Below are 144,179 nucleotides of genomic sequence, written 5' to 3' on the forward strand. Positions count from 1 at the left end.
GGATGTGGACATTTTCACTCAGGAAGGTTTATACTTCCTGCTCTATTACCAGAACAATAAAGCTGACTCTCTCCAATAAGTAACAATAGGTCTGGTCTAGGTATGTCATCACAATTATAAGTTGCGATATTCAAATGCTTCATTGTCACTTGAAAAGCATATTCCATTAAAAAACAAATTTAGGTGCTGGGAAGGTGGCTCAGTGGTAGAATGCTTGCCTTCCATGCATAAGGCCCTGGGTTTAATTCCATAGCACCACATTAGGTGAAAAAAGTCAGAAGTGGCACTGTGGCTCAAGTGGTAGAGTGCTAGCATTGAGCTGAAGAGCTGAAGGAAAGTGCCCAGGCCCAGAATTCAGGCTCCATGACTAACTATATGTTTTTATATTAGAGTATATCATGACCCCAATATGGTTTGGATCTTATAACCAGTTAGTGTAGAATTTTTTAAAATTTAATTTAATTTTATTTGTGAACATACTGTACAGAGGAGTTACAATTACATGGGCAGGATAATGCGTACATTTCTTACCAAGCATTGCAGCCTCCTCCTTTGTTTACCCTTCACATCCCTTCCCAGCCTCCCCCCTCCCCCCCAATCCCAATCCTTCTCCTTCCCCCCCTTCCCTCCCTTCCCCCCCCCCCCCCGCACCGACATTGTAAAGCTCGTTTTGGACATGACAACTTGTACTTCTCATTGTTGCAACAGGTCCACCTGTATCCTTAAACAACTGGTTTTTCCCCATCTCCTCCACAAGTTATACTGACATCGAATATAGTGAAAGCAGGGGTTATGCTGTGGGGGAGGGACATACAAAGCAACAAAGAGATAATCTTATAAATGTGTTAGAAACACATGCATGAAAGAAATGAAAACATTAAAATACATATTTAAGGGTTCATTTTCCTGACATCACATTATCTGACCTTTTCCACTTGACTCATACATATACTAGATATTACAAATAAGGGAAACCATGGGACCTATGTTTCTTTGGGCCTGGCTTACTTCACTTAATATAATTTTTTCCAAGTTTTTCCATTTCCTAACAAATGGTGCAATGTCATTTTTTCTGATGGAGGCATAGAATTCCATTGTGTATATATACCACATTTTCTTGATCCATTCATCTACTGAGGGGCATCTGGGTTGGTTCCATATCTTAGCTATGGTAAATAATGCTGCAATAAACATAGTTGTGCTGATAGCTTTAGTGTGGTCTTGTTTGTAAACATTTGGGTAAATGCCCAAAAGTGGGATTGCTGGGTCATAGGGGAGTTCTATGTGAAGTCTTTTGAGGAACCTCCATACTGTTTTCCAAAGTGGTTGAACAAGTTTACATTCCCACCAACAATGAAGTAAGGTTCCTTTCTGTCCACATCCCCTCCAGCATCTGTTGTTGTTAGAGTTCTTGATTTTTGCAGTTCTAACTGGAGTGAGGTGATATCTCAATGTTGTTTTGATTTGTATTTCTTTTATGGCTAGGGATGTTGAACATTTCTTCATGTGTCTATTGGCCATCTTTCTTTCTTCTTCAGAGAAGTTTCTTTTTAAGTCTTTCGCCCACTTATTGGCAGTTGTTTCTTTGAGGATTTGTTGTTGGGGGGTGTAGAATTTCTTTATGGAGGAAGTACAAACAAATTGAATGTGCATGCCAATCTCAAAGCTTCCATTCAGGAGAGCTTATTTGGCCATTTACTGGATCATGTGACATACATAACTTTTGGCTTTGTACATGAAAGATGATGTACAAGCATCAGTGTAAAAGGTGACCATGCACTATTTGGGGCACATAGAATTAAGTGGCTAAAGAAGTTAGACATTGATATTCTGGTTTTCATTAATAATCTACTTATTCTCCAACATTGTACAGGGGTGTAACACTACCAATGAGATCCAAAGTTTCAAATCTTGGTGGTTCACCACAGGTAGCAGAAGATGTAGATGTAGCCAGCCAGAAAACCAAAACTATCAGAAGGAGCTCAAGGAAGCAACGATACTGTGGTACTCTTGAGGAGGAAGCATAGGTAGCGCAGATGAATTTTTTTCCTCAGAGGAAAAAGCAAACAAAAATAGGAGGAACTGCCCAGCAGGGAAGTCTTTTCCAGTTTGGTTATCATATGCAACAGTCCTCAAACTCACCAGTTGTTAAGGACGTTAGGCCTGGGCGTGGTCAGTGCCTTCCTGGATCAATCTCATAAACAGTATTGTGGAAGATCTCAGCCTCTGAATGTTTGGGATTGACATTCACAGATAGGTTTAGGGATAGTTAGGTCACTGGACTAACACCACATTATTCAATGTGTTTATTTTTTTATCTTTTACTATATCTATTTTTATTGTAAAGATACTGTACAGAGGGGTTACAATTACATGACTAATGTAATGAGCATATTTCCTATGGAGCATTGTTACCCCCTCCTTTGTTTTTCCCCTACCATTCCTTCCTTACTCAGCTCCCCAAATCCTCTCCCTGCCCCCAAGTTGTAAAATTCTGTTTTCAACAGAGTCTTATACATCTCATTGTTACAATGGGTTAACTTGTATTCTTATTTCAGCCTCTTGTTTTTTCCTTACTCAGTGTGTTTGTCAGTCTTCCTGCCCGCTGTTCCCAACTGTTTTCCTAAAGATAGATTCCTATAGGATGATTTAGCAGGCTTCTCAGACTCTAAGGCAAATATTTGTGTGTGAGGGGTTTATTTGGAAGATCCCAGAATGCCCATATGAAGCAGTAAAAACAATGAGGTGGATAAAGAAGAAAAGCCAAGAACAGATGTTTTAATAAGGCCGCCACCCCACTGGTCAAGAGACTGGAACTTGCTGTTGTTTCATAAAGAAGTCAGATGCAATTGGTCTACAGAGATTACAACCTGAGGCACAGGTTATTGATTAGCATTCCTTTTCTTCACAGTAGCTCCAGGTTCACCACCACCTGTCGCTCTATGCCTCTTTGAAGCTGAATAGGATAAAAAGAGAGAAGATGGGACACTTAGGCAGTAAGGTTGTCAGTGCCTGGAAATGATACACACAGCATAGGCATTGGCAGCATCTAGTGCCTTGCCCATACCATGTCTCTATCTCAATATTGTGTTCTTATGACTATTCAGGATTGTCATTCCTTTGCATTTTTCATCAAGGAATCATGAAGTATATAGATATTAGTAATAATTGCCTCAAATGCATTTCCCGATCTTTATGTCATAGATTTCTTGGCCAACCAAAGCATAAGGACATGGAAGGTCAGTTGGAAAGAAAAAACGGTAATGAGGCAGAAACAGGCATGAAATGTGGAAGAAAAAAGATATACCATAGCAGCCTCAGTCAGAGGGTGACCTAATTGACTTAACGTTTGGCTCAGAGCTTTGAAAATTCTTTTTCTCCTCAGCCAAATTGTCTAATGTCAGTATCCATTTCTTTATATAGTATGTCTTTTGTTTTCAGTTCTTCTCCATACTACTGGTAATAAATCAACCTAGAAACATTTTTGACCTTTCTTGTGTCCTATCTCTTTATTTCTTTAGTTAGTGAATTTTAAGAAACAAAAAAGAGATAGTTTACATTTCTTCCTGTATATATATATATAGGCATATGTGTGTATATACATACACACACACACACACACACACACACACACACACACACACACACACACACACACACACACACACACACACACACACACACACACACACATATATATGAAGTCACTATATAAAGCCTTGATATATAAAAAACGTCAATGCATGAAGTCTGGCTTTCAAAGCAGAATGTGTTAGTGTACATCTTCCATCTCAGTGCTTGTGAGGTTGAGACAGGAAGATCACAAGTTCAAGGTCAGTCTGAACTATATAGCATGTTCAAGGTCAGCTTTGGTTACATAGTCAGATCTAATTTCAAAAATCTATACATGCATGTGTATTTTTGTATATATCTTGCATATGTATGTATATGTATATTGTATATACACATGTGTACATATATGTATATATGTTTACTATACATATATATGTATATATGCTCTCTCACACATATATGGCTCCTACCTCTACTCTGTCACTGAGAATCTTATCATGATATTAATGAAACATGTATTGTATTGTTATTTTTTTAAACGTCGGTTGTGTGGCATGACCTCTAAGCCTGGGTGATGTCCCTGAGCTTTAGCTCAAGGCAAGTACATTACCATGTGAGCCACAACACCATTTCCAGTTTTCTGGTGGTTAATTGGAGATAAAAGTCTCATGGATTTTCCTGCCCAGGCTGGCTTTGAACCTCGATCCTCAGATCTCAGCCTCCTCAGTAGCTAGGATTACAGTTGTGGGCCACCAGTGCGTGGCCAATCTTTTTATTTATTCTATCTGAATTCACTAATTATTTCCTCATTCAAGGCTGCTATATACCACATAATGAACATCTCTACTTCTGTAATTCACAGTTTAAGTTAATGGAGGAGATCATTACCTCTTGAACAAACCATGACTCCTTAATCTGCACAAATTTATTTCTTCTCTTACATGTTTTAATTTGGCGATTCACATCACTCTTATTTAGCAGGCTATAAGTAGAAGCATTGTAGTAATTTCAGATAATGCTCTATCAATTGTTTTCTATCGCTTATCTTACAGTTTTTCATCTTTAATAGAATCTGTTTTTAAATCTATACACACAAGAACTTGAGTTGACATTTGATTTTATCTAATCTTTTGAATTCTTGTCTCTCAAGATTTTTCTTAAATTTATTGCCATTGTCAACTAGTGCCTTATGTATATTTTGTAACTTGTCATTCCTTTGAAATCTAGTATTATTTTCTTTTGTCAGCATCCAGATTTATTGACATGCAATTGATAAATAATGTGCGTACATACATATATGTGTATATATGTGTATGTACATATATATGCATGTATATGATAGATACAAGATTCAACATCTAACCTGCAGTTTCTGTCTTTGGGGGACTGATTTATTGTACTCAGCATAATTTCCTTCAAATCTGTCCATGTTGTTGCAAATAAAGGGATTTTCTTTCTAATTTCTCTTTAAGGTTGTATTATTGTATCATATTATTATATAATATAGATATAGGCATAAATGACATTTGTTTTATCCTTTAATCTAATATTGGGCATAGGCTTATTACATACCTTACTGCTGAAAATAATGATTTAATGCACTTGAGAGTATGATGTCTCTTTGACATACTGATTTTATTTCCACCAGTTTCTTTCCAACTCATCTTTCATCTTTTTCAAAATAGTCATTGTTATAAGTATGGGCCCAGTGATACTGTGTTTTTGATATCTACTTCCCTGATGACTGGTGATGTTGAGAAATTTTTAAAATATTTCTTGGCTAAGTTGTTTCCATGCTCTCTTTTGGGAAATATTTGTTCATGCCCTTTGCTCAGTTTTTCATTGTTACATTTGTTTTCATACTGTTATGTTGTTTCAGTGCCTTAGCTATTTTGGATATTAATCCTGTATTAGGGATGCTTGGCTTGCAAATATGGTTTTCCCATTCCACAGATTGTCTCTTCACTTATTGTGTTTTGAATCAGTTTATAATAGATAGATAGATAGATAGATAGATAGATAGATAGATAGATAGATGTCAAATTTCATTTCATACTTTTAGTACTCCTTTATTGAATGTTTATTATGAATTTATATTAAATTTTATCAAACATCTTTGCATATATTGAATTTATTCTGTGACAAAATTTTTATTCTCTTAATGTTATCTATCATACTGACTGTGTATTTTGAGCCTTTTAAAATACAGGTTGTAAATGCTATTTGATCATAATATATGTTTTTTACAATGTATGGTTGAAATTGGGTTATTCATGTTCTGTCAAACTTTTTTGCCTCTATACTAATCAAGAATGTTAGCCTGTACTTTTCTTTGGTCAGTTGCTTGTCTTGTCTTAATACCAAGGTAATGCTGGTTGGTAAAATGAGTACTAAAATATTTCCTCTGCTTGATTTATTTTTGGAAATTAAGGCAGGCTCAAATATCAGTTCTTTAAATACTTATTGCTATGCTTAATGTTAAGAAATATTTTCATCTTATTCCACAATGAGTTGTTTTTTGTATATGATGAAAGATAGAAGTGTATTTCCATTAATCTAAATGTAGATATATTGATGTTCCAACACTATTTATTGAAAATGCTGTACTTCTCTAATGCATGTTCTTAGAATTTGGTGAAAATTTACTTGGCTCTTGTTGGATAGATTTACTTCCAGGATCTCTATTCTATTCTATGTTACTATTTTTATTCCAAAGCCCTATTTTGAAATGAGCTTGAGATAGCAGAATGGAGGATAGAAACGAAGTTGATCATTGGTTACTAAATTTTGGTTAGATTAAAAATAAGAATGTATTGCAGTAACTACCCTGGAACTCACATCCACAGGGATCAGCCTGGTGCTACCTGAGACAGACAGTTGTGTATGTATATGGAGTCAGCCTGGACTACGGGGGCTTCCTCCATTCCAGGATCCACTGAGAAGGTCTTGTGCCAGGGCTCAAGGCAAAGTGTAGTGCTAATTTCATTCTCCTTTCCCCATGAAGAGGTAACTCTTTCTGCTTTGAATTGTTCATGTTGTGGGAGATGTAACATGTTCTTACTCTCTTTCGTCTCTTAAGCTTTCATTCTCCCAAAGGTTATAATCTCTCTCCTGGCATCTATCTCTGTCTTTGGTGAAGTTATTTTCCTGTCAGAGTCCAAGAGCTAGAAATTAGTATTCCACCATTGTCTTTGTCTGTGGTGTGCTGCCCTAACAGTGTATCACAGCCTAGGTAACGACACCAAGCACAAATATATAGGCTCTCAGTTCTACAGAGTGACAAGTCCAATCTGTGATTGCCAACAAGGCAGGGTCTTCAGCATTACAAGACAGCAGACAGCATTGTGCAGGGTTAGTAGATCAGAGGGAGAGGGAAAGAGAAACAAATAGGGCTGAGCCTGTTCTTCTGAAAGGACCCCATCCTACAATAATGAACCCAGTCCTGAAATAAGTGTGTGAATCCATTCTTGAGAGCAGAGAGCTCCAAGCCTTATTACCTCTTACAGACCCCACCTCTTAATACTATTACAATGTCAATGAAATGTTAGCAAGAGCTTGGATGGAGACAATATTCAGACCACAGTGACAGTTTTAATAATATCACATAGTTTATGTTTATATCATATTTGCTTCTGACAGTAGAATACATTTTGCCAACAAAACACTTATTAGACAAGGCTGCTGCTAATGACTTATCAAAATGTTGTTAATATTTATTATGTGCTTGCATTAAAATGAAGTATATCCAAGGCTTCTGGTGTTTGGTGTCAGGATACTGGAGATATCTGTCATCATCCACAGCACTGTAACTGTGCATAGTAGCCATTGCTCAGATCGGGGACTCTTGTATCATGTCTCCCAATCTATTCTCTTCGAGATGTTTCCTGATCATTTATTTCATCAGATGATTGGCAGATTTACAATAATATATTTTACAGTCAGGCCAAGATATGGCTGAATCCTAAGACACATAGAACTGCAGCATTGGATCTGGTACATTTTCTCTTCCAGTAAATATTTAGAATTTCCCTAAATATTGTGTATGAGTTATCTCAACTTGGAATGATGGGGATATAAAAGGTTTTGGACTTGGGTGATTACTACATTTTTTTTCAGAGGACAGGCTTTCAGGCCTGGGGGCAGGCCATGGTTGTCCCGTCTTCTCTCTTGGTACACAAAGACTGTGAACGAAACCAGTGTCTTGGCATTACTGTATGTATCTCTCATGATTGGCAATGAAAGATGATTTCTGGAAGTGAGAGTCTTCACTTACATCGTTTGTTCCTATCACAACCATCAGCAAGACTGTACTCCCCTCTGGATCCTACTTGGACTTGCTACATTTACAAAAGAACTAGACATCTGTCGTGCATCTTGCGCTAGTGGGATGACTTAACAGTTTACTATAATATGTCACTCATTCTCTTCCAATCCCGTTATATATCATAAAAGTTAAAGCTTCCTGAGAAATCAGACATGTTGTTTGCCAAAGTCTAAATTTTGCAACTCTTTTCCTCGCTATTATATTTGCCACCTGGTACAGGAGGAAAGAGATTACAGTACTTATTAGTACTTATTTTGGTGGATTCACTCTGTAATATGTGAAGCTTAGGAATTGGAACCCAAAACTCTCTGCCTTCACTTGGAGGCATAGCTGTCAAGTATAGACAATCCTTCTGTCATTTCCTTACAAGGTGTCATGACCAGACTTGTTTCTCATCTTTTCTCATGTTTTCTCATCGTCTAAATTGCAAGCTTTAGGACCAAAAAAGTTATCATGTATCTTCAATGCTCACAAGCTGTTCTGTAAATGCAGGTATTTAATTAATGTCTGTTGAAAAAAATAAATGCTGGATAGTGAGCAAATAAATGAGCAAGCAAGTTATAAGCTAGTGTAGAAGACTGGTGACTCCCTTTTAAAACTCTATAACAAATACTTGATAGATTGACAAATAACATTTTTATTATGAAAACAGACACATTACATGATACAATGCCTGTATAGACAAATCTGAACTGAATTTATATGAAGCAAGACATTACATTGTAATTATCTCAAGGTTATTTGGATAATCTAATATCATTTTTTTCTCCCAACAAATTTTTTGTTGTTCATAACTTATTAGTAAAATTGCAAATAACTACCAGAAAGTCTACTTTTTTAGTAGGTGAAAAATCTTTGTCTGTGTTAAGTAAATGTGTTTTTTAAAAGCTTTTATTAGAAACAGGACTTCCCATGGTCTTATTTGACCCAATAATCACATTACTTAAAAAAAGAAATTTAAATATACTACGATAATAAAAGATATTTTTTACATGACAGTGTTATCCAAAGAAGACTTAAATAACTTTATGCCCTTACCATAAATGTAATATACTGTTTTATAACCTCTGCTGCTGAAATTCAATTATTGAATTTTTAATAAAGCACATCATCAGTAAAGGGAAAATGGTTTAAGGCAAAAAATATGAAAGAACATTATAAACATTGGGAACCATTAAATTGTAAACATTCAAAGCTTATAAAGAGGTCTTTACAGGAAGTCAATTTGGCTTTTCATACTTGTTTTCAGAGTAAGGATATTTTGACGTTAGTCTTGATAATCATAAAAAAGAAATATATGAAATCACATTGACTTCAAATTGGAGTAACTTATATTAGTATCACATTAAATAAAAAATAAATCACGATAGATTCAGAAGGAAATATATGGATAATTTCCAATATACAGATGAGTAATTTTTGTCCTAAGGTTCATAAAGTTCAGTGAAGGATACTTGGGTTCATGGTGGTTAAAGTTGGTGCTTGGATTCCCAGGTCAATAAATGGAAGTCACTTTCATGGGAAGTAGAGCACTGAATATTGCAACTCTTAAAGAATACCATTTCACTGGAAATATGCATTGAACATTCTGGCTGAGATTTTATATTTTGCTGTAGTAGGAGTGACAATTAGCAATGCAAAGTCATAGGTCTTTCATGGCTATCAAAATCATATAGATTGAAATTTTTGAGTTCTGATCACTTGTAACTGGTGATGCAGCCACTCTGTAATGTACATCTACAAGGTACTAGCATACAATTGCTCAACATCAAGTATAGAGCTCAGAATAAAACAGAGTACCAGACAGACATTATCCTTGCCCTTACAGACAACAAAAGTTAACACATAAGGCAAAAATTGTCATTAAAAAAGTATTACAAAGGGAAAGAGCAGGACATTAGATAAGCAGATAAGAAAGAACCTGTAATTGTACTGTGGATTGGTCATAAAAATGTCTATTATTAACTGGAAATGACAGAGTAGAAGTTATCAGAAAAAGAGATTGGGGTCAGGGTGGGCAGATGGACTAACATCACTGAAGACCTTCAAGTGGAAGGTTCAATACATCAGCTGAACCGAGAGAGAGCCAAATTTGACAATTACAGCAATAACATTGTGACAGTGGCTGAGACTGCAAAGGGAATCAAAAGGAATATGGCACAGGTGTTGAGATGCTTTATTAATACTCCCCTACCATATGTACTAAGGATAATGCAAAGTCATTGGAAGGACTGAGCAAAGGAATATCTTGATTGAACTCATAATTGATGCCAATAAATTCTGAGTTGAATGGTCAAAATTGAAACAGTTTTCTATGAATGAAAGGGATTCAGGGTGTAGAACTTTAAGGGTTAACATCATGTCAGAGGCCAACAAATTCCGTGGGCCAGTGACTGACCAACAAGAATGATTTTTGCTTGCAATTTTGCTAGCAACGATCAAGGCTATTCATATTTGTTTTACCATGGCATGTATTTAAAATTAATTTTATTAATTACAAACAATGTAAAAACAATGTAGACATTTGAGGCAAGTAAAGATAAAATAATTTCAAATCAACTCTTCCACTTTTTTATGTTTTCTTACATCTAACTTTGGGACTTATAAAACAGAATAGAGGTCATTGCAATTTACTTCCCCACAGATATGACATGGTTGTCTTGGTTTACTTTGGGGGACAAGAAAAAAAAATCTCTGAAAACTTCATCCTTACATTATTGGACAATAACCCTATTTTTCTGTACCAAATTTCTAACCTCCTTTTACTACTTTCTCCTAGGTGCTTTAGCCATGGAAAACATTAAATGAATGTCTTATTCATCTTGTGAAAGACTAACTATATTTATTAGTGTACAAATACAAATTTACAAGTGTAAATTTATAAGTGCACAAATACGTGTATATGTATATACTTTGATATATATAGATAGATAAATATCAAAATAATGACCATTCTTTAAAGGAAATTAAGAAGATAGCATATTTTAGCCAAATGTGAATGTCTAGACCTATATTCAATGTACTCTGAATAAGCACTGGGTAATGGTACTCTGGTAAAGCAGGGAAATCTTCAGTCTAGGTTTTAGATGATATGTTATAGCATTCTTAGCTTCAGTATTTGTAGGGGTTAGAAATCATTCAGCTTTAGAGAAACATTTCAAGAGTTTTAGCTAATTGTCATAATGGTGATAAGGCAGACACAAAGATGAAAGATAAATGGCTAGTAAAGGGAATAAAATAATCCAGTGTAACCGAAAGATGGACCTGTACCATTCCAACTTCTCACAGTCACGATGTTCCAGTCAGTCAAGGTCAAGCAGTCTCAGGATCTTCAGTAGATTCAGATTCTTGAGAGAAGTTCAGGTCATAGCATATATCCAGATGTATTCTTATTATTATTTCTAAGAATAATAGTACAGCACACAAATACATGCTTCTATCTGAGTATCCAGTGTTTTTAAAAAATGCTTTAAAATATATTGCCCAATGTACATTTTAGTGTTCTTTTAATTTCCAGAAAACATTGCAGATATTTTAAAAATTATTTGAAGGACTAAGACTATAGATTATGACCCTGCTGAGGAAGCAGAGATGGTATTTATCATTTCTTCCCCTGTTAAAAGAGAACAAATATTGTACTTTTCAGATTTCAGAGCAAACATACTTGCCTTTGTTTATTTAAATGAAAGCTTTTCTGACACCACAGATCCATTAAATTTGTTTTCAAATAGATATTGAAGACATACAATGGGTATTACATAAAAAGATCATACTGAAATGAACAACTACATTTAAATAAGAAAGGTTGTCTACATTATGGAAAGTCATAAATGAAATAATTAGCCTCTGTTGTATGGAACTGTCTAGTTGTCTCCTTCCTATGCTGTTCACACTCTCACCTCTTACTCGTATTTTACAGAGAAAAATAGACAACCTTAAGTTAGGCTGTCTATTTTTTAGTAGCTAATTCAATGCATTTTTTGGTCAATCCTGAGCTTGAATTTAGGGTCTTACATTCTCACTCAGCTGTTTTAATCATGGCTGGTTGTGTACCATTTGAGCAATACTTTCCCTTCCAGCTTTATGCTGGTCAACTGGAAATAAGAGTTTCATGGATTTGTCTGCCAAAGCTGGTTCAGAAGCATGATCTCCAGACCTCAGCCTCCTGAGTAGCTAGGATTACAGATATGAGACTGTAATGCTCGGCTAGGTATACATTTTGACTGGAACAGGTTAATGCTACTGGCAAAAATCAAGATTCAAAGGGCTAAGAATGCTAACTAAAGGTAATTATAATTTTTTTAAAAGGGGTTGTAGATGTGGCTTACATGGTACCTGTCTAAGAAGCGAGAAGCTTTGTGTTCAAACCCTCTTACCACAAAGTAATAAAAAAAATTCTAGATGATTTCTAGAAATTGCTTTGTATGAAATATAGAAAAGTAATTAAAAGTTTAAAGAGTATTAACTTTTTTTTGTCAGTTGTGGGGCTTGAACTCTGGGCCTGGGTGCTGTCCCTCAGCAATTCAGCTCAAGGTGAGCACTCTACCGCTTGAGCCACAGGGCCACTTCTGGTTTTCTAGTGGTTTATTGGAGATAAGTCTCACAGACTTCCCTGCCCGGGCTGGCTTTGAACCGTTATCCTTAGATCTCAGCCTTCTGAGTAGGTAGGATTATAGGCATGAGCCACCAGTGCCCAGCTTAAACAGTATTATCTTAATAAGTCCAATTATATTATAACCAAGTCCTCGATTTTTAGAAAGGTAACCTAAGACCTAATGGGAATGAGTATGATGAAAACTTTGGATTATTTCTCAGTAGGAAATTATTCAATATGATTGAATTTTACTTCTCTTTAAACAAAACTGTCCTCATAATTATTTAACATTTGAGAAAATTATATCTTTGGCAGGAAGTTCTTTCACATTTTTTTCTGAAGCACTCACTAAGTTATAGAAATTATGTCAAGGAACTTATTGAAATAATTGAGATTTAAAATAGTTGATTTAAAGCTGAAGGTTATAAAGCTCAAAAATGCTTAAATGACTTGCTTCGTATTGTATGGCAAATAGTTATGAAGTTAGACCTATGGCATGGAAATTTCTCCTGGGAAATGGGGAATCATACACTTATACATTTGGTGTTTTTGTTTTGTCATTGTTCCCTGGTAGACACTCTTAAAACCCTTTGAATCTTTGACAATTTATTTTTGTAGAGTTGATGGAGGGCTGGCAGCACCTGTGTAGTTATAAGATGGGGGCTGGTCAACGGAAAGACAAGGCAGGATTTGAGCACTGGATAATTTTAGTCCCAGCTTCCCAACCTCAGGGGAACAGAGAGACTGGCTGAAGGTTAAATCCACCCTTTATGGCCAAAGATTTAATCAATCGTGTCTACTTATTAAAGCTTCCATAAAAAAAACCCTGAAGGGTAGGAGCTGACAGTGTGGTGTGTGGGAAGAAGCCTTCCACCTGGAAAGGCTGCAGAGGCTCCTTTTCTCCCCATCATACACTTCCCTGTGCATCTCATCATCTGTACTTTTTGTTGTTTTCTTTAGCAATGACTTTTCTATGAAGGTGGTAGTTGAGTTTACTTGAGGTCTGTTAGCCATCGGAACAAGAAACGGTTGTGGGAATTTTGCTTCAAAACTAAAGGCACCCTGGGCCTTGTGATGGCCATCTGAAGCTTGGTGATGGTGGGGGTGGACTTGGGGAATGTCCTGAACTTATGAGACCTGATGTTGATATATTTAGAGAAGTACATTGAAGGAGAGAATATGCAGTGGGTGTTCCCTAGGGCAGAACAATTGCTTGCTTGGTGCGTGGAGGAAATCCCCTCACCTTTGCCAACAGAAGTGATCTGTGTTGTGAGTATATATAATAGGAGAAACTGAACCTGAATTTATTCAACACATTTCAGTGCTTTACTCACCTATGTGACCCTGCAGATTTCCTTGGCTTTGAGAGAGCCTAGTGTTTGAGGCTGTGATTTCCTTATAGAGACTGGCTGTGTGTAAGAGCAGAATGCAAGAGAGAATGTGGAAGGAGGTGAGTGGAATCAATCAGAGCCTTTCACAGGAATCTAAGTGTCTTGCTTAATCTAGTCTATCTGTAACACTTTCTCCTACCTACCTAGACACATATACTCCTGGTTCACATTCCTTTAGGCTAGAGAAGAAGTAATTTTAAAGGTTCCCTAGGCATTTCTAATATAGATTTTGCTGAGGATTGAGAACTATGTCCTAAAAAAATACCAGATTACTGAGGACTTTGAAAGAAAGCAAACCACTGGTTGAAAATGAATTTCAACTCATGGAAACTCATGGATTAGTTTACACTTTTATAGTCAGACATTTTTTCTTTTGTCACTTTTATGTGCTTATGTAGAGATACTACTGTAAAGTTAGAAAGTCCCTAAATTCCCATTAAATGTCAGTATTTAAAAATAAATTGCCTCAGATGAATGTACTCTGCTTATCAGAAATTTCCATATTCTAGGTCACAAGTAGTCTAATGAGAGGCCAGAATCTTTAATTACCAGATACTTGTTTGACTTGTTGCACTGTTAGGGTCTTACGTTTTTCTGGTCTTGACTGGTTGTTTCATGGGCCAGTTTAATTAAAAAAAAAAATTTTTTTTGTTGGTCGTGGGCCCTGTCAACTCTAGGTCTGGGCACTGTCCTTCAGCTCTTCAGCTCAAGGCTAGTGCTCTACCACTTGAGCCACCGTGCCACTTCTGGCTATTTCTGCTTATGTGGTGCTGAGGAATTGAACCCAGTGCATGTGAGGCAAGCACTCTACCACTGAGCCACCTTCCCAGCCCCGCCAGTATAATTTTTGATTAACATTTTAAACTCAGAATTTACTTGGAGTATATACAAATATGATCCAATCTCAGCAGTACATGGATCTACAGCCTCAGGGCCAGCAAGAATTAGTCCCTGTCTAGAGTTCTTGACATCTCATAACACAAAGCTTCTGAAATCAAACTTGGAGCATCCACTTTGAAAACCTGAAGCTATTTCATCTAATTGCTGAGTAACCAACATTGAAAATCATAAATCATTTTCTTTTCTCATAATTCCTTTGCACGTGTATCCCGTTCCTTTAATGGACTCTTTAACTACAATGTTCTTAGGCTGTTCCTCTTTACTTCAAGTAGAACCTGGTAACATAGCCCCGATTCCAGTGTCAGTTTAAAGCAGCTCAAGTAGCTACCCTGAACTCATATGTGCCCAACCCTACAGGTCAGAATAGTGTCCTTCTTGTTCTCCAGTGATTTTCCTCTTTTATATTCTCCTGTAACATTCCCTTCATTTGCAATTTCATGCTATTCGACCATCCATCCCATACCTAGCTTGCCATGAAGATTTTCATGGTAAACGTTCTCATCTAGGTACAATGTTTCTTCTTCTACTTTCATTCGTACCACTGGACTCCCTTTATGAAGACTAAGGCTTCCCAAATTCAATGGATATTTTAAAAGCCTTATGTAACATCCCCAAATTATGTACCCTAATCAAAAATAGAGATCTTTCCTTGACATCATCCAGTGAGTAGAGCTAAGAGTACTGTCTGATTCCTGTAGAGCCTACCATGCCACTTCTCAGTCATAAAAGGAGGAACTTGTAAAATAAAAGTATAGTTATTAAATGTTTTGTCATCTCAATCTATCTTTTTCTTTGTATTATTACGTCAGGTTGCAAGGAGGGGTATATTAACTCATTTTATAGGAGGGAAAAATGAAGCACAAAGAAGGTAGTTCTCTTCCAAGATCAACAGAAAGCCCACAGACTGGGAGAAGATCTTCACTAGCCATACAACAGACAAGGGTCTCATATCTGAAATATACCTGGAACTCAAAAAATTAAATCACCCAACAACAAATCCTCAAAGAAACAACTGCCCAATAAATAAGTGGGCTAAAGACGTAAAGAGAAACTTCTTTGAAGAGGAAAGATGGATGGCCAATAGACACATGAAGAAATGCTCAACCTCCCTAGCCATAAAAGAAATGCAAATCAAAACAACATTGAGATACCACCTCACCCCAGTTAAAATGGGTATAATCAAGAACTCTATTAACAACAGATACTGGAGGGGATGTGGACAGAAGTTGGTTCGGAGTGTAAACTTGTTCAACCACTTTGGAAAGGAGTATGGAGGTTCCTCAAAAGACTCCACATAGAGCTCCCCTATGACCCAGCAATCCCACTTTTGGGCATTTACCCAAATGATCACAAACAAGACCATACTAAAGCTACCAGCACAGCTATGTTTATTGCAGCCTTATTTACCATAGCTAAGATATGGAACCAACCCAGATGCCCCTCAGTAGATGAATGGATCAAGAAAATGTGATATATATACACAATGGAATTCTATGCCTCTATCAGAAAGAATGACATTGCCCCATTTGTTAGGAAATGTAAAGACTTGGAAAAAATTATAATAAGTGAAGTAAGCCAGGCCCAAAGAAACATAGGCCCCATGGTTTCCCTTATTTGCAATATCTAGTATATGTCTGAGACAAGCAGAAACGGTCAGATAAGTTGATGTTAGGTGAAATGAACTCCAAGGTAAGTATTCAAATGTTTTTTCTTTCATGCGATTGTTTCTAACAGATTTATAAGATTATTTCTTTGTTGCTTTGTATGTCCCTCCCCCATGGTATAACCCCTGCTTTCACTGTATTTGATGTTGGTATAATTTGTGGAGGGGAAGGGAAAAAACAAATTGTTTAAATAGGGATACAGTTGGACCCATTGCAACAGTGAGATGTACAAGTCATCATGTCGAAAAACGAACTTTACAACTTTGGGGGGAGGATATGGGGAGGTGGAGAGGGAGGTGGGAAGGGATGGGAAGGGGAAACAAAGGAGGAGGCTACAATGCTTGATAAGAAATGTACTCATTATCTTGCCCATGTAATTGTCACTCCTCTGTACGATATTTTCACAATTAAAAAAATGATTGTCTTTTAGCTGCCCCTCTGATGCCTCTCAGCATGCACTGTGCTAAGATGTGTGAGTAAAATCAGAAGGTATAAATGTTCTCACAGAGGGATTTTACTTTCAAATTTATTCATGTTTGTGCCTCAATTACATGATAGAAACCCCCACTAAAGCAGAAATGCTGAGGTGGACTTCCTAAATGATCCTGTACCCTGAATATTGTTTTAGAGATTATTAAATGAATATAGATTGGGTGACATGACTTTCCATCTGCAGCTTCTATGTGTTTTGATATAAAAGAACTACTCCGTGAAACTTGCAATTAAAAGAAAGCAGAATAATAATTTTTATGTAACCTCTGTAGCAGAAGAATCTTAATGGTGGGTAATAAAATGTTGAAATGAGATATATTTTAATTAGGTAATAATATCAAGCTTTGTTTATTAACTACTCTGAAGGTTCTAATGAGCTGTGAATTTCTGAGGGCTCTTTGGCAGGGAAATGAGAACATTTAACAATTTTCAAACTAATCTCATTATGAAGAAGTCAGTCTTGCACATGCTTATTTTAAAATGAAGAAGTGGAAAATTTTGGCTTCTGATGATACAATGGAAAGAAATTTCTTTGTTGTTTTTTTTGTCATCTCTGAAAAATATAATTTATACACCTAAAAAGTAATAAGCTAAATTTCCCGTCCCCAGATGAATACAATCATGGTGAATAATGTTTGAGCAGGGCAGGATTTCAAAAAGGCTTTCTGAGTTTGAGAGCATAGCAAATCTTTTCTGTCATGACATTACTCATGAGAGGTACAGTGTATCTGAATGCCCCCACCCCCACCTTCTGCATCCACAGGAAGCTGTGAGAATAGTGCATTCCATCACTCCTAGATCTGAGAACTTTGCATTCTCAAGAAGTAGACCAGAACCTTAACAACTGCAGAACTTAGAGCAAGAACATAATTTCAACTCAGACAGATCTTGGTGGGAAGTGTGTGACCTTAGCTCCAAAAATCAAAATGAGATTCATTCTGATGAGGCTGATTTGTTTTTTGTATTTCTGAAGTTTAACGGTCTAATATAACTTTATTGGTCTGTTCTCAGAAAGAGAAAAAAACCCACAATCTTTTATAAGATGGTAAATTTCTCCAAATTCTAAGAGAAAAATAACAACTCATTTTCTTGTTATATGAACTCTTGAAGTATACCTATGTAGTCAAGTTGTTGTGTTCCTCCTGAACTGTTGCAAGTTAAGTATGGAAAAAATTTTAATTGAATTTTTTAACTTCTATTTTAGTGTGAACAAACCACATTTTACAAAATGAATTTCCTTATCCCTATTGCTTCTGAATTTAATCTTCTTTGGTCACCTGTCAAGTACACAAAATACTTTTGCTAGAAATAAAGTAAAGGTTTTACTAATAATCTTAGAAGAATGGCCTTACAATGATAAGACATGCATAGTAAAATAATATTTATGATGGTCATGATTCATATACTTTATAGAGCCAAACAAGATTTAATCTTTGTATTTATTCTGCCAAAACATAACAGACTGTTTATTTCTCTTGCTTCCAATATCTCATACATGTATCATTTACTTTAAAGAAGCTTAAGCTGATATGTCTTTCAATGTACTACCAATATTTTATCATTAGAAAAATCACTGAAAGATTTCTCATGGAATATTTCTCTGGAAATAAATTCCAACATCATAGAGAAAAATATATTGGAACTTTATTATAAGCACAGTTAATATTGTTAGCTGAGAACCTGTGGGAAATGTTTGTCTTGAATTTTAATTTTGCCTAAAGCTATGGTAGCAGTATTATTCATCTGTTACTACAGCTTTACTTATGAAAATGTACTGTTTAGAGTATGTTGAAATTTATTACACTATAACTTTATTTTTAGTACAACTATTCAGAGTCCATCCATACTGAATCAAAACATAAAGAGATGAATAAAGATATTTCAAATTCTAAGCAAACTGTTACAAATAATATAGCAGCTGATTATTAACTTTGAAAGGTTCATTTTGTTAGTTTTCTTCCAATATCACCTAAATCATAGACGCACCAGCAAAATTCATTAAATATAAAGAAGAGATTTTGCTGGAAAATGCATGCTAATGAAAGCAACCATAGCCAGGACTATCTTAGGACTCTGAAATGTTCATGGAAATGCTATTAGCTTTTAATCTAGTAGTAAAAGATCAGTATATGTTGGTATATGACATAAGCATATAATTCAGTTTTTTGCAAAGTGTAGAGTAAATTCTGAATGTGCAATGATGATTTTCCTCAGTGGGTGGTCTTACACAATGTATAAAATTACATCATTCCAATTCTCATTTAACCTGATCAAATATCTTTTTTTTTTAAATATTTACTTGTACAAAGGAGTTTCTATTCACCAAAATAGTTTATTAATACAGAGCATCTTGATCACTCAGAAGGCTGAGACTTAGAGGATCTCATTTCAAAGTCAACCCAGTCAAAAAAAGTCTAATAGCATTTCCAATTACCAGCAAAATGCTGGACTGAAGGCATGGCTCAAATGGCAAAGCATCAGCCATGCAAACAAGCTGATGGAAAGTGACCAGCCCCTGATTTCAAGCCCTATACTGGTACAAAAGAAAAAAATGATAATGTAATTTCTGCTATTAACTACAAAATGTAATTTCCTAACCAGAAAAACAAAGCAAAAAGAGAGAGACAGGAGCAAGAAAATCCCAACACTTCCTAACAGTTCCCACACTTTTCGCTGAGGATGGGACCTTTGACACATGGGCCTTTGAGAACAACTGAGATCTGAAAAATAGCCACACAATCAGAAGCACAGGACAGAAGACATTACCTGCTGTGTGGCAAAGGGACTGGGGTCTGGAGTATCAAAACAAGCTTCCCATTTCAGATATCACTTCAGGCCGAGGAAGCAGCAGACTGCAGTGACAACCTACTCCGGCTTTTACTCACTCAGTCTCAGGCTTGAATTCAACTCTTTGATATCTGATAAAATGCAACCACTGTTTGAGTTCTACTTTGCTTGACTGTAAATTGTAGTTAGAATTCCTAGCCCTGTAACACTGGAAGCCTTGAGTAAGATAATGAGCATGTCTAACAGAGAGAGTATGAACTGTCATTCTCACTAGGACTAACCTTAAAGGTGAGTGCTAGTTCCTTTTGGGAAAGAGACATATAGTACACTCAAGTGTGACATGCACAGTGCATCAATGCATCCACAGGCCTGTCAGTTTAATATTTGCAAAGTTTTACCTGGAATTTTGAACTTTTTTTTTTTTTTTTTTGTCATGCGGCTTGAACTCTTGGGCGCTCTCCCTGAGCTCTTCAGATCAAGGCTAGCACTGTACGGCCTGAGCCACAGGGCCACTTCCGGTTTTCTGGTGGTTATTCAGATATAAGAGTCTCATGAACTTTCCTGCCCGGGCTGACTTTGAACCATGATCCTCAGATCTCAGCCTCCTGAGTAGCTAAGATTACAGGCATGAGCTACCAGTGCCCAGCTTACTTGAAATTTTGAAAAGACAATCTATTTGACTGTTATGGATTTTTTTTGAAAGATGGAATGTCATACTATGATGTCAATTGGGAACAGTGTGATATATTCACTACATGTTAAACCAAGATAACATAGGTACCTTGAATGTTACATATGTACATATAAAATGGATTTACAGTCTTCCAAGTCAAGTAATCACACTCCAGGACAGAAATCTATGCTTCCTTGAGCTTCAGGAGGAAAATATTAAACCTTCTGTTTATTTTTACTTTGCCTTTTAAGTTTCTTTTTGTGGATTTGAAAATGAACATTATGCATTATACATTATGAGAAGTGTAAAATAAAGCAGCCACATAATTTATGACAAAGTAAATAAATGATCATATGTTATGAGTACACACAGATTTCATTACTGAGCATTGAATTATTCAAAATTTTTAATATTTTCATCCTGAATACTTTGGGCCACAGTCTGAATATTTCCAATCAAGTGAAACTACCAGTTTGTATGGGTTTTTTTTTCCAGTGGTGTTTATGAGTTTTTATAATGATTTGACCCGTGGAATAGAGAAAGGGGCTAGATTTACCAGACATAATTTTATTCTGGATATTTTTTTTTTTGGGGTCCGGTCGTGGGGCCTGAACTCTGGGCCTGGGTGCTGTCCCTCAGCTCTTCAGCTCAAGGCTAGCGCTCTACCACTTGAGCCACAGTGCCACTTCCGGCTTTTTTCTTTTTGCTTATGTGGTGCTGAGGAATCGAACCCAGGGCCTCGAGCATGCAAGGCAAGCGCTCTACCACTGAGCCACCTTCCCAGCCCAAAGTCTTTTTTTTTTTTTTTTTTTTTTTTGTCGGTCGTGGGGCTTGAACTCTGGGCCTGGGCTCTGTCCCTCAGCTCTTCAGCTCAAGGCGAGCGCTCTACCACTTGAGCTACAGTGCCACTTATTCTGGATATTTTTTTGTCAAGGATTTGAAGGAGTATCTTCAAAGATCAGCTGACATAATATTGACAATGCATTGTTCAACTATTGCTCGCTATACAACAGAGAATTATTTAAATGAAACTTAAGTTCTATGATGCAAAAATGGCCAATTGGATTATGTAATTTAGTTGAAGAGGAACAATAATGTGCATTGAGTTTTCCATTTAGCTGTGGTTCTTTGGGGAAGACTTGATTAGAGTAAAATTTTCTACCTCATTACATGAGTTGAGTGATGATAACTTAATTAAAATGATTAAAGTTACACTCACATGACTATTGGGAGAATAACGTATATTTAATTGATACAGAGTCAATATGTAAAAAGACTGAGGTTAATTTAAGGGAATGTTTGTACACACTATTACTGAAGGGAAGAAATTTCACTGAGTGACAAACTACTTAGTTGGACAAGAAAATAAAGTTCACCATGAGAAAATGAAGTAAGAAAGTTGATGGTATTTGTTATGTTGTAAAATGACAGTGGGAAATACTTGTTAGTTTAGAGGAACTACGCTTTAATGTGTCAGATTCTGTCAAAGAGAGAATTGACTATTCCTCCTTAGAAAATGGAGGGTACACAAGAAATTTTAAATGACTTCATAATGGTGAAATTTTAAATAATAGTTCTTATTCATTTTCTGTATATATCTATTTATACCAATGCAATCAGATCAAAGCCAGTTTTGTGAGGTAATACCATACTTAAAAGAGCAACATTTTTCATTTTAGAAAATCCCTACTCATTTCTTTTCAAATTATTTATTCACTTATTTATTGGATATCTACTGTAAATTAAGTATTGTAGTAGGGCTGCTAGTAGTGTAAATAAGTCAGAGTCAAATATTTACTTCATCAAATTTAAATCTTAAAGGAGAGTCAAGCCACAATATAAGAATTTAAATAAAATGAATTAGGGGTTGTGTGAAAAATGTTATGAAACTCATAAATAATTGATATGATTAAGAATATCAGGAAGAAGGATCAGTGTGTGTGGTTATGTTAGACAAAATGGACAGAGAAGTCTCCTGGAAGCAGATTATAGGTAAGACTTCAAAGTTAGCTCTCTTCCCCCCAAAATCCACTTTTCATAAAAAATTTAAAGACTTTGTAGTCTATCATGATATTTCTTCTACCTTTGGAGCAAAAATAAAATGAAATTCTTCCTAATTATGTGTCTCTTCATCATATAACTATACTCATTCCAGAAATCTTTTCTCTTTCTTTTCTAGATTATTCTCAAGTTGCTCATTCCTTCTCATTTTAGTTCACCTGACTTTCCTATGCTGTGTCTCTATCTTTATTTTTCCTACAGTTCAGCCTAGTTTGGAAAAGGACCCTATCAGGAAATAGCTCACGAATAAACTAAAATTTTCTGAGATGTTAGGGTGAAAGCAAGAGAATAAACGTATTTTAATATAGAGGTCAATGTCATAATTTGCCACATATACTTTCACATCTGGTTTCCCTTTCTCTACAAATCCCAATCCCTTAAAATATTCTCCTTCTACTGAGTTCTGGATCATCATCTATGTGGTTTGCTCTTGCTTCTGCTCTTATTTCTAATTCAGACTGATTTTACTTGCCCGAGTGAAAAATCATAAGGGAGAAGGGATGTTTTCATTCATTCCTATCCTACTATGATAGGAAATGCTGTCTTTACCAGAACTGAAATAAACACTTGCCACATTCCAAGTCTAGCTTGGTTTATTACAAGCATCTGTCTCCTCATCTGGATTCTGATATCTATTTTCTCATCCTGATTCTGAAGTGTTCCAGGAGATCAATGATGAGTGGCCTGAGAATGCTGTTGATAACAATTCTTATGAATAGGAGGTAAATTATGAGATCTAATCCATAAATTGTAAGTAAGCTGGCTCAAAAATGTTTTTTTTTTCCTTTTTTTTGTTTGTGTCTGCTATGGGGCTTCTAACCCAGGATATTTTGCCTGCTTGGCTTGATTGCTGTACTTGCTTCCTTAGCTAGTGCACTACCTGAGACATACCTTCAGCTCAGCTTCATGGCTGGTAAATTGGAGATGGAGTCTGAAGGATTGACCCCCATCCTATTGTCCCAGGCCAATACAGATGCCAGGCAAAATCCCAGGTATGTGTAAACTTGTTTGAAGTGCAGGCAGGGCAATCTGCCTAAGCCCAACTGTAAACATCCCATTGTGGGCCCAACTGAAAAGCCCCCACCTCCCTTGACCTGGTGGCTTTTTCATTAACCTCTGCCTCCTTGCTCAGACCTTCTATAAAACCCAGCTCCTGCCCAACTCTCAGGCACAACCTCCAAATCCCAGGGACGGTCTGTACCCCTCGCTGTTCCTCAATAAAGAGTCTTTGCCTGTTGATGATCGAGTCAGGCCTATTCCTTTTCTCTTCTCCTCCATTGTCCTAACAGAGTCTCATAGAAATTTCTGTCTGAGTTGGCTTCAATATTGTTCTTCCAGAACTCAGTGTCCTGAGTAGCAAGAATGACAGCCATGAACCACAAGTGTCAAGCTTCACCACACCACCATATTGTTTTTGGGGGGGTTTATTTAGGTTTTTTTTGGTTGGTCGTGGGGCTTGAACTCTGGGCCTGGGTGCTTGGGTGCTGTCCCTCAACTCTTCAGCTCAAGGCTAGTGCTCTACCACTTGAGCCACAGGGCCACTTCCATTTTGCTGACTGATTTATTGGAAATAGTCTTATGGACTTTCCTGTCTGGGCTGGCTTTGAACCATGATCCTCAGATCTAGGCCTCTAGAGTAGCTAGGATTACAGGTGTGAGTCACTGGCAGCTGGCTCACCACTATATTCTTAATGCCTAAAACATAGCAGTCTTTAAATAGTCATTAGAGAAATGTCTTATCCGTGCCCATAACATTTAGGGATGCTTTCTTTGTACATTTCCCCTTATATCTGCTTTGCTAGTAAGCAAACGAGGTACTATCCTAAAGTCTATCCTGTGGCTCTATCCCTAAGGGCTTCATGATAATTATTGGCATCTTTAATTAGCTTCATTAATTGAAGTCAATTGAGAATATACATGGACTCTAAACTCTGGAAATATGTTTACACTTGCTCATCTAGCTTTGTCTTTCATTTTTATTGCACGAACTTCTCTAGTAATTTTGTCTTGTTTCTCCAAATTGTGCTTAAGGCTATCTCTGCACTCTACTGTCAAAGATTGTTGAAGTTCAACACCGTGCAGAAAAATGTCTCCCCTTCTTCTGAAACATTTCTTATGAATTGATAGTGTCTGGTTCTGCTTATTTTCTTTTAGGGCAGCCAGACATGTAATCATGGCAGTGGAAGCTTCCAACTTTAAATCTTCATATTATTTTTAATACAAAGCCTACACCATTCTTCTCTCTGTTCTCAGTCTCTGAACAGTGCCACTGTAGTAGTATTTCAGGAGCGTATTCTGTTTTCCCAGCTCTGGAATTTAATTTCCGAAAACTTCTCTAGTTACTTAAGGGAAGGATTTTTTCAGCCCTCTGAGGTCTCCAAGCACCAGTGAATCAGATCTTAGCTTGCATGCAAGTCCAGGAAAGGTCCTAAAACTATTCAATTGTGTCTGCCACAGAACTCCTCTCTTCTTCCAAGACAGACTTGAATGTTTCAATAAATGATGTGCTTGGAGATGTGGCTTAAATACTAATTTCCCTCCTGTAACTTCCTGAGGGAGTTTCTTAGATTTTTACAGTCTGGTAATCTCACATGGTTGTAAGGCTTTCTATTCTATTTGATCTACTCAGTTCAGATCAGGTGCTTTCTCAGTCTCGGAGTGATTCTTACAATTTTCATCTTGCCTTGATGTAGTGGTGCTATAAGGACAATCCAATCACAACTTGTCTACCAAATTCAACAACCTGACTATCACACTGCAAAGGTTAGTCTTCTATCTTCAGGGGTGGTGCTGAAAAATTGTCTTATGTCCAATGGACAATGAATCTCGGAAATGTTACTGTAATACCATCAGGTCTTGTTTTACTCTCAAGTCTTATTTTTCTACTGAAAAGAATCACAGCACATTGTAACTTTACAAAAAGAAGTCAAGGGTAAAGGAGTTGAAGAGAAATATTATATTTGGAGGGAATCTGAGAGTTTGGGGTAGGGTATTATGTTAGATATTATACTGCATAACTAAATATCTCAAAGTTTCATTTATCATGAAAACTGAGCAAACTTTGACCTCCTTATCTTCACTTTTCTTTCTAAGTAAGAACCCTAAATTAACCAGTGCTTTTTCCTCATTATAGGACAGTCCCTCCAGCACTATTTCTTTTAACCAAACTATCTTATTGGGATAGTATAGTAATTTGTTTTCTATAATTCAGAGCACCTCCTTATTCCAGTCAGTTTAGATAACCACTGATTATTTTATCTCCTTTCTAGGCCTTTCGCTCACCACTTAGCACAGTGGCCTTCTGGATGCAATGCACTGGAAGAAAAGAAATCATACCTTCCCCTTATGCCACCTGATGATTATTTTTTAAATTTCTTACATTAATACAAATCTCTGAACTCCAAAGTACATTATAAATAAATAGTTTCTGCAAATGGTACCAAATTATACTCAAGACACTGGTGAAAACTCTTGGCATTTAGTTGTCAATAGGATTTCCTTCTTCATTCATGTATGTAAAGCAGATGGATTTAAATATTCTTGACAATTACGCTCTTAAAACAAAACAAGCCAATTTATACTTCACTTAGAACAAGGATAGGAAATTAAACAAACAAAAAACAAAACAAAACAAAACATATAGCTTCCCTTCCCTCAACAATATGGGATATTTCTAAAGAAAATATGCAAGCAGGCTGGTAGATTCTCTGGGATTAAGAGCTGGTAGAAGTGAGGCTTAGATGAAGTCACATTTTGGCTTAAATACTTGGCTTGGGTTTGTATAGTCTTAAGAAAGAGCAGAGAAATTACCTCAGAACTCTCCAATATAAGCAGAATTCTTAATTGTTTCACAGAGTTCTAAGGCTATATGATTTTATGTTCCTCTTTGTAATATCAGAGTTTGGAGTTAACCAATATGTCAAAATTATGACTTTCTACCTCAAGAACATTTTCCACTCAAGATTCTTTCATTAATTTTCCACTATGCCTATATTGTTATAGACAATTATTTCCCTTATCTGCCTCCCACCCATTTTTTGTACCTGTCCTAGGGCTTGAGCTCATAGCCTAGGTACTGCTTCTTTTGCTCAAGGCTAATGGACTACCACTTGAGCCAGTGCTCAACCTCTGTCTTTCTGGTAATTTTTATTGGAGATAAGAGTCTCATAAACTGGCTTTGAGCTGTGATCGTCAGATCTCAGCCTCTAATTTATTTACAATCCCATCAACTCAATAATAGATATATTGCTTTCTCCCTACATTCATTGCAGCATTGGTCAACATTGGTTTTTTGTTTGTATCTTTGATAATTCCATGTATTGAGGTATGGTAGAATCTTAATGTTGATTTATTTATTTTAATTCTTCAAAGTAGTTGTACAAAGGGTTTCAATTCAACAAGTCAGATAATGAGTACAATGCATCTCGATGGGTAGAGTGATAGAAGGAGTGACATTTCTCAATGTTTTTGTTTTTGTGTTGGTCCAAGTGACGAATTCTGGCCCTGGACGCTGTCCCTAAACTTCTGTGCTCAAGACTGGATTTTTATATGTGTGGCACAATTAACTAGCACTGTGGCTCAAGTGATAGTGTACCAGTATAGAGCAAAAAAGCCAAAGAGTATGAATCCCTGACCTTTCCCCAAACAACTTTTTTCCTATTTAATTTTTTGACTTCAGTGATCTATTATCTGCAACAAAATATATTTTAATCTGTTTTCTCCATAAGAATCAACTCTGTTTGAAACAAAATGAAATTTTAAACCTATTTCTTTAAAGATAAACAAGTCTCATCTCTGCCTGAACCTAATTGTTGCTACTGACCTAGAGCAATGTGAACACAACACAAATAACAATCTTAACACCTGCAATCGTGAAGAACAAGGTAAATTGAAATTGAAATTCTTTTCTTGAGGAAACAAAGATTAAGAGTAGATTTAAAGGTTGTTTGCAAGTTGCTTCATTCACATTATTTCCTTTTCTACATATCACCTTTCCTGACAAATATCCCAAAGCTTATTTTACTCAAGAAAGGAGATATGAGTCATTTTCTTTCTGTCTCAGATTAATTATTGCTTTCCTTTTGTTTTGTACATCTTCCTGCTCACTTTCTCTATGTATCTCCCTACTATATTAAACTATACCTTTGCTGGGGTAAGTATAATTTCTCCACCAGAAACTGTCTGCTCTTTCTTACTTTTTGAATATAATTATGTTTTCTGTTTTTTATCCCCCATTTATTTATTTTCATTTTCCTTTGCTGCCTCCAATGTTTAACTATTAAACACCATTTTCTTCATCCCACCAATTCCAGAGAAATGAACCCTAAGATATGTATTCAAATGTTTTTTTTTCTTTCAGGTGATTGTTTCTAACACATTTATAAGATGATTTCTTTGTTGCTTTGTATGTCCCTCCCCCATGGTACAACCCTTGCTTTCACTTTATTTGATGTTGGTATAATTTGTGGAAGGGAAGGGAAAAAACAAATTGTTTAAATAGAAATACAGGTGGATCCATTGCAACAAGGAGATGTACAAGTCATTATGTGGAAAAACGAACTTTACAACTTTGGTGGTAGGGGGAGGAGGATTGGGTGGGGGAGTGGGGGGACGATGGGAAGGGATGGGAAGGGGAAAAAAAGGAGGAGGCTACAATGCTTGATAAGAAATGTACTCATTACCTTGCTCATGTAATTGTAACCCCTCTGTACAGTATTTTCACAATAAAAATAAAAATTAAAAAAGAGTTCTTCTTTCTCCTCAGTGATTCTTCTACTTTTTTTTAAATCAATATTTGCACTCACCCCAGGATTGAGCAACACTCTAAACACCGATAAAATATCTAATGTTTGAAGTTATAATCAACTTATGACCTTAAGAAATGCCTGTTATAATGGAAAAGAACAAGACAGGTTAAAGGATGGTTTTAATAAATACAATGGGACCCAGGACCAGTTGGAGATGAAACTGCGAAGCATATAACATTTACTGACCCTCAGAGCTTGTGTGTTCTCATATCACAGGTTCTTGTTTCTGAAGTCAAATATATGATGGAACCTCCTGTCCATGTCTCTAGTTTAGAGCTCTCTCCATGAAACTCTTGTCCTTCAGTTTAGCACAAGCAAAGTGCTACAAGGCCACAATGCAATTTAATAATGCTATCATTGCTAGATAGCAACACTTAAGGTCTGAGGGATATTTTCATTTCAAAGTCTGGAAACATCAAAAGTCCAATCACTGTCTGATTTCAGACAGAACTACATGCTTAAGTTGTAACAATCCAGGAAAACAGCAGAAGATAGAAAGAACTTTTCAATGTTCCTGAATCATACTACTCTCTGTATAATCAGATATATTAAAACTCTACCCCAACAGTAACAAATATTGCATGTGGTACTGCAGGCAGTTTTAAAAGAATATACACATCTAATAAAAGCCATTTCCATTTTGGATAAAAAGGGTTAGAATAGAAATAGATGATGATCATGTGAGGTACAGGTATGGCAAGTACTACACACATGTGTCTGATGATTGCTGTTTTCCAGTTTTCAGAAAACAGCTTAACAATGATCGCTTGTTACTCTCCTTAGGCCTAATCATTCTTCAGCTCTGTACCATTTCTCTGGTGAATTTTGATGCGTTCAAGCAGGTTAAAAAGATTTTGTTGATTTCTTTTCATTCCTCCCCTGTTAGTATTTTCTGTTTCTTTTAGTAATGCTGAGGATTGAGCACAGATCTTTGTGTATGGTGGGCAAGTGCTCTACCACTGGTACCATGTTCCTAACCCTTTTGCTTTTATTTGCTTTTGAGATAGGATCTCACTAAATTTCCTCAGGCTTACTTTGAATTCTCTGTTCTCCTGCTCCTACCTCCTGAGTGGTTGTGATTATAGGTGTGCATCACCATGTCCCGTTCCATTTCTTTTATTTCTCCTTTTTTTCTCTTCCATTTCAAAGAAAAAATTAACAAGGAGAGGCAAAATAAGAATTCTAAATTAGCTTGAAAGGGGTACAAGAAAAGGTGTGGATGCTGTAAGGATGTGTGTGTGCTCTGCGCTGGTTTAACTGAATTCAGTTTTGCTTCTAAATTGTACCTCTGCCTTGTTAAACTATTTCTAGATTTTTCAGTGGCTAGCAGTGTAGGTATGGGATTTTTCCTTGTGCTCTCAGAGAAGTCATTCGGGATGTATATGGATCTTGCTCTCCTACATGTGCTCCTTCGTGTCATAATACTGTTTTAAAGCCAGACTAGGCTAAAGTTGTTTATAGACTCTTCTGGTCCCCAAATCTTACTTAAACTTTCTACAGTCTCCAGCTGTAAAGAGGAAGACACTACCACAACATAGTGGAAATCTAATCAACAAAGCCAACTCCCTGCAGGTGTCTTTCATGAAGCATAAAAGATCAATCATAATTTTGTGTTCCAAAATGGTATCCAGCTCTGAAACAACCTTGGTCCTCTTGTAGAGATCAAGGAAATTAAGTGACTACCCAGTCCCCAAAATACAACATACAGGTTTTGTGAATCTGCTGGATCTAAGCTAAGATCATATAATCACACTACGAAATAAGGGTAAATACCTAAAGGAAGAGAAACCATATCTTCTAAGCTCCTGATTTCATAGAGAAACAACTGGCAGCTATGAACCAGATAGGGCCAGAGAGGAAACTTGACTTAGGTCATCTGGTTTATATCTAAGGTCATTTTGCTTATATACATTGGACAGATGTGCTAGCCTTTGTTTATAGTTTATATTAATCCGTCTTAAACTTTGATTACAAAATGTAAAAATGAGGTGATGTATGCTAATTTCCAAATAAATATGACTATCTGGTTTCTAAGGTGTTTCATTAAAAACTAGCAGTCACAAAGTTGATATGGTAGGCCTCTAGAGGTTTTCAAAACCAGATAGTTTGCCTCTTTTATTTTGGTAATATTTAAATGAGTCAGAGACAGATTTAATTTGCCATAATATCCCCTTAAATATCTACCCTCCTATTATTTGTTGCAACTCCACATGTATTAACATGCAATTTCTTTTCCTTTTCTCTCTGTGTATCAGCTACTTCAGTAGCACCTGATTTTTTCCTATGAATTAAATATCATCAGTAAATTAAAAAGAAAATGCTTCCAGCTCATAGCTGTGGACATTGTCACCCTACGTTTTCAAGCTTCAAATTCCTTTTCATGTGCAGACATAGTTGAAATTCACATACTGCTAGACCTAGACTTTTAGCCCACTGGGACTTCATTAGTAGATGTCTTCTTCAGTTCAAAGATGGCACTTGAGAGTTTTAAGACTCTCTAGTTTACTAATTAGCTTACCCCCAAGGAGCATGTTTAACATCACTCAAACCTTTTTAACTTTTATTGATATGGGCATTTGCACAAAACTAGGTTCAGTTTAATGTATCCAAATCCCTACTCTCATCATTCAGGGACAAGTGCTTTAGGACATATTAGACATCCGCTTTAATGGTTTCCTTTGTTGCATTTATGTATATTTACTTATGAGTAAATAATCTGTTTTGTTATATCTTTTGTTTAAGTAAGCATATTCTTTTTGCTTCTATTCCCTTAAGGTTTCAGATTATAAAAACCCTGTAAAAATACATTCACAGTAAATTAATAAATTCTAAATTTAATAACATCTAGTAGAAGAGGGGTAACTATAGAAACTTTGACATAACTCTCTGTTTATAGGGCACCCTTATTGTTGTGAAATATGTAATTCTTTTTGCAAATTCAGTTGCTCTTATCTGTTTTATGTAAGATGTTAGTGTAAAATGTTTTATTTAGATAATTACTCTCTGTGTGTGTGTGTGTGTGTGTGTGTGTGTGTGCGTGGGCCCACACGCAGGCGCACTCGCGTTTTTATACAGGGGCTTGAACTCTGGACTTTTTTCCTGTTAGGCATTTTTGCTCATGGCTGTTGCTCTACCACTTGAGCCATGCCTCAACTTCCAGCTTCTTGCTGGTTAATTGGAGATGTGTTTTTATTTATTTATTTTCTCAGATTTGTCAGCCTGGGCCAGCTTTGTACTGATTCTCAGGTCGCAGCCTCCTGAGTATCTAGAATTATAGGTGTGAGCCATTGGCCTCTGCTCATTTAGATGACCTTTTGCAAATGTATTTTCAGCCTTTTACTTTCAGAAGAGACAACTGATTTTTATTTGCTGACATGGAATCAATGCAGAAACGCCATGTCAGATGTATGTCTGAGCTCTCTGTAACTTTTCCTCTCCCTCTCCACCTTCACCATCAAAATTCATCTTCAAGCTACTGCCTCAGGTGATTGTGTTGTTACCCCTCTTGGTTCACCTAAGATCCATCCTGACACAGGACACCCTTCTGTGTACACCTCATCAAGGGTATAGTGATTCTTCTGTGAATTATGTTTGACGATTGTTATTATTCTCCGTGATTTTTGCCTCCACCCCCCACCTCCCTTTTATGTGACAGGGTCATGTATCTGAGGCCTGTCTTTCCACCCATTAGCTGGGATTACAGGTATGTACCACCATGCTTGCTTTCTTCCATTTCTTAAAACTTGTCCATGGTTTCCCACTGCATTTAGGAAAAAGAAAACTAAGATCATTAAATTTTGTTAAGTGAAGGCTGATTTGAGTCTGCCTCATGCATTGATTCCTTACCATCAAACTGTAGCCTTCCTTAGTATGTAAAGCCAAAGCCTAAGAAAGGAAGGGGTAACAATGCTCCATAGGAAATGTACTCATTACCTTACTCATGTAACTGTAACCCCTCTGTACAGTATCTTTACAATAAAAATATAATAAGAAGTTTAACAAATAGCACAGCCAGCAAGCTTCAGCCAAACAACACATGAGGGGAAAGAATATTAGATATATATAGAGAGAGAGAAAGAGAGAGAGATGCATGCCATTATATAGTTGCAGAACAATATAGCCAGGTGATATTATTGTCATATACTATGAGAACATGATACGAAAGAAATTAGTCATCTGCCAGAAAGGATATTTGGATCATCTGGTTTATTCCAATCTTTTCAGACAGTTCTAGACCATTTTCATAAGGAAGTTCATTGTTGTCTTGTGTTTTTTTTTCTCAGAGCTTTTTTCTATAAAAGATTGTTTTTAAATATTATTTCCTCTTATAAAATGTTTTATATTTAATCCAAATATTTCCAATTACTGAAGTCAAAATGGGGCCACCGAGAATCCTTTAAATTCATGTTGTTTGAATTACGATTATAACGCCAGGAAATCAGCTTCTTTGCATGGCTTCTTGCATTTGATTAATTTCTTTGTATAATTCCTCACTCTGAAAATAATTCCTACAGATGGAATTTTAAAACAGTGTCCAATTGATACACGGTTTAGTAATGTAGTAAAAATGTAACTCAGTGATACTGGTTTGGATTTTTAAAAAGTCACATAAACATATATGTTTGAACATGTAATTTCTTTGAAACACTGGCATTAAGTTCTGTTCCAACAGAATATATCTAATGTGTACATCTAATGCAATAAATATTCTAGCAAAAAACGAAAAGTCCTAATCACCACTACCCCACCACCACCACCACCACTAACAACAACTACAACAAATGTTTCAAGTTATAGGTCCTACAGTCCTGATTGATTTTTTTTTCCCAAAGCAATATATCATAAGGATATGATTGGTTACTCCTTCTTGTTGAAGATTTTGACTATAGGTTATTACCAGGCAGCTTCCCTTTTCACATAGATTAGTTTGATTCTACCAATTCCATTCCAATAAAATTACCTATTGCTTTTGGTACCCATTTACTTGCCTTATGGATTGCATTTGTGGTTGATAGTCTATTAAATTGCTGTGCAGATTGGATTCAGCCCAGTGGTTAAAATATTTCTATTAGACTCCACCAGCATACGTGTATCTCTTACAAATTCACATAACTTTCTTATCATTCTGAGTTCTTCATTCTGGCCAGGCAGGTTGAATTGGGTGCACACTCAATTTCACAGGTGCACATCAGCCAGCAGTTTTTAAGGCCTGAGTGTTTGGAAACAGAGAGAGAAAGAGAGAGAGAGAATACCCACTGCCTGGGTAGAGGTTTATGTCTCACTATATTGATTTTAATAAAGAGCCTTATGTCTCTTCATCATGTAATGTAACTTTGTTATATTGTTAATAGAGACATTTCTTATTATTTTCACTTATCTATCAGAGAACATGAAATGTACATTTTAATAATTTGATTATGGAAACTTTTGGTGTTGTTTCATCTGTGTTTTCCATTAACCTCTTTGAAAGAGAGAAATATGTATTTTTTTCTGTTTTAGACTAAATATATCTCTGTCTACTCCATGACACATAGTAAGTGTACTATTGTTTCAAGAATCAGTTTTATGCATATAATATATGCAACTCAATTTTTATTTCCTAAAATCTATACATTTATGTACAGTGAGATAGAACAATAAATAAACTCTTGTGTTGTTTAATTGACAACCAAAATTTGATCTTTTTGTTGTTGTTGTTGTTGGTCATGGGGCTTGAACTCTGGGCCTGAGCTCTGTCCCTCAGCTCTTCAGCTCAAAGCTAGCGCTCAACCACTTGAGACTACAGCACCACTTCTGGTTTTCTGATAGTTTATTGGAGATAAGAGTTTCACAGACTTTCCTGCCCAGGCAGGCTTTGAACAATGATCCTCAGATCTTAAACTCCTGAGTAGCTAGGCTTACAGGGGTGAGCCACCAGCATCCTACCAAAATTTGATCTTGAGACTAGTCATACCGATACTTTATTGACTCTAGTTTGATCTGTATTTAAGAAACTGCATAAATCTGATAACTAAATATGATAGTTTTAGGTTGGTATCATCCACAATTAATTTGCTTTTATAAACATTAAAGAGGCCATAAGACTGAGAGAGTTTCATATCAGGAGTGAATAATGTATCATAACTGACACTTTCCTTATTTGGATATCTGTGGCTTCATTTAAGCATCTGTCCTTCTCTTAGGCAGTATGTTAGCTAATTTTATCCATTATCTTGGATGGCTAAGACTTCCCATATAATTACTCAAATATGATTCTGGATACATCTGAGGTGGTCCCATAAGAAAGTAACATTTGAGCTAGTGAGCCCAGAAAAGAAATGTGCCCTTTATACTGTGGTAGAGATTATTAAATCTATTTGGGACGCTAATAAAAAAGAAAGGTAGAGCAAAGACTCATTTACTCTTCCTCTTCTTGAGTTGGACAGTTCTCTTCTGCCCTCAGGCATCAGAGATTCTGGTTCTTGGATGTTCACATTCTGGGTCTTTGCAGTCTAATTATATTAAGAAATTGGGTTAAGATTTTGGTCTTGAAATAAAATAATTTATCAGAGGAACATTTTTTGACAGCAAGTTTTAAGGATTTAACAAACTTTTCTTGAGTGAAAATTCAATAACCTTCTCTAAGTCTCTGGAAAATATTCATTATTATTTTACTGATATTAATTCTTAAGTTTTGATCTATTTCATAGGTCTAGCTGTAAAATAACAGTATTTCTATTTTAACATCTAATTTACTTATACATTGTGAGGTATCAAACTAATTAGTATTTATCCTACATGAAAAAACTTAATACACAGATTTATCTATTATTCAATAGTCTTTCTTTAAAAAGTTTCTTACAGAGTATGTCAACGTTATTGAGAGAGCCAATTCTAATTCTAAATGTAAAAGTGGTTCAGGCTAGATAGTCTGTGACCACGTGATTTCTGATGCAGTTGTAGTCATGAGTTTGGGCTAGTTATAGAAAGTTTTAATGTTTGAGAATGTACTTTATCAAGAGAAATTACCCATTGTGTTTCAGACATGAATTATTTGTTCAGTAACCACAATTTCTTGTTAATACATAGAAACACAAACTTTCTTTAGTATAAGCTCCAGTATAATCAACCATTGGCATGTGGATGAGGAATAGGTAATAATTGTCCACTTATATATGACAAAGAGTTGTAAACACATTATAAGTCTTGGCTGGGGAGTAAGTCTCATCAAATTTGATTTTTTCCATGAAAATGTATTAGGAAAACAAAATTCAATGCAAGCAATGCTACAGTTGCAAATGTTTGACTTGCACTATGAAATTTCCAAGTTGATTTTTGTCAATTTTATCCTTTAATCCAGTAATGTCTACAGAAGTTTATTTATACAAAGCTCATCTAAAGGTGATGCAAAAAAGGATACTTGTTTGCTTATTATTTTCTATAAAAACCAAGAATACATACAATAACTTAAGCCAAATAAAAGAATATTTCTACCAGCATCTAAGAATTCAATGTCAAGGAGCAAAATAATGGAAACATTAAATTTTATGAATTTCCTTAAAAATTGACTGATATGAATTCTCACCTTGCTTTTCATTCATCGAATATGTCTTTTGTTATGAAAGCTCACCATAGAATCTCTTTTAAACAACAATGCATAGCAATTCACCTTAAGTTTCATTTATGAAGTATGACATAAAATAAAGAAAATTGCATTGAGGTTTTTCTGACCTGATTTTCACTCTTTGCTTTGCTATTATGATCATTTGCAAATCACTTAGTTTCTGTAGGTCTTAGTTTAGTCATCTATAAAGTAAAGGGCTTGCCTAGGGCCATCTAAGGACTATTTTCTATGCTAAATACTGAACCTTGACTTCATAGTTTCTTTTTAAAAAATAAAATAGAGCTAATAAAGAATATATCTTTATAACTTGTTATATATTTAAATAAGGTTGGAATTTCTGCACATTTAAGATTGGAATTGCATTAAATATATCAGAGCAACTAGTAGCTCTTCATTTTGGACATTTTACTCTGTCAAGACTTTTTTGTTTTGATTTGTTTTATAGTGTGTGTGTGTGTGTGTGTGTGTGTGTGTGTGTGTGTGTGTGTGTGTGTGTGTGTGTGTGTGTAAGCCTAAGCATTGTATTTTTCATATATGGGTTTGCTTTTGATGGTAAAAACACATGTTTTAGTTGCTCAACTTGAGCTCATCAAAACCCACTGGTTTCTCTTAATTTTTATTTTATATCTAAGACACAAAATAGGTGCTAAGTGATAGCATGCTAAATTAAGCATGTTAAAATGAATAGTAGTTGGTAGTAATTTGGTATCACTAACATGCTAATTATTTTGCATGCATCAAATAAGTGGTTCTTAATTCAATCTTTGTATAGTTTATGTTAGCTTCACAGAACATGACTGGGAATATAAAGTTTATAAGTGGTATAAATTGAGAATAGAATCCATGGCTGCCCTTAACTCTTATGCTGTATTATTGTAAAAATCTGCCTCATCTAAGTATCTGAAGATCAGTTCATCCCATTTACCTCAAGGTAGCCCGTGAAGCCTCAATTAATTCCATCTCACTACTGTAAATGTCCAATTAGTGTTTTGCACAGTGAAATTTGAAAGTGAATTTATCCAAACAGCTATGTTACAATCTGAGGAGTATTATTTTAGGTTGAAGGAAAGATCATTCAAGGAGAATCTGTCATTCACTTCTAGACAGCTGGCTTCATGAAATCCACAGCCTGCCTTAGTGTGATTCCATCTGTATTTGTTGAGATGACTCTTTTAAATCTATCATTTTCCAGGTCAGCTGTTACATCAAAATCCAAAGGAAGTTTCTTGACTCCATAAAGTGACTTAGTCGAGAGCATTATGAAATATTGTTTGAGCCACATATAGGATAAATTTGTGCTTTGTAGGATAAATTTCACTATGAGACTCTGAATGCAATGATACTGAAAAAAAAAGTTGATTTTTTTTCTCAAATTCATGTGTTTACACAGATTGGTTTCTGAGCTGGCCATAAAAAAGTGATTGCTTGGGTGTTCTTCAACTTAACCACATAATGAAACACAAACGAAAAAGCCTTCAAATAAAACAATTCCATGAATTGTACCTATGGGGAGATTTGTACCAAAAAGAAAGTACAAAATTTCCATTTCTTAAATTAGCTGTTAATGTAACTTTAATACACATCCTTTCAACACTGGATAGTGTGCTTGAATACACATTAGAAACAAAGCAACTTTCTCTTATTATTCCATCCATAATAATAATAAATTAAATACACTCACTGCTTTGTTTGTTTTACCTGCTGGGAAAACACATTGTATGAATAAGTGGGAAATATTGCTGCAGTTTAATTTGTGAAAGGAAATGATGATTGCCTTTGTTTAGAATTATAATTAATCTAAAATTGTTGCACAGGCTTGTCTAGTTAAAATACTAAAACCTGCTAAATGTAAGGTCTATAGGATGAGACTCCCTTGGGCCCTTGAGTTCAAGAGTTTCCACATGGGGCAATGACAGCAGGTTTCCCTCTGAGAAGAACAGAGACATTTAAAAGAGGACAACAGATTCTACTCAGGCATGGTGTTATACTGTTTTGTAAAAAAAAAAAAAGTAAAAACTTAAAAAAAGTATTTTCTCTGTTTGTGTTTTGACTTGAAATTTACAAAGTAGCTCTGAATTCTGAATTCTAATTAAACAGCTTAAACGTTGAATAATAGCATCCGGGTAAATTTATCAAAAAATATCATTGAAAAGCAAAATTTATTAAACTAGTTAAACTAGTTAAACATGTAAGCAAACCTACAGTCACAATTTTTTTTCCCTTAACCTTTTCAAAGGTGATTTCCAAATCTTGTAACCTTCTAACTATCTCATATCAATGGGCTAGGAAAACCCAGTGCACCTTATCAAATTCAGTTACCGATGAATCACATGACCTTGAGTAGGTCCAGACTTTGCATTTCTTCCAGAACTATTGTCTGTTTTTTTCTACTTTTTTTCTTTGTTGGTTGAGCAAACTGCTAGTCTATAAGCAAGTCTTAATGAATTAAGATGATCCAGGCTATGTAATCAATAAAAGGGAAGGTTTAATAAAATTACCTTTATTTTTTTCTGCGGGCTGAATCTAGATTAGTGAGCAAAGCCACAGAGTTCCCATTCCATATTGAGCTTCGAAGTCAGAGCTGGATCCTGGTCTGGATACCAGATACACAACCATATCATTTTGATGGAGTCCTGGGAATTACAAAACTCTAGCCAGGTCCTTTCCTCCAGGAATCTGGTCACCCATGTGCCAGATTGTTCTGTTTCTGGGATCCTGTCTCTCTCTCTCTCTCTGTGTCCCGTTCTCTTTCAGTCTCTCTTTCTCACTCCTAGATGCAGCCTTTCTCCCTGTACCTCTTTTCTTCAACACACTCCATAACTCATATGCCATAGTTAACATGTTCAAATCTAGAAGCATAACAAAAGAAACATAAAAAGAAGATCTTTTCTTTGATTTTTGAGCCTACTCCAGCTAAGCCTCATTTCTCTTCTTTATTTCCAAGCCAAGCAGTTTGAATGAATTGCCCGTTGTCAACTCCTCCACTTTTGTGTACTTATTACTTCATTAAGGTACAATGCTGCAAGGTACATGCTTCCAAAGCACAAAGTCTGATCGATTTGAGTAATATGCACACCCATGTAACTATACTCTATTCATGATCTAAAACACATTTATCACTCTTGAATGCTTCCTCGTTGGTCTTTCTTGGTAAAACCCTGCCTTGCCTTGCTTTGTACTCGTCAGATTTCTGTCACTAAAGATTATGTATTTTCTGTTTTTTTTCCATTTCAATATTTAAAGTGGCCTAAAGTTCTTCTTTAGATGTTATAAACTTTTTCCAAACCATTTCGAGTTGCCAACTTGTGCTCCCGTTTGACTGAATATTTTATAGTGTATTTTCCCTCCAGCAAACACAGTTTCCTACAGGATAACAGGGTAATCATCAGAATCGGGAAATTAGCATTGAAGCATCCCTAACGTAAGTTCTCAGAACTCAGTGGACAATCATGCATTGCTTTTATCAAGTATGTCTTCAGTCTGTAACAGTTCCCCAGTCTTTGCTTGACTTCCTTCATATTAACAGAGTATGTCGCAATATGCTTTGATTGCTATATTTTCATGAGGAGATTTAAGCTACACACCGGTAGGACTGGTGCTGCATTCTTCTCATTGTATCCCATCAGGTAGTTCACAGCATTAATTTATCCTAGTGTTCACATTGATCACTTGATTAAGGTGCTACCTTCCGGGCTTCTCCACTATAAATTACTCTGGTCCTTTTACCGCTAATGAATATTTCATGAGAAGGTAATTTGAGTCTATGTAAATACCAGTTCCTCATCAAATGTTCAGATTTTATATGGAAATATTTCCTTATTTCTACTTGCATGAACTTTTCTATTATATTCAATGGATTTAAATCATTTATTAGCATTATTTATCTAGTGTTAAAATAGTCAAAGATTTGGCTGGTGACTGCAGGTTCAAGTTGGCTTCTAAGTCCTTTATGCCAGCCTGCCTATTCTTTGATATCTCTTTTGTAAAAGGCTCGTCTTTTACTTTCATGCCCCAAGTCTGGAATCAAACAATTTTTTCTTGGAGCATTAGTTTCTTCCAGAAAAGAAAGCTATTTAGTGAGCAAAGTCTGGTTGAACTCACAGCTATTAGTGTACCACAACTTCATACTCCTTCAGCAGACAGGGGTAAGTGTATATACTTAGACACACACATTTCACATATATATATATATATATATATATATATATATATATATATATATATATACTTGCATCTCTTTCTCTATAAATTGGATACTTGGAATTCACACTAAAACTTCCACTTCTCATCCAAAGACTTAAACGTCCATGCTCCCACAGAGAGTAAGAGACATGAGCAAGTTTACATATGCATCCATACACATACACACAAGTTTCCATTTATTTTTGTTTGTTTTTCTGTATAAATTGGATGGCAGAAATTCACTCTCAAAATTCCAACTCTATACAAATGCCCTACTAATTCACTCTGATTTCTTCCCTTTCCGTCTTTATAACTCTCTACTCTGACAGAAACAGGCTCCCACGATTCTTAACGGCTTTACTTATTTGACATATTTTCTTAGCAAGTCTCATTCCTGTTGCCCTCTCCACACACGAGTATTCTCCTGAATTCCACTCATACCCTGACCATGTGGAGCCAGCCTGTCACTGCTCTTCCATGGGAGGATTCTAATAGAGCACACAAAGCACCTCCTCTACAAACAGGGTTCTTGTTCTCACCTCATTTGATTGTGCTGACTGAGGGCATGCTTCCTGCAGGTGCTGGCCTTGTTCTGTCTACACAATTATGAGTAGCATATCACATGTCTTTTCTCTGCCCCAGAGATGATAAATCTGTTACAGGACATCTTCTCCCACCCTCACCAACAGGGATGTCATTTTCTTTCATCTTATCCTTTGAAACCCTACACATTGCTCCTCTCACACATTCAATGTACTCTGATTGACTCCCCTTGTTTCCACTCATCCTTATTAGATGTAATACACTGTGCAAAGTTACTGTAATCTACCCTCACCAATCTTGGGCTGAGACTAGTCTCATTTAGCCCCAACTAAGGGCTTTGGTATTGAATTGTTCAAAAAGACAGGAAATCCAAGGGAAGTTTTATGGGCTGACTTCATAGAATCCCTCCACCCAATTTACAGAGTGAAACCCTAACCAAAAAATGTGACTTCTTTTTGTTTACAATTTAATTTTATTGTCAAGGTGATGTACAGAGGGGTTATAGTTACATACATAAGGTAGTAAATTGTTGAACATTGTTACTCCCTCCCTCTCCCCAGTCTCCTCAACATCACAAAGATGGAAAGTTCTTTTCCAACATATTGTCTTGTGGATATTGCTGTTGTGAAAAAAAAAGATATGACTTCTATTGTGAGACAGGATATTTAATTAGATAAGTAGAGTTAGATGTCACAACAAAGGCGAATCCCCAATTCAACAGGACCGGTGTATTTAAAGCAAAATGAAGAGACACCAGGGAAGTATTCTGAGACAGCAAAGGTCATATGAGGACGCAGTAAGAAGGGAGCCACCTGAAAGGCAAGGATCCTTTTAGCTTCCAGAACTGTGAAAAAATGAATTGCCTGTTGGCGTATTTTGTTATTGCAACAATAGCAGATCTATGCTGAAAGGAAAGGCAGAAGAAAGGCCTCTGATCTTTATGGCATGCTGTAAGTTGCTTTAGTTCTCATGCTTATTGGATTTGCTTTTGTTAAGGTCACGAAGCATTTCCACATCTAAGTATAAGACTTTAAAGGATATAGCTATAGCATTTAACATGTTGTGTTCTTCCTTCTTCTTCAACCTATGGTTGTTTTGATCCAATGGACCTTGTCATCTCGGCATCAACTGCAAGAATCCTTCAAGGAAGAAATATTCCCTTTACTACTTCTGTTCCATAAGACCAACAATTGCCCTTTCAGCTTTAAAGAGGAGAAAGGTTGTGTTTAATTGAGTAAATCAGTTCTGGTCACTAGGTTTTTTTTTTTTTCAAAAAGACAAGAAATGCATAAAAAGGAGTTGGGTTCCATAAGAAAGAATTATGGCTTATATCACTTAATTTTCTCTTGTTCTGTAATTGATCCCTACAGGTTCATAGAATTTTTGTGTGTGTATGTGTGTTTGTATAAGAGGTATCTTTTCATCAACTAGAAATATCTTTTTGTCTTCCAAAATTACCCCCTATTGTCTCTGACAGTATCTTTGCTGTGGGAAAGACAACAGGAAATACTCTCTTATCCATGGTTCTCCTTGTAGTGACTAATGGCAGGGGATTCAGGCTGCTAACTTCTGCAAACAGAAATAGGTTTTTACTCATGGGACTTAAGTCTGTAAGACTGAGAGCAGCTTCTCTCTTTAAAACTGCCTAATTAGAAGTACTGGTATGTTTGCTGGCAAATTAGGAGGCCCCTAAACTCCACCACTATTAGGCTGTAATTTTAAAGATACAAGTGACTCTGGCTAACGCCCAGCCAGAGAGTGCTTTCATTTCTTTCAGAACAAAGCAACATCTCAAAGAGCATCAGCCTCGTCCAGGTTATTATCCCAACTGAATATTATTTTTTTATTTTTAAGTAGCTGTACAAAGGAGTTGCCACTCAACAAAGCAATTTATGAATTCAATGCTTCTTGGCCAATGTCACCACTTTAAACATTCTCTCTTCCCTCCCTCCCATCACCCCTCACTTTCTCTTACTTTTCTTCCTTTTATTTTCTTCCTTTTTTTACTGCATTTCCTCCCCTTTCTTCTCTTCATTCCTTTACTCTCCTCCTCTTGGCCCTACACTATCCCTATGATGTACTCGTTTCATGGTGTTTAATTTTAGCCGTTCTAAAGAATTATACTGTTGCATTCTTCACTGAATCATATTTCTGTTAATACATTTCTGTCCACTTGCATAACCCCCAAAGTATTTACTTATATATTTATAAACAAATTCTAGGTTCCATATTCAAGAGAAAACAAGTAAATTTTGTCTTTTGGGTGTGACTTAGTTCATTTCACATATTTTTTCCAAGTCCTCCCATTAGAAAGAATGACATTGCATCACTTGCAAGGAAGATAGTTTTATAAGACAAGTTCATAGTCCCTTGAATTTAGAAGGGTCAAATAGAACTTTTCCTATGTTTCTTTCTTACACTTGCTTCTTTTGAAATCTGTAGCTCAATTCCAGCTACATTTACCCAGTTACTCAAATTTAGACTTCCCCTTTTAACTCCACACTGAGTGGAATCCATTCTATATCTGCTAAACAATCTCTGTCTTCCCTTGCTTACAGCTTTTATTCAATCTCTATCCTTTCTCCGATTACCGAAGTACCTTCCTATCTTCCTTCTTCTTAAGAGCACACACTATCTGATCTGTTGTATGATGTAGGTTGTTGATCAGATAACACTTATTATTAATATTAAAATAAAATCTCTCTACACACCCATATTAAAACATTTACATAGAATAAAAAATGTAAGAAATATGGTAGAACCATAAATCCATAAGAATTTAGTTACTTGAACTGTTGCAGTTCTCCTGTGACACATAATGACATATTTTTTTCATTATGATAGAACTAAACTATTTAAAAACAGTACTGTAGACAACCCTACTAGCACTGATTTCTTGTCTGTGTTCTCCCACACCCTATTGGCCAGCACTATGGTGCTACATCCAAATTTCACATAGGCACTATAGAATAACTGTGCATATGCTCAAAAGACTTAAATAGAAAAGGATGCAGTGCATTTGGATGACTTTTGGCATTGGATCTATGGGTCTCTTTAACTTGGCCAGGCACTTCTGTGCCTGGGATTCTGCCAAAGTTTGTTGCCTAAGGTTGCTGCTTCCTGTTCTCTAGGAAAAGTACTTGTACATATGTGGAAGCTAGAGTCAACTGAGTACATAAGAAAGGTGGATATGGTCATGAAAGCTGAGAGAAAAGATACAATTGTGGAAGAAAAGCACTGTAACAATCTTTATCCTATGGATAAAGATCCTTCTTTACTATGTGAATGATATTATAAAATCATGTTTGAAAGAGTGAGAATTTTTTCCAAAGTTTCCTCTGGATAATATATGACATTGGGAGGACAACTTACCAAGGTGGGCTGGGCTCTGTCACACATCTTTTGTGTCCAGTGCAATGTCGAATTCATATTATATCCAAATGAGTGTGCATATTTAAGATATTCACTGAGCATATGGGAAAACACTGATTCTTTGTCATCATTTTCCCACTGAGTGAAGCATGGGCATGCCTTTCAGTTATTTTTGAGCAAGTCAATTGATCATTATCACTTTGCTACCTATTTCTTCTAGGAATTTTCTGTCATGGATGGACTATGAGTCATGCTTCTTTATTTCCACTTAGGATGTGTCCTTTGACTATGAAAATGTTCACAAATAATCATTGGCTAGGATTCACCTTTATCACATCAGCTATTTAAATTTGGAAGTCGACATTACCATGTAATTAATTTTCCAAAATACCTGTAGCATTTTTGTACCCAGTAGCTAAACCCACTTAGAATTTACATCTTTTTCATATAACTTTCTCATATATTCTGGCAAGTGTTGAGAGCAATAAATAGGAAGAATTTGTGCTTATTTGGGGTGAGAGGAAGGAAAAATTGTCAAAGGTCCTGAGTTATTCATGTACACCTATAGTTTATGACACTTAAACCTTAAGGCAAGAAACCAACCAACTTCCCTGCAGATTTCTCATGGTCCAAGCAGATGGGTGTGATCATAAGCAGCCAACAGCGCACATATGTTCCTAATGTTGAAAGGAATCAGAGCCAAGAATGACTGCAAAAGCCTATCTCATCATACTTTATCTCTCAGGTGGCAGAGTAAAAATGGCCCTCCCCAGGACTAATTAAATAAGATGAAAAGCAGATCTGAACATTAAGAATGAAATGGAAGATAGTTAGAAAGGTCCAGTGATGATCTGATCTCAGTGGGAAGTGATGAAGAGAATTCCTGACAAATTTTTCATTAGGACATCATCAAACTGACCAGCATGTGTTTGCACCTATGATTTAGTATTTGCAGAAACTGCAAAATATGCATGTGACCAAACTCTACAGAAAATGAAAAATAGAATGCTGTGAAATTTCAGCTTTCTGTCTTGCACATTATGGTCTGTATTCAAATTGCTAAAAGGGATTTACAGTAATGGATGATTTCACCCTGGCCCCCAGTAATTTTCTAATAGCAATTTCTCTCTGTTGCTTTCAGTGAATAGATTTGCTTATCAAAACTTAATATAACTAGAACACAAATTCTCTTTTGAAAATTTATAATCTATGATGACACTTTCTTTTCATATCACACTAGTGAAAATCTAGGTATAACATCCCAATAGGTTTTCTGTTTAAATTTTCCTAAACATTTATTGGGCAAAAATGAAATATTTTTCCCCTAAGAAAAAACAAAGCCAAACTATTTGTTAAGGATTGAAAGACTTGCACAGGAGACACAATGCAGAGATTCTTAGTTCAATGTTAGTTTAAAACTTAGAAACATTATCATTGCAAAGTAAATGCTATTGCTTATTATCTAGTCAGATGAATTCATATAAACACATATAAACCTTTGAAAAGGCTTTATTTTCTAAACATAGAAATGTTGCCTCACAACTAATATTATAAGAAGATACTGTTTCCTCCTACATAGGAAATAGAAGGTATTTAAAAATGAATTCAAGTTTTCCAGAAAATAGGTCTCCTCTGTGTAAAACAGGTTCGTTCTTTGGAAAACAAAATTGAATGCTAATTAAATTGATATAAATAGTTATGTTCATGAACAGTGTTCGCTTTTGTACAAAACCTTGCAACTCACTTGGTCTTAGTCATAGCCCTTCTGGACAATGTAGAGGAGCTAACCAGAGTCTGAGGCTCATTCAATTCAAGAAAAATGTAGACAGAGCCATTTGTTTATATTACAAAATATCTCAAATGACCAATAGCTCATCAGATGACAGTAATGTAACACAGCATATTTTAACATGCAATTTTGCTCAGGTATAGATCGAAGTTGGTAAAAGGGAGATGCCAGGCTAAGAGCTAGCCTAATATGCTCTACATTTCTCCTGCATCTGATAGATACATGCTCCTGAATTTACATTCCTATTCTTCAAAATGAGACAACAAAATACAAACTCTGCCTAGTGGAAAATGTGGAATGTGTTTCTGAAGCACTTTATACATGGAAAAGTGACATAAATGCTTTTTTTTACCATGTCATATATTTAGCAGCAGGAATGATTTTCAAGCTTCTCTCTCCACTAACATCTTGACCCTAAGTATTATTGCTTGGAAGACTCAGAAATTAGCCTTCTAATAGCATCAAATAAATGACTACAATAATGATTACACTGAACCACACCTACAAAAGCCAAGTGAAAGCTAATCTGCTGCTTTCATTCAGGCTATCTTGACATTTCTGATAACCTTTATGCTGTAGTAATCCTTCTAAAACCTCTTATGTCAACTTGGTTAACTATTTCAGCCTTGAATAGCTGGGTAAGTATTTCTTGTAGGCAGGCAGGTTTAAAGGTTACAATGATCTTTAAAGGCCATTTCCAAATCCAAGCAGCAAAAAGATGACTTCATATTTGGTAGACAAAACAAAACAAAGCAAAAACCCTCAACAGTGAAATATAGCATGTAGAAAACTTATAAAGTGCCAGTAATTTGAATTTTGAGCTGTATTCCCTATTACTAGTTCTATAGTAAAGGACAAATAATGAGCAAATTCTTTGTGAATATGCATTAGTGTTTATCAAGGCCATTGGATTTCATTACTTGACGATGGTGATGTTAGACATAGTGATGCTCCACACTGCCTCTGCATGTCTAAGGTGCATGGTTTTAGCACAATGGTTTGATCAATTGCTCACCTACAGGGATACTAGGTATAGACAGAATGTTGTACGATGATGGCAGACTTCACATCTGGTAGACAGTGTGTCCTGCAAGGCAAACACACTGACACTTCTCTGTTTTATGGAAACTAGAAGCCTACTGGGTCACTACATGATCATTCCAAAAATAATATGAAACATCTATTTTACTTGGGCTCATATAAAAATAAAGGGGAGAAGAAGAAATAACTGGAAATAGGTGAACAAGAAAGAAAAAGAAAAGAGAGAAAGGGAGGAAGAGAAAGAAAAGACAGAAAGGGAGAAAGAAAGGAAGAAGGGAAGGAAGGAAATAGAAAAAAGAAAGAAGGAAAGGAAAAGAAAGGAAGAAAGTAGGAAAGAAGGAAAGAAGGAAGGAAGGAAGGAAGGAAGGAAAGAAGGGAGGAAAGAAGAAAGGGAGGAAGGAAAGAGGGTAAAGAATAGAAGGAAGGAAGGAAAGACGTGGAGTGAAAACAAGTTTTCATGATATGTAATTTGCTATAAGTTTTGTAATTTGCCTATAAATTTTGGATACCTTTCATAGGAATAGAGGTATTTTATGTTTTTTTCTAAAAATAACTACAAACTTCATTTATAAGAACTGCGTGCTTCTGTATATATGTGTGTTTGTATGTATATGTGCCCGTGTCTTCAAAATTCTACTAGTCAGGAAATCTCCTGGGTTACAACGATATACTATTTAAATACTCTCAGGTAGTTAGTTAAAAAGGTTGCTACTGAATGCCAAAGGCATCAACAGGCATTTTGGTGACACATTTCTTACCTTTGGATGTAGCCATGCAGAAAACTTCCATTAGAGAAATCTGAGAATATGCTGTGATTTATTAGACCCCATGAAGAAGCTACAGGAGTTTGACAAGAAGACAAGGTCATGAAAATACTCAGGCTCAGCACTGAGGTTTCTCATCAGTACAGAACCCAAGCTGTTGCTTTACCAAAATTGTTGAAGTCTTTTAAACCTAGTAATGACACTCAAGTAATTGCTCATTAATACCTTGCACATATGCAATGTTTTGATTTGTTATGTGAGGATGACAATTAATAAGGTTTATTCCCTTAATATGAGAACCCTGGAATAAATACAAAGCAATTCCTTATGGAACATCTTAGCAAAAGTGTCATATACCTGTCTAAGAAGTTATGGTTTGAAAGGAGGTTGGAAGGGAAACTTGATAAAAAAAATCATACATTTTGACTGTTAATTATTTGTCCAACATATAAATGGTACAATGTGGTTTCCATTAGAAAATAATGATGTCCAGATGGGAACTCAAATCTGTTCTTTCTCTGTTCATATAAATGTGATTAAAAGTCTTTCCCCTTTATGACGAAGGATATAAGATTGGTGGGAGTCAGTCTAAAGCAAGGGACAATCCATTCATGATCTATTTGAGAACAGAACTGACAATTATAGAAGGCGGAAGGAAGGACCACTTTTTCAATAACTCTTCTCAAATTAAAGAAATGATTCTGTTTGGATCCTATTCTTCGCTTGAGTGTATTTCTTGTCAAAGTTCCAGGAGTTTTCATTTCTTCTGTCCTCAGAGCCTCAGCCAGAACGTGATACTGATATGAAGCATTTGTTTTAATAACCTGGTAAAAGTTAATGCAGTGTATAATAGACTCTGGATGGCTTTGACTTAAACAATTCTCATTATCTCATGGACAGGACATTTGGTTTGAAGAGAAAGCTGGTCTTACGAAGGAAATGTGTTGAGTTGAGATCTGGTGCTTTTTTTAGCCACAGACTGGGCAGTAATTCCTGTTCCAGCTTTTGACTCAAGTGTCCATTGCCACTGAAAGCACTGGAGAAAGAGAGACATGCGGTGGCATTTCAAATTGCGGTTTGTCATATTTTACCATTTGCACACTCTACTGTTTCACAGAATGTAGCTAATATCCTATCTATCTTCTTCCCAAATGGCTAGCCACATACAGTTCTTCATCATTCCAACTCTCTGCTCATAATCTCTCTGGTTAGAGACTGGTTTACACTGGATGTGGCTACATATCTTATACTGGCTTCTTTGGCACAGCAACAAGAGAACATTCATTGAGTAAAGTGTGTTGATGTTATAATCATTCTTCTTGCCACTGTTTATTCCATTGTTCCCCCAACCCTACTATCTTGCACAGGCTGGTTTTGCAGGGAAGGACAATGCCTGGATCTACCAGACTGTCAATCACTTTACCACAAAAGACCTGGTGCCCTTGCTTCCAGCCTCTGTCCATTGCTGTACAGCAGCAATGGATTTAATCAAACATACCTGCCTCAGCTACTGTAGAACTAAACTGATTTTTCCCCCTCTCCCAGGTGATCTGGTGCATTGAATGCCCTGACTCAGTAAAAAGCACATTTCCCAGAAGGCCCCTGTGGGATATATGCAGCCTGAGAAATTAGTGCTGGTAGGAATGTTATTTTTCTATCCCGTAGGCCTAATTAGTTTCTGCAAATACTACTCAATAGAGAGAGAGATCAGATAGATAGAAGCCAACCCCCTTGATGAAGACTGAGAGGTTTTCTGCTGCTAGATGCGTTGATAACACAAAGGCTATTTGCCAGTGCTGTGCACCATTTTCTCTCTTCATTCTGCAGAAAGTTTGACACAGTAAAAAATGTTTAAATGGTTTAGAACATATATTTTATTACTGATTTTATTAGGGTGCAAAAGTGGTCAGTATAGGACTTCAAAATTTAAATTCACATTTTAATATTAATAACACAATAATAGTTTGGTTTATATAAAGAATCTAATGGAAATTGTACTATTACAGTTTTAATTTTCAATTGTTAACTTACCCAATTTCTCTGCACACATATTTAAAATAAAACCTACATGGGTAAAATTAGGAAATTCCCCCCTCCCATCTTTCCTTCTCTTTCCCAGCTTATTCAAAATTTCTCTGGGGTACTAAGCATAATCTTTAGCAGGCTTTCTGCAAATTCTTCCCTAATAAGAAGTACTTATAAGAAAATTTACTTCAGGAAATCATTTCCATAATTAAAGCATCATATCCCTGTCTTTCTCTTTTTTAAAAAAAATAAGTGACTTCTCTCCCACCTCAACTATGAATTGTTGATAAGCTTTTGGCAGGAAAAAGAAGTAAAGGCAGGTTTTCATCTCTTTAAAAATTCATATTGTTCTCACTTCTCTCATCCTCCTTTGGGATTTAAGGATAGCCCACAAGATGCCCTTCTCAGGGTTTTCACAGAGATGTGGTTATATGTACGGAGCAACTTTGTCAATCTCATTGACCTCTGAACACCCCTTTGGCCAACAGAAGTCACGTGGCAGAAAACTCAATGTCAGCAAAGCAGAGGACCTTCTCCTGGGAGGAAGAGGAAAGCAGTGGAATATTTCTCAACATGATTCTCTCTGCCAAGAGTGGGTATTCATGCTTCTTCAACCTATTATCAACATGAAAATATGAAGAACAAAACTGCCACCTGGTCCAAAGCATCTGTCCAGCCGATCTCCACCTGTTCTCTAGTCATTTGGTAATTATGCTTATTTTAAATGTTTCCATTTTGTCGCTGCTTGTTATACAACCATTGATACCTGAGAATGGCAAAAATCCAATGTTATCCAAGAGAATTCATCTGACTGCCCCGCCTCAAGTGGTATACAGGAAACATACACCTTTGCCTCGATCTATGGCAAAGCAGTTATACTCAAATGATTCGAGGTGTTTACAAGCTACTTCAGCCAGTCTTAGAGTGTTGAGAATGCTTCTAGTGTACATTTGTCCTGTGCATTCCCCAATCATGTGTCATGTTTTCTTCTTGGTCCCAGATGAAGTCTTCTGGTGCACAAGGCAGAGAACCCCTTTTCAGTCCTTATGTTGGAGGCCCATCATGGTTCTTGATCCTCAAATGAAGTGTGTACTGTTCTCTAAAGGGCACAGAAGTGGTAGTAGTATATTTCTTTGTGCTTTGGTGATTGACTTTAGAGTAGGAGATTATTTGCTGTTGATCTTAGATTTTCCTCCACATATTTGAAATCAGTGTCAGTAGAGGGTGTTCTATATTTTTTATCAAGAGCCTTATTTTTCAAGTCTAGTCAGTTGAGGATAAATTGAAAACAATAAAAAGTTTTATAATACACTGTATTTTCCTAGATATAGTCATTAGCATCGTTCTTAGCATGGAGGTGAATAAATAAGAATTATACTGTCTACAGCACTTAAACATTTACTTTGTAGCAGAAAATATAGATAAATAAATAAGAATAAGGCAGTTATACTAAACTTTTAAAATACAATACTATGAAGTATTGACCTTCCATTCATTAGATTATTACTAAAGCTGAGATACCATGATAGATACATGATGTCTTGATTTCAGTTAAGAGTTTCACCTTACATTTTGATGTTCAGAGTTTTTTGTTATTAAGGAGGGGCTACTAGTGCCATTCCAAGAGACTTGGGTAGAAACTGAAAATAGTCGTTTAACATGTAGGATTCAAATAATTCAGGCACCTACGATCATTTTTAATCATAATTAAAAAACCTATCAGGGCTGTAAGAAAGCACCAAATTATTCTTCAATATTATTTAAATTTACCTACTTTTTCCAGGTTTGTATGCACATGATAACTTCAAAAGTATTTTTAAAAACTCTACTCATTAAAATGATTCAGGGTTTCAGTGTTCACAAGTCACTTATAATTTGGGCATTTTTTTTTTTTTTACAAATTGAACATATGTAAACAAAACAAGGTTTATTTTGGAGAAACAATTTCCATATTATCTTATGAATATAAATAAAATGTATCAGAATATTCTGAAGTTCATTACTCGAAAACAAATTATTCCATCTTAATGGGAATCACTAGACACCTGTGCCATCTGAGCTTAATCTATTTACAAGTTCAGTAAATAGAAACAGTACTAAACCTAACCTCTTCCTAAATGGATGCAGAGATACTGAAATCTAATGAAATTGTAGCATGCAATGTGTTAACCTGAATAATTTCATACAACTTCTATAATAGACCAAAAACTTTTCTATTTTAACACTTTGAAAATTTTCATGCAATTCTAGAATCGAGTTTCTGTAAAAGCTTATGTTTTTACAGTGGAACCTTTTATTCCATTTTCTGGGACTAATGTCAAAAAATTGGGTTAGCAAACTTATTTTCATGAAGCTAAAGTTTTTAGTCTCATTATTCACTTAATAGTGTTTTATGTTTTTTCAAGGTGAAAGGCATTAAATAAGATTATTATTGTCAACACACTTAATCAAGGCAGGGTTTTTTATTTATTTCTAATATATTAAGGCATTGAGCGGAGATTTTAAAACACTAGAGGGAGAGTCTCAATTTTGATCATGTTCCAGACAATTTATTATACAGAACAAAAAGGAAATTTGGATTTGTTTCCCTTGATACTATTTAGAAGACCTCATTAACCTCTTAAATTCCATTCTGTTCCAAATTTTGAGACTTAGAATGTCTTATAAACTTCAAACTTGATCAAAGCACTGAGATTCATGGGAATGTTATTATGTGATATCCGTTTTACTCTAGTTACCTTTTTGTATGAAACAGATGATGAAACAAAAATGTAATGGACTCTTATCTCCTGATTTCTTTCTTCTGTATTAGAGTGCCTGTTGAATTGTTTGTGAATTGTTTTCTTGGGATATGATGTGGCCTCTACTTCTTTGGGTTTAATTCTGTGTGCAGATGGTTGTTAAAGTGAATTTATTTAAGTGCTATTGGATTTTATGCTAGATGTGGTGCTATGAGGGAATGCAAGCTGACTTAGACTTTAGAAGATGTCTTTATAAAGTAGGTGAAAAGAATGAATTGATTTTAGATGTTAAATCTATGAGTGCTCATAATTGGTTATTTAGCTTAAAGATGGGAATGTAAACAAACAGGGTTTGCACATGTAAATATTAAAAGATCATAACTTAAAGAGAAAGTAGACTTCATTTTATTGGTTCTAGTATAAAATTAGTATTGGAGGCTAGAATTTAAGAGATTTCTATATTAGTAAAAGACAGAGTAGGCACACTCAGTAGGCACATGCTTTCTGATTAAAATAAAAAGAAACGAGATGACTATTTAAAATGGCTGGTATAATAAAATCAGAGCATCTGATAGGATTGGAAATAGGCAGTTTCTAAGGTCCTTAGCAATTATTTTTAAATTGATTGATACTTTCATGACATTACTCGCTATATCTCACATAGTCACGTTTTTATGCTTTACTATCTTTCAAAATGAAATGCTATATAGTGAAAGGTACTGGGGTGGGGAAATTAAATTCAGTTTGTTCCATAATTATGCCTTGAAGGTCAAGATTATGACTTGTACATGAAAATGTATCATATCCTCCTGAGCCAGGGTATGATAAGGACATTGGCATATCCATATTCACTGTTGCACTATTCCTAATAGCCAAGATATGGAAACAGCCCAGATGCCCCACAATATAATTACTGTGGTACCTATGCACAATGGAATTTTCCACAGCCATTGGAAAGAATAAAATTATGTCATTTACAAGGAAATGGATAGAACTGGAACAAATATCATGTTAAGTGAGGTAAGCCAAGCTCAGAAAGACAAACAGTGCATGTTCTCTCTGATGTAGAACTTACATAGAAAATAATCTGGGGTATGATAAATTATGCAAGATTCTATATACTCACACACAATGAGGCCAAAAGAGGATACTCTTAGGAAAGAAACACAAAGAAGCAATGCTACATGCCTCTTTATATAAAATAACATATATTGAAATTAACTCCAACATATAGAAACAAAAGGTCTCTCTTTTTTAAATTTTTATTTTTCGATGATTCTGTCTTCTTTATGTATAGTGTATTTGAGTGTATATCTTTGGGAGAATGAGGGGGAGGGTACAGAACTGGAGGGAAAAAATGAAAAACTGCAACTCACTGGACACTAATGAAAGTAAACTATTTAATTCATAGGAGGAGATGGGAGGGAGAGACTAGGAGAGAAGGAAGGAACGGAAGACACTGTATGAAAGGAAATATACTCATGTAGTTGTAATCCCTCTGTACATCACCACTATAATAACAATAAAGTAAACTTTTAAAAGGAAAGTATTATTTCTCAGCCATGATACAAAATTTTCCTTCTACAAAACTCAGAAAAAAAAGAAAATGGTAGTTTATTCTGAATAAGAAAACAAATAGAAACACTCTGTGTGCCTTTGAATATTTGATTAGTGGTTTAGATACTGAATGACTCAATGGAAGAGATTCAGAGAACTAGTTAATATTCTTGAGTGACTCCTTACCTTCCTTTCTATATTCATCCTGGTGGGAAAGGTTGACAAGCTAACTGTAGCATTTCCAAGACTCCATCCAATGTGTCTAGAATTCTGGAGTCCAAATATTTTCCCCAGTGACATTAGCTTGTGTGCATATTACACAGTACAAATGAGGCTGAGACTATATTTTGGTATTTATTAGTTTAGCTGTTGACACTGGCATGTAGGATAGTGCAGTTCAGGGATTCCCTGCCACCATATGGCATCCTATGGAGGCCTATGCATGGCATCATTTGCTGATTCGCCATGGTTCTAAAAGCTTCCTCAGAAGGAACGACTGTGTACTTTTGTAGGTCACTCCTGGTGACCAGCCTTGGCTTGGCTTTGCCAAGCTTTCCAACACATTAGAAAATCTTACTTTGGTGATCATCTCTTCCCGTTGAAAAGATCTGTACTGCATTTTGCACTAGACCATGGTGGGAATTCATCATGTAACAGTGCCACATTAAGACAATGAACCAGAACTTGGGTTATTTTCTAGATCATAATTCATGCTTCAGCTGCACTAAGATTCCATGAATAGATTCTTACTACATTATGCTATATATCTTTATCTCAGTGTCTTTGGCTCAGAATAGGCTATTTCTAATTTCTTTACCTCCTCAACTTCAAGACTTTAAAAGATCATTTTTACATTCTCCTAAAGCCATATTACACTTTTTTTTTTTTTTTGGTGGTGGGGCTTGAACTCTGAGCTTGAGCGCTGTCCCTGTGCTCTTCAGCTCAAGGCGAGCGCTCTACCTCTTAAGCCACAGCCCCACTTCTGGTTTTCTAGTGGTTTATTGGAGATCAGAGTCTCATGGATTTTTCTGCCTGGTCTGGCTTTGAACCATGATATTCAGATCTCAGCCTCCTGAGTAGTTAGGATTACAGGTGTGAGCCATTGGCACTCAGTATATATTACTCTTCAATATAGACACTGCTCTCAGTTGGCTATGCTTTAAGTCTAATTTTCAGGATCTCCTAAAATCACAGTCTGCCCTCTTCTTTTTTCTATCATAGCTCCGATGTGTCATAAAACAAATCCACCATACTCTTATTCCATATATAAACCATTTATTATACTGTAGTATCAAGAAAAACTGAGTGAAATGAAAATAGAAAAACAGAAATATTTTGAAAACAAGGCTCCTCTTTTCACAACTCATGCTTTGCTTTAAAAAATCTTGATGAAATCCATATTTAATATTGAATGAAGAGTTATAATGTCTGAAACTACTCTCAAAAGTTCAAATAAAATAGTAGGTATGGTAAAAAAAAATACCAGCTAATATATGTTTATGGATTACTTAACCATGGAGATGAGATTTGTATAATCATGTAATTTTATTGTGCAAACTTACAGCAACCTTGATAGTAGAGAGCACCCTACAGCTTGGATACATATTTTAGCTCATTACTTTTAGGCTATAAATTAAACAATACATTACTCTAGTGAACTATAGGCATTGTAACATACTGTTAATTTTTTATATATCCAAGCATAGAAAATATGCAGTAAAATATAGTATAAAAGGATAAAAGCGGCAATACAAAATGTATCCTATTTGGTGAAAATTTGTCCATAAGACAACTTTTGTGTGTGTGTGTGTGTGTGTGTGTGTGTGTGTGTGTGTAAAAGAAAGACAATGAGAAGAATGTTATAAATGTACACAACTCAGTAGACGACTGTAAAGCCAGACGCTGGTTGCTCACGCCTGAAAGCCTAGATACTCAGAAGGCTGAGATCTTAGGATCACAGTTCAAAACCAGCCCGGGGAAGGAAAGTCTGTGAGACTCTTATCTCCAATAAACCACTTGAAAACCGGAAGTGGTGCTGTGGCTCAAGCAGTAGAGAGCTCTCCTTGAGCTGAAGAGCGCAGGGACAGTGCCCAGGCCCAGAGTTCAAGCCCCATGACTGACAAAAAAAAAACCCCAAAAAACAAAAAACTGTGAGAATAAAATAGTCTTATAACAAACTGAAACATTTTAAGTGAACACATATAAACACAGATTTGAAGTCATTATTCTGTTATTATAAATTTCATTATAGTTTTGAATGAAGATTGTTAAATTAGGGAATCTGTGAAAATGGTTAAATATGTAAAAATTATATAAAAGTTCCGATGTATAGTATCTGATAAATCAGATGACACAGAAGCTGCTATTACTGCCAAAATGTAGCCCTGAAGGAGAGCTATCATGGCTCCCTTAACATCGGGATGGGTTTTTGGCTCCGCTTTATCTCCTTTATCTTACTCCAGCTTCTGTCAAACTCAGGTCAAGTGCAGCGGGCTTTTCATTGTAAATTTGTATTGTTTTTGTTTCAGGTATTATATAAAAGGCCAGAGAAAGAGTTTCTTGTGGGGCACATAGAACAAAAATAGGAAAATACATTTCTCTGTGGAAATACTGTTAGCCATTTATTATGTAAGAAATGTCTATTTGAAAAGTAGCAATATACTGGGAATGGTGGCTAACCACTCTAATCCTGGCTACTTAGGAGGCTGAGAGCTGAGGACTGCAGTTCAAAGCAGCCTGGACAGAAAAGTCCCCAGGAGGCTCTTTTCTTCGATTAACCATTTAAAAGAGGCGCTGTGGCTCAAAGCAGTAGAGGCTAACCTTGAGTGTAAAAGCTCAGGGACAGTGTCCAGGCCCTGAATTCAAGCCCCACTACTGACAAAAACAAACAAAAATAAAAAGTAGCAATAGTTTTCATTAAAGTTGTTGTATGAACTCAGTAAGGATTTGAATTGGAATGCTACAAGAAGAGGAAGGACTTGTCCAAAAAATATTATATGTTAGTTATTTTGGATTTAATTTAAAATTCATCTTAAAGATTAATAAGCAAATGTATTTTCTGTTAATCACTATGTAAAGAGCTTTTGATGTTGGAAACTTGTGAGAGAGCGCCAAAGTCGAGCTCTGAGACCCAAAAGGACTGGCGTTTGATGGCCTTCTCCCAACATACTCTGAGAACACTGAGAGTTTCCTCAAAAGATAGCAATCCTGGCTTGATACGAATTCAGATGTCTGTCTTGGGCATAGGCTAATTCCATCCCAAACTTTCTGGGAGCTTGAGGATAGACAAAAATCTAGACAAATTGTAATTCATTTACTATGTACCTCTACTTCCTAAGATAAGGAAATTATTTATCATTTGAATAAGATTGTATCACATGATTGGGGCTTGTGCCTTTAAGAATATTATGATCTCATTTTCTGCATGTACACCCTTGTACTCTACTAATAAATACCTTGTAAAAAGGACCTTGGGGACCTAAAGCTAAATTCCTTGATCTGTCTCCATTACTGCCTTTTCCCAAGTTGTAGGAAACCCAATGGCAGGAGCTTATTTTAGAGTAGAGGAAACTAAGTGTATGGTGCTTTGGTAGTTGAGCAAATCATCTGTAAGGGAAGAGGAAGAGCCCGTTCCCTTGGCCACGGGGCCTGTACAGGTCACTGTGCTAGAGAATGCATGCCTATAATGGGGTTTTTCTTTAATTCTCTTAATAAAATACATTTAGAGGAGGATAATACATTCACTGCCTCTGCATTGTAAGCTACAGGACTAAGAGTTCTGAATGTACACAGCAAATTTCCTGGACACTGTACCTAATAATCAGATGAATGAACTAAGGCTAAATTCCTTCTTAAGCAGGATTCATTCTAATCTGTTCAAAAAGTCATAATCATAAGTAGTTTGTGCTCTGGGAAAAGAGGCCTAAAGCCAGCCTTCCATATCCACAGCTTCTCATTCACCAACTAAACTAAAGGCAGAGAGAAAAAAGAAGGGGATAAAGAAAAAAATAAGCTCATGTCTATGATGAACACATCTAAATGCAATTTCTTTTCACTGTTCTCTAAACAATGCATCATAAGAACTATCTATACACAATTTTCATCCTATTAGGTATCATAAGCAATCTAAACACGACCTAATATATGCAGAGAAATGAGAGTAAGTTCTAGGTAGAGCCTATGTCACTTTTTGTGAGTTTCAACCCTCTGCATATTTTGGTACTCTCAGAGAGTCTTGGAACCAGTATGCTGTAGATAACAAGGGCTGACTCCAATCTAATAAAAACTAAAATAGAAAATAAATCCCCAAATATCTGATAGGAACATCTGTCAACCCTTTTGCTCTCTTAGAAACCAAGAATTGAGTATAACATTAATGAATTCTTTCCTGTTTTCCTATATATCTAAATGTTTGATTAAAAAGTCAGCATAAGAACTTCTTGAGCTTATTCCTTTCCCTGAACGATGCTTCTTTGGAGAAGAACAAATTATTTCATTATATTGCCTGATCAAATCTTTTAATTGATATCCATGAAGTGAATTCTGATGCTTGCTCTCATTTGAGAGTAGAACCTAGTCTCTTTTGCCTCTGCCATATTAGGAAGTGCTATTGCCATTCTGTTTCTAGAAATATTTCCTTTTCTGCCGTAGAGGAAATTGCTCATCAGTTTGTAAATGTCGTTGCACAATTTTTAGTCAAACCTAGTTCTACCTGACACTTCATTGAAGTAAGGAATGTAAGACAAAAAGAAGCTTCTCTCCCCCCACATGCCAAATATGATATTGTTACCAAATCATTTAAGTTGAAATGGACACTTGGCTGATAGGTTACTGAATCTGTCAGTCCATTGCCTGGGACTTGAAATTTCCTGTGGACCCGCCCACTGTGCTGACCGTGTTTAGGCCCAGACCAGCACAGGCAGACATTATTCCATGCCACATGTGTCTCTGTGATCTTATCCTGTGTCCTGTGTCCTGTCCACTGACTCATCTCCAGTCATCATGGCATCCCAATCCAGCTCTCCATTGGAGCTGAATTGGTTTGTTGGTATTGTTTTGTTTTTCCTTCCCTTTTTGGCCTGTTTCCTAGCTGTGTTATTTGCATTTGGGGGCTACAGGCCTTTTTTACAGTGGGAGGCCTGAAGACTGTTAGCGTTGGAATAAAGACTGGGATAATTCACCTTACACCAAAAGGACTATGGGAAGACAGAGGCCGACTCTGGGCCCTTTAATAGATCACTATTCCTAAAGGGCTAAGGTATCATAAACAGAGAGGGAATTATACTTACAAGGCTATGGAGCAGAGAAAAATCGATGAACAGACTTAATTTTTTCCTAAAATTTTATTTTATTATATGATACAGCTGCATTCATTTTCATAGAATTTTGTATATATGTGTGTGTGTGTGTGTGTGTGTGTGTGTGTGTGTGTGTGTGTGTGTGTGTGTGTATGTGTATATATATGTGAAGCATCATTCTTAGATATTAGATTTTCAGTTTTGGCAAGTATCTCTGTGTGTAGTCATTTTGAGTAGTACATTTTTAAATAAGATATTATTGAATTCTCAACCTGTTGCAGAGCAGTGAAGATTTAGGTACTTTCTTAGTAATTGTTCCCTGTTTTGATTAGAAATTAGGAGGTATTAGAAAATAGGAGGCATTTATCACTGAAGAAAATAATTTTCTGCAAGTCCAGTGCACATGTTTAGTGTCATGGAGAATTTATTAATTAAACTTTAATATGAACATGTTAAATGTTCAATATGTGTAATTAGCAGTGTGGCATATATTACTGTTTCTAAAGAACACATTTTTAAAAATGTTTAATGTTTACTTTTGGCTGGGATATTGTGTTGTCCATGAAGACAATTCACTGGTATCCCATTGTGTCGTAAAGAACAGCTTGACGAAAGGCCATTTGGGAAGCACCCAGGTAGAGAGATGTTGGTAGAAAAAATTCTCTAGTTATCAATGTTTGTGTCCAACTCAGAAAGCATTTTTGTTGCCTTGAATCTACTCCTTTATTCCTATTCTTTTCATCAATTATTCTTATCCCCTGACACTGCCAAATCTGTTGTATGCTCTCCTTTTGCATCTTAATTTTTGTCCAAAACGCAGGCAGCAAATACCTATCCAGAGCCAAGTATTTCTCTTTCCTTTTATTATAGAGGGGTGGAGTAGAGAAATAATGAGATTTACAGAAATTTTGTTTTGTTTTGTTTTTCTTTTTGGTGCTGGTACTGGGTTTGAACTAAGGGCCTATGCACTTTCCCTGAGGTTCTCTCTCTCTCTCTCTCTCTCTCTCTCTCTCTCTCTCTCTCTCTCTCTCTCTCTCTCTCTCTCTCTCTCAAGGCTAAGGCTCCATTTCCAGCTTTTCTTTGTTCTTTTCTTTTCTTCTCTCTGTCTTTATTTTTTCTTTGGAGTAAGAGTCTCACATACTTTATTGTTCAGTCTGGCTTTGAATAACAATCCTCAGATCTCAGCCTCCTGAGTAGGATTAGAGGTGTAAGCCACTGGAACCTGGCTAAATGTTTTTAATTAGAGTAAATAACTCCTTAATTGTAGGACATGAAAAAGCTTTTAAGGTGTTTGTGTGTATGCGTGTGTGTGTGTGTGTGTGTGTGTGTGTGTGTGTGTGTATGTATGTGCATGAATACAAACATCAAAATAAGTATGTGTTTGTGAGACACACATACATACATACACACATATGTACATAGACCAGATTCATATATGGACTTTCTTTTTTTGTCTTTTTCTAACCATTTAATCTAGGGTCAGTACTTCAAATTTTAGTCTTTAATGTTTTATATAAGAAGATCTCTAAGTGTTAAGGTAATCTTTATAGGATGCTGCTGCCATTTAAACTGAATAACATAATTAAGACATCCTACAGGGAAATATAGTTTCACCATTAAAAAAAATCATTTCACCTTTCAATTTTTATAACATATGTCCCCAAATAATATGTTCTCCTATCAGACAAACTAGCAACAGTTTACTGGATTTTTATTCAAGGCCTTTTGCTTGCTAGACAGGAACTCTATAACTAGAGCCATCACCCTAGTCCAAAGCTTTCGTTATTTTTCAGATTTTTGCCTAGAGCTATTCTCCAGTCTTGAACTTCCTACTTATGCCTCTCATGTAGCTGGGATTACAAGCAGACCCTGAAATATTTGAATACACCTGAATGTATAGAATTTTAATGCAAGGATTCTAAAGAACAGATTGCCTGTTGTCAGTCATTGGTTAATACAACAGTAGCATAAACCACAAGTATCTTCCCTTAGGAAAGCAGTTTCAAGTTCAGACTTGGGCAGGAAATCTTCTATTTTACATTGCATATTAATTGGGAATTTTTCATGATGTACAGCCTAAATTTCTTACACTTCTATGTCAGTCTTATTCTCTCATCTTCATGCTTTTGAAGACTGAAGCAAATACCAATGTACAGGTTTCTCTGAAGTAGAATTTGTTTTTCTTCTGTATTTTCCTGTCTCCTTCAGGAGCTATCATGATGTCTGAACAGAACATTATTTTATGGTCTTGCAATATTTACATTCATTAGCATTCCATTATAGATAAATACAGTGTTAGGCTCCAGATGAAACTGAATACAAAAATTACCCCCAGTCCCATGATGGATCAGGTGATGGCCCCAATCTAAGGTCTGCACTGTAAAATTTCTCGTGGAATGCTGAAATACACTTTGTAATTTTTGTTCTTGTTATTTAGACTTGTAATTGCTTGCTATTGAATTCAGTTGTTCTTCTGATATGTTGGATGAGTTAAAGGCAAGCCTGGCATACTACACATCTGGCTTTCAGGTCCAATCATCTCTTAATAAATCTCACATGTCTTTTGATACCTTAGAGATCTGGTTGGTGCTTTTAGAATTTATGGCCCATGACTTTATTTCTTTTGGAACATTTTTTTTGTGATCTTTTCTTGAGATGGCTCAGATTCTTCTGGGAACCCTTTCCCTTTGCTGCTTGAAAAGGGTCTTTGAAGAAATTGAAATTTCTGCAGAGATGATTGATGGAAAAGACTTAAGTCCTCAGAATGTTTGCTCTGATAATGGGGGAAGGGAAGGACCTTTTCCATTCTTTCCTCACTATTACACAATATCTCACCATATATATATGGTGCTGGTGTTAGAAAGCTAGTAAATGATTTTTAAAATCAGAATCTCCATCTGTATAATTCTTTGGCTTCCTTTTTTATTTTGTTTCATTTAACTTTGGTCTTTTGTTAAGAATACAATCATAATAGGGAAGGAAAGCATGCTTTTTGCCTATTGTTTAGTGCTTGAAAAACATGCACACAGCCAAATCTCTCCCAAATAAAACCTGAAATACCTTGAAGAGGATTGGTGTGAATGGAAACTTGTTTGTTTTAATTTCACCACGGGCGAGAAAGAAGTTCTAACATGTTCTTCTTGCCTTGCATTTTAATGAGCATATACATCTTATGTCACATTTGGTGGATTTTGGATTCCTTTACTACTTACAAATTTCCTGCAGTCTATATTGACAGCAAATTTATTAATTCTCACTTGCTTATTGATATCATTCTTCACAGTCCTTGTCATTTTAAAACCTGTGACCTTTCTCATCCTAATTAAGAAAATGAAACATGCTTGACCAAACTGAAGCTATTCCAAGAAAACTACAGACTGATTCACAAATATTTTTGTAGAGCCGCTTGCTATTGAAAGTTGTCAAGTCATGCTGAACTAACACCGACTGGTCCCTCCAGGGGCTCAGAGTCCTGTGCAGTAGATGGACAAGGAAATGGGCAATTACCATGAGTGCTGGTGTGGTGTGAAGGCTAGAATAGGCTTGTTTCTCCTTATAATTTCTCCCATGCTGAGACCCATTAACACTCACTGGTAAGCCTCATTTTAGGACAACTCGTTTCCTTTTATTTATTGCCCTAGTCATACTTTCTCTCCCAAAGCTTGTGGAAGTGGAAGAGAATTGTATTGAAAGCTGATAAGTTCTTGGGGAAAAGGGTCATGCCTTCATCTCAGAGCCTACTGTAGAACTTGGCACAGAGGAAGATCTCAGAAGTGTGTTGACTGAATCACTGGTCTGGACAGCATGTTGAGCAATGAATAAAGGTACTTAGAGAAGCCTCCTGATGGGAAAGTGTTGGCTGACTCTTCCATATTATTTCCTGTCATCACATATGCTTATACTTATGTCCCACATAACCTGTAACATACCACAGATGGCAGCTACCTGAAACTTCCCATTCCATTTTTCCGTGTGTGTGTGTGTGTGTGTGTGTGTGTGTGTGTGTGTGTATGAATAAATATATAACATATATGTATGTCTCATTTAAATTGCCAGATATAGTCCACCCAAATTTTTCAGCCAAGAGCTTTCAGAGATATTCAGGATGATTCTTAACATTTTGACATTGATCCTTACTACTTCATTACTTTGTAAACTTCAGACAATATATATTTTTAGGACTAATAGAGGTTATACTTTTTTAGCTCTTAGTATAAAAACAACAGCATTTGCCCTAATATGATTATATAACATTAAGTTAATATATATGGCATCACTATTTTAAAATACTTTCACTTTATTGTCTTGCTTGTATTTCATAACATTATCCATTAGGAAAACAAAATAATCCTATTGGTTAGGAAATGGCTGAGAGATTATGGCAAATGTTCAAGGAGAGACTGCCAGAAAATATGAGAGATAGAATTGGAGCCTATGTCACCCAACTAAAGATCCTAAAGATTGTGTGTAGTACTACTAATTAACTCACCAGTCCCTGCTCATCCAACCTGGCAGTCTCCCTGGCTCTACTATGGTAGCAATGGTCTCAATTCACAACCATCTGAAAGCTGATTAGCTATGTTTCAGTGGACTGACTTGGTTCTCAATATGCAATGATAGTCTGAGTGCAAATACATAAACTATGGAAAAGATTCAAGTAGTTCTTGGTATTCTTTGGTTTTCAAGTAGTTCTTGGTATTACACATTTGCATGCAATTTGGTAGAATGCTATCTCTTTCTAGAAAGCAGTAATACTAAAATGAAAGAGAGATACCATTCTCTTGCATTCGAATTAGCAGTGATTTATCCTAAGATCAGATAAACGCTCTATAAGCAAACTATTATCCATGGCAAAGAAATTACTGGGTCTAGGAACACTTCAAGAAATAGTAGGAAAAATTTATTTTGGCTGTACTGTGTCAAGTTTAAATATAAAGCCTTTCTACCTTTTTATGACAATGGATCGGAACTATCTGCATAGTGATTTATTGTTACATGTTTGTATTTACACAACTGGATACTAAGGTTAGATTTATAGAAAGAAGAAAGCAGCAAACCACACAGATAACCATTTTTCTATCCTCTGACAAAGCAGCAAGGATATAGAAATTAAAATTGAAACATATCCATATCCATTAGGGGGTCTGTGCTTTAAGACTTAAGAGACACTAAAGGATTTCTGAAGCAGAGCAGCGACTTTGTAAATCTGATGTTTCTATTAGTTGTAATTTTCTTTAAATAGCCTCCCATTTAATTTTCTCTCTTCTGCATGAGCAGTAATTCAATGACAACTTTTTCAATTCACATAGGTATATTTAGACATGCTGAGGAATAAAGCTGCCTTTTGGCTTATAGTGTAAGATCCTACCAGGTCCCAGAACTACTTTTGGAATTTATTTTTCTATTAATAAGACCTTGCACACCAGGAATACCACACAAGGGGCTTGTAAAGAAATCTTTTTTTCAATCTTGAGATTCCACCTCACCCCAGTTAGAATGGCTATAATCAAGAACTGTAATAACAACAGATGCTGGAGGGGATGTGGCCATTGTTGGTGTGCATTGTTGGTGGGAGTCTAAACTTGTTCAACCACTTTGGAAAGCAGTATGGAGGTTCCTCAAAATACTCCACATAGACCTCCCCTATCACCCAGCAATCCAACTTTTGGACATTTACCCAAATGATCACAAACAAGGCCATACTAAGGCTATGAGCACAACTATGCTTATCACAGTATTATTCATCATAATTAAGATAAGGAACCAACCCAGCCAGATGTCCCTCAGTAGATGAATGAATCAAGAAAATGTGACACACACACACACACACACACACACACACACACACACACACAATGGAATTCTATGCCTCCATTGGAAAGAATGACACCGCTCTATTTGTTAGAAAATGGAAAGACTTGGAAAACATTATATTAAATGAAATAAGCCAGACTCAAAGAAACATAGGTCCCATGGATTCCCTCATCTGCTATAACTAGTATATGTCTAGGACAAGCAGAAGAGGTCAAAAGCTATGTGCATATGATCATATAACCTGATGCTAAACGAAATGAACCCCAAGATAGGGACACAAGAGGTTTTGTCTTTGTTGCTGTTCTTCTTAATGTACTTATAATGTACTATGTGATTTTTTTTGTTTCTTTGTATGTTCTTCCCCCATGGGTACAACCCCTCTTGTCACTGTATTTCATTCTGGTTCCCTGCATCTTGTGTACACATTTTTCTAATTTGGGGAGGGGAAGGGACTAACAAAATGCTGCAATAAGGATACAGGATGACCCATTGTAACAATGAGAGGTAAAAGACAGCTTGTTGTAAACAAACTTTACAACTTTGTGTGGGGGGGGTGGCAGAGGAGAGGGAGGAATTGGGGATGTGGGGCAGAAAGGGGTAGTGGGGAAATATAAAAGAGGGGGTAACAATGCTCCATAGGAAATGGACTCATTACCTTGTTCATGTAACTGTAACCCCTCTGTACAGAATCTTTACAATAAAAAATATATATTTTTTAAAAAGAAATGTTTTTTTCTTTACAAAGTCCAAGTCAAGGGAGGTTGCAGTGGACTAGATAAATGGACAGAATCCAGCAGCTACTGGAGAGGTTTACTAAAGTAAGTCAGCACAGTAGGAATTTCCCTTCTCAATGGATCCCCAATGTCTTTGAACATTTCTTTCTTTCATCCATCAGCATTTTATCAGTTTCAGTCTTGCACCCTGTTTGGGAAGGAAGTCTACATTCTGTTATAGCTGTTTTTTTTTATTCTCTTCTTACTGGTCTCTATAGAGACTCAAGAGAAGGTTTGAGGAAATCAGGGCATATTGAGAGTTTCTAGAACAATGACAAATGAGAATCAAGAAATCGATGTTTCCTCTGAGTTTCTATCATGCATTCATTTGTTAGTTCATGTAGTGCTAGTTCAGGGAGCATGTGTCTATTTGATACCTTTCAATTGTCAGGCCTCTTCATACTAAAAAAAAGGAGAAATGAATGAGGCATGGCTGTGTGCTGCCCAGGGAAGACTGAAGTGTGTACCTGGTGGCTGGCTGGTTGGAAATCGAGGGGGAAAAAAGTTAATCTCTGAAGAGATTTTTGGAAAATATGCTCATGAACTCAAAAAGCTTGATGATACCAAATGATTCCCTAAGCTAGGTATGTTTAACGGGCAAGCACTTGAAATCCACGTGACTCTGGGTATGACTAACATGGCAAATCACTGCATCTGGGATGCTCTTGGGAGCAGCAGGCACAGTGTCCTGTGATACTTAACCAGGAGGCCCCAACCACCTTGCTCTGTGGCCTTTCTTACTGGGTGACCACAGGTCCACCATCTTTGTTTTGGAGTTAGTGGTCATGTGCTTCAGAAAGTGAAATCTAAAGGAGAGCGGACACTGTGTAAGTAGGCACTGCTCTTCAAATGAAATGCACAAATTCATGATGTATAGAATGGAAAACCAGTGTAGGTATACGGTGAGCTATGAACAAATCAAAGTGGCTAACATTTCCCTTGTGATAATTGTACATATTTATGGGATATGATGTAATATTTTAAAACATGCTTTCTTTTACTTCTCTTTTCTTTTTAGTGACACTAGAGTGTGAATCCAGGGCCATAAGCTTGCTTAGCTTGCTTGCTTGTCCTTTATGCTGGGCTTGAGCCATGCCTCTAGTCCTGCTTTTACTTGTTATTTTGGAGATAGAGTCTCAAACATTGCTCTGCCCAAAGGGCTTTTTGCCACATCCTGCTGGATCTCAGCTTCCTGAATAGCTAGGATTGTGGGCACATGCACTGACACCCAGCTAAAATGTGAATATGTTTCAAAGGTGGGATTTCCAAAGGGCTCTCAGAATCTTCTGCATTCTTTCAATAGAGTCTTGATTTATATTTTCTTTGCAAGGTAAGAAGACCTAAGCCTCCCACACAGCTGGGATATGGTGTGCACCATCATGCCCGTCTTGTTATTAGATATTAGATCTTGCTAACTTTTTCCCCTGACTTGAACAATGATCTAATCTCTGCTTTCTAAGCATCTGGCATTACAGGTATGAGCCACCATGCCTAACTAGAAATGATCCTAGAATAAACTCTTTTAGTTTTGTTTCACTCCTCAGAGGAAAATATTAACTACAGGAACTTTCACAAAACTTAACTGGCGGGGCTGGGAAGTTGGCTCAGTGGTAGAGCGCTTGCCTTGCATGCATGAGGCCCTGGGTTCGATTCCTCAGCACCACATAAGAAAAAAAAGCCGGAAGTGGCGCTGTGGCTCAAGTGCTAGAGCGCTAGCCTTGAGCTGAAGAACTGAGGGACAGCGCCCAAGCCCAGAGTTCAGGCCCCACGACCGCACCCAAAAAAAAAAAAAAAAAAAAAAACTTAACTGGCTAAGATAAATTTTCTCTCGTCAGACACTGAATCAAATCACGTGAAATTGCTGTTGTTATATGTTGAAAACGATCAGTTGTTGGCAGTTTCATATAGTTCTGCCAATAAATTTGAGATTTGAATAACTACTAATTTTCCAGCTTTGTCGAAATATGATTGACAAATAAAAATTATATATATTTAAGGTATGCACTGTAATGGCTTGTCTCATATATATGTATATTGTGAAATGATTACCATAATCATGCTAATTAGCTTATTTATTATTTCACATTGTTTCCCTTTGTGTGTATATGGTGAGTGCTCTTAAGATCTGCACTTTGGAAACGACTAATTTTTGACATTGTGCAAGATTTTGAAAATACATTGAATAATTGAATAAGACTATTGTATACACCAGTAGTATCTTCAGGACTGAGACCATTTTCCAAGTTTCCAGATGACATGGGGCAAAAGGAATATACTATTTACATAGACTACCAGGAGGGGGCGCCCCTGGAATAGCACCAGGCTAACTTACACTCTCTCAATAATTGTTACAGATAATTTTACAAAAACAAACAAAAAATCCATACAGTTTAAAGGTTAGTTGTGTAATTCTTTCTCCTGTTCTCCTTCCAAGTGGAAGTCTTTTCTTGCCAATACTTTATAACTTAATAAATACTTTTTAAAAACATAATGAGCAAATGGGAGTGAAATCTCACTAGCCATAGTGTTTGTAACAGTTATTATCAACTGTTCCTAACTAAAGTTATTATCAACTGTTCCTAACTAATCTTCAGAGAAAATTAAAGAGAACAATGTCTAGGACCAATGTTCTCTAGTATGGCTCCCAGGGCATGAAGCGGTGTTTGAGGAGCTACTTTTCAGTGTTAATTTCTAGACTGGCCTCTTACCTCCCCCGCCACCCTTGCCCTGCATATTGGAGTGGGTGATTCTCACCTTCACTAAAAGTTAGGATCTCATGATGACTTAAACTGGATATTTTTATATTTAGCTCTAGTAGACTTCTCAACTTAAAACATTTGTAGTCTGTTCTCATGAGCTGCAGCTTTACTATTGGTAGCACTGAAGAATGTCAGAGGTAAACTTGTCACTAAAGAAGCCATGTGTGTCACTGAAGACTCTCAGGAGTAATGAACTAGAAGTTCGTGATTGTGCAGAGAGGATGTGGTGCCAGCAGAAAGCCAAAACTATCTCAGGCTCTCTTTTACCCTCAATGGCCATTTACTACCAGCCATTGACTAGCTACATATCTGATCATACCTTCATAACCATTAGGTAAAACATTTAGAAGCCATTGTTCAGTTTAGTAGACTACTACCTTTCAGCAGTTACAAAACCACCAGTGTGATAATATTTCAAACCTACAGAAGAAATTTCTCTACTCTGCTGTAGCCAATGTCACCAATGCATGTAGTAAATGTATTAATTTATGGCTTACTTTTGCTATAACTTAAAAAAAGGTTCTTGTCATCTTTTCCAGAGGAACTTGTCACTTAGGCAACTTGAAGCTGTTTTTCCTGACCATGCTCACTCATATCTAGCTCAGAATAAACTACTGTCTTTCCCTCTATAACAAAAGATGTGCATCATGTTAACAAAGGCTTCTGATAACATTTCCTGTGGAAACTTTAGCCTGTATTTGCAGCTATTGCATCACATACAATTGGGAGTAAACCAACTTCTACTCAGTTTGAAATGTCTCTCACATCAATATGGATGAGTTAACCATACCTGAGCACAATGAATCACTAGAATTGCCACATACTCTTTCAGGATTTTGTGATTTCTTCCATTTGCTCAAGAATTTGCCAGAGTTTTCTACATTTGGTTGTTATACTGCTACATACTATTGAATAGATTTCTTGCTAAGTCCTGTTCTCTCCTGTGCTCCATGGATATACTCGAGAGAATGTGTACATTTCTTCTTTGTCTCTTGGACATCTACTTTGCCCATGTGAACAATCTTAGCTATCCTGACAGAAAAAGAGACTATGGACCCGAGTAATTCATTCCTCCAATGGTGAGTACTAGCTTCAAGGCAAAAACCTCGTGATTTCATTTCTGAGCATTTCTGGGTTGAAAAATAGCATTTCATTTGAAAGCATAATCCAATAGTAATCCTTTGTAGAAAACAAAACAAAACAAAAAACTACACTAAAGGCCACACATGAATTAGCAAAGTACTGTTACTATCAATAGCTACGATTAATTTGTACTAGAACGGCAAAGAAAATGTCAGGGCAGAGCCCAGGTCAATAGTAACTCTAAAATCTCCATATGCAAGGGATTGAGTCTGGTTATTTCTTGATATGTAGCCAACTCTGAAGAATAGTTTGTGAAGTCTTAGGGGATTCCTTCTTATTCATTTCAATAAATTTTCATAGATGATATACTTGATCATATCTTACATTTCTCCAATTTTGTGTGTGTTTAAAGAAAGGTGACAAGGAATTCCTGTAAGGAAGAGAGATGTGGGCCTCGTTTACTATTATAAATAAAACAATAGCTAATGCTTAATCTTAAGAACAAAACATATTTACTTCTTTTCATTTTGTTTTTCTCCTGTTGTGAATAACAATATATCATGTGAGCACCAGCATTATTCTGTTCTTGTTAGCTTCACTGAACTGTAACTAAAAGCAATCCCTTCCTTACTCTAACCCTGTATGGTTAATATAACATGGGATTCATGCAGGAAAACACTTACATGAAGAAAGTATCTTCCTTATTTATCTTAATATAAATTTCCCTGATAAGAATATCTTTTGCTGCCTTCTTTTTCTCTTGAGATGTTCATATTCTCTCTGACATGTGTCTTGGCTTTTCTAAATAAATCTCTGCTTCTCTTACATATTTTGGCTAACCCCATGAAAGGCAAGAATACACAAGATCTGTTTCTCCAGTACCTCTTTGTACCTAGCATGGATTCTGGTAATAAATTCATTGTAGAATTTTAATTTTGATAACTTTGTCATTTAGCTGATTTAAAGCTACATGAAAATTTAAAAGAACAAATGTATATTTATTTTCTGACTTTCACATTTGTTTTAAAGTCAGAAAACATAGTTAGCAATTTAATACAGTTTCCTATTTTAATAATATTTTTGTTTTGAAATTGATATACATAATGCATACTAATTAAAAGTAGATACAGAACAATTACAAAGAATCATAATCACAAAATTACAAATTACATAATTACAAAATAAGATCATCTATAATCTTACATTGAAACTACTCATAGTTACACGTTTTTATTTAGAAATTTAATTAATACATACTCAATATTATCAACATGTGTAGATAAAAATAATTAGACACTCTCCTATCTCTCTTTGGGTTTAGAACACATCATAAAACAACTCATGAATTTGAAAATATTTAAATTAGCAGGCTTATTGATGAGAACTCTGATTATAGACTTATCTGGATTACTGGCCAGAATGAAGTCTTACTATTTAATTTTATGCATGAATTATACTATGAGTCATTGCATGAACAGAAGTTGTGGGTCTCATGAAAGACATGATAGCACGAAAAGACAGCGGAAGGCCCCCCTTCTAAAACCCATGGATCAAATCAGATGAACCACTTCCTTTTTCTACGGAAGAATGAAGTAGATAACAAAGAGGAGAAATAAAGCTATCTAATAAAGGGGAGGCATTTATCTAGAGTAGCATTTAGATCGTTTCTCCCATATAAATGTATGGATTGTGAACACTCTGTGACACGTTTCTACACACCCCTTCCTTTCAGCAGACATTACAAGCATTTACTAATTTTACAAATACTTTGCATATATCTTACATATTTGTTGCACCCATAACCCCAGTAAACAATGTGTTGTTACTATATAATGTACGAAATCACTACCCGTGAAAAATATAAAGTCACTGAGCTTTTTTCAGTGTTAAGAAAAGCTTCAGGTACATAAAAAAATTATTACGTATGTAGAATTGGTAATTATCACTGTTAGTTTTTTTAAACAAACCTGAATTTAAATAAACCTAACATTTTCCATCAAATGTACATCATTATATTCTGTTATTATCCAGAAAGATTTTTGAACAAAAGAACAGAACACAATACGTTTAGAATGTTCTAAATACATTACACGTCTTTCCATTTCTAGGTAAAGGTAAGACCTTCCTGCAGCTTGCACCTTCACAGATCACGTTCTTCTCCAAACGCTGAGGACTTCACTCTCATCTTCTAATGCTCTTCCCTTTACTTTGTCTGCTTCAGTCACGGTATTAGGGGTCAGGTATACCTTTGACCCGGTGCTTTTTTTAACTTGCTATTCCTCTACCACATTCTCCATACATAACTTCAGAGCTGCTTCATTACCAATGTTTGGTATTTCACACAATCTTTCCCTCTTCTGTCTGCTCCGGACTGCGTACTTACCATAGGACCTAATTTCCTCTGCACCTGCTAAAACTCACCAGATAGCATGCTTCTGCTTAATTTTTTTCTCCATAGTCATACATTCTCCTTTCCTGTCTGTGTATTTTATTTCTGGCTCCCCCCTCATTTTTAACACACTCACACACATAGCTGCTTAGAAAGCAAACTTCTCCATGAGGAGAGAACATATTGCTTTTGTATCTTATTTTTCCTTTGTTTGTTCTCATCCCTAGAATTTAGCAATAGTCTACAGTTTCTTAGTATTTAATGGAAAGATGACTAAATCAGTTGAGAGAATGGAGTACTTATTTGGATATGAAATCTTAATCAGATCCCATGTTTTGTTTAATTGACTAAATGCATAGTATGTTAGTCTAGAAATTATTTAGTTTGGGCAAGGCTATGGAGGTAAATAAATAAAACTTTATTGAAATAAATCTAAATATAGGTTCATAAATGTGAAGCCAACTCAGTTCATGAGCAAATGTTGAATTATGTGGCTGACCTTTTTGGTTGACATTATTCCACATAGTTGAAATATTCTTCCAAACAAGATTCCTCTATTAGTGTGTATTTCTATACTTAGGTAAGGATATAAATTGATCTGCTTGTCTCCAGCAAATGTATGTCTATGAGAAACTCATTTAAATCACTTCTCATGATGACATTTATTCTCTCGAATGAATATGAGCTCCTGAATTCTTTCCTAAGGTAAGACTGTGAATATTGAATTTAAAAAACATATCTCTGATTTAAGCTGTTATGAAATAGAAATATCATTGTTGAGTTTGATTTTCTATGTAAAAACTATTAGTTTCAATAACGATTTAGAAATAAAGATGACTGAATTGCAGAGCAATATGGTAATGTAAAACAAATGACAATATCAGAGCATCAGAATTACACATATGCTTCAGATATTATTATTGTAAGATATTGCACAGCTTTTACACATGGTTTGATGATGAATGACATAAAATACTACTCTGAGGTAAACATATATATATATGTATTATTATATATACATATATATATATATATATACATACCAGTTCTCTATCAGATATTTGTCATCCAAAACCTAAAACTCAGAACTGATATTTTGCATTAAAGGACAAGATGGAGGTAACCTTGTAAGTAATATAGTACAAAAAAACATAACATCTAAATACTTATTTTTAACTCTTCTTTAATTATAAATTTAATTAATAAAAAATCTCTAGTTGTTTCTATTTTGAAACATGCTTACTCATCAAGTGGCTTGGTTCATTTATTTTATTACTGCCAGAACTATGGCTAATGACTTTAGGGTTTAGGAATCCTAAGCTGAGGTATGAGAAATGCACATAGGACTGGGTCTTCCTGGAATATGTAGTATGAAGGGCTTTGTCTCTGGGATCCAAAGCCTCTTTTCTTTTCTGGTTCTTTCTAAAGAGATTGTATTATTTCAATTGGGAACAACACTCATTAGGTTTACTTAAAAAAAAACATTCTTATGGTTTAGAAGGCTGATATTCTTTGCATAGCTATGGCTTTATTTTTAACAAGTATTTCCCTTGATTTTATGGTTTTATGATACTTGTTTACATTTTCTTTGTTTTCTTTTTTTCTCTGTTTCAAATTTAGTTTTGGATTTAGTTACTTGATTTTTATTTAGTGTTTTTTTTGGTACTCCTTACTCAATCGATTTGAGTATATCTTTTAAAGAGCAATTCAACTCAACATATTTGCTTTATTTTCTCTGTAATGACTAACAATGTATTACTTCATATAGGTTTGTAATTTTTTTATGAATCATCTATTGTACTTGAGCACATACTGTTACATGAGCTCCCCATTATCTTTGATTTTATTGCTGAATTGAGTTTTTATTACATCACAGAATACCATTGGAATTCCAAAAAGTATACTGACTATTTGGCAAGGGTGTCATTATTTCCCTCAGAATAACAATGCTCTTCATTTCTTATGGAATTTTGAATCACTTGATAATTTAAGATTATTTCCTTTGAGATCTTATTTATAATTTCATTAAATCCATGATAAGTCTAAATTAGAGGAATGTGTATTAACTGAGGGGAAAAGTAGTGTTTACATATTTCACTTTAGAAAGATATCTTTTTCTTTATTTACATCTTTTCATCTCATAAGGATTAGTTTACTGTAAACTACTCTTACATATTTGCAAATAAGTCAGCTATTTCATTGCATGTAATTAAATAGCTGCATGCACATTTTCTTCATATTTTACTCATATATTTGTTTTATTTTTCATTCATTTTGTACATCTTAATTTGAGCTACATGCTCATGAAGTCAATGATTTTTTTCTTAAAGCAAAATAAACATTATTCATTTCATTATTGGTATTGTTTTCAGCTAGAATTTGCTTGAAGAGTTCCTTTTTTCCTCCATATCTAGTACATATTCTTATTTTTCCCATATCTTTGTTCTTTTATTTTTTTCTTCTTCTGAATTATAGAAGAACTTTTAAAGTTGATCAATGTACTGTATATTACAAAGTGAATTTCTGGGTCATTTCTGATCTTTTCTTTTTTTACAGTGGGTTTTAATTAACCTCTTGAATTTTTGTGATCTAAAAATTCATTTTCTTAACTTACTCTTTTATTCCAGCTTTCATCTTAGTTAAATTACCTTTCTTGTGAGCAACTTCTTATTATGATATTTTAATATTTGCTCAAAAATACCTTTAATTCTGATATTCCTTGTAAGCCTTAAGCAGATTTTTAATATATTGTTTCCTATGCTAACTTCTTTGGTAAAGATTATCTTCTAAAATATTAATGGTACTTTTTATACTAGACTCTCCTGACTTTCCTCCTAGAGCAATTTGTATATGAAAAAAGGTAACTCTTCTATGCCAAGCATTTAGTAAAAGTTGGGTATTGTGGTTGTCTCTTGAACCTGTTTTATGTACTTAAGTGATATGTGACTCTGAGATCTCAAACTTAATACATATGTATCACATAGTCCATATAGCCTAACCTCTTTTTTTCTGTGTGTGTGTGTATGTGTGTGTGTCTTTGGCAGTGGAGAAGCTTAAACTGGTGGCCTGGGTGCTGTATCTGAGCTCTTTTTGCTCAGGGCTAGCACTCTGACACTTTGAACCACCGTTCCATTTCCAAGTTTTAAGTGGTTGATTGGAGGTGTCTTGCCCAGGCTAGGTTTGAACTGTGATCCTCAGATCTCAGCCTCCTGCCTGGCTTTATTTAGCCTTTTAAAATAAGTTTCAGAAAATTACTTCCTAAAAGGCAAGGAGATTGTTTATATTTTTTTCCAGGTTTGGAAGTATGTTAGAACCACTGAGGTTCTTGTTTTAAATGAAAAATTTAAAGGGGTGCCAAAAATTGTAACCATAACAAGTAATAAGAGACCTTTGATTTTTAACTCTTTTCTAAATTTTTGCCCCATTATAATCACACATATTTATAAGGTTCAATGTGATATTTTAATGCCATAAACAATGTTTAATGATAAATCAAAGTAATGAAAATATCCATCATTTGAAACATGTAGTTTGTATTGGAAATATTCCAGATCTATGTTTTTAGCTCTTGTGAAATATATAGTATGTTAATTGTTAACTGTTGTCACACTAATATGGAGCATCAGAACTAAGTTGCTTCTCTAATTATGTATCTTACTTCCATTAACTAAATGTTTTTGTCCCCTTTTAACTTGCCAAACTTTTGTAACCCCACAATGCTCTCTAATTACCAGAGATCAGCTTATTTTAGTGTACACATATGAATGAGAATGTTTGGTATTTACATTCCTGTTGCTGTTTTTTTTCCTCAGTGGCCTCTAGTTCTATCGATATTGACACAGATTATTGAACTTTATTTTTTATAGTTGAGTAATATTCTATCTGTGTTTCTATCACCATTTTTCCATTCATTTTCAATAATCTAAAATTTCATCACTAAGGCTAAATTGCTGATTAGTGCTGATTAGTGCTCTATCACTTTGAGCCAAAACTCCACTTCTCATTTTTTTTTTCTTATGTGGCTAGAACTCTTCTAATTTTGTGTCATTTTAATAGGCAAAATCATATAATTTGGAACTACTGTAGTTACATTATGGAGCTACTCAATAATCAGATTTTTATAATTTTTATCATTTAACTTTATACAACTGTTTTAGCTTTTTTCCAAGATCTTTACATAGTTGTCTAAAGAACCTCAAAATTGACTTGGGAGTCATGTTCTCTATTCTTTTTTTTTTTCCTGTCTGTCTGTCATAGGCCTGAACTCTGGGCATTGTCCCTCAGCTTGTTAGCTCAAGCCTAGTGATCTACCATTCAGGCATAGCACCAGTTCTGGCTTTTTCTGCTTATGTGGTGCTGAGGAATCCAACCCAGCCTCATGCATGCAAGGCAAGCACTCTACCACTGAGCCACCTTCCCAGCTCAGTTTAAAGTCTTTTTTAAATGTTTCTATTCATCATGAATGTTTAGAATAAAGAATCTAAAGAAAGAATCAATTCATGTTCACTTTCATAATTATTTGTTTGAAAAGAATAATTTATATTTTATTACTCCTTAACATTTCTTGAATAGCCAATAATGAGAAGCAACAGCATGTGTGGGTTTTCATTGATTGATTTATTTGTTTTTTTGTTTACTTACTTAGTGAGTTGGGTGGCTTGAATTCAGGACTTGGGCAGTCCTGTGCTCTTTCACTCAAGATTAGTGCTCTATCACTTTGAGCCACTACTCCACTTCTCATTTTTTTTCTTATGTGGCTAGAACTCTTCTAATTTTGTGTCATTTTAATAGGCAAAATCATATAATTTGGAACTACTGTAGTTACATTATGGAGCTACTCAATAATCAGATTTTTATAATTTTATCATTTAACTTTATACAACTGTTTTAGCTTTTTTCCAAGTTACTTTTGTCCTTAATATTTTTTATTATTAATATTTACAGACACATCCTCTTATATACTATTAAGGCAACTAAGCAGCTTCCGTCTATGAAGATAACTGAACACAGAAAATGTCACAATATGTTATAACAGATGACTAGATTCTTAAGGAACCTACCAGCGAAATTATCCACTGGTCAGTATGCTGTTACAATTTTGTAATAAGATTAAATAATTTTTCTAAGAAAGAAAATTTGTTGTAAAAATGTGATGATAACCTTTCGCTACCAGCCTTGTCAGTTCAAGGAAGGGAATCTATAAACTCAGAGACAACACATTTGCAATTACCCAGGTAAAGAAGTAAAAGACAAAAGGAGAAAAATAAAGAAAACATACAGAATTTATGGGATATCATGAGATGAATTTATTTGTGTGTAATAAAAATATAAAAGGAACGATAAAAGGACAGAGATTGCATTTAAAGAAACAGTGGATGAAAAAAAATAAAAGAAGCAAACATGCAAACAACATTTAATAAATTTTTACTATCAAATTTAACCTGAATAGGAGTTTCCTAAGACATATGTCAATAAACACCAAAATTAAAAAAAACAGAAATATTTAAATAAAAATTCTGAGGCCAAGAAGAGATGAAAAACACAACTGTCAGATATAGATTAGTAGAGTTCTTCTGAGAGTAATACCAAGAGAATGGAATGATCTGTTTTTAGCACCAAAGAAAGCGAGGCATGGAAGCTCACAAACTATAATCCTAGCTACTTGAAAGACAGAGATAGGGAAGATTGCAGTTTGAGGTCAACCCTTGGGAAAAAGAGGATGTTATGATTGACACCAGAGAAACACAAATGATAATAGAAAACAATTATGACCAATTGTTTGTCCAAAATTATATAACCTAGAAGAAATGGCTGTATTTCTAAACATCTAAAACCTGTCAAATCTGAATGATGAATTTTTAAAAAAAATTTTGTGTAGATGAATAATGATTGAGGAGAGGGAATCATGAAGAAATTTTAAAAATTCTGTGTAGACCAGTGATTGAGGAGAGGGAATCAGTATCAGAAAGTCTATAAACGAATGACATCTTTGCTGTTGACGTTTGAGGAATCTTTAAGGAAATACTAACAATTCAACACAAAATTTCTCAGAAACTTAAGAAAAAGGAATTAGTGCAATTATATCACCTGTAAACCTCTGGCAGCAAATAAAACACAGACAAATGGATTTCATCAATATTGGATGTTAGAACTGAAGGTGTGATTCAAGTGATAGACTGAAATAAAGCCAAGAGAGCTCTAAGCTCTGAATTCAGTTCAAAGCCCTAGTAAAAGTAACAAGAATAAAAAAGAAAGAGAGGAGAGGAACAAAGAGGAGAGGGGAGGAGACTGTGAAGAATGAACCAAGTGAAGAGACCACCAGCGAGTTGGGAGAAATATATTTCTTATACCTGATAAATGATTTATATCTGAAATATGTAAAGGACTGAAAAAATTCTGCAGGCTAAGCAGTGGCTCACACCCCTAATCATAACTACTCAGGATGTTGAGATCTGTTAACTTAGTTAAAGTTAATTAAATTTTGAAGCCAGTCTGGGCAGAAAAATGAGAAACTCCATCTCTAAAAACAGCCAGCAAAAGTCTAGGCTGGAGGTATGTCTCAAGTGGTAGGGTGACCGCAAAGCAAGCAAGCAGAGGAAAAGTGAGATCCTGAGTTCACAAGTTGTTATTAGAAAAATAATATCAGTCAATCAACTCTGTAGAAAGAAATCAATAATCTAATCAAGAAAAATAAAAGAAACCTGAATAGACATCTCACAAATACAAATGTACACATGGATTGCAGCCCTTGACAATAACACTACTTGTAATCATTATGGAAGTGAAAATTAAAATCACAACATGTAACTTTATGCCTTTTAAGAGTTATTATGACAAACACAAAAATATAAAGTCTTACTAATAGTATGCAGAAAAAAAGAATTTCTTGTATAGTGTTTTGAGGAATATAATTTATTGTGGTCATTATGAAATGAAGTACAAATGTTTCTAAAACATATTTCTTTTAAAAATCTTCTGTGTTTCTTACCCAGAATATTTGAAATAAGTAAGTCAGATGCCAGGATTCACAGCAAGATTCACAACAGCCAAGATATGGAGTCTACCTGGGTGTTAATCCACAGACAAAATGGATAAAGAAAATGAGGTATGTCGGTATGATGCAAAAATCATTCAACCCTAAGAAGGAAGTTTTGTCACCTATGACAAGTTGGGTGAAATTCTAGAACCTGTGTGATGAAGTTCTAGAACCTTATGCTAATAGAAATGAGGCAAATAAAGAAAGACATACATTCCATGGTCTTACTGACATGTGGAATCCACAATAATTGAACTCACAGAAGTAGAAAGTAGGTTGGAGGCTGTATAAATTCCCACATGTGTCCCACCGTACTTACATACTTTATGAAGCCATCTTAAGGTGAAATAATACTCAGCTATTTAAAAGCATTAACTTGAACACATACATATAGCTTTATATGAGAAATAATCATAGTGCATCTTTTAATTTAAAAAGAATATTTAAAAATAAGCCAGGTGCCAGTAGCTATGCCTATAATCCTAACTACTCAGGAGGCTGAGATCTGAGAATGGTGGGTCGAAACTAGTCAAGGCAGACAAATCTAAGAGACAAAAGCCAGAAGTGGAAGTATGGCTCAAATGATAGGTCATCAATTATGAATGGAAAGTAAAACCCAGCCAGAGTTTAAGCCCCATTATTAGAAAGAAAAAGAATATTCATATATATATATATATATATAGCTTAATTATTTTTAAACCCTTTAGTACACATATGTATTCATTTGTTTTCAGTATTGTGAATTTATATTTAATAAAAATACAAGGCATCTACTATCCAGACAATATACTTTCTTACTGGCATTAATTACATCATTAAATACTTGATCATATTAGCAGATGGTGGGTAGGTATTTTTTAAGTATTTTATAAAATTGGCTTTAATTTTTGCCACCAGAATACACATATTTAAGCATATAACACAAAAAGCAAAAGTAAAACAGTAGCCTTCTCAATGATATTTTACTTTAAAGTGTACTTTTATGTTTTCTCATAGTTTCCACTTTTTTGCCGAAAGATGCATTTTGATAAACAAATGAAAATGGACAAGATTTTCCAAATGGTAAATTACAAGAGCAAATTGAAGGAGGCCACAGCACACACGAGGGAAGGGCATTTCTCAAATTTTGGATCTAACTCTAGAATTGAGCAGCAATACATTGTGACATTTTCAACAGCGTAGACAGAGAAGCTGGTCCCCAATAAAGAACACCATCTGGCTATGGCTTTGTGAAGGCTTTTTTTTCCCATTTACATTTTTCGGTCATTTTTACATCAAAATGCTTCTGGGTGCACTTAGAGGACTTATTGGGAAGTTTCCATGTTGGGTTGCATTCATCACATTTAGCTGTATTGTGCAGGCAGGTTAGTCATAAGTATAATGAATTTAAGCAGGTGTGTTTTTGACTAAAATACTAACAGGGAAGACGTGATGTGTACAGAACTGGCAGTTGATTAACTTGACTGAAGGCGTGGGAACATAGCCTTGGAAACCAACAGAATGCTGTTGGACATTAGTGAATGCCATTTTTTTTCTGCTTTCTTTCTTTGGCTGGCTGATTGCATGTGTGAATATGCAATCAGATATTTCAATTTCTGCTCAGAAGGTCCGGTTTGGCTTTTGTAAGATGGATTTATGCTTTAATATTTTTGCCATACCGGTCTGTTTTCCTTGTGTGCTAATAATTCATAAATGTACTTCTTTTTCCTTTCAAGTACTTGACATTCACACCACTCAGTCAGAGAACTGATATAATGCAGAAATCATTTATAACAGAGTGGAGAAAATTTCTGGCAAAACCGTAGCAAGATTGCTACCATTCTGCATCAGAAAAACTCTCATTTTATATTATAGGATATAAAATAGTAGATACATGCAGGACTTTCGCTCATCAAGATTCTTTATGCGGAAACTGATATTTTGAAATTCAGCAGCTATGAGATTTGCTTCTACTTCTTGGATTGAGCAAGTCTGACAGGCTTTGCTTTCATGGCTTTCACTCTGGGAAGGCTAATGGACTCTATGGACCGTTCAGTGGTTTCCAATGATCGTCTCATACAGTGTAATCAGGAATCTTTCTTTCCTTCCCTGCTTTACAGAGTACAGTCAATAGTGTGAAAATCCATTGCTCAGGAGTTGAAGAAGTAACTTCCAGTTATCATATCCAGAACAAACAGTTATATAAGAAATCCTAACTAAAACAGCTACAGCTAAATATTTGCTGACATGGGAATTAATTTGCCCTGTGGAAATTAATTAAGATCAACTGGGTCAGCAGAGTTCTTAAGATTGCCAGTTATCTGTCACTATCATCCTTATGAGTGGGATTTGAAAAAGAAAAAGAAAAGTTGGTTTAGGGAGAATCTGAGAACTTGAAAGAATTACACTTGGAAAAGTAATATAAAGGTAGTCCATTCTTGCTTGGTGGTTCTCTACTAGTTGAGCTATGCTTTCAGCTATGCTTTTTAGCTAGTTATTTTTTGAGGCTAGCTTGGGCTGGCCTTGAACTGCTATCCTCTATATCTCAGCCTCCAGAACACAGCTAGGAACACAGGCATCAGCCACCAGTGCTTGGCTAAATCTGTTACATGTATCATGTGGTACAACAATTTTAATCTTACATTATCTATTTATATTTGGATATGTTTTAGGGTGTACTTAAAAGAGTAAAGCAAATAATCTTAGCATTTAGCTATGCTTTGTTGAGCAGAACAGAGATGAAATCATTGGCATGGTTGGTCAGTAGGCTATGGGAAGAAAAAAAATACTGCATGGATGGTATAAGCCAATATTGGTTATATTCTTCTTTCTCTTCTCAGCCAACAACCATTTAGTAGCTAAGACAAAGCTAATAGAATTTGAAACTTTGAAAATGATTAACTTTAGAATCAGTGTTTATATCCAGAAGGAACCAGGCCTATTGGAATTCTGGGAGCTACATGAAACCATGGTAGAATGAAATATGCAGGAAAGTCCTTTCTTCCAATTTCTACACATATAGTATGAGAGATTCCAAGAAAAATTTATGGGTAGTATTTTATTAAAGTTTTCAAAAATTATTTTTAATATTAGAACATATATTATTTTTATTCCCAAACCTAAACAACTCTTTTTGATTTATTTGTCTGAACAATTTATCTTCAGGAGAGTAATGGCAAGAAAAATTGAGAGTTGACATTTTAGTGTCAATAGAGTCCCTTTTCCTGTTTAATTTATATCTTAGTTGTGTGTGTGTGTGTGTGTGTGTGTGTGTGTGTGTGTGTGTGTGTGTGTGTGTGTGTTGTTAATAAGTAAGTCAAAGGTCAGTGGAAAAACACTTTTAGATTTCTAGGTTTTGTCTAAGCACACACATTACTCAACAAATTACCATGGAATGAAGGAAACTTCTTGCTTAAAATAGACACATGTACTGGTAGCTTTCCTATGGCCTTGTTTGTGATCGTTTGGGTAAATGCCCAAAAGTGGGATTGCTGGGTAATAGGGGAGCTCTATGTGGAGTCTTTTGAGGAACCTCCATACTGCTTTCCAAAGTGGTTGAACAAGTTTACACTCCTACCAACAATGGAGTGGGGCTCCCTTCTGGACACATCCCCTCCAGTATCTGTTATTAGATTTCTTGATTATAACCATTTTAACTGGGGTGAAGTGGAATCTCAATGTTGTCTTGATTTGCATTTCTTTTAATGCCAGTGAAGTTGAGCATTTCTTCATGTGTCTATTGGCCATTCTTATTTTCTCTTCAGAGAAATCTTTCTTTAAGTCTTTAGCACACTTATTAATCAGGCAGTTGTTACTTTGAAGGTTTGTTGTTTGTTTGGATATCTATATCTATATCTATCTATCTATATACAGAGAGAGAGAGAGAGAGAGAGAGAGAGAGAGAGAGAGAGAGAGAGAAAGAGAGAGAGAGACAGAGAGAGAGAGAGAGAGAGAGAGAGAGAGAGAGAATGGAATTCTATGCTTCCATCAGAAAGAATGACACTGCCCCATTTGTTAGGAAATGGAAAGACTTAGAAAAATTACATTAAGTGAAGTAAGCCAGACTCAAAGAAACATAGGTCTGGTCCCATGATTTCCCTTATTTGCAGTAACCTGTATACGTCTAGGACAAGCATAAGAGGTCAAAAACTGTGTATGTATGACCATATAACCTGATGCTAAGTGAAATGAAACCCAAGATAGGGACACAAGATATTTTATCTTTCTTGTTGTTCTTTTTAATGTACTTACAATGTACTATATGATTTTTTTTGTTTCCTGATATGTTCTTCCCTCACTGTATAAACCCCTGTTGACACTGTATTTGATTACAGTGTCCTGCATCTTGTATATACATTTTTCTAATTTGGGGAGGGGAAGGAAAATAACAAAATGCTGAAATAAAGATACAGGATGACCCATTGTAACAATGAAATGTACAAAACACTATGTTGGAAACGAACTTTACAACTTAGCAGGGTGTCGTGAGGGAGGATTTGGGGAGGTGGGGAGGAAAGGCATGGCAGGGGAAAAACAAAGGAGGGGGTAACAATGCTCCATAGGAAATGGACTCATTATCTTGCTCATGTAACTGTAACCCTTCTGTACAGTATCTTTACAATAGACACATGTATAATCCCATAATTCTGCAGATCTGAGTCTCTGTCATGACTGGGTCTTTTGCGCAAGTCTCACAAGCTGCATTCTGCTTTCTGTAGTTCTTTTTAGTTAATCTAATTTTTCCAGTGTCCATGTAGCCAAAGAGCTGATTTGGCTTCCGTTGTCCATACATTTCCATAATCTATCGCCCTCAACCACATGGTACATCCTATCTTCAGGAACAGCCAGAGAATCCCATGATATGCTGAATAAAGTAATTTCTTTTTTTAAATTTAATTTTATTTTATTTGTGAACATACTGTACAGAGGGGTTACAATTACAGGATAATGCATACATTTCTTACCAAGCATTGCATCCTCCTCCTTTGTTTACCCTTCACATCCCTTCCCAGCCTCCCCCGTCCCAATCCCAATCCCTATTCTTCCCCCTCTCCCCCCGCACCGATGTTGTAAAGCTCATTTTGGACATGACAACTTGTATTTCTCATTGTTGCAAGAGGTCCACCTGTATCCCGAATAAAGTAATTTCTAGGGGAGGGGGTGGTTCCTAAGTCAAGCCCACCTGTATAAGAACCCTTTGAGCCAGCAGCCGGGGTTAGGGTTAGGCTGAGAAAGTAATTGCCCAATTCAGTACATTAAAAAAAGTTTCCTTTGACATATGTAGCACAAGGTGTCATTCTCCTAATAATTACACTTTATAGACACTTGCAGTCCATTCTTCTCCAGTTTAAATGATTTCAACCCAATTAAGATTTCTCTGCAAAGCCGATTGTCTACTTAATACCTTCCTTTTCTTTCCTTTCAATTTATGTTTTATGTGACTTTAAAATATAGCTATGGTGCATTTTATTAGGCCTATGGAGGTTTTATAACACATTGGTAATTATGGATTGTAGATTACATATGTGCTTTGGATTATCATGTGAAAAAAGGCCAGATTCAATAAGAACATGACTACTTATAACCTCGGTTATATTTGAATTCCCACTGGAAAGAAGCAACTGTTCAAATTTTCTTGGTATTGGTCATTGCTTTCGTCACATGCTCTCAGTGATTGAGTTGTCTTCAGAGATTTCTCCAAGATACTATAGTATTATTCATTTCACTAGATTGCTATTGTATTTCTCAATAAGAATCATTAATTCTATGTACTGAATGACTTATTAATTTTATTAATTAAGACTCCAATGGCCGATAATATTGAAATTAGCTTAAATACTAGGAGGTTGTGGTGCTGCTGAACTTGTCTAGTCCTGAATTTTTTTGTTAAAATAATAACTCAAAACGGCACCCAATGGATGGTTAATACTCTAAAATATTTGGAAAGTCTTTATTGTGAGACTGCAGTTCTCTTCCATGCTGGATATTGGGGTTAATTATGAAGGAATGATGAGACAGTGGAGGTGTGCTTCGAGCAGGTAGAGTGCCAGCCATGACCCAAATCTGTATCTGTAGTCAGGTTTAAAAAATAAAAATGTGACTGGCTGGAAAATTTGTATTTCAAATCAAAGACATTTTGAAATAAATGCACCTATAAATTACACCAGACTCAAGAGAATAACCATTGGCTGAATGTTTGACCTGATATGAAGACTGCAGATCTCAAAATAGCTGATTTTTTTTTGTCAAGACTGAATCATCCCAATCTATGCAAGAAGGCAAGTCCAAAATGTTTAATTGCACCTTGTGTGAGCAGAGAATCATAATGGCCTCACCAGGATTTGAAAATGTGATAAATAAAATCTCTTAATAAGAGGTACTAATGAAGAAGCCAGATGACAGAACTGGAGTTTCAAAACACAGATATATAAGGGAGTGTTAAATCAAAGAGATTTTATGCGTTTAGGGGAGTGTCATTTTCATGGAAGAGCCAAATTACATTGGAAATGTTCTTCTTTCCTTACATTAGGGTGCTATCTTTATTGATAAGACACATGTACACATACACCTCTGTCTGAAATATATTTGAATATGATGGTCAGCTCTTAAGAATTAAGTATTTGGGGCTGGGTGCAGTGGTTCACGCCTGCAATCCTAGTTACTCAGGAGGGTGAGATCTGAGGATCGTGGTTCAAAGCCACCCTGGGCAGGAAAGTCCGTGAGACTCTTATCTCCAATAAAACCACTAGAAAACCGGATGTGGTGCAGTGACTCAAGTGGTAGAGCGCTTGCCTTGAGCTGAAAAGCTGAGGGACAGCACCCAAGCCCAGAGTTCAAGCCCCACAACCAACAACAACAACAAAAAAGGAATTAAGTATTTGGTTGGTTTCATCTTAGCTATCTCAGATACCCCTCCGAAGATGAATGGATCAAGAAAATGTCACACACACACACACACACACACACACACACACACACACACACACACACACACACACACACACACACACACACACACACACACACACACACACACAAACAGGAATTCTGTAGGAAATGGAAAGACTTGGGAAAAAATCCTATTAGTGAAGTAAGCCAGACCCAACGATATATAGGTCCCATGGTTTCCTCATTTGCAATAATTAGTATATGTCTAGGATGATTTTATCAGATGAGCAGAAAAGCTCAAAAGCTATGTACATAGGACCATATAGGATGATGCTAAGTGAAATGAACCCCAAGATATGGACACAAGAGGTCTTTTGTCTGTTGTTGTTGTTTTATAATATACTATGTGATTTTTTTGTTTCCTTCGTATGTTCTTCCTGCTGCGGTATATCCCCTGTTGTCACTCGACTTGATTTTGGTATGCTGCATCTTGTATACACATTTGTCTAATTTGGGGAGTGGAAGGGGAATAACAAAAACGCTGAAACAAGGACACAGGATATCCAATTGCAACAAGGATACCCACAAGACAGTATATTGGAAATGAACTTTACAATTTTGGGGGTGGGGGAGGAGTGAGGCCGGCTGGGGTGGGGGAGGGGGGTAGAGTGGGCCAAGAAGAGAGGGGTAACAATGCTCGACAAGAAGTGCACTCATTGCCTAACTCATGTAACTGTAACCCTCTGTATAGCATCTTTACAATAAAATTAAATTTTAAAAATTAAGTGTTTGGATTCAAGGCGAACAACAATGATAAGCGGAAAAGCTTCCAGCAATAAAAATGCAAAGTTCTACACTTTTGTATTTATTTATTTTCAACATATTTTTATTGTAAAATTACTGTTCAGAGGACTCTGAATTTGAGTCTTACTGATTTATTGACACGTGTGTTCACAGAATGGTAAGTCTCTTAATAGTGACCAAGACATTGAAAAATGTGAAATAAACTATTAAATTAATATATCTAGATAATGTAGTAATACTGAAAAGACTGTATTTGTGAAATATTACAAAACAGCACATCTCTAGGAACACATTTTAAAGTGTATTTTGTTTTGATTGTTCAGTCTTTTAATTTGTGCATTGTGATTTTCTCTTGGCATGAGGAAAATTAGGTATGAATTTTAAATCTAACTATGGTAAACAGTGATTGCTGTATCATACCATAGTATAAAGTATTATAAGTATATTTAGGTTATATTTATTCTTACACAAACTACAAAAATAGTAAGCTTTAGGGAATCACTCACTTCTTAGTGAAATAAGATGAATAGAGCCTTAAATGTAACAAAAATGGAGGTGGTATATATTAAATAATAAGAAATGATATGCTATTATGAACAAGTATTATCCCAGGAATTAGAGGTTAAATAGTATCTGAATAAATACTAAGCAATGTAATTCATCATATCATTTAACTAAAATAGAAAATGATATTTCAATAGATAGAAATTTCAATAAAAAGGAAACATTTCAACATATATTTGTAGCGAAACTTATCAGAAAATCTTGTATATACATTTTCGAATTCGGGAAAGGGGAAGTAACAAAATGCTGAAATAAAGATAGAGGATGACTCATTGTAACAATGAGATGAGATGTACAAAACACTATTTTGCAAAGGAACTTTACAACTTTGAGGGGATGGAGAGATAAGCTGGGGAGGTGGGGAAGAAAGGGATGGTAGGGAAAAACAAAGGAGGGGGTAACAATGCTCCATAGGAAATGGACTCATTACCTTGCTCATGTAACTGTAATCCCTCTGTACAGTATCTTTACAATAAAAATGTATATTAAAGAAGAGTAAAATAAATGGTACTCAATCTTATTAGATAGAATGAACATTTTTGTCATAAGTTCCAGTCAGTACATTAAGCTAAATAAAGAAAAAAATATATATATACATATAAGAAATCATGTTAATTGCTATAAAATATTTGAAATAATCTATAATTAAATCTGCTAGAATCAATAAGTTACTTTAGTAATACTATGTAACAAATAATTAATATATAAAACTGTTGCATAATTATTTATATTTTGGTTCATTGTTAGGGATATATCCCAAGGCCTTGTAAGGAGGTAAGTGTTCTGTCATTCATCTGCATAACAAGCCCAGAATCTGTTGTATTACTACATAGTGTGTGCAAATAGGCAGAAATTAAAATGAATCTTTTTCAATAGGTCAATAAGCAAGAAATACTTAGGGTTAGGTATAAAATATTGACAGAGCTTGTATAATGAAATTATAATAAATTGCTAAATATGTAAAGAAAACTCAAATCAAGCAGATAAATATTCTGTATTTTATATTAAAACCTCAAAGCTAATATGATGAGAAATATCTTCAAAATGATCTATAGCTTTAATATACTTCTAGTAAAAGTGTCAACAGAATATTTTGTAAAAATTGATAATCTGGATAAAAAACTCATATGAAAATGCAAATCACTGAAGACAGCTAAAACAATTTTGAAAAAAGTACATTGTTCTTGTGACAAAGTAAACATACATATCAATTAAATGACAAAATTTATGAAAAAGCCAACATAGCAGTGGTAATGGGCAAACAAAAATGTCATAGTAATTGAATTGGGAACATACAGTCTTTTCCATTCATGATACTGAAATATCAGTACGTCTATTTTATGCTGCAAATAATTTCTCCTTTTACCTTACAGCATAGACAGAAATTTGCTTGAAAGGAATTGGAGACATGAATGTCAGAGTTTAGACTACAAAATCTCTTAAGAAAAACAAGAAATATTTTAAATTTTATTAAAGAAAGTATTTTGTTTACATAGAGCACAGTAGCATAAATCATAATAAAAGCAGATAAATTAGAATTTGTCAAAATTAAAAATATGTTTCTTAAAATCATGGTTATAAAAATCAAAACATAAGAGACAGGGTGGAAGTATATATTTGTATCACATTTATTTTATGAAATATTAATCCAGAATATAAAATATAACTCAAGAAGAAAAATACAGTTTAATATTTAAATAGGCAATTAATAAAGGTTGATATTTGGCTTATCAATAGTTCACTAAAGAAATATAAATGTACCCTCCATAGAATACCATCGACTACATCCTCTAATAGTTTAGCCACAGTTTAAAAACTCACTAGGTTAGCTGTCGTCAGTAAAACAAATGAAAATCCTAAGTATAAATGAGAAAAAGAAAAATGTGGCTCCACTTTGGAAAAATAGGTTGGAAGTTGCTGTCAATTTACTATATATTTAATGTTATATCATGTGATCTACTCTATCCACTCATGGTTATTTTTTTATAGGGTACAGAAAATACATTCTGGAAATGAATAATATATGAACGGGAATAGCAGTTTTAACCCATAAAACAAAATCCCAATGACAAAACCCAAATATCCATCAGTGAAATAATATTTTCTGTGTAAAAGTTTATTCAGTTATCAAAAGAAAAGTAAATGGCTTTAGACACGAAAACATTAAACACAAAAATAAATAATTTGAGCTGGGTCTGGTGATATTTGTCTGTAAGTCCAGCTACTTCTGACTATAGAAGCTCAGGGTCTGAGACTAGCCCTGCAAAAGGGCCAGACCCTCTCTGAAAAATGAACAAAATACAAAAAGGATGGAAACCTGTTCAAGTGTCTGAACTAAGTAAAGTAAAGTCTCTGAATTTAATCTTTAGTACCACCCAGAAAATATAATTTGAATACCTTTACAGTTAAAACTCTTTCAATGTGCTAAGCTATAGCCATTGAGAAGATATCTACCATACATTTTGTTGACAAAGATCTTGTATGTGATGTGATCTATAAAAACAATAGGTGGGGAGGAAGGGACAGTAGGGGAAAATCAAAGGAGGGGGTAACAGTGCTCGATAGGAAATGAACTCATTACCTTACTCATGTAGCTGTTACCACTCTGTATAGCATCTTTACAATAAAATTAAATTTTAAAAAACCAATAGAGTTCAATCTGTGTTAATTAGTTGTAATACTCTGTGAAGAAATTCCCATTTTTAACATCTAATGTAAAGGGTTGTGTTTTTATTCCTAGCTGAATTCTTATTCACTCAATTATATTCTCTCCAGTACTGGAAAAAGAGCTCTGCATCAGTCTTCCATGCAGAAGTGTGTACATTCTAGATTCCAGGTTGTAGGAACAGCCTCTTCCTGAGATTGTGCTGTCAAATCAGAAGGAAAGACCAGAGGATTGGCAAAGTAAAGTTCTTCAATATAGTCAGTGTCTTATTTTTGTTGACTAAAACGAGTGACATAACAATATATGCCATAACCCTTGAAAATGTGCTCAGATTTTTTTTAATTATTTTTTTATTTTTGGGTCCGGTCGTGGGGCCTGAACTCTGGGCCTGGGTGCTGTCCCTCAGCTCTTCAGCTCAAGGCTAGCGCTCTACCACTTGAGCCATAGCTCTACTTCTGGCTTTTTTCCTTTTGCTCATGTGGTGTTGGGGAATCGAACTCAGGGCCTCATGCATGCAAGGCAAGCGCTCTACCACTGAGCCACCTTCCCAGCCCCCAGATTTTTTTAAAATCTTGTGGGCTTCAGTAATTGGGAGCCACAAGTCATTCTATCATATTCCTTTCAAAGATTCAGTAAGATTAAATTATCCTATGATGTTTAGATTTTAAAATAGATAAAAATTCTGAAGAATATTTGTCTACCTTATTAATTTTATGAATTTGACAGAGATACAAAATAACAAATGATTCTATAAAATTCAAAGTACATTTTATTGACAAAATTATGATGTTATTTAAAATATAAGAACAATGACAGGACATGCAAAAGTATACTTCTTGACCTATTTTTCATCATCTTTTTATGTGATTATCATATTCATAAAAGACTCCAATGAATGTTATCACTATTAGCACATAGAAATTGTAATGTAAGTTTCATTTCCAAGGCATGTCGACTGAATCATCTTCAAATGTTAAATAACCCCATTTTCCTAACCGGAATACAGTTTGTGATGGATAAAAGGGCATGGTTCTCCTTCACTACTCCTTTCTTTTACAATATTGTTCTCCAATATCACTTTTTACCCTCTCTTTCTCTCCATCTCTTTTTTGCTGTCCTTTTCTTTTTCTTTCTGTCTTCCCCTGTTTTCTTTGTTTCTTTGATTCTTCCTCACGCTCTGTCTGTCTGTTCATCTGTCTGTCTGTCTAGTCTCTCTCACACACACACTCACTTCACAATTTTTGTAAGGCACGAGGTTACATAATTTCTTTATTATTAATGCTGTTATTTGAAAATGCTAAAAACCAGAGGGGTTACAGTTAGCTAAGTCAGGTAAAGAGTACATTATTCCCAGTGCAACTTCTGTGCTTCTTTGCAGTGATATATGACCCTGTACAATGTGAGCAGAAGTGATGTATTCAACTATCAGGCCACAGCTGAAACCCTTCATTGCCCTTTTTTGCCTTCTTATTGTCTAGAAAATGATGAAAATTGGAATAGTCAGCAACATTAGACCTAGAGAAGGAAATGGTAAAAAGTTACCTAAATATTGTGGCAGAGCCTTTATTTAGGACCTGAGTCCAAAATATGCCTCACCTACACAGACAAACTCTTGTGGACGGTTCACTTCTCAATCCTTTTGTGGAGAAAAGTGAAAACTAATGTATGTTTGACCTAAAGTATTCTGGTCAGTCTTTTTAAAAGAAATAGTAGCTTAGCTTGTAAGTTACTCATACCTACATATATAGAGTCTGGTATTCCATGTGAAACCTAACTGGTTAGTTGAATGAAACCTACCAAATAAATAGTCAAGAGCTCAGAGCTCTTGGACTCTTGGGTAACATCTGGCTGTAAGAGAAAATAAATTGGCTTTCTTCTACGAAGATCTGTGATTGCCTTCAACAAAATGCAATTTTCAAGTTAGACTCAGGTCAGACTTCTACAAAAATAATTAAAAATGGAGGAGGCAAAAATAGTAGAAAGGAAATTAGTGCTTCTTTCTTCCCAAAGATCCTGGCTACTACTGATGACCTATCTAATGTTTTCTATTAGTTTCATTGGATCCACATATTTTTTGGTGGTCTTTAACAGTGTATTCTAGACCACAAAATAAATATCCTTGCACATATTTAATGAAATACTTTTAAAATGCATAATTTTTATGTCAAAAGTTGGATTCTTTAATTATTAGAAAGAAACTTGAATTGGTTTGTTCAACTTCTAGAGAAAAATCTGACAATTCAGTTTGATTACTTTGCCTCTAAGATCTCCATTCTAATTTTTCTACATCTTCTCTTTATTGTATATATTAAATATTAGTAATTCTTTCTCTAAGTCCCTGGTAGGAATGATAAACACATTGTGGCTCCTTAAAATAAAAAGCAAGTGCTCATTTGATTTGACAAGGCCCGAATTGCCTAATTTTCATGATTAGCATGAGAAAGTCATCCACAATTAGTAAATAAAACCAGTGTCTCAGCATTTGATTTTCTACATTCCAGAAGCTATAACAATGGAAAATATCTGTCTTTGAGTTATACAGAACATATTTCTCATGGCAATTCTTCAGTGTTTGAATGAGCTCATTTATAGAGTATATTGAAACTGCTTTTTCAGTTCTAATTATTATAAAAGATTTTTGGATTACAGCTGGTTACAAGAAAAAATATACTTGGCTTTCCTCTACAACAAAATGCAACTTTCAGGTTAGATCACAGGTAGGATTTGTACAGAAATAATTAAAAATGGAAGAGGAATAAAAAGTAGAAAGAAAATTAATGCTTCATCCTTCCCAAAGTTTCTTTGACCTTTAAGGGAAATGAATGGCAATGACAGAAGTTGTAATGAACCTCTGGTTCTAGTGCTTTTGACATTTCTATTACCTCATTGTTTGATCATTTCTCTTCACTCTGCTCAAATGATGTCGGTAGGTTGCTCATTCCATTTTTCACCTTGTGATTTATCTGGTGTTATTGAAGACTCAGTCTGCTTACTGTAACTATGTTTTTATTATCCTTGTCTAAGGATGACTTTATGATTATGAGTTCCCTTTGAGTATGCTCTAAATTCTTTGTTGCTAACATTCTACAGCATTGCTTTAAGTCATAATGTCTTATGGTACACTGCTGAATATATTATTCTACAAACAGTGCAGAAATTTATTTTCTTCCTTCCTCAGATTTTAATTCAGCAATCAACTGTCTTGGGGAGTGGTTTGCTCAGTACAGCAAATGGAATAGATATAGATCCCACAACCAAGCAGTGCTGGTGAAAAAAATTCCATAGAACAGAGATATTACACATTCATAGCTTCCTGGTATGAGAAACCTCTCCAAATTTTCATCTATTTTGTAAATGTAAAGATAAACCCAAAGGCTATCTTGAAATATTTTGCACAACGGACACCTTAATGGGATAAGAATGTGGAGCTGTCAGCTTATGCTTACAAATGTTATTTTCAAGACAATTTTATTTTAGGGATTTATACATACATTTTTTTTCCTGAGCAAATACGTAGATTATGCCATGCTATATCAATAAAAGTACAGGGGAAATGTCTTTTGGTTATGAACACATTATCTGATAAAAATTCCTATGTAGTTATTTGCCATGGCTGACGATATAGATAGGGCAAGGATCATTGAAGAGGAAACAAATCCTGTGTATTTGAGTTCTTTGAAATATGGACCACATACCTAATAATTCAAACCTGAAATATGTGTGTATATATATATATAATTTGAATTTATGTTTATAGGCTGGGGAGATATGACCTTAACATAACTGTTGATTGTCAGTTTGTCTATATGAAGTGACAATTAACCTCACCCTGCTTTAAGTATATCTATAAAATTGAGATGTGAAGAGAACTATTACAAGAAAGAATACTCTGGTCAAGGATGTTCCTGAACTTTCCTAGCCCAATATTTTACAAGAAGGTTGTCTAGTTTAGTGTTCAAGAACACAGACTCTGAAGTCATACATAAAGCTGATCAGAGTTAAATAATTAAATTATACATAATATATAGTATTAATATATATTATATATTACATAATTATGTTACTAAATAATAATTCCTGAGCTATGTAACTTTAGCAATTGCTTCCGATGAAAATGGGGATAAAAATAGTAACTGACATACAGGTAGAGCGAGTAAAACATTTTATACATTTGGTAACTGTACTAGGAATCATGTTTTCCAGGAAATGGTGAGTTTTGCCAAGGATATTACTTCTCTAGCACAGTAAACACATCTCATTTCCCTTACACTATAGAATGCACACAGACTTGTTTAAACACCATTGCAGAAGCATGTTATCTTCTTATCACATTTTGAATCAGTACTGTGTGTATATCCATTGTGAGCTTTCTCTATTGGTTGGCCAACTGGTTTTACAGTAGTTATAGAACACAGTGTTTGTTAACCTTATTTCAGTTATTAGGAATAAATATTAATGACACATTGATCAAAACAAATGAATACTTTCTGAAATCTAGAAAAGGGCAGAAGAACCATGAGAAGACTCATGGTTACACACAGAGAACAGATACGACTTTCTACAACTCATTTGGAAGATGAATCTTTCAAACTGTAATAGTGCATGCAAGCCTTGTGTGGATTCTTGAAATAAATGAAAAGTACAAGTAATTTGAAACATGAAAATAATCACTTACCATTCATTTTATATTTTATGAAAGAACCCAATTTTCAAAGGTAGGAGAATAGTCAATCTTAGCAAGGACAATATTAAATTAATAACAAACAAGGTTTAATTTTTCAAATAGGACTCAAAGCTTCAAAATTAATCTAAAAGGAGCTTAAACTGTGATTTTATAACTGTCAGAAGAAATGGATGAAATCATCTGAGAAAATGTCTAAGGCAATTGATATGTGAAATACTGAAGAGAAGCTGATTAATAATGTATACTAAATGCTTTGTACTCACTGAGCAAACAAAAGTTTCAAGGTATAATTTTCCCATGAGAAAATCGCTCTATTCATGAGGCTATATATATATTGTTAATGCTATGAAAACTATTAACTACTTTTAGAAACAACCTACATAGGCAAGACCAGCACAGCATATGAAATCTAATCTGTGCTATAAAAGTGTACAGTGCAATTCTTTTATCTTCACAACCTTATGCATTCACTTCCTCATGGAAGAAATCAGTTCTAGTTTTGCTCCTAGCTGAAGATGCTTTAGCTCCTCCTACTTGATATAGGGTCCACGTATGTGAATTTAGCTGTATGATTTGTAAAATATTTATTTGTGAAATCAGCATTCTCAATATCACCATTCCAATAGGGGGAGTTAGAGATATTATTCTGCACAGTAGGGGGTACTCTAGCACTTGCTTTGACTGGAATCTATTTCCTTGGTTACAAGACTACATCCAAGAGTAGAGGAAACTTGTGTCATTCACCTTCTATGGGCAGGCCAGTCTCTGAGCTACCAAGCTTGAATCAGGTACTGCTTTCTGAGTCTTTTGGTTTTTTATTTTTTAAATTATCTTTATGTAGTTGTCCAAAGATGTTACCATTTAACAAAGCAGTTTGTGAATACAATATATCTTGACCACTGGGAGCTGGAGGCTCACACCTGTAATCCTAGCTACTAAGGAGGCTGAGATCTGAAGATTGTGATGCAAAGCCAGCCCAGGCAGGAGAGTCCAAGAGACTTTTATCTCCAATTTACCACTCAGAAAAGTGGAAGTGACGCTGTGGCTCAAATGGTACAGCATTCACCTTGAGCTGAAGGGCTCAGAGACAGCACCCAGGCCCAGAGTTCAAGCCCTAGGGCTGACCAAAAAAATAATATATAATATATAATATATAATATATAATATATAATATATAATATATAATATATAATATATAATATATAATATATAATATATAATATATAATATATAATATATATGCATGTATCTTGATCAATGTTACCTCTTTCCATCCTTCCCTCCCCTTCTCTTTCAACCTTCTTTCATTATCCTCACCTGTCTCTCCCTTTTTCCCCAATCTCATTCTTTTCCCTTCACTCACTCTTTTGAAGATTATAGGATATATGTTGGATTTTTTTTTTTTACTATATTCTGCCCCACCCCTACTTCTCCTCTTTATTTGCTCACTACTTTCCCCTTGGGCCCCACCCCCACCCCTTTGAGTATCCATTTTTGTACTCAAAATATTTTGTGATGTCTTCATCTTATTTCTAGTCAATGTTGATAAATTCTTTTGAATCTGTACTCCAATTTCTAAATTTGTGTTTGATGCCTGTTTACCTTGGTGATAAAGCTACTGCCTCAAATATATTCTTACATTGCATCATAGGTGATATATCTCCTATTACTATCATATACACTACCTATGTTTAATTTTGGTCCACTACTTTCACATATCAATCAATACACACACCTTTGGTCATTCTACCCATTCTCACAGCTGAAAATGTCTGTCTTCCAAATTATTCCCAAACGTATGCATTTGGCTCAGAAATCTTTTCTGAACTAAATGCCTGTGTATCAAATAGTCCAGGAGTTAACTCAGTTCACTTAGAAATGACAATTATTTTCCTGACACTTGATTTTCTTAACAAAATTTTAAGCAACAGAAGAAAGCTTTGTTTTAGAAGTCACTGAGTGTTTACAAGTCTGTCTGGGTTTATCCTAATTTAATTTAGTCTGAACTCATTGATGAAATTATATTTCCTATTGATATCATAACATGATTTTGTGTTAATGAATCTTGTCCACTTAGTTATTTACTATGTCATTTTATTAAACTATATTGATTGATTGATGACATTGTCCTGTTCCATTAACAGAGACATATTGAGTATATACAAGTTGATGTTGGCATGCACGTGTTGTGTGGTTCCATTTGAAAACTCACCAAGTATAGTAATAGCTAATCCTAATTGATAAAATTATTTTTCTAATGATACGAGAGCAAATATTGGAAATAACTGAGAAATTATTCCATAGTATTGGTTTTAAAATAGGAACAGATGAAATAGTCATAATTGTGATGATCTCAACCTTTTTCTTGTCAGGGAATTCATAAACACTGCCAGTTTTTGTATTATAGCTGCCTCTTATTATTATTATTATTATGAAAATAGTATAAGTAATATGATCCAGGAACTATTGTCAACTCCTCCTTGCCACTTCAGATCTAGCCTGCCTAGTTAGGCCCATTCCTCACAGTAGAATGAGTCAGGACCAAGGCTTCTTAGAATGGCTGTCTAAGAAACAAACATACCTGGCAAAAGTGATTTAAAGTTAAAACAACAATAGCAAAACACATTCATTTAAAGATTAAACATGGTTTCCTTCATTTGCAATCATTGGAATGTGCCTATAAATCCACAAGTAAACCCAATGGAGAGTAAAAGACAAAAAAATTACACTTGAGCATAATTAATTAAGCAGTACCTTATACATTCACACAGTGAGAAAACAAGAGGATATTCTAAGAGAGGATCACAAAGGCTCAATAGCTATGTGCAAATGATTATATGAAATGATGCTTATCAAAATGAACTCCAACAAATGGAAAATAAGAGGATTTTTACTTTACTTTTTGTGAGTTATTTTTTCTGTTTTTCCCCCTCTTAATTGCTGTTTTTGATTTCTGTACCTTTTGTCTTTTTTAAAAAATAAGTTTTTTATTGTGAAAATACTGTACAGAGGGGTGACAATCACATGAGCAAGGTAATGAGTACATTTCTTGTCAAGCATGGTTGCCTCCTCCTTTGATCTTCCCCTACCATCCCTTCCCTCCCACCTGTACAACTACATTCTCCCCCATTCTTCCTTCCCCTGACTAAATTGTAAAGTTCGTTTTCAACATAGTGTCTTGTACATCTCATTGTTGCAATGGGTCCACCTGTATCCCTATTTAAACAATTTGTTTTTTCCCTTCCCCTCCCCAAATTATACCAACATCAAATACAGTGAAAGCAGGGTTATACCATGGGAGAGGGACACACAAAGCAACAAAGAAATAATCTTATAAATATGTTAGAAACAATCACATGAAAGAAAACAAACATTTGAATGCATATCTTAGGGTTCATTCCCCTAACATCACCTTATCTGACCTTTTCTGCTTGTCCCAGACATATACTGGTTACTGCAGATAAGGGAAACCATGGGACCTATGTGTCTTTGCGCCTGGCTTACTTCACTTTAATATTAATTTTTCCTCGTCGATCTGCTCCCGCCCTCAGAAGAGGCAGGGGCGGGGAGCGGACCTGCAGATTCACTGCCCAGCACTCCTCTGCTCCACTGTGGGGAAGCGGCCCAGTCTGGGGCAGCAGCAACAGTGGTGGTGGCAGCAGCAACAGTGGTGGTGGCAGCGGCAGCAGCAGCAGAAAGGGACCCCAGACTTGTCGAGCAATGCCTCTCTGCTCTGGCCCGCAGAAGCCATCCAGCCCAGGACAGGGGTGGCAGCGGCAGGGACCCCCGGACTCACAGCGCAGGCCCTCTCTGTCCAGCCCGTGGAAGCAGTCCAGCCCGGGGTGAGGGCGATCGGCGAGGAACCCCAGTCCCGCAGTGCCGACCCGGACAGCATAAACAGTGGCAAAGACTGTAACACAGATCCAGCCTGCACCCCCACCCAGAACATCCCACAATCATCTCAACAATCACGGAACACAGGGGTGACCCAGCAACCTACAATGCACAAAAACAGCCACCTGACACAGCACGCTGGATAGCTCCCAACTCTTATCAGAATAAATGAATGCCCCACAGGGGATGCCCCCTTCTACCTTACCTCCTTACCCCACGCCCCAAAGCAAACCAGCACTGGTGGTGACCCCCCAGAACTTGACTTGGACCCACCCTTTCCCCTGGGCTGCAGGTCCTACGGAAGCTGAGAACTGTGCAAGTGCACCAGCAACCAGCAGGCACACCCAGCCCACCAGGCTGGACCAAGAGCGCCCCTGGGAGGGAATGCCAGCAGTCTAGGCTGCTGGTCCTTGCCTAAAGGCAGGAACTGCCTTGGATATCCAGTAGGGAATTGAAGGCAGGAACCTGAGCTATCTTAACTGCTTATCCCTGACTGGTCAGGATCCAGCCAGCAGAGGGCGGAGTGTTTCTGCCCACCACAATCTAACCAGAGTAAGCCCTACGTGGGTCAGATCAGCATCTGGAAAGTGGTCCTTCTCGCAACAGAATTCGGACCAGCACCAAGAGCAAGCTACCTCAATTAATCCAGGAAGAAATCCAGAACCAAGCAAAGGTAGCCACCTAGTGACCAAAACAATCAGAGTCTGGAATTGGTCTCCAATAATCCCTGAAACCACATGCGAAAATCACAGTGAAAAATTACAAGATTCATCAACAGCCAAGAGAGCAAACCAGACCCAAAGGCTCACAACCAAACACACAGGGGAGCATGCCAGTGGTAGCCAAAAAGAAATGAAGACAAACGCTACGTCCGTCCAAGAGTTGATAGAGGCAATGACTCAAGAATTAAAATGAGAAATAGATCCGAAATTTAAAGAACAAAGGAATGAGTTATCAAAAGAGATCCAGTCCTTCAAACAAGAAATGCACTCAAAAATAGATTCAGTACACACCTTGTTAAAAAGTGAGATTAAAACTCTAAGAAACAACGTAGAAATTATAAATGGATCAATTTCCTCCATGCAAAATTCAATTTCCTACATGCAAACCACAATGGAAGCTACAGTCAATAGAGTGAATGAAATGGAAAATAGAATATCAGATATTGAAGACAAATTGCAGGCACTGGAAAAAAAAGTTACAGATATGGAAAAAACATTCAAAATATGCCAAAGGGAAGTCCAAGAATAAGCAGACGGTGCCAATAAATTTAACCTTCATGTAATTAGAGTGGACAAAGGGGAGGAATACCAGAATAAAAAAATGCAACACTTATTCAATAAGATCATCACTGAAAAATTCTCCAGTCTTAAAAGAGAAAACCTTACCTACATAACATAGACTTACAGAACACCTAACAAGCAAGATCCCAGGAGGAACACTGCAAGGCACATTATAGTAAAAATGGTAGATTTTAGCAATAAGAAAACAATCTTGCATGCAGCAAAAGCAAAGAAGGAGCTATACTCCAATGGAAAACAATTAGAATCACTGCAGATCTCTCCACACAGACATTGAATACAAGGAAAGCCTGGGAAAGTACCATCTGAGCCCTGAGAACCAATACCTGCCAGCCTAGGACTGATATATCCAGAAGCTAGCACTCACATTTGATGGAGAAACTAAAATTTTTAATAGTAAAGAAAAACTAGATGAATTTATAAACAATAAGCCAGCATTACAAAGAATATTAAGAAGGGGATTATAATCTGAAGAAAACAATCAAGATCAAGGATCCATACCAGATAGATATTGTTAGGAGACTAACTTAGTAAACATAGGAGAAAAGGAAAGAAGAAAAACTTAGGAAAGTAGGAAAATGACAGGAAGCACAATATACCTCTCTATAATAACAATAAACATTAATGGACTCAATTCACCAATCAAAAGAAAAATAACTGCAGATTGGATCAGAGAACAAGACCCACCTCACACCCATAGATAAAAGCAAACTCCGAGTGAAAGGATGGAAGAAGATCTACCAAGCAAATGTCCCCCTGGCAAGAAGGCAGGAGTTGCCATCCTGATATCTGATCAAATAAACTTTACATTAAAATCATTATGAAAAGACAAAGAAGACCACTACATATTAATACAGGGAACAATCCACAAAGAGATATCACCATTGTCAATCTATACTCCCCAAACATATGTTAAGCAAATACTCTCAGATTTGCAGGAAAAGATAGATCCAAATACAATAATACTAGGAGACATTAATACTCCACTCTAACCAAAGGACAGGTCTATCAATGAAAGAATTGGCAAAGATGTCTTCGAATTAAGTGATGCCATATCTCAAGCAGACTTAACTGACATATACTGACATATCCTGACATATACCGACATATACTGACACATACCACCCAACAACAACCCAGTATACATTCTCTCAGCAGCCCATGGAATTTTTTCTAAAATAGATCATATCTTAGTTCATACAAGGGATATAAGCAAATACAAGGAGATAGACATAATATCCTTGTAGTCTATCTGACCATAGTGGAATCAAATTATTTGTCAATAACAAGGCATACAATAGAAAAAAACTCTAAAACATGGAAATTAAACAGCACACTTCTGAGCAACACTTGTGTCACAGAAGAAATTACAGAAGAAATTAAAAATTCCTGCAATTCAATGAAAATAAAGAAACATCACAAAGAAACCTATGGGACAGTGTGAAAGCAGTCCTTAGGGGCAAATTTATTGCTCTCAGTGCACACATCCAGAAAACAGAGACAGACCAAGTAAACAATCTCATGATGCAACTAAAAACTGCGAGCGGAAAAAGAAGTTTAATCTAAAGTTGCTAGACAGAGATGATAAAAATAAGAGCTGAAATTAATGAAATAGAGACTAAGAAAACTATAAATAAAAATAATAAAACAAAAAGCTGTTTTTTTGAAAAAATCAATAAAATTGACAGACCACTGACAAGATTAACTAAAAAAAGAAGAGAGGAGACCCAAATCAATAAGATCAGCGATGCCACAGGAAAAGTTACAACAAATATCCAAGACATCCAAACAATTATAAAGAACTATTTCCAGACTATACTCACTAAGGAAGGAAAACCTAGCAGAAATGGATGAACTTCTAGAAAAATACAAATTGCCCAAACTGAACCAAGAAGAAATCAGTCAATTATCCCAATAACCTACAATGAGATAGAGGAAGCAATCAGAACCCTTCCAACAAAGAAAAGCCCAGGGCAAGATGGATTCACTACAGAGCTCTATAAGACCTTTAAAGAGGAACTAATACACTTACTCCTCAAGCTATTCAGAGAAACAGAAACAGGAAGCAATCCCAAACTCATTCTATGACACAAATATCACCCTCATCCCCAAACCAGGCAAAGACCCAATAAAAAAAAGAAAACTACAGACCAATCTCTTTGATAAACACAGATACAAAACTACTCAATAGAATCCAGAAACATATTTTAAAAACCCCATACATTATGACCAAGTAGGCTTCATCACAGAGATGCAGGGATGGTTTAATATACATAAGTCAAATAATGTAATCAACAGATCCAAGGTCAAGAACCACATGCTTATCTTCATTGATGCAGAAAAGGCTTTTGATAAAATACAGCACTCATTCATTTTAAAAGCTCTGGAAATAATAGGAATAGAAGAAACATTCCTTAAAACAATGAAAGCCTTATATGACAGACCAATACCCAATATTATACTTAATGTGGTAAACAACAACAAATTCTCCTAAAAACTATAAAAAGGCAAGGATGCCCACTGTCTCCACTCCTCTTCAATATAGTTCTAGAATCTTTAGCCAGGGCAATAAGGCAAGAAAAAGATATCCACATAGGGAAGGAAGAAGTTAAACTATTTCTTTTTTGTAGATGACATGATTTTATATTTTAACTATCCCCAAAGCTCTATCTCCAAACTCGTAGAGCTTATAAACCACTTTAGCAAAATAGCAGGATACAAAATTAACCCACAAAATCAGTCACCTTTCTGTAGAACAATGTACCAGCAGAAAGGGAATCAAGGAAACCACCCCATTCACAATAACCTAAAAAAAAAGCATCTAGGAATTAACCTAACCAAAGATGTAAAAGATCTATTTAATGAAAATGATAAAAGCCTTAAAAAATCATAGAGGATACCAGGAAATGGAAAGACCGCCCATGTTCCTGGATAGGCAAAATTAATATAGTGAAAATGGCCATACTGCCGAAATCGATACACACATCAATGCAACTCCCATTAAAATCCCAATGACAAAGTTTACTGAAATAGCGAAAACAGTCCAAAAGTTCATATGGAACAACAAAAGACCTAGAATAGCCAAAGCAATTCCAGACAAAAGAAAGAATATGGGAGGGATCATGATACTGGTTCTCAAGCTCTACTATAGAGCCATAATAACAAAGACAGCCTGATACTGGCACAAATAGAAACCTGAAGACCAATGGAACAGATTAGAGGACCCAGAAATAAAACTGCATACATACAGTCCGTTGATATTTGACAAAGATGCTAAATACATGTAGTGGAAGAATCATAGCCTCTTCAACTACTGGTGCTAGGAAAACTGGGCGGCCACATGTAGAAAACTGAAAGTGGACCCTAGCCTGTCCCATGCACCAACAAGTCAAAATGGATGAAAGACCTTAACATCTAACCTGATACTCTGAAACTACTGCAGGACAGAGTAGGAGAGACATTTGAACTTATAGGCACAGGCAGGAACTTCCTGAACAGAGTCCCATGGTCACAACAAATTAGAGAGAGACTCGATAAATGGGACTACCTTAATATAAAAAGTTTCTGCACAACTAAAGAAATAGCAACCAAACTAGAAAGAAAGCCAACTAATTGGGAAAAAATATTTACCAGCAATATATCAGACAAGGGCCTAATATCCATTATATACAGGGAACTCAAGAAATGAATCTCTCCCAAATGTAACAAACCAATCAAGAGATGGGCAAGGGAACTAAAGAGCGACTTCTCAGAAGAGATAAAAATGGCAAAGAAACACATGAGGAAATGTTCATCATCCCTGGCTATAAAGGAAATGCAAATAAAAACAACAGTGAGATACCACCTTACTCCAGTTAGAATGGCCCACATCCTAAATTTAGCCAATGACAAATGCTGGAGGGGATGTGGAGAAAGAGGAACCCTACTGCATTGCAGGTGGGAATGTATACTAATACAACCACTTTGGAAAGCAGTCTGTAGGTACCTCAGAAAGCTAAATAAGAACCTTCCCTATGACTCAGCCATTCCACTCCTAGGCATCTACCCTGAGCAACTGGAACCAGTATACAAGGACACATGCACCTCCATGTTTATTGCAGCACTGTTCACAATAGCTAAGAAATGGAAACAACACAGATACCCCACTACTAATGAGTGGATCGAAAAATTGCAGTACCCATATACAAGAGAATATTATGCAGCCAATAGAAAGGACAAAATAATAGCATTTTCAGGGAAATGGATGGAACTAGAGTGAATCATTTGGACCAAGGTAAGCTAAGAACAAAGAGAAAATCAGCATATTTTCTCCCTGATATGTGGATGCTAAAGCCAAAATGCAAGGAGATATGACAAAGTAAACAGGACTCGAGAAATAAAGGACTGCCACCCATTTTGTTGTATCATTGCTAAATGACCCCATGTTCTTGTCCACATATATGGCATATATATGCATGCAATGGAGGGAAGCTAGGAGGAGGGTGTAGAATAAGTGGGAAATTAAACAACATACAACCAAGGGGCCCATCAGCTGCACTGGACATAGATATAAAAGAACTAATCAACCCAAAGACAGCGATGGGAAGGGAACAGAGAGGGAAAGAGGGAACAACTTACACTAAGCAAAAGGAACGAAATGTAAACAGCACCTGATGTGGAAGAAATAATTGTATTGTCAAAGCTCATAGAATTCACAAACTTTATAGACTATGATAATGACAATTTGCCTTGTAAAGTATCACTATTCTACAATACTGTGAAATTTATGTAATCACCTAATTTCAGTTAAAAAAGAAAAGAAAAGAAAAGTGAGACAAGGGATGGGTTAAGAGTGATGGGTGACAATGTTGTCAGATGCCTTGTATTCATACGCTGTTTGTAGAATGGGAACTTCTTTGTACAACTACTTAAAAAGATAGTAGTAGTAATCATAAAGATGCTTCAGAGAGCTTCCTCCTTACTTTATACTTTCTGTGTCTTTAGCCATTGAGAACTAAGTGTTCATTTTCTTCCCTTGTACCATATGAGGACAGAACAATCAAGGCACAATTTTTAGAAAGAGGGGGAAAAGATTGAGCTCTCACTAGGCAGTTGATCACTCTGGTGTCATGAACTGGAACACTTACAGACTATGAGAAAATATGTACTCTTTACAAATTGCCTGTTATGGTTTACATAGTAGAATAGAAAATTATATAAACATACCAGGTGGGTAATGACTTTCTAAAGATATGTGGGGCTAAACTTGTATTAAGTATTATTTTTCTAATGCTCTGCTCTATGAAGTTAAGTTTGCCTTAGGGAAACTGAAATTCAAGGAAACTGAGAGGCTATTTTGTAGATTTTATGCCACATTAGTTCCCACTCAGCTGTTGTTACTATTCACATAAAGCTCAAGTGTTTTTATTTTCATTTTCATTTTACCACATGGGCATGAAGGGTAAAATCCATCTACTGCTTACAGTTTCCTGTTTATTCTCAAATGGCTTCATTGGGTGTGTTCTCAAAGTGTAAAGCATCACCAGCTCTCCTAATTATAGGGTTTTGAGGCATTTAAAACAAATTTTATTGTGAAAATACCATACAGAGGGGTTACAATTACATGGACAAGGTAATGAGTACATTTCTTATCAAGCATTGTTGCCTCCTCCTTTGTTTCCCCACTCCCTTCCTCTTCCCATCCCTTCCCCCCCCTCCACTGGCCAAAGTTTTAAAGTTCGTTTTTCAACATAACGATTTGTACATCTCATTGTTGCAATAGGTCCACCTGTATCCTTAAACAGTTTGTTTTTTCCCTTCCCCTCCACAAATTATACCAACATCAAATACAATGAAAGCAGGGGTTATACCATGGGGGAGGGGCATACAAAGCAACAAAGAAATCATCTTATACATATGTTAGAAACAATCGCAAAAAAGAAAACAAAAACATTTGAATCCTTATCTTGGGGTTCATTTCACCTAACATCAACTTGTCTGACCTTTTCTGCTTGTCTCAGACATATACTAGTTATTGCAAACAAGGGAAACCATGGGACCTATGTTTCTTTGGGCCTGGCTTCACTTAATATAATTTTCCCAAGTCTTTCCATTTCCTAACAAATGGGGCAATGTCATTCTTTCTGATGGAGGCATAGAATTCCATTGTGTATATATACCACATTTTCTTGATCCATTCATCTAGTGAGGGACATCTGGGTCGGACCCATACCTTAACTATGGTAAATAATTCTGCAATAAACATAGTTGTGCTGGTAGCTTTAGTATGGTCTTGTTTGTGATCATTTGGGTAAATGCCTAAAAGTGGTATTGCTGGGTCATAGGGGAGCTCTATGTGGAGTCTTATGAGGAAACTCCATACTACTTTCCAAAGTGGTTGAACAAGTTTACTTTCCCACCAACAATGCAGTAAGGTTCCCTTCTGTCCACATCCCCTCCAGCATCTGTTCTTAGTAGAGTTCTTGATTATAGCCATTCTAACTGGGGTGAGGTGGTATCTCAATATTGTTTTGATTTGCATTTCTTTTATGGCTAGAGAGAAACTTCAGAGAAGTTTTTCTTTAAGTCTTTAGTCCACTTATTTATTGGACAGTTGTTTCTTTGAGGATTTTATGTTTGGGGATTTAATTTTTTGAGTTCCAGGTATATCTTAGATATGAGACCCTTGTCCATTGCACGGCTAGTGAAGATCTTCTCCCAACCCATGGGCTTTCTATTGATCTTGCTAGCTATGTCCTTTGCCATGGAGAAGCTCTGCAATTTCATGCAATCCCATTTGTCCAACCTTTCTTTGATTTGTGGTGTTTCTGGGTATCTATTAAGATTCTGGCCTGTGCCAAGGAGACCTAGGGTTTCTCCTATTCTATCCTGTAATGTTTTCAGAGTGTCTGCTTTGACTCTGAGGTCTTTGATCCTTTTGGAGTTGATTCTGGTGCAGGGTGATATATAAGGATGGTTTTGAGGCATTTTTACTGCATCTTTTGAACTGAATGGAAAGATCACATAAAATAAAATAGCAAAGAGCTACTTGGCCTTATTAGATCATATTTGACCTAAGTAGATAGAAATTTAATAAATCATAACAGAGCAACTAAATATTAAGTATTTATATTTTGTGGCATAATAATATAACCATTAAAACATTTTAAAATAAATACACATGTTAATAAATACATGAGGAAAAGGTCTCTACAATTCATTTTTATGATAAATTTGCCAATGTGAAATGCAAGTGGAGAATTAACAAAGACAATGAAAGGAAGAGATTAAAATGGTACTCTTTCAATAACTCTACAACAGGCATACTCTTAAGAAAGGAAAAGAAACTAGCACACTGGACATGGAAATCTGTGGGGATAATGTAACTATGTCATTATATTGCTGGAAGGAATGATTCCATACTGTAGAAAACAGTTCATTGGTTCTTCCAAATGTGAAGTATAGAATTAGCATATAATCTTTCAGTTCCATCCCTAAGTATATACCAAAAAGAATTTTGAAAACAAGAATTCAGGCATTATCTGCATGAATGTGACAGAATGGGATCATCATCAGTTGCAGGTGTCACAGTAACCAGAAGGGAAAACAGCCCATATTTTCAATAGTAGACTAGCTAAACAGTCGTAGCATATTCATCAAAAGAAATCATATTAAGTGAAGTAAGCCAGACCCAAAGAAATACAGGTCCCATTGTTTTCCTAATTTGCAATAATTGGTATATGTCTGGGATAATATTATCGGATAAGTAGAAAAGCTCAAAAGCTATGTTCAAAGTGAAATGAACCCCAAGATAGGGGCATAAGAGGTTTTTTTTGTTGTTGCTGTTATTTTTAATGTACTATGTGATCTTTTGTTTTCGTTTTTGGTATGTTCTTCCTCTTATGGTATATCCTTGTTGTCACTATATTTGATTTTGGTGCCAGCATCTTGTCTATACATTTATCTCATTAGCGAGAGGAAGGAGAATAACAAAATGCTGAAACAAGGACACAGGATGACCCATTGCAACAATGATACCCACAAGACACTATGTTGAAAACGAACTTTACAACTTCTAGGTTGGGGGGATGGGGGAGGGAAGAGATAGTAGGAGAAAAACAAAGGAGGAGGTAACAATGCTCGATGAGAAAGTATTCATTACCTTATTCATGTAACTGTAACCCCTCTGTACAGCATTTTTACAATAAAATATATTTTTTAAAAAGTGAATGAAGTGGTGACATATACCACAATGTGGGTGAACTTTCAGTATATTAAGCTAATGAAGGAAACCAGATATTCAAGATCTCCTATTGCATAATTTCATTTATATGAAATACCCAGAACAGGCATTTTCCCTAGTGGGAGACTGCATCTTGATGGCTTCTGGGGAAAAAGATAGGGAACTAATGGAGAAAACTCCTTGACAGGTTGGAGTTTTATTTATTTTTATTTATTTATTTATATTGTGAAAATACACATACAGAGGGGTTACAATTACATGGGCAAGGTAATGAGTACATTTCTTATCAAGCATTGTTGCTTCCTCCTTTGTTTCCCCTTACCATCCCTTCCCATCCCCATCCACCCCCCCCTTCAAAATTGTAAAGTTCATTTTCGACATAATATCTTGTACATCTCATTGTTGCAATGGGTCCACCTGTATCCCTATTTAAACAATCTGTTTTTTCCCTTCCCCTCTATAACTTATACCAACATCAAATACAGTGAAAACAGGGGTTATACCATGGGGGAGGGGCATACAAAGCAACAAAGAAATCATCTTATAAATATGTTAGAGACAGTCGCAAAAAAGAAAAAAACATTTGAATCCTTATCTTGGGGTTCATTTTGCCTAACATCAACTTATCTGACCATTTCTGCTTGTCTCAGAAATATACTAGTTATTGCAAATAAGGGAAACCATGGAGAACAGACCTCAGGACCAATGGAATAGAATTGAAAACCCAGAAATGAACCCACAGACCTATAGCCATCTAATCTTCGATAAGGGAGCTAAAAAAATAGAATGGAAGAAAGGCCTCTTCAGTAAATGGTGCTGGCAAAATTGGTTAATCACTTGTAGAAAACTAAATCTAGATCCTAATATATCACCCTGCACCAGAATCAACTCCAAATGGATCAAAGGCCTTGGAGTCAAAGCAGACACTCTGAAAACATTACAGGATGGAATAGGTGAAACCCTAGGTCTCCTTGGCACAGGCCAATTTTTTTTTTTTTTGTCGGTCGTGGGGTTTGAACTCTGGGCCTGGGCGCTGTCCCTGTGCTCTTCTGCTCAAGGCTAGCATTCTACCACTTGAGCCACAGTGCCACTTCTGGTTTTCTAGTGGTTGTTTTGGAGATAAGAGTCTCACGAACTTTCCTGCCCAGGCTGGCTTTGAACCATGATCCTCAGATCTCAGCCTCCTGAGTATGTAGGATTACAGATGTGAGCCACCGGCACCCAGCTTGAAATTTTCTTAAAAGAGATCCAGAAACAACAAATCAAAGAAAGGCTGGACAAATGGGATTGCATGAAGTTGCAGAGCTTCTGCATGGCAAAGGACACAGCTAGCAAGATCAATAGAAAGCCCAAGGATTGGGAGAGGATCTTCACTAGTCATACAACGGACAAGGGTCTCATATCTAAAATATACCTGGATCTTAAAAAATTAAATCCCCCAACAACAAATTCTCAAAGAAACAACTGCCCAATAAATAAGTGGGCTAAAGTCTTAAAGAGAAACTTCTCTGAAGAGGAGAGAAGGATGGCCAATAGACACATGAAGAAATGCTCAACCTCCCTAGCCATAAAAGAAATGCAAATCAAAGCAACATTCAGATACCACCTCACCCCAGCTATAATGGCTATAATCAAGAACTCTATAACAACAGATGCTGGAGAGGATGTGGACAGAAGGGAACCTTACCGCATTGTTTTTTTTTTTTTTTTTTTTTTTTTTTTAAATTGTATTTTATTTTATTTGAGAACATACTGTACAGAGGGGCTACAATTACATGGGCAGGATAATGCATACATTTCTTACCAAGCATTGCAGCCTCCTCCTTTGTTTACCCTTCACTTCCCTTCCCCGCCTCCCCCCTCCCCCCACCCAATTTTACCCCCCTCCCCCCACCCAATTATACCCCCTCCCCCCCCACACCGAAATTGTAAAGCTGGTTTTGACATGACATTTTGTACTTCTCATTGTTGCAACAGGTCCACCTGAATCCTTAAACGACTTGTTTGTCCCCATCTCCTCCACATGTTATACTGACATCAAATATAGTGAAAGCGGGGGTTACACTGTGGGGGGAGGGACATACAAAGCAACAAAGAAATAATCTTATAAATGCATTAGAAACACATGCATGAAAGAAACGAAAACATTAAAATACATATTTAAGGGTTCATTTTCCTAACCTCACATTATCTGGCCTTTTCCGCTTGACTCATACCTATACTAGATATTGCAAATAAGGGAAACCATGGGACCTATGCTTCTTTGGGCCTGGCTTACTTCACTTAATATAATTTTTTCCAAACCTTTCCATTTCCTAACAAATGGGGAAATGTCATTCTTTCTGATGGAGGCATAGAATTCCATTGTGTATATATACCACATTTTCTTGATCCATTCATCTACTGAGGGGCATCTGGGTTGGTTCCATATCTTAGCTATGGTAAATAATGCTGCAATAAACATAGTTGTGCTGGTAGCTTTAGTGTGGTCTTGTTTGTAAACATTTGGGTAAATGCCCAAAAGTGGGATTGCTGGATCATAGGGGAGATCTATGTGAAGTCTTTTGAGGAACCTCCATACTGCTTTCCAAAGTGGTTGAACAAGTTTACATTCCCACCAACAATGAAGTAAGGTTCCTTTCTGTCCACATCCCCTCCAGCATCTGTTGTTATTAGAGTTCTTGATTTTTGCTGTTCTAACTGGAGTGAGGTGATATCTCAATGTTGTTTTGATTTGCATTTCTTTTATGGCTAGGGATGTTGAACATTTCTTCATGTGTCTATTGGCCATCCTTCTTTCTTCTTCAGAGAAGCTTCTCTTTAAGTCTTTCCCCCACTTATTTATTGGGCAGTTGTTTCTTTGAGGATTTGTTGTTGGGTGGTTTAATTTTTTGAGTTCCAAGTATATTTTAGATATGAGACCCTTGTCCGTTGTATGGCTAGTAAAGATCTTCTCCCAATCGGTGGGCTTTCTATTGATCTTGCCAGCTATGTCATTTGCCCTGCAGAAGCTCTGCAATCTTATGCAATCCCATTTGTCCAACCTTTCTTTGATTTGTTGTGCTTCCGGGTCTCTATTCAGAAAATTTCGACCTGAGCCAAGGAGACCTAGGGTTTCTCCTATTCCATCCTGTAATGTTTTCAGAGTGTCTGCTTTGAGTTCAAGGTCTTTGATCCATTTGGAGTTGATTCTGGTGCAGGGTGATATATAAGGATCTAGCTTTAGTTTTCTACATGTAGTTAACCAATTTTGCCAGCACCATTTACTGAAGAGGCTGTCTTTCTTCCATTCTATTGTTTTAGCTTCCTTATCGAAGATTAGATGGCTATAGGTCTGTAGGTTCATTTCTGGGTTTTCAATTCTATTCCATTGGTCCTGAGGTCTGTTCTTATGCCAATACCAAGCTGTTTTGATTACTATGGCTTTATAGTAGAGTTTGAAATTTGGTATTGATATTCCTCCAGCAGTGTTCTTTCCGTTGAGGAGCGTTTTTGCTATTCGGGGTCTTTTATTGTTCCATATGAATTTTTGGATTGCCTCCTCTATTTCCTTGAAGAATGAGGGTGGAATTTTGATAGGTATCGCGTTGAATTTGTAGATAGCCTTGGGAAGTATTGCCATTTTCACGATGTTGATCTTGCCAATCCAGGAGCATGGGAGGTTTTGCCATTTTTTAAGTTCTGTGTTGATTTCCTTTTTCAAGATTTTAAAGTTTTCATCATAGAGGTCCTTCACTTCTTTGGTTAAGTTAATTCCTAGGTATTTTATTTTTTGTGGGGCTATTACAAATGGAGTTGCTTTCCTAATTTCAGCCACACTTTTCTCATTGTTGGCATATAGAAAAGCCATTGATTTTTGGGGGTTAATTTTATAACCTGCTACTTTGCCAAAGTTTTGAATCAGCTTGAGTAATTTGGGAGTGGAGTCTATGGGATTCTTTAAATACAAGATCATGTCATCTGCAAAGAGGGAAAGTTTTATTTCTTCTTTCCCTATTTGGATCCCCTTTATGTCTGCATCTTGCCTTATTGCTGTAGCTAGGCATTCTAATACTAGATTGAAGAGAAGTGGAGAGAGTGGGCATCCTTGTCTTGTTCCTGAGTTAAGAGGAAATGGCTTTAGTTTTTCACCATTGAGTATAATGTTGGCTGTAGGTTTGTCATATACAGCCTTTATTGTATTGAGGAATGTTCCATGGATTCCTAATTTTTCCAGAACCTTCATCATAAAGGGGTGTTGGATCTTGTCAAATGCTTTTTCTGCATCTATTGAGATAACCATGTGGTTCTTATTCTTGCTCCTGTTGATGTGATGAATAATATTAATTGATTTGCGTATATTGAACCAGCTTTGCATCCCTGAAATGAATCCTGTTTGATCATGGTGTATGATTTTTTGGATGAATTGTTGAAGTCGATTGGCCAAAATTTTGTTGAGAAGTTTTGCATCAATGTTCATCAAAGAAATGGGTCTATAGTTCTCTTTCTTTGATGAGTCCCTGCCTGGTTTTGGGATGAGGGTTATGATGGCTTCATAGAATGTGTTCGGTAGTGAGCTTTCTCTTTCAATTTCATTGAAGAGTTGGAGGAGTATTGGTGTGAGCTCTGCTTTGAAGGCCTTGTAAAATTCCGCTGTAAAACCATCTGGTCCTGGACTTTTCTTAGCTGGGAGGTCTCTTATTGCTGTTTCTATTTCAATGCTTGATATGGGCCTGTTAAGCTGGTTTAACTCATCTTGGTTTAGTTTTGGCATGTCAATATTTGCTAGGAAAAGGTCCATTTCTGTCAAGTTCTCAAACTTATTAGCATAAAGTTTTGAGAAGTATTCCCTTATAATGTTCTGAATCTTGGTTGTTTCCGTGGTGATGTTTCCATTCTCATCTCTGAGTTTATTAATTTGGGTGTGCTCTCTCCTTTTTCTGATAAGGTTTGCTAAGGGTCTGTCAATTTTGTTAAGTTTTTCGAAGAACCAACTCTTTGTTTTGTTGATTCTTTCTATAGTTTTTTTGGATTCTAATTCATTTAATTCTGATTTAATTTTGATTATTTCTTTCCGTCTACTGGATTGGGGTTTATCTTGCTGCTCTTTTTCAAGGAGGTTTAGATGTGTCATTAAATTGTTAGTTTCCGATCTCTCCAATTTGTTGATGTAGGAGCTCAGAGCTATAAACTTGCCTCTGAGTACTGCCTTTGCTGTGTCCCAGAGGAGCTGGTAATTTGTGTGTTCATTTTTGTTGAATAGCATGAACATTTGAATTTCCTTTCTAATCTCTTCCATGACCCACTCATGATTCAGCAGTGTGTTGTTCAGCCTCCATGTGATACCGGACTTTCTTTGGTGGCTTTTGGTGTTGAGTTCTAATTTTATTCCCTTGTGGTCAGAGAGAATGCAAGGTATAACTTCAATGTTTCTGAATTTAGACAAGTTTGCTTTGTGGCCTAAAATGTGGTCTATTTTAGAAAACGTTCCATGTGCTGCTGAGAAGAACGTGTATTCTGATGCTGCTGGGTGAAATGTTCGGTAAATGTCTGTTAAGTCTAGTTGATCTATGCAGCTGTTTAGATCTGCGGTTTCTCTGTTGAGTTTTTGCTGAGTTGATCTATCTAGTGGGGAGAGTAGTGTGTTAAAATCCCCAACGATTAATGTCTTTGGATCTATCTGGGATTTGAGGGAAAGTAGTGTTTCTTTGATAAATTTGGGTGCTCCATTGTTTGGCGAATAGATATTTAGAATTGTAATATCCTCCTGAAGGAGAGATCCTTTAATTAGTATGTAGCGACCTTCTTTATCTCTTCTCACGAATTTTAATTTGAAGTCTATTTTATCTGATATTAGGATTGCAACTCCCGCCTGTTTATGAGGGCCGTTTGCTTGGTAGATTTTGTTCCAGCCTTTAACCTTGAAAATATGTTTGTTTTTACGGGCAAGATGTGACTCCTGCAGGCAGCAGATAGAAGGGTCTTGTTTTTTAATCCAACTAGACAGTCTATGTCGCTTAATTGGAGAGTTCAGTCCGTTAACGTTAAGAGATAGGACTGAGAGGTATTTGGGAGTTCCTGCCATGTTATCCACCTTCTTGGGGGCTGTGAAAACTGGGTTCTTCCTAAGGTTCTTGGATTCTCAGTTTGTGTGCAGTTTCTTGGCCTTTGTTGCGTTCTTGTTGGTTTTCTATGTGTAGGACATCTTTAAGAATCTTTTGCAGGGCTGGTTTGGTGGAGATGTATTGTTTCAATTTTTCTTTGCTATGGAAGGTTTTTATTTGGCCTTCAGTTATGAAGGAGAGTTTAGCTGGGTACAGTATTCTTGGTTGATAGTTGTTTGTTTTTAGGGCATGGCATACGTCATTCCAGGCTCTTCTTGCTTTGATTGTCTCTGCTGAGAAATCTGAGGTAATTCTAACTGGTTTCCCTTTATAGGTGATTACCCTTTTCTCCTTGACAGCTTTAAGGATCTTTTCCTTGGTCTGGGTTGATCCTGTGTGGATTATAATGTGATGGTGGGATGTCCTATTCTGGTCTGGTCTATTTGGGGTTCTAAAAGCTTCTTGTATCTGAGTAGGCCTATCTTTTTGTATGTTTGGGAAGTTCTCTGCTAGGATCCTGTTAAACAAATTTCCTAGACCATTAACTTCTGTTTCTAGGTGCTCCTCTACACCCATTATCCTTAAATTGGGCCTTCTGATGGTGTCCTCCAGGTGTTGGATAGACCTGTCATATTTCTTGGACTTGTCTTGGATGGTTGTATGTCCTTTCTCTATAATATCTAGGCTGTCTTCAATCCCTGAGATTCGATCTTCTGCATGGTCTAACCTGCTGTCAAGACTCTCTACTTTGTTTTTTATCTCTTTTCCTTCTAATTGGTCAGCTTTGATGGCTTCAAGTTCTTTGTTGAAGCTCTGTTTTAGGTCTTGTATGAATTTCTTTACTTCCTTAATTTGGTGTTCAGTGTTTGTTCTCAAATCACTTAGTTGATTGGTTATGGTTTCTTTGGACTCCCATTCCTTCTGTTGGGTTCCATTCAGCATTCCCTTTGTGGTCTCCCTGACTTCCTTCAGCTCTTTGTTAATGGATTCCATGAAAGTCTTTAGTGATCTTTGTGTATTCTCTACCTGGTCTCTTAATTCGTGAATTACTCTTTGATTAGTTTCCTCCCTTCTGTGGGATTCCTGCAGTTCTCTTTGAGTGTTCTCTGCCTGCTCACGCCATTCCTCCCTTTCTCTTTGAGTATTCTCAAGTTGTTCACGCAAATCCTGTATCAGTTTTTGAGAAGCTTCCTCACGCTTATGATATTCCTCTATAAACTTTTGGGATGCCTCCTCTCTCTCCCTATCACGCTCATACAGAGTCCTTTGTACATTGTCAAACTTCTCATTTATCATGTTTGCTATTAGTGTTTGTAGAGCTATTTGGGAACTCTCCTCTGGATTATTCTTTATCTGTTCTAATCCCTGATTATCAAGGTTGGGAATTGAGATACCCAAATTTGCCATTTTTCTTGTGTTTTTCCGGCTTACTCGGCCCATTTGAGATAAAGATTGCACCAGTTTTGTGCTAGAACACTATCTTAAGGCAACCATCAACCAAAGTTTGCATTTGTACAGTCAATAGTCTACAGATACAATCTAGTTCAACAGATACATCTATTCAACATCAAACGACTATATGTTAAAGGACTTCGAACCGCAGAAAAGAATTTGGAAAACCAGAAATTATTAGGATTAGTGAGAGATGTGGGTAAAAAATAGGAATAGATTGGTGTGGGGAGGCACAAGGAGAGTTAACTATGTCCTAATCACAGTGCAGGAAATGGGTTGGGTAGGATGCAAGTAGAGAGAGAGAGAAAAAGAAGAGACGGAAAGGGGAATAAAGAGAGACCAGAAAAAGAATAGAAACGTAAAAATTAATGTTATTATAGAGGTTAAAAGACCGTCTATTTAGAGAGGAATGTGAATATGTTCAGAGAAGGGGAGGGACATTGAGGAGATGTGAAAAGCTTTAAGGGAGAAGAAAAGATCAGAAGTTCAGTAGAGCTAGATAAAAAACAAAAAGATAATTAAGAAAGAAAGAAAAAGAGAAAGAAGACAAGAAAAGAAAGGAAAACTCTCATTCACGTAATTCTGAAATAAAAATTATAAGATGAGAAAAAAAAAGTTACTGGAAAACAATTATTTTTTCAGAAGAGGCAAAAATTAAAGATTAATAAAAGTTTTAGAAGGGAAAAAAATTTATATACATATATATATATATATATATATATATATATAAGGTAACAAAAAACAAAAAACAAGCAAAAAAAAAGAAAAGAAGAAGAAGAAGAAGAAAAAAAAAAAAAAAAGTCTTTTGATTTTTTTTTTTTGGGGGGGAGGAATGGGAAGAATCCTGTATCTCCCTTTTGTCTGCAACCAGTCTCTTGGAGTCTCTGGTCAGCTTGAGGTCCTGTGGCTTGATTGGTTTCTTAAGTCGGTTGGTTGGAAGAGGCAGAAAAATGCTCTGTTTTACCCAAGATTTTGAGATCCCCCTCCCAGGTTAGTTTTCTGGGAGGGTGGTCTGCTTTGAGAGTCACAAAAGAGGGGGATGTGGTGATGAGGCTAGGTTCTGGGTAGAGTTGAGGCCTTTCAACAAACAGTAGCTTTTCCCTGGGGCTATTTTGTGATAAAGCTCACAGCGCCCAGCCTGGAGCCATTCTCAGGGTTTCTGTTTTTCAATTGATTGTGGTGGCTGCTAGAGGGAGGGGCAGCCTCTGGCTCTGGTTACCCAGTGAGGCTAGGCTGGCGCCTGAGCTGGGTGACTTTTCCCTGTATGGAGCTGAGTCTGGCAGGTCACTTCGGCGTTAAGTTCTTGTGACCTGCTAAATGACTCGTTTTATTCCAAGGCCTGAGCTGGAGCTAGCAGCAACTCCGAGCTTTGTCGGTATCCAAGATGGAGATCACTGGTGCTGGGGGGGGAGGGGTGGCCTTCCTTCCTCTGCTCCCTGAGGAGTGAGGATGTCGGGCTTGTACTCACGCCGAGTCTTGGATCCTGGGTCGTCTCTGGTGCCGAGTCTTGGATCCTGGGTCGTCTCTGGTCTGCAAGCTGCAGGTTGAAGATGTCCGCTCTTTGTTGGTTCTTGCTGGTGTTGAGTAGAATCCGTTCGCCCGCTGCGTCTTGCTCCTTCGTCCCGGACTCTCTGTGTGAGCGCTCAGGTATGGCCCCCGGCTGTGGTCTCTGCCGCTTGCGACCCTGTGGCCGCCGCCGCCGCCGCCGCCGTGGCGGCTGCTGGCGACCACTCGGGTGCTTCTTTTTGCCTTGGCTTCCCCTCTCTTGTCTAACTCTCTCCTGTGATGGCACACTTGGTGTGATTCTCTGGCTTAGGACTGTTCACTGGAACTCTAAAGCTGCTTTCTATGCGAGAGCTTGTTCAGATTCCAGCTTCTCCTCCGCCATCTTCCCGGAACTCCCCTTACCGCATTGTTGGTGGACGTTGGAGTTTTAATATACAGCAGGGGGAATGCTTTGCCATTACATAGAGGAAGAGATTGTTCAGCGGTGCTCTAACTGCTTTGAATAATTCTGCCTAAAATTGCAAACTTTTATTTTTATATATTAGTACAAATGAGTTTACATTGTCAGCTTCTATCTTACAAAGTTTGGGCCAACTCTTTAAAAACAATTAGAGGAATTAGTTTCTCTTTTGAACTAGTTCTGAATCCAAAGAATTGTGATTGTGGGATTTAAAAGTGAGATTGAACCACTGTAAATATAAATATAAAAATAGAGAGTGATACCAAAGCCATTTCATTTTTTAATAGTAATAGCAACAAAATTAATAAACATCTGGAGAATACTTCCTCAAGTTTCAATTCCATTAGCAACCATCAAAACAACAATATTCTTTTGGTTCTACCCATCTGCTCCAGGTTATTTTGGAAAGGGTGTCTCATTCTCACTTTCCTCTTAATAGACAGCTGTTGAGTTGCAAAACTGAAATCAAAATTATGCTTCCCTGTGAAAGAAATCATTTCCTTACTGATCTTTTTTTTTTCTAAATTTACTGATTCAAGCTTAGAAACAACAACATATCTTCTCCTAATCTGCCAGGTCCCTTTCCATTATACAGCTATCACTATAATACCCCTCAAGGAATGATTTAAGTTCATAATTATAAGGACTCAGAAAATGATTAGAACAATGTTTTTCTTTTCCCTCATTTCCTCTTGTTAATCCTCCAGTCTGCAATTTGCTTTTCTTTAATGTTCACTGTTGGGGCTCAATAATGCCTTCTGGTAGAAGCAGGATGAAGAGTTTACTCATACCACCAAATGATGAACGTGTCCTCACAGTGGTGGGCTGCAGAGCTACATGGCACTGATTGGTGGCTTGCTTTACTTACTTCCTTTGAAAATTTGTCATTTGAAGACTCATGGTGGCACATATTAATTTTGGCAAAATATCAACAGCTATTTTTAGTTTGCAAAGCAATAAGTGACTAAATATGTTTGTATTATTTTATGTAACTTGCATTTACACGATTAAGGGTACACATTTGTTCCAATTTTGAGGTCATGTAAACTCCCCAAGTTCTTTATAAATATCAAGTAGTTGCACAAGAGTAGGGTGAAGGTTATTTTTAACATGTATGCTTATGTGTTTACTACATCTAGATCAGTCATCTCTCTGTCATTCTCGCTCCTTCTTCTATCTCAACCCAAACCAATTTCAGTAAAGATCATTGGCTCTTTTTCACACATGTACATAGATTATTTTGAATATCCACTTTTTCCCCCTTTTCAACCATCCACTTGCACTCCTGGCATTTTTCAACTTCCTAATATTCATTTTGTTATACTGTATATTGGTGGGTCAAAGAGATTTCGCCATGGTGTCTCACACCTCTGTAGGTTATGTTTTGATTAGATCAATCACATAAGCATATATATATATATATATATATATATATATATATATACATTGTTCATATTTTAGGTCTAACATATACATCTGAGAGAGAGCATATGACTAGATGACCTTTGACCTTTGGAGCCTGGCTTACTTCACTAGTATATTGGTTTCCAGACCCATTCCTCCATCTATCCATTAACCTGAAGGTGACATAATTTTATTATTTTTGTGACTGAAATATATTTCTCTGTGTGAGTATATATGTGCATGCATGTATATATGTGTATATTCACATGTATGTAGGTATGTATATCATCTTTTCTTGATCCATTCATTGGTTTTAGGGTTTTTGTGTTGATTTCATGCTTGGCTATTATGAATAGTGCATGGGTATACAGGTACCCTTAGTATATATCCTGATTTACTTTGCTTTGAATAATGTTCAAGAATGGTATCACTAAGTCATTGTGTGCTTCAAGTTTTGACTTTTTGAGGAACCTAAAAACTCAGGACTTCTTTTCTTCTTCCTGCATTTCTTGTTGCTTGTGTTCTTGATGATGGCCATTCTACCTGGAGTTAAATGAAATCTCCGTGTTGTTAGATTTGTTTCCTTTATGGTAAGAGATGTTGAACTTTTCTTCATGTGTTTATTGGACATTTGTACTTCTTCCAAGAAGTGCCTGCTCAATCCTTTGCCCATTTAATAACTAGGTTATTGATACTTAGGAAGTTTAATGTTTGAGCTTCCTGTATATTTTGAGTATTAGTCCCTTATTAGATATTAGTGTAGGCAGTAATTTCCTGAATAGAACTATAGTAGTTTAGTAGATAGGAACAAGAACTGACTAAGGGGAATGCATCAAATGAAAACACTTATGCGTTGTAAAGACTATAGTCAACAGGATGAAATGAAAGCTAACAAAATGTGGAAAAACTTTAACAACTATATATCTGACAAGGGACTACTAAACAAAATTACTTCATGTTCTATCGCAGTTACTGAACTGAAGACAACTGAGTTAAATTGTATCTGGTTGTTCTTTCTCCTGTATATTTTTTTGTTTCACTGTGGAGAAACTTTTGATTATGGAGACTGGGAAATGAACAAAGAGTTGGCTAATGAAGAGATATAAATACATTATAAATCCTGGTACAGAAAAGGCTAAAGAAAATGGGGATTTCAAAGGGGCCAAGAAGAAAACAGGCTGTTTAAATACTTTTGAAAAAGTTGACTACCTATTTTGTATTAGAAGTGGTATTATGCAAAATATTAGATAATATTTGCCAGAAATTGAAAATGTTCAAATAACTTAAATGTAAAATATATGAAAAGGATTAGAATATAATAAAGTATTTTTATAATTAGGAAAATGTAGGCTCTATGCTTAAGTTTTGGAAGTGTAAAGGAAAGAATTGAAGGGTTTGGCACAAAATTTTGAATCAGCATAGTGAATTATAACAGGCAACATAAGATACATGTTGTAAATAGATATCTTCAGAATACTTACTAAATAATTTCTACTAAATAAACTTCATTAAATATCTATATAGTAGCCATAGGACAAGTTAGAAAGAAAGAAACAGATATATAAACTGATTATTGGTGGCTGGCCACACAAATGGACAAGTAAGCACTTGAACTATTGTTTAAACTTGCTGTAAATAAAGAAAAAAACAAATTGGTTGGAATTAAGAAATGCTGAGCTATCTATACACAGAAAATCATTAGAGCTGCCATGCATACCAGATAGTTTGATTAAACAGTAGGGCAACTGCACAATAGAATGCCCTCAGCATACACAGAGAATAAGATAGCCTTGAAATCATTTGAAAATTGTATTTGCCAAATTCGTGTTTCATCAAAGAATATGTATAAACATTTTAATATATCTATAATCCCTATTGCATTAAGTGAACATCACTAAACAGACTAAAAACCTGGATGATTATTCAAATATTCTTTCTAGTGAACAGAGGAGAATGTATTAGAGAATGGTGAAGTGAAAGATTTAAATGTGTACCTATATCCAGTCATTGATGGCTCACATCTATAATCCTAGCGTCTCAGGAAGATGAGATATGAGGATCACAGTTTGAAGCTAGCTAGGGCAGGGAAATCTATGAGACTATTATCTCCAATTAAGCACTAACAAGCTAGAAGTGGAGCTGTGGCTCAGTGGTAGAGCACCGCCTTGAGCAGAAAAGCTCAATAGCTCACAGGCCCTGAAGTTAAACCCCAAAACAAATGAATAATAAAACAAAACATAACAACAATAAAACCCTTTACCTATGTACCTGTGGATTGTTTCACATTTTTATAAGTGAATGCAACTTTTAAGTAATTTAAAATGTTTTAAGGACAACAAATGAATGGAGAAAACAGATATTGCATTTTTCTTTTTTTATGATGTTTTGGAGAAGATTTTTCAATAATGAACTGCTTAAAGACAAACTCTCCAAAACATTTTGTTGACCTACAGCAAAAGCAATTAAAGTGAAGACACTCTTCAAATTAACCTTTTGATGGCACTACAGATTGAAATAAGATGAATTGGTTCTAACTGAGGAGTAGGCATGCCTTTTGCATCTGTGTTTCTATGAGAAAGGTCAAAATTACAAGGTGTCTAAGTCAGAATAACCATAGGGAATACAGACCAACACATCTTCTGAAGTGTTGGAGAAATTATAAAAACCAAACAGAAATTATTCACCTTGTGAAAAAGTAATCTCTAAGTGTTATAGAGTTTCATGGATCTTGAAAATAACTCTATTGCCTTTCTCCTTGTCTGAACTTGTAACTCACAATGAATTTTCTTTTTCTTTAAGTTTTTGAAAACCACGGAAAACCTCCAATTCCAGGTTAAAGCAAATCTTGATAGTTGAACATGTTTGTATAAGAGTATTTATGCTAAAAGTATCCTGTTAAAAGAGAAATTTCTTTTTGGTGAGACTAGTCATCAAACTTGCTAGGTAACCGACACAAAACTTGAACTGGGTCCTCATCATTGTGCTTTTATTTTATTTTTAGATATGATTCTCAGTTTTGCTGAGGCTGGCATTGCAGCATGATCCTTCTGTCTCCATCTTATTACTAGGTGAGTTGCAGGTATAACATATCAGACCTGGTATGTGCATCTATCTATCTGTCTGTCTATTTTTGTTAGCCATACTTTATTACAACTTTTATTTACTTTTAAAAGTAATTTAATTATAAACATAATTATATCTTTGTTAAGATTATGTAAATAGGGGCTGGGAAGGTGGCTCAGTGGTAGAGTACTTGCCTTGCATGCATGAGGCCCTGGATTCGATTCCTCAACACCACATAAGCAGAAAAAGCCAGAAGTGGGGCTGAGGCTCAAGTGGTAGAGCGCTAGCCTTGAGCTGAAGAGCTGAGGGACAGCGCCCAGGACCAGAGTTCAGGCCCAGAGTTCAGACCCCACAACCAACAAAAAAAAAAAAAAAAAAAAAAGAAGATTATGTAAATAAGGCTTTTAAGTCTTCTTTTATAAAAGTTTGCAATTTCTGTCTGACTATTTGGAGAGAGTGTATTTTCCTATATGTTTTAAAATTTTAGCCAGTTGGTCTCTGTCTTTATGAAAATCTCAATCATTACCAACTTTATAATAAAAGTATAAAATATCATGGAAATTGAGACAATATATAGCATATGTATCTTATTAGAACATGTGTTATTTGGATATTCTCCACTGACAGAGGAAATTGAATAGGACATTTTTGTTTTCTCTTTTGTTATATACTTATCCCAGTGTACCACAGTAATTTAGGAAGAGAATATTGATTGCTGAGAACCATTCCAAGATGATGCTCCTTTTCTCCTGAGACAGGGGGCAGAGGTTAGCCCATTACTGTCTCTTGTTCACTCACTTGACACATTTTCACATAGTTTTTAGACAGACTAGTTCATTAAAACCCAGGTATTTAAGTTAAAACATCTCTTTTCATTGTTTTGGTTTTTGTTTTACCTAGTCTTTGACATTTTTTCCTTCAAAAATTTGAACAATTCTTTTTTTTTTTTATATATTTCTCACATTTTATTTATTTTTTTTTTAAATTGTATTTTATTTTATTTGAGAACATACTGTACAGAGGGGCTACAATTACATGGGCAGGATAATGCATACATTTCTTACCAAGCATTGCAGCCTCCTCCTTTGTTTACCCTTCACTTCCCTTCCCCGCCTCCCCCCTCCCCCCACCCAATTTTACCCCCCTCCATCCCCCCAATTATACCCCCCTCCCCCCACACACCAAAATTGTAAAGCTGGTTTTGACATGACATTTTGTACTTCTCATTGTTGCAACAGGTCCACCTGAATCCTTAAACGACTTGTTTGTCCCCATCTCCTCCACATGTTATACTGACATCAAATATAGTGAAAGCGGGGGTTACACTGTGGGGGAGGGACATACAAAGCAACAAAGAAATAATCTTATAAATGCATTAGAAACACATGCATGAAAGAAACGAAAACATTAAAATACATATTTAAGGGTTCATTTTCCTAACCTCACATTATCTGGCCTTTTCCGCTTGACTCATACCTATACTAGATATTGCAAATAAGGGAAACCATGGGACCTATGCTTCTTTGGGCCTGGCTTACTTCACTTAATATAATTTTTTCCAAACCTTTCCATTTCCTAACAAATGGGGAAATGTCATTCTTTCTGATGGAGGCATAGAATTCCATTGTGTATATATACCACATTTTCTTGATCCATTCATCTACTGAGGGGCATCTGGGTTGGTTCCATATCTTAGCTATGGTAAATAATGCTGCAATAAACATAGTTGTGCTGGTAGCTTTAGTGTGGTCTTGTTTGTAAACATTTGGGTAAATGCCCAAAAGTGGGATTGCTGGATCATAGGGGAGATCTATGTGAAGTCTTTTGAGGAACCTCCATACTGCTTTCCAAAGTGGTTGAACAAGTTTACATTCCCACCAACAATGAAGTAAGGTTCCTTTCTGTCCACATCCCCTCCAGCATCTGTTGTTATTAGAGTTCTTGATTTTTGCTGTTCTAACTGGAGTGAGGTGATATCTCAATGTTGTTTTGATTTGCATTTCTTTTATGGCTAGGGATGTTGAACATTTCTTCATGTGTCTATTGGCCATCCTTCTTTCTTCTTCAGAGAAGCTTCTCTTTAAGTCTTTCCCCCACTTATTTATTGGGCAGTTGTTTCTTTGAGGATTTGTTGTTGGGTGGTTTAATTTTTTGAGTTCCAAGTATATTTTAGATATGAGACCCTTGTCCGTTGTATGGCTAGTAAAGATCTTCTCCCAATCGGTGGGCTTTCTATTGATCTTGCCAGCTATGTCATTTGCCCTGCAGAAGCTCTGCAATCTTATGCAATCCCATTTGTCCAACCTTTCTTTGATTTGTTGTGCTTCCGGGTCTCTATTCAGAAAATTTCGACCTGAGCCAAGGAGACCTAGGGTTTCAAACCTTATCAGAAAAAGGAGAGAGCACACCCAAATTAATAAACTCAGAGATGAGAATGGAAACATCACCATGGAAACAACCAAGATTCAGAACATTATAAGGGAATACTTCTCAAAACTTTATGCTAATAAGTTTGAGAACTTGACAGAAATGGACCTTTTCCTAGCAAATATTGACATGCCAAAACTAAACCAAGATGAGTTAAACCAGCTTAACAGGCCCATATCAAGCATTGAAATAGAAACAGCAATAAGAGACCTCCCAGCTAAGAAAAGTCCAGGACCAGATGGTTTTACAGCGGAATTTTACAAGGCCTTCAAAGCAGAGCTCACACCAATACTCCTCCAACTCTTCAATGAAATTGAAAGAGAAAGCTCACTACCGAACACATTCTATGAAGCCATCATAACCCTCATCCCAAAACCAGGCAGGGACTCATCAAAGAAAGAGAACTATAGACCCATTTCTTTGATGAACATTGATGCAAAACTTCTCAACAAAATTTTGGCCAATCGACTTCAACAATTCATCCAAAAAATCATACACCATGATCAAACAGGATTCATTTCAGGGATGCAAAGCTGGTTCAATATACGCAAATCAATTAATATTATTCATCACATCAACAGGAGCAAGAATAAGAACCACATGGTTATCTCAATAGATGCAGAAAAAGCATTTGACAAGATCCAACACCCCTTTATGATGAAGGTTCTGGAAAAATTAGGAATCCATGGAACATTCCTCAATACAATAAAGGCTGTATATGACAAACCTACAGCCAGCATTATACTCAATGGTGAAAAACTAAAGCCATTTCCTCTTAACTCAGGAACAAGACAAGGATGCCCACTCTCTCCACTTCTCTTCAATCTAGTATTAGAATGCCTAGCTACAGCAATAAGGCAAGATGCAGACATAAAGGGGATCCAAATAGGGAAAGAAGAAATAAAACTTTCCCTCTTTGCAGATGACATGATCTTGTATTTAAAGAATCCCATAGACTCCACTCCCAAATTACTCAAGCTGATTCAAAACTTTGGCAAAGTAGCAGGTTATAAAATTAACCCCCCAAAATCAATGGCTTTTCTATATGCCAACAATGAGAAAAGTGTGGCTGAAATTAGGAAAGCAACTCCATTTGTAATAGCCCCACAAAAAATAAAATACCTAGGAATTAACTTAACCAAAGAAGTGAAGGACCTCTATGATGAAAACTTTAAAATCTTGAAAAAGGAAATCAACACAGAACTTAAAAAATGGCAAAACCTCCCATGCTCCTGGATTGGCAAGATCAACATCGTGAAAATGGCAATACTTCCCAAGGCTATCTACAAATTCAACGCGATACCTATCAAAATTCCACCCTCATTCTTCAAGGAAATAGAGGAGGCAATCCAAAAATTCATATGGAACAATAAAAGACCCCGAATAGCAAAAACGCTCCTCAACGGAAAGAACACTGCTGGAGGAATATCAATACCAAATTTCAAACTCTACTATAAAGCCATAGTAATCAAAACAGCTTGGTATTGGCATAAGAACAGACCTCAGGACCAATGGAATAGAATTGAAAACCCAGAAATGAACCTACAGACCTATAGCCATCTAATCTTCGATAAGGAAGCTAAAACAATAGAATGGAAGAAAGACAGCCTCTTCAGTAAATGGTGCTGGCAAAATTGGTTAACTACATGTAGAAAACTAAAGCTAGATCCTTATATATCACCCTGCACCAGAATCAACTCCAAATGGATCAAAGACCTTGAACTCAAAGCAGACACTCTGAAAACATTACAGGATGGAAATTTGAACAATTCTAAATTAATTATTATTACTGAGAAATTTCCTTTGTTTTAAAGGATATTCTTATTTCTGCATGGAAAGTTGTATACTAATCTGGTTTGGGCAGAATTTGGGCACTTGATGTCTCCTTCATGTCTGTAAAGCCTTCTGGAATAATATAAGTGCAACCAGTTATTTGATCATTTTCTATCAATTAAACAAGTTGTTCTTCAGCTGATTACATTTACTGAACATCAGTCTCTTGGTAGCTTGTTCTTTAGGTTATACTGTACTATTGCCAGTTCATCCTGGTGCTGTTTGTCATACAAAGATGATGAAATAGTTTTTAATTTCATATTTACTATTTCATGAAATCCCCCCAAATGGCAGCATTTTTTAAAATAAAAAGATATTTTCAGTTCATTTCCAACATATTGTCTTGTATTGCTGTACAACTTGGGGGTGTGGGGGGAATGAAAAGGAGGGAATGTGGGAGAAAATAAAAAGAAATGTACTCACTACTTGCATATGTAACTGTAACCATTTTGTTCCTTTTTTCTGTCGGTCTGAACTCAGGGCCTGGGTTCTTTCCCTCAGTTCTTCAGCTCAAGGCTAGTGCTCTACCACTTGAACTATAGCGTGACTTCTGGATTTTTCTGCTTATGTGGTGCTGAGGAATTGAACCCAGGGACTATTGTATGCAAGGCAAGCGCTCTACCACTGAGCCACCTTCCCAACCCCAATAACTGTAACCACTCTATACATCACCTTGACAATAAAATTAAATGAAAAGAAAAACAAAAGAAAAAGAATATTTAAAAGACAACAAAGATAATTTACTAAAAATTATTGATACATTTTGTAGGATAGGCTATTAGGCAAATTAATTCTACTTAACCAATTTTGAAGAGTATATAGTCTTTTTTTTTTGTTAGTTTTGGGGCTTGAACTCAGGCCTGGCCATTGTCCCTGAGTTGTTTTTACTTATGGCTAGTGTTCGGCTACTTGAGCCACAGCTACACTTCCAGCTTTTGGATGGTTAATTGGAGATTAGAGTCTTGTGGACTTTCTTTCCCAGGGCTGTTGAGTCTAATTTTAACATATGTTAGGATTTTATATAAGGTATTTTGTTCCAAAAATATGTTTATAACATAAAATGTAAGAAGAATTTAAAATTACCATTGGTTTAACCAAACTTTGGAAATACTGAAAAATATATTTCTGGTCTAATGCCAGTAAATAATAATTCCAGGATCCTATTTATTAGTAGCTATCATGGGACAATCATGGATTTCTGATGGTCACTATGGTCTTGAATCATGTAATTCCTTAAACAATGTAGAAAAATCAAGCTTAGAGAATGTATATAGCTCTTGTGATCATGACTTCTTAATTAGATACCAACTCCATTAATTATAAAATTGATATTGATCAATGTTGCTTATATTACTGAGCCATGCATGTGATTGCCATTTTCCAGTCTCAAATATACCCATATCATATTAATATATAAATATTGCTGTATTATATACAAGTGTATATATATGAATCTATCTATATCTATATCTATCTATCACTATGTATCTATTTCTATCTCAGCATAGTTCATACCTACTTGAAGTTGGTATTTAGTTCTACCAAAGAAAATTTAGAGAGAATGCTAATTTTTTGTTGTACAATTTCAACTATTTTAGCACAATTAAGTTTGCCATGGCTTCCACCATGAACTTTTCAGCATGACAAAGGAAAAAAACAAAACCAAAACAAACAAAAAAACAAAACCCATAAAAAGATCCATGGAGTTCTTTCCATGCTCTTTCTTATGTCCTTCCTACTTTGAATATGTATTTGGTCTGGATTACTTTTTTCATGTGGTAACTGTTTAGTTGCAATTCTTTACTTTTGATACTTTATTCCCCAGCTAAGTTAGATTGCGTCTAGGTAACTAAAACAGAATTTTAAAAAACTGTCTATCTTTCAAGGCAGCAACTTACTCTTGCATGTAATTTAACTGAAGGGCTAGACCATTCCTGGACTTAGATGTAGCTTAAGTAATAGTTTTAAGTTAATATTTAATTACATAATTGACACAGCAAATATTTATGCATTATTTCAATCATTTGCCACTTAAGTTTGCAGATACTTATCAATGACATTTTTCATTTCTCTGTTACAGCTCTGAAGGCATGAGATTTAACCATGCATGAACATCATCAGTTTATTTTAACTAATGAATACATCATTATCTTATAATATTTCCATAATTATAAGATTTATATAGTTTTAGTAGCAGCAGAATTATGAGCTGCTGCTTAATGGTTCATATTGTCACCATCCATTGGTATGGGATTTAGCAAATTATCTGCATGCCTACTTCTTAATTCACTAGTATCATAGACTAAGTACTACTAGCTCCACAAACTGGAGTAATCCTTATTTATTATTGGACTTATTTGATTATTTCTTTTTGATGTATTAAATTGGAAGAACTACAAAATTTTCTTGTATCTGACACTCATTGATTTTTTTGAGACTGCTAAGTACCAGGTATCATTCCATGCACTCTGAATATGGCAGTGAACAGACATGCAATGATCTTACATTTTAGAAGGGAGTCAGGGAGACGAGGGAAATTTTTGTCACTAAATTGAGTACACCATGTCATGCATTTGTAAAGTAGGAATTTTGATTTTGTATGTAGGAGCATGAACACTTCTGGCTCCTTCTCAAATCTTCTGCTGAAAGGCTTTCTCAGCTTGATCTTGAATGACTGCTCAGTTTCCACAGTGTCTGGCACCAAGTGTTAATTGTTTGGGATTTAGTTCTTTTATTTCATTGAAGAATATCATTGAAATACACACTACACTTAATTTGATTATCATTATAACAAACCTTTCTTACTGGTGACAGAAAAAAAACAGCATTAATCAATTCTTTCCATGCTTTTATATTTCTGAGTTAATAGGAAGGAAGAAAAATAAACACCACAGTGATAAAAATGCAGTGCTATGTTACAAATGAACTAACTAGAATCAATTGTAAGAGCCGAGATTATTGATTTATAATTAGGGACAGATTAATGGACAAATGTATTATTCACTATGACTACTGACATCTGGCTCCCATATGATTTGACAGTTTCTCTAGTTATATGTCCATTGTAGTTTTGTTGTTGCTGTTGCTTATGGAAAAGATTCATGTCCAAAATGCTTTCTATGGAACAAGGAATATCTGTAGTCCTCTCTGGTAGTTGAGATTGTGTTTCAGTGGCACATCAAAATGGTTTGAAACATCTTGTCTTTGTAAGTCAGAGCAACATTGTGGATAATGGTCACAGAAGGGGAAAGATATGTTTGAAGCATTGCAAATCAGATTCTCACAGTGTTCAAACGGAATCCTAGGATTATAAAACCATAACACTGTATCAAACTTGAATAAGGCAATAAAATATTTATGTAAGAATAGGAAAACCAACTCACTTTAACAGAGGAGAAGACTTTGTGTCATTTTTGCTCCCCCACTACATCTTTTCTCTCTTCTTTTTTGTAATTCCTACTTTATATGAGCTTAGTTTTATAGTGAATGGAGGAGTGTTGGACGAGTCTCTGTTGCTTCATTTTTCGAGTATTTTTATGCTGAATCATAGCCAGAAAAGCCATTCCTTCTGGTTCCCTTTTCAATAGCAAATTATAGCATTATAGAAATAATAAATCCCAATGCTCATTGTACTATTCAATTTTATAAGCAATTTATATAATCCTCTCAAGACTCCCATGAATAGTTGCATTCTACAGATAAAGAAATTAGACTGAAGAGCATTTGTCAAGATTGAAGCTGTAATTGTGATTAGGTGTAGATTTTTACATTTCTAGTTTCAAAGATGGGGATTACATCAAACAAATACAGTTACTTGGCCTGATTATAAAAATTTGCGAGTAATCAGGTTTTGTGTTTCTACAAAGCACAAGATACCTTGTGTTACGACAACGCTAAAGCAGTATTCTAAAGAGCTGTATCACTGTATAAAGGCATATAGCAATCATTTTTGAAGAAGACAGAACAAACTCTGATAAAATATCATGGTCAGAATCAAATATGGGAATGTCATTTAGGCAGGTCAATGAGCTCAGACAAAGCTTTTTGGGGGACAATGATATCTCTATTGAGTTTTGAGGAATGGGAGGTCACTAGTGAGAAGGATAATGGATGGGAGCAGAAAGCTGAGGGTGACATACTTTGACTCTGGCACTGCTGTCTCTTTTCCCTTTGCAAGTGTAAGACCAAGGCCATGGTTCAAGATCATAATTGGTTTTACTTTGGATTGACTTGAGTTGGAAGATTCACCTACATATGGCACATAGTTTTTTCTTTTTTCAAGATTCCCATATGATATGCGATACTTTGTCTAAATTCCAACCTGAGTATACAATTTCTAATTATTGTTGATGAGATAGATACTATTTTTAACTAGTTTTATGGATAGTTATGCTTTATGAATTTATAGGTCAGACTCTCATATCAGAATCCCTGGACTGAAATTTCCTAATTTTTTAGGTTTTTTTTTTTTGCTAAGAAACCTCAATTCTTAGTGCCTATATTCCCTCATTTCTGAGACAGATATAATGCTTTTGCCCATCTAACAGGAATTTGTGTTTAAAAAGTGGGACTGATATTTGAATATTTTGTCTCATACAATGTTATTACTCATCTAATGCTTAACTGATTATTCGGTAATTATTCAATCAAAATTAATTTCTATCACAATAATCAAGTATGAAGTCTGGGTGATGGCTCTCTCATCTTTGAATATATCTTTATATTGAAATAAAAATGCCCACAAGAGTGTAGACAATTCACTCTTTACTTATACTGGGAAAAAATGGTAGAGAGATAGGAATAGTCAGAGTGTACTGTTTTGTTTTCTTTTACTCCAAGCGGAGTTCAGATAGCATTTAAAGGTAATGGTGGTGACCAAAGATAGATGAGTGTAAATACAATAGGACCCTAACAAAGGGACTGAAGTAATACAAATATGGGGGAAAGTTTTCTTGTAGGATGTCTTATATCTAAAATCTCATTAAGAAATCTGAGTACCAGTAGATACAAGAGTTTCACATTGTACTGTGATCACCATACTATGAACTGTAATGTCACTATGGGGAACAGATGGGAGATTTTCAGCAGCAATGAGCATCAAGGTACATCTTGTATTTGTCAACCTATTAGAACCCAAAGCCTAATGGGTACATATTGAGAAATGAATACTGAGGATTAGGCTGTTTACTTCAGGCACATTGCAGGCCTTGGGGAAGATACTTTGAGTCTTATGTTTATGTTAACTAGAACACAGATTTAGTAATATGTATTTCACAAGACTGCTGTAAGAGTGGGCAAAGTTAATGTATTAAAAGGGTGCAAACTTTGAAATACATTACATATTTTGTGGGATTTCTATTTATTTCTTCCTCTCTTAATTTCTCATTCTACATGTTCTTTGAGATAGAAATCATGTGAATATTTTCTTTAAAAAATTTATTGTAAAGGTGATATTCAGAGAAGTTACAGTTACATAAGTCAGGTATTAAGTATATTTATATATGTCAACTTTTCCCTAATTTTCTCCCAGTCTTTTTCTTCCTAACCTCCTTCCCTCTCCCCTCCCCCCAAGTTGTATAGTTCATTTTCAACATAGGGTTTAGTGAGTATCACTGCTGAATTAGTTCACCTTTATCCCACCATCATGTGAATATTCTCTATTTTCCTTTTTTCCCCTTAATTTATCTGGGAGCATTCCTTATTTGCGTTTAGTTTAGATATAGTCTAGTCATTCTCAGGGAATACTTTTACATCTTTGAAGATTCTAGTATAGATAATGCAGCTATTTGAAAACTTTGGTTTTATAAGCTTCAAAAGGGGAATCAGAAGTACTATTGAGACAGTGTTTTTCTATTGGGAAACTAAGTGAAAACTGGAGATTGGCTAATTAATTTTCAATTTGAATGCCAAGGCTAGATCATTACAGCATGAATTTGTTTTTTGCAATGAAGTAACCTGCTTATATTTACCAAGCTGGTTCATTTCTATTTAGATCAACTCCAGCAACTTTATTTTGAAACTTAAAAAGGATTTTAATCTACTTTGCATGATAGTCTTCATTAAATAATAAATCTTTGAGCCCTAAGTTTTGGCACCAATCAAGGGAGAATTAATTCTTATAGCATGATCACTCCATGACTTTCCATGTTGACAATGTTCTTTTCAGTTAGAAACATAGATGGTACATTTTCACATAGCTCTTTTCCCCTGTGTGAAAATCTCTTAACATTCTCAGGTGGGTGCCATTACTAATGTGCAAAAGTAATTCAAACTTGATTCAATTTACAGACCTAAAAATGAGAAGAAACTATTGCTATACCTTGAACCACCTGTGCTTATTTAGTCAATGATAGTCCTAATTTTTCAGTAATTTATGGATTATGGCTGGGAAACTACATGTCTTATCCAAGAAATGGTGACCTTCACTTTTTACTATTTTTTGTATTCTTATCTAGGATAACTGAATATTCTCATCTTCCCTCTACATATAAAACCATGACCAATAAATGCAAAGGAGGAAATACTTCTTTGTGACTGACTGTTAGTGTTCTCCCAGAACATCCTACTGAGCTAGAAGCCTTTGAAAATTTCCCCAAGGACACACATTTTAATTTGTTTATACATATCCACTAGTTGACTTCCTGAAGGGCAGTTTTATTTTACAGTCTGTCTCACAAAGAGATAGACACAATGGAGCTGGTTTTCACAGATTATATTCATAAGTGAGTGTTCTTATTCCGTCAAATATTTTCAAATTTGAATAATAACCTGTACATCTCACAGTTGCCTTTATTTTTTAAATAGTGATTGCAAATATGACATCACTCAGTAATAACATTTGTGTAGCATAATAGCTGTTGTTCATTTTGTCTTTTACTGGGTTTTTTTAGGGCTTTCTTTTGTGTATATGTGTACGTGTAGTTCTCGGGATCAAACTCAGGGCCTTGCAAATGCTATGCAAGGGCTGTAGTGATGAGCTACACTGCTCGCTCCTATCTCTTTTAACAGTTGATTTTCATATTGTGTAGACTATATTCCTATTTCATACAAATAGACCAGGTTATGGTTATCTTAGATACTTTCTCAGTGTTAACATCTTACGATTAGCCTTAAACAACCATAATAGAAACTACTTTTAGCTACTATGTTTAAAAATCAATTATCATTTGACACATAAGGGCCTTTGGGCCTGTTTGTTTAATTTAATTAGTTATAATTAGAAAGTGTACACCAATTTGATCAGTATTAATTGATTGTCAGACATTTATATCACAGAAGTAGGGCTAAGTATGGGGCTGATTATCTTCCCTTGAATTCGTCCCTAGATAGCCATGCCATGGTGTGTAATGGAAAAGAATCTTAATAACCACAGTAGAGTGGCTCTCAATTCTGTATTAGAAACATAGGGAGTCATTAACCCTAATAGAATTTTATTAAAAATTATCAGAAACTAGAAAAAAGAAGTAGTCATCAGTGAGTTAGCAAGTAATTCTATTGTGATGGTTTTACAAAGTAGAATATCCACTGATGAAAATCAGCATATGGATTATTAGAAGACACATATACCAAAATATTTACTGTTAATTCCATTTATGCAAAAGTATCAAAGAGGCAATAAAAAAGTGGCTGTGGCAAACATTTGGAAAGGTAGTATGCATTTGCCACTGAATAGGTTTCTTATTATTCTTGCCTGTATAAGTCAGCAGCCTTTTATTTCTCACCCTCTCAGTCTAAGTGGCAATGCATATGCTGATAAACTGACATTCTTCTCTAGGTACAAAATCTACCACTTGATCCACAACGCCACTTCTGATTTTCTGTTGGTTTACTGGAGATAAGAGAATCACAGACTTTCCTGCCTGGGCTGGCTATGAACAGCGATCCTCAGATCTCAGCCTCCTGAGTAGCTTGGATTATAGGCATGAGCCACAATAGGAATGTAGCCTGTGCACTGGAAAGAATTGGTGTTTTGAAGTCACATAGTTTTGTGTTCTGAAACAACCAACTAGGTCAAAGTTATTAATCATCTTATTTAAGTCACTGTGTTTTGTTTTTTTTTAAATTAGACTTTGTCTTTTTTTCTTATTGCTGTGACTTTGGTGGTAAAACACCAACTAACACTAAAATTGTCAATCTGTTCCTTTGAGTCTGTTCATTTCTGTTTTTTAAAAATATACATATAGCCATGCTCATGCTTGTAATCCTAGCTACTTAAGAGGCTGAGATTGGAGGATCACAGTTCAAAGCCAGACTGGCACGAAAGTCCATGAGACTCTTATTTCCAATAAATTACTCAGAAAAACAGGAAGTGACTGTGGCTCAAGTGATAGAGCACTAGAGCACCAGCTTTGGGAAAAAAATCTCAGTGACAGTCCCCCTGTCTACTGCCACGCTCCCCCACCCCTCTGCCCTGTCCTGAGTTCAAGCCTTAGAACCAGAAAAATAACAAAATAAACAAACATACAGAAAATTTTAATAATTTTTTTCACTTTCTAAATTCTGAACTTGTTAATGTACTGTCATTAATTCATCAGTTGCTACCTTATTAATGAAGTAACTCTTATTGTTATGAGCTCTCTCTTCTAGCACTTTGTTTATCTTGTCTATTTTGTCTTTTATTAATCTAATCTGTCGGATATTCCTGCTTGTTGTTTGTATATTATCTTTATAGCCTCTTACTTTCAAATTTAGTGTCATTTAAGTTAAGTTACTTCTTTTATTGACAAAAAGCAGTCTGACTTTGTGAATGTTAAAGCCAGTATCACTTAGTATAGTCATTAATGTGGTTGCATTTAGTTTAGGTCCATCTTTATGTTGGTTTGTTTGTTCATTTTACTTTGTGCCATCTGGTACTTAATTCCATTTCTTTTTGTCTGTTCATTTTATGTCTAATATTTTTGTGTCTTTTCCATTATTTTAAATAATTTACATAATTTTGTATATTCAACTTATATATTTTATTTCAATTTGTCTTTGGCTCTTTTGATATACTTATTTTAGATTAACTTTGTTTGTAGAATACACGTTTGAATATCTGAAGAGTGAACTTATAACTGCTTGTACTGCTTTTCACCAAATTAAATAACTTGCAGTTGTCTAGGTTATGAGTGCGTCTGCATTTTTGTTTTGCTTTGTTTTGCTGGTCCTGAGCAAGCACAGTTAACATTGTCCACATTATTAACAAGCTTTACTTGGCTACAGAGTGTTTGAAGAAATCTATATGTACATGCTATTTTAATCTTGATATGTACTCTCTAATTTAATGTACCACTTCACTCTTCCAGCCTTCAACATCCAGCATGGTTTGTGTAAAACTCCTTGCCTAATTCTATAGGCATTTGATGTCCTTCTTCTGGACAATTGAGTATGTTAGCATGACATAATCCTCAAAAGAAGTGTCCATAGGAATAGGGAAAGAGGCTGAGGCTAATGCAAGTCTCAACTGAATCATCTGGAGAAGATGAATCTGTTGGAGAAATGAGGCACCTAAAAAAGAAATTATAATTATAATAGTATCTACTGTAGATACTATTAACAATTAGTGTTGGCCTCTCCTAATCATTTGTATGTTAACTGATGCAATCCATATATCATTTATGATGTAGCTGGGTTCATTAAATATAATTACATATATAAAGCCTTTAAAGCAGTCATCCAAATTACAGAGATATACATACCGATATTCTGTAAGTAGAGATTTATTTTATCCATTATATTTATGATATAATTATAGAAGGCTGTGATAAAAATATGTTTTCTAATTCAGTTTCCATTTTTGAAATAGAATATTTCACATTACAACAGACTTTCCTTAGACATTAGTCAGGATATTTCAATATGTTTAACTTGGATGAATAAATATAGGTGCAAATTATTATTTTAAATTAGTCATAGATGTCTTCAAGTTTGTCTTTGAAGAAAGCTCATTTCTGTTTTGGAAAAACAAATATATATATATATGTGTATATATATATAAAATTATGTATAAGTAGAAGCTAGAGTTTTTTTTCCTTAAAATAAAAGCATTTAAATCAGTGGAGGTAAACTACTTCGCATAAACTCCTAAATTTCACCTTCTTTGACAGGATTTCTTTCTAGTGGGTCATACCTACTTTTAATAAAAACAGCCTGAGCTTGGTAGTCAGCCATTGAGGGAAGAGCTTTGGCTGTTCCAGGGAGTAACTTTAATAGTCAGAAGACCTCTGAGATTGATACCTTGTAGAAAGCTATGGACCATGTGCATATCATAGCATATCCAGCCTTTTCTTTGTTTATTTTTTCTTTTGTCAGTATAAAGCATCATTAAAATGTTTTGTGTGAATGTATAATATGTATGTATATGAAAATAAGTAAATGTAGAGATGCATTCAGTGAAAGTCACATCAGTATACTCCTAGAAATGATAGACTAATCAATTTGGTAAATGAAGCTTTTGTTCTGAGAGTTAAACAAGATTCTCTTTTCTTGAAGAGTGCTGTAGCATAAGAGAGAGTCTGAGATAGAAGAACATCAGGCTTTGCTGGGCAGAACCAGACTTTATAGTGCTTGAATTTGCGAAAGACAAAGACATATGCATTTTCATATTACATAGCGAGGAATGTGGCGTAGAACGTTTGAAGATTAGACCTTAGGAGGATGTGATCTCTATTTAAAGATTAGATAAACATGTATCATAAAAGAAGTTCCCTGTTTGTAAGCCAACTTTCTAGGAGCCTTACAAACATGAAATGAAGATGCCTAGTGCCTATGTCCTCATCCAGACACAACTAGAGAAAACCCACTTCCAAGTGCCTTCAAGTTGTGTGAGGAAATTTAGTTGTTTTTTTTTTGTAGCACTCAAGCCCTTGTTTCCATTTCTGCTTATAGTCAGATTCTCCTTGAAGGCCAATATTGCCAAAGGAAAATGGAACAAAACAGAGAGAAAGAGAGGGGGGGGGGGAAGAAAAGAGGTGAATAGAGAGGAGAGAGGGGAAGGATAGAGAGAGGAGGAGGAAGAAGAGGGGAATAGGCAGTAGAGAAGAAGAGGAAGGAAAAGAGGAAGGGGAAAGGGAAGGGAAGGTGAAGGGAAAGGGATCTACATGGTTACTGAATACTTTTGTTACACGTGTTGGTCCCATGCGATACAATCTATCATTCTTGATAGGGTTCTTGGGTGAATTTTGCCCATCTTTATTCCTGAGTGAAAACTGCACACGTACATTTCTTTTTAAAACAGAGGATCCTTCCCTTCAGGCGAACAAAGTGATGAAGTTTAACAGCTTTGCCTCTTCCACACTATGTGATGTCAAATTAAAGCATAACTCTTGTACTCAGTAAGCCTACTTTAGCTGGAGTCCAGGTTGTTGTCTCTTGGTGACCAGACTCACTTTCTATTTCTATTCATATTTTACAATTAACTTTATAATTTGGTGCAATATAGAACTGTTCTCTCAGACTTGTCCTTTTTAAAATTTTTCCATTTTGATCATCTTTTTCACAGACTATAGAGTGTATTTGCTTGCTGCGTGTTGATAATATTTTCTATCCATGTTATGCTAGACATGATACCTTTCCTTATTGGGAAAGTTGCCTCTTCATTTTATTTTATTTTCAAGACTTAGATACCAGAGCATCAGCTTTTTAAGTCCACAGACATTCATTGGGAAGAGAATTTATATTAAAAAGTGATATTTTAAAAGCATATTAGATAAAAAATGGAAAACACTCATAGACTATTTGGCCATACAGTCCTATACTGATATGGTACTAATGTGGAAATAAAAGTCATTTTTATAAATTAGGAAATTTTTCTATTGACCTTGAAAATTCGCTAAATGGACGTAAAGAAGATGACTGTGCCTCAGTGACAAGCAGGTTTTAGTGCTCGCTGTGCCTGGTGGAAGGATTGCTACTATAGAGAATTTGAAACATTGAGACACAGAGAGTGAGCAGTTTCTCAATGAAAGTTGCTGAAAGCTCTCTGGTGATTAAAAAGCTGATTTGAGGGATGTAAAACTGTTGCAGATGTTATATTAAGATTCTACCATCTCCATTTGAGCAGCTGCTAATTTTCCTTTGACATAATAAATGCCGTTCTTCAAAACTTACATTCAAGTGATAGGTGCTGCTGACAAGCACAATTACATGCAACTCCTCAGGATTTTCATTGCCCATAAATGGGCATTGACAGGGCTCTCAGTTTTGCAGTAGTTTGGATCCAGAGATATTCATTTGGTGTGCAAAATCTATACTGAATGCATTGCAAATGAATTTGCTAAGCATTAGTTCTACTCTCTGGAGCTCAGCGGTTTTCCCTGTATCACCAAAGTATAAAGAAATTATAAATTGATTCATTGTCCAATACTAAGAAGCACCAAATGTAGAAGCAATGAATATAGTAAAGCTGGAAGGAGAAAATGTTAACATAATTTGCATGACTTTTCAATAAAAATCTCCAGGCAGAGATTTCTACTTAGAAGTTTTACAAATGTTTTTATACAGGAAAAATCATCTTCATGGAAAAACCTCCCAGGCTCCTGGATTGGGAAGATTAACATCGCGAAAATAACAATACTGTCAAAGGCTATCTACAAATTCAATGTGATACCTATCAATATTCCAATCCCATTCTTCAGTGAAATAGAAGCAACCCAAAAATTTATATGGAACAATAAAAGAACTTGAATAGCAAATACAATCATTAGAAAGAACAGTGCTGGAGGAATATCAATACCAAACTTCAAACTCTACTACAAAGCCATAGTAATCAAAACAGCTTGGTACTGGCATAAGAAGAGACCTGCAAATCAATGGAATAGAACTGAAGACCCAGAAATGAACCCACAGACCTATAGCTACCTAATCTTCAATTAGGGATCTAAAATAATAGAATAGAAGAAAGACAGCCTCTTCAGTAAAAGGTGCTGACAAAATTGGTTAATCACCTGTAGAAAACTAAAGCTAGATCCTTATATATCACCCTGCATCAGAATCAACTCCAAATGAATCAAAGATCTCGAAGTCAAAGCAGACATCCTGAAAGCATTACAGGAAAGAATAGGAGAAACTCTCGGTCTCCTGGGCACAACCGAAATTTTCTTAATAAAGACCCAGAAACACAACAAATCAAAGAATGAAACTGTAGAGCTTCTGCATGGCAAAGGACATAGCTTGAAAAATCAATAGAAAGGCTATGTATTGAGAGATCTTCACTAGCCATACAATGGACAAGGGTCGCATATATAAAATATACTTAGAACTCAAAAAATTAAATCTCCCAAAAACAAACCCTCAAAGAAACAACCACCCCATTAAGAAGTGGCCTAAAAGACTTAAAGAGAGACCTTCTCTTACGGGGAAATAAGAATGGCCAATAGACACATGAAGCAATGCTCAACTTCACTGGCCATAAAAGAAATGCAAATCAAAACAACATTGAGGTTCCACCTCACCCCAATTATAATGGCTATAATCAAGAACTCTAACAACAACAAATGCTGGAGAGGACGTGGTGAAAAGGGAACACTACTGCATTGTTGGAAGGAATGTAAACTTGTTCAACCACTTTGGAAAGCAGTATGAAGGTTCCTCAAAAGACTCCACATAGAGCTCCCCTGTGACCCAGCAATCCCACTTTGGGGCATTTACCCAAATGATCACAAACAAGACCATACTAAAGCTACCAGCACAACTATGTTTATCGCAGCATTATTTACCATAGCTAAGATATGGAACCAACCCAGATACCCCTCAGTAGATGAATGGATCAAAAAAATGTGGTATCACACACACACACACACACACACACACACACACACACACACACACACACACACACACACAATGGAATTCTATGCCTCCATCAGAAAGAATGACATTGCCCCATTTGTAAGGAAATGGGAAGACTTGGAAAAAATTATTTTAAGTGAAGCCAGGCCCAAAGAGACATAGGTCCCATGGTTTCCCTTATCTGCTATAACTAGTATATGTCTAGGACAAGCAGAAAAGGTCAAAAACTATGTACATATAACCATATAAGATGATGCTTAGTGAAATGAATCCCAAGATAGGGAAACAAGTGGTTTTATCTTTCTTGCTGTTGCTTTTAAGATACTTATAATTTACTATGTGATTTTTTTTGTTTCTTTTGTATGTTCTTCCCTCAGGGTGTAAACTCTTTTTTCACTGTATTTGATTCCCGTGCCTTGGTGCCTTGCATCTTGTGTAGTTTTCTAATTTGGGAAGAGAAAGGGAAATAACAAAAAGCTGAAATTAGGATACAGGTTGACCCAGTGTAACAATGAGATGTACAGTATGTTGAAAACAAACTTCACAATTCATCGGTCAGGGAGGGAGTAATTGGGGAAGTTAGAAGGGATGGTAGGAGAAAAACAAAGGAGGGGCTAACAATGCTCCATACTTTACTCATGTAACTGTAACCCTTCTCTACAGTATCTTTGCAATAAAAATATATATTATTTTAAAAAAGAAAAATAAAATTATACCATTTTCAGGGGGACAAAAGCATCTTCACACTGAGGTTGGCATTTAGGTTGCTATTTCCCCTCCTGTCCACATTTATCCTTCTATCATTTCTTAATGGTGTTTTTCTGGAAGTCATCCACATAAATGAAATAAGAAAATGAAACTTTTATTAGTAATGTTTATATGAATTTCTTATAAACAAGTACTACTGAAAATTAAACACAAAAGGAAAAGGAAGGAATGATGAAGCAATTACTGTGACCACCAGTTTAACATCAAAGCTATTTCAATTAGTGGTGATTTTTCATGGTTGTAAATGATGTAGAGATGACAACAAAATATTCTTACATTGTGGATATACTAGTGTTCTCTCAGATACTGGGTATAAAAAGAGATTATTTATAGAAATTTCCAGAGGTATAATCACTATGGAAGGGTAGGAAGTTTGACATGTGCAGAATGGTTGAAATGTGCTGCCCATGTTACCACCACCCGTGGAGTGAGTCTGCTTTGCTTTTTGCTGTCTGCAGTGTGCAGTTCTCCACAGGATGTCTTTGACTAGAGTACCTCAGAGCATGGTGTAATTATCCCACAGTCCTTTGGGAGACAGTGCATGCAATGTGATAATAGGAAAAGGAGAAATCCAGAAATGTGATTATGTGTGTTCTTTTACAATTGCTTCTGGACAGAGTTGTTTTGGAAAAAAAAAATAGAACTATGAGCCTTTGACTTTAGACTCTGTAAATATTTTAGTATTGAACATTATTTCATACTCATTTTAGCTTGGTGCCTGCATTTATTGACTATATAACACAAGTTTAAAATATTAGGCCATTTTTGGAAATGCTAATAGGAAGTATATACTAAGGATATGGCTGAAATTAGCATAGTCCATTTTGAAATTCTGCCATAAGGAAACAGTATAGAGTGTACATGACTTTTAAGCAGGCACAACTTTAGAAATAGGTATTTTTCTTCTCTATCAAAACAAATACTTTATATTTACCACTGAATCTAATACTTGGAACTCATTTGTATCTGCCATATCAAGGCTTTCTGATATAAAGGTTGAGTTTCATTGATTTTTTTAAAAAAAGATATGCACCATTTCAAACTCCTTTATCATGCCTCTTAGAATCTGTCTGGCATCAATACAAATTAACTTTTAACTGATCTATGCATCTGTTTTGTTATCTTAACTGGATTCACTCAACTAGATGCATACAAACTTTTTTCTCTGAAGCTGTCTTTAAGAGACTGAATTCATTTTTGAATTCATACACCATAGTGACATGCTTTCTACCAGCTCCTATTTCTTACTATATGGAGCCCCGTACATTCGTACATGTGTATTCATTCTCAAGTACAACCTCTCCTATATTTGTAGTCATCCCATTGGATTATAATTGTACCTGCCATATAATACTGTACAGTCATTCTTTACCTTTCATTGCTTTCATCACTGTCTTCTTCCAGCAACTGCCATGATGTGTGGGACTTCAGCATCAATGGATATGATTTGTTTTCAATATTTATCCTACATATGCTTGCTGTTCTTTTACTTTGAGGAACTTCATTTCTGTACATTTTTCCTCCTATTTCTATGGTTACACCTCAGTCTTTGACATCAACCAGGTTGTAAAATATTGAAATCATAAACTAGAGTATACACAAGGCTTCAATGCCACTGAGGCAGAATTTATCGTATGAGTAAACCTGGGTTAGAACACTCTCTCACGCTTTCTTCCTAGAAAAGCTAATTCTTTTCCTTAGAAAGAAACACTTACTGATAGAAAAGGACAGGCACATCATGCTTCTACAAATATAAGCAGACATAAATGGCAATGGATAAACATTGTTTCTAGCAGGATTTATGTTTTTCACCAGATTTTATTAGAAGTATAGAATGAATGTTTTAGATCATTTTCCTCTGTTGAATTTACTTGAAAAGATCTGTCTTTTTATATTTTAATTGTAGACTCTTTGTCTTTATAATTCAGATATTTTTTTGGCTTTAATTACATTCAGTTTTTCATTCTGAATGTAGGAAGTCTAACTAACCTTGTGTTTGTGCTCATAAGGAAGAGTCAGGTTTTTAATTCCTTTATTATCTGGGGGAATACTGGAATTTCTTTCCAATTTTTTAACTAAGCACTTGCAGTACTAATTGACAAGTAGAGTTTTTTGTCTTATTTCTGGGAAATGAATTATTTCCTGTATTGGATAAGCCTCTTCATGTAGTAGCCTCTCCTTTACTGCTTTCAGATATAAGTGGATTTCTCTCTCTCTGTTTTCTTTGGTCTGTAATACAGCTTGAATTTGCTACTTATGGGAAGTACTTACTGGAAGAAATAATAAAAATTACATTATGTAACTACTATGAGTCTACTAGTGGGTTTTTTTCATCAAACAGATGAGATGATAGAAAATCACAGCCCTAAATTAATAATAATTAAGAGTAGGGATATTAACTTGCCCTAGCTATGCTAGAAATAACCTCTTGCAGTCATTTTATCCTCTTTGCTCAGATAAACAGTAGGCCAAGTATGCTAAGCAGTATAATAGTATAATATGTATAATAGAGGAATATAAGCAACTGAGTCCAACTAGAGGCGCATATTGAATTAAAATCTTAATAGACCAAAGGCCCAATTATGTAACTTTGAATTTGTATAGATTATCAAACCATATTAGATATTTTAATCTTTAAAGGCATAAAGTCTGCAAAATAATGTACTTTAACTTGGGAAGCAAGGCAGGTAAGTATATGCACTCTATTCTAGACAATTAGTTCAAAGTGGGACACTTCATTCCTGAAGAAATTTCCAGAACCTTCCAGAGAATTAGACTATCAGTCACATACCAGCTTTTCTCTGCTTGTGGTAGGAGCAGTAAGATGGAAAATTTTGAGCTGTATTACAATTGTATTAGGTCTTCTCTAAGGCTAGAAAAACATGAGAAATAAAATCTTAAGATATCCTGAGAATGAAAGGTAAGAGATTCTAAGACCAACTGATAGTTTTCCTGGGTTCCTGGTTTTAGTCCGTCCCTTGTAAGCCATGGCAAATCATGTGAGTAGGGATTTATGATAAATCTTTTTTTTTTTTACAGCTTGTTTCTTAGGACACGTGTACCCTCCTTATAGCCCAAATTTAGTTTGTAAACTAGAAGCATTTTGTTTCCATCACTTGAAAAACCCATGCTGAGTAATACACTATCTTTTATTTTGTACCAGTGTTAGAGGTCAAATTGATGATTCTGCTCTTAGTTCTCACATGACCTTAATAATTTTTTTACAATATAGAACAAAAAAAGTCAAATAAGCTAGTAAATGGTTTTTTGTTGGTTGGTTGGTTTTTGTTTCATTGGTTTTGGGGCTTAAACTCTGGGCCTGGGCATTCCCCTGAGCTCTTCAGCTCAAGGCTAGCACTCTACCACTTGAGCCACAGCACCA

Source organism: Dipodomys merriami, unplaced genomic scaffold, assembly GCF_024711535.1.
Source record: "Dipodomys merriami isolate MVZ:Mamm:240054 unplaced genomic scaffold, mDipMer1.0.p SCAF_112, whole genome shotgun sequence".
Lineage (NCBI taxonomy): Eukaryota > Metazoa > Chordata > Mammalia > Rodentia > Heteromyidae > Dipodomys > Dipodomys merriami.